The following is a 142,043-nucleotide window of genomic DNA, read 5'->3' as shown; positions in this document are numbered from 1 at the left end:
TTATCACTTGTATTTTTCCCTTTTACTAAGCAAGCAACTCATTACTCGTGCTAAAGAAATTATTATTGTGATGTTGTAAGCTCCTATCTAACTTAACTACAAAATATTTTTATCCAAACACAATCAAGTAGTCTTTCCGTTTAATAGCAGACTTTATTTCCTCTAAATCTTGCAGTAGAAAAAAATAACATCTACGTGGGGGCAGTATGCTCTGCTTGCTTGTCATCATATACCCAAGTAATTATGTTACTCAGTACATTGCTTAAGAAACGTATTGAAATGTAAAAACTTCATTGTCACTTAATTGGTGTACATTTTCTATAACTATGATAATACTTTGTGCTGAAAGATAAATTTTGTGTGTTTATACATGAGGCAGCAGGTCCATTGAATACAACTTGGGACTCCAGAACTTTGAAAGAAGACATGGAAGATATGTGGATTCATCCCAATGTTAATAAGGAATGGATGAAGTCAGGAGAGAAAAAGGGAAAAGTTTAATTTTCTCATGACACAGAGAGGAGGCCTTATCTTTCCCATGTGGAACTAAGGGTGAGATATTGTTTATACAATACATATTTAATGACTGACTATTGAATGTTAGCCTTTTTCTTTAATTTGATCTCTCTTTGGCAAGTGAAGGGTGAGTTTGCTGTACTTACACATTTCTGATTCTGAAATGATTCCCTTTGGATTTAGCTGAGTTGATTACACTATGTGAACCATAGGTTGGCATGATTTAGTTGTGTGACTGCCATGTTACTGTACAATCTACTTTCAGAGTACGTTGCATTAGTGTGAGATTGGTCTGTGAGTTTATGCATTTTATAGAGTGTTTCATCTCAGCCCAATGCTCGTTTGCAGCTGCTGTTGATTAGACCAAGTTGTGTTAAACTTCTCAGATTATAGTGATAAACTTTTTGATTGTCAGGCTCCAGGAATGGTTCAATGATGAGGGAACTCCAAATTTCGCTACTAGGAAGTCACCATCTTGGAATTGATGATGCCAAAAATATTGCAAGAGTGGTACAACACATGCTTATAGATGGTACTCTTTTGCAAATTACTGCAAGGAGATTACGTGGTTCTCCTGAAAAAGTTGAGTTTCTATTTGAAAATGGTATCTAGTTGTCACTCTGCATCTCTTTACATTCACCTTGTTATGATCTTCATTTCAGACTAATTTCTTTGTGCTAATTGCATATATATTCTTCATGAGCTTTTCTTCTCCAACTTGAGAAATGGTCCATCAGTTTCTCAGAAAGTCGAAAGTCCTCTCAAAACTATATGCTTTGATTTTTTCTGAATTTTTATTTGGGGATGTTTAAAAATGAAAGGTAAGAGAATTTGAATGGGGAAGAATACAATTTACAGGGCAAATTTATGCAATATTTTTGTGTGTAACATTTAAATGATGTTTAGGAGAATTAACTTTGTTATAGTCAGCAAATTGCTGGATTTCTCCAAATACAAAAATTTACAGTATTTGATATGTTTACTTACGATATAGTCTAGATGTGCCTCGGTGCTTCCTCCAAAGTTGCATGTTTAGACCAATTTGCTTCTGCTTTATGATTGAAGTGGACATTTCTTTGCATTTAGAAGCTACATTGCTTTAGATGCATCTCAGTATGCTGCGCATTGACTAACTTGTCGCATTCACTGTTTGGATAGGTGGGAGTATATTGGCGTCACTTGGTTCCTTTCAGCAAATGTGGTTTTCAAAATCTGAGTAAGCTTTTACATCTACTCTACCTTTCAATATTCAACTTTTCTCCTTTTTTTCTCCCCATTTTCAGTCTGTTTTATCTCTTGATTAACAGGTTTGAGGAACATGGAGCTTCTAATGTTCAAAGAAAATGCCCGTAAAGTACTTTACTGGTGCAGACAATTATCACATTAGACAGAAATTCATGGAGCTGACTTCACTTTGATTAGTTCGCTGACGGTATGGGTTGCTCGGTTTTAATATCCTGCTTTATAGGCACCCAAACAATGTACTATATATATTTACTGTACCTCTCGCGAATCGTTGCTAATGTTGTACAATTACGTTACCTGACTTTTAGTTCAACAAATTATACTTGTTAGGGAATCTTTCAAGTTTGTACTTGTTACTGACTTTTAGTTCAACAAATTATATTTGAACATTGACTTTTGCTTTTAGATTACTATATGCATTCTGTTCTTTGGGATAATTTTACAAGTCCTTTGGGTTTTTTGATTGACGGAATGTATAGCTGGGAGCACTACCCGCAGGTTGCTTCTATATCCAAAAAAAAAAAAAAACTCCTGACAGTTAAAAGCGTCAGCATAACTCCGTTAAAAAAACTCCTACTTATTACTAACTATAGCTATCCTGACACTTTCGATTATCAAGAAAAGAAATTTTCATTGGCAGATGAGATGTTATAACAGCATAGTTTTCCTGACACATTTGAATACTACATACCTATCCCTACATTGGAAGGGATGACACTCGTCCGAGGTGTGAGGAAAGGTAAAATGTCAAGTTAGATTATCTATACTGACACCTTTAAATGCCGTTAAAGGTCATTTTTGTTGTAGTGTACCTAACAGCTAAATTCTTTGTTAAAGGAATTTTGTCCTTAATTACTTCCAACAAAGAACATAAAATTATGTCTGTCTCATTTATCAACTACATCATTATGTTGTATGCAAATTTGATAATTAATTTCCAATAGCAATTAAAATAAAGAATGATCTGCTGATTCAAATTAGCAAATATATTCTCAATTTCTTTCTTTATAGAGAGAGTGTGGTACTATTTTTGCTGTTATACCATATCGTACAATATATCGATGAAAATTTACAATATTAGTTGCAATGGCAAAGTAAAGGGGAAAATCTAATTGGAACTCTAGTTTCTATCCTGTTAGGTGCATTTTTTGGTATGTACCCCTGTGTTTTTGGTTAACTAATTATCCATATAAACATCATTTTTCAACTACATTTGCATAATTCTTTATATATACTCTCTTAGTTTCATTGTTAATATCAAGTTTTCACTTTATTAATATACAAAAATAATAGTGACTATTTCAAATTCAACTTGTCTTTCCGGTCTTACTATTTAAAAGGATTAATCTTATATACACTGATGGTGTATACAAAATCACGGTGAGATACTTGACAATTATATAAAATTTCAATTTCAATTTAAAATTTAGATTAGTTGTCAAGCATACTATTTGTAAATGACTCAGTTAGTGGACTCTGTCAAGTGGCATTTGCCTAGTCTTAAAAATTAGTAGTATATTAGGTAAAAAAAACATATCCGTTGAGAAATCAGGAAATTGATGCCTTTGAAATCTGAAATTTCAGGTGTGCAAGAGATTTAACATTGTGGACATCGGGAACTTTCTGGCAATATAATGTAAAAGGCTGCTTGGAATGCAAATGTTGGTGACTTCCCCTGCTTCTAAGCTCATTTATGTCATTTCGCACGAAACTCAATTGGCTGTGTACAAATACATGTGGAAATGACAAATACGAGGAGAAAGCTGTATTTCAAAATTGCAGAACTGTTGGGTCAGGAAGATAGCATCTGTTTCTAACAACATACCATGCATCCAGTTTTTTAGCAAAAAGCAATTAAATCTAAACCAATTCTTGCTACACAAGCTGCAATCAACAAGGTAAAGCAACTAAAGGAAAAGGAAAAGGAAAAATTGAAGGCTCATGTATGGTTCATGTCGAACTACTTCTCAGTGCTTGAAAAACCCCAGGATGGTGAAAGTTAGTCCAATTGCTGCCATCATTTGGGACAAGCCTGGAATGTACTTCAGATTTTTTCTCCACCTTGGGACGTAGTACTCATCAATTTGAAGTCTAACTTTCAGCAGGTTTTCACTGCAAAACTTTTGGCAATCTTTGCCTTTGCAATAGATTGCCCTTCACAACGCCATTATCGTGCTGAAGTTTTGCATCAACAGGCTTAGAGATCAATTCACTCATAAGTGTCAAGTATAAGCTGACTTCAAATTTCTCATTTCCATCATAATAAATCAAATTTCTCAACATAGCCTCTAGATTGTCACTGACTGTCAAAACAGGAAAGAACAAAGTGGGAGCAAATGCAAATGCAAATGCAGCTATAGTGAAATTGGTAAAATCAATCTGTCTAATCCCATATTCCTTTTTCAATGCCCTTTTTCCTCAATGCTGCTGCATTTAGTATCCTAGGAACATCATCAGGTTCAAGGGGCTTGTACACTTGACCAATTTCTCTACTTGGCCCTAAGCCTAGGATTAAACTGTGTAGACTCTCCAAAAGATTTGAAGGTTCATCTGATGTTGAAGAAATGCCAAGATCCAGAGTCTGATCAATTGTGAGACCTCCTATCTTTAATAGTGCATAGAATGTCCTCTCCAATAAATCACAGGATTTCTTGACCTTCACTTCTTGTAACCTATCTCTAAAGTAAATGTGGGCCATAACCACTCTTAGTATATTGTAAGGAATTTGGGGCCTGTTTGGCACCCTAGTTTTTTACCAAGTTTTTTAGGTACTAGTTTTTTAACAACTTTTGCTACAAGAACTCCAAAAAACTTTCCAAAATTTTTTATCTACACACTTCAAAAATCTATACACAAAAAATTTTCCAAAAATCACACCAGCCACCACCTCCACTACCTCTCCCGATGCCGGTCACCTATTCCGACGCCGTTAACCTAAAAAAATTTTTTTGAGTCCTTCACCCTCATCCCCTCTTCCTTCCCCGCCACCCTCCCCCTCCTATTAGGTGCGATCTGGTCGCGCGACCAGATCGCAAAGGGGGAGGGGGAGAGGGCTGCGATCTGGTCGCGGTCTGGTCCCAGATCGCAGAGCAGAGAGGGGGAGGGTGGCGGAGGAAGGAGAGGGGAAGAGGGTAGGGGAGAGAAGGAGAGAAAAAGCAAAAAAAAAAAATAATGCACAGCTGCCGGCCTTCCTCGGGCGTCGGAGTGCGAGGGAGGGGAGAGGAGAAAAGCAGAAAAAAAAAAAAAAAGAACTGAGGTGGTACTGACGGAGATGCTGGAGGTGGGAGGCAAAGGAGAGGTAACGGGGAAGGGGGGAGGGGGAATGAAGAAGAAGAAGAAGAGGAGAGAAAAGAAAAGAAAAAGGAAAGAAAGAAAAAAAAAGAAAAGGAAAAAAAAGTTTTTCACCTTACAAAAACTTCTACAAAATTTTTCACATTCCAAAAACTTCTACAAACAAAAACTTCTACAAAATTTTTTCAAAAACTTCTACAATGTACTACAGTAAAGTTTTAGACAAACTCCCAAAAAATTCAGATTCCAAACAGGCCCCTGGTTTCCTACCAACAGAATGGATGAGATTATTCTTTCTTTGTTTTGCACTAAATGATGAAAATCGAAAAGATAGGTGTCACTATCTATGGAATATTTCACTTCTTCGTGGTCAAGAAGGAACAACACCAGCAGCATAAAAAAACAGCCATCCAATACCATCATCTCAACATATCCATTGGGTGGTTCTTCTGGCCACCCATACGCTCTAAAAGCTTCTCTTCGGATAGTTTGAATCCCCTCACGAAGAGGAATGTTTGAGTCCACGTCTCCACTCGCAGCTATAGCATGACAATAAGCCGTCACTTTTGCACTTTTAACAAGCTCATCTTGTCCAGGAAATGTATCAATGTACAATGGACCCAAAGCCACAACATTTTCAGGATAAGGACCATTTTCAGGTTTGTAGATACGAATAACTTCATCCATAATTCCTTGTGCACAAAACATTGAAAAACTTAAACATTATTTATCAAAATTTATTACTTATATATACAGTATATTAGGCAGAATTACGAACATTAAAAATGAAAGACATACAACAAACTCTTTCCAGAATTGTGCTAAAATTTTGACCAAAACTAGTTGAAAAACTCCAACACCCATGATGCCATGATTATAATGCATCTTCCTATAAGCAATAATGCTCCACAGAGATTCATAAAAGCATTGCCAAAGATTACGATAAGCCAAAGAAAAAAGTAGCAAAGAGCTAAACGATAACTTCAAGAGTTTGTTAGCCAAACAGAGAAGCATCATAGAAGAACTCTGCAGGACTAGGCCATCTTAGTGCTAAATACTAACCAGTATAATCTCATGTATAGTATAATTGACATCATAAGCTGAGGAAGAAAGATTGATTCATGCAAATTCCATTCATGTTACAACCAGAGAACATACTCTAGTTAAAATACCAACAGAAAAAATCAAATCTTTTGCAAAGGGTTTGCATAACAACACACCCACTAATTTACTTGAAACAATTTTACTTGTGAAACACACAAATGTAGATAAAAATCAGAAAGCGCATCTAAAATAACAACCACTAAAGTGTGATTTTTGAAAAGCCCTTCTAACATGCTCAAATAAAATTACGCAGGTTGCCTGGTAACAGACTTACTCATTTACTTGAAAAAAGAAAAAAAAATGATAAAGATAAAAAAGCCCATCAAAATGTTCTTAGAATAAAAAAACCAGATCTTTAAACTCAAAGAAAATGAAGAGTATTTGTACGTACCACCCACTACCACTAGCAGGCGGCAGCTAAACGAAAAGGTTGGCTTTGTGAAGTAGTGAAGGAAGATAGCAAGATCAACTCCCTTTCTTGAGCAAGTATTCCGTAGAACCAAAAGATTTTGAGTGATTTTAAGGTTTAAGTGAGGGATTTTGAGCTTTAGCTGGTTGGCGAGTGAGTGTGCGAGTGTGTGTGTGTGTGTGTGTGTGTGTGTATGTGGGAGTGGGAGAGGAAGGATGGAGTGGTGACCAAGAAAGAAATGAGGAATCCGTCGTTGGTGGTGGAGGACTGCATCGTTGTTTCAAGAAAGGTGATAATATATTTACCATTTCCATTGCTAGTTAATAAGGGTCAAATAGCTGACACAAATAAAAGTGTTTTTGTTTTTTACCTCCAAAGTTTAAAAAGAAAAGCTGATCTACTGTTTGACCAATTGTTGTTTCTTTCATATTTACTATTTAGTTCTATTTTTTTATTTTTTAAAAATTGAACTTCCTTTTGATTTTCTGGTGCGGGTTTTGTGTCAGTCTTTTTTTTTTTTTGCCTTCTATGTTTTATGTCACATGCTTGATGCAACAAACATAAGTTGAAATCTTTGTAATATGCCATAGAATGGAAATTTGGTATCCGCTGGAATAGTTAGTGAATAATACTTCCTCCGTCCCATTAAAAGTATCATTTTTTTATTTTAGAATGTTCCAAAATATTTGTTTGTCTTGTTGGAAAAGGTAAAACACCTTTTAGTATCTTTTTCCAATGTAATTCTTCTTTCTAATCATATATATGATACATTCAAATTTAAATTTTGAATTTATGGAGGTAAAACATAATATCAACTAAAAGTCAAGATACTATCAACTTCTTGCACTAAAACAAGTTTTCAATTTCCATTTCTAAATTTTGGAACCATGGTTTCTCTAATCCCTATGCAAGCTCGATTATATAACTACTCATGATTTATATATTTTATGAAGAAAAACATCATTATTGTTTAATATCTAACAAATCTAAAAATTTCGATGTTTTAGTCTCTAGAAGTAAAAACAATCCAGTTTAGACTATGACATAATTATTGAGCATAGATAATCTAAGAAGATGGGCTAAAAACTTGATCACACTTGCTGATCAAATTGAAAAAATAATCCATTTTAGTTTGTTCCAAAATTTTAGACTTGATGTAGTTCCACTATCCATTTTATTCTTGCAATTACAATCCATACGTATCATATAAACTAAAAGACTTAGGTGATATGTGGTAAGACTTACGTATCATTCTTAAGCAACTTGTACCGGCTGCCAACGAGATGTTGAGAAACTGTTGTATTATGGGCATCGCCATTAAGTCTTGGTGAGTTGTTGAACTTGCAAAAACTTGATTTGCGGGTAGTAATAGATCGGATGGTTACCATACCAAACATCATCTGGAAGTTAAAAAGGTTGCGGCATCTTTACTTGTGAAACACACAAATGTAGATAAAAATCAGAAAGCGCATCTAAAATAACAACCACTAAAGTGTTGTGGAACACAAAAATTGAAAAGCCCTTCTAACATTCTCAAATAAAATTACGCAGGTTGCCTGGTAACAGACTTACTCATTTACTTGAAAAAAGATAAAAAAAAAAAGATGATAAAGATAAAAAAGCCCATCAAAATGTTCTTAGAATAAAAAAACAAGATCTTTAAACTCAAAGAAATGAAGAGTATTTGTACCTACGACCCACTACCACTAGTAGGCGGCAGTTAAATGAAAAGGTTGGCTTTGTGAAGTAGTGAAGGAAGATAGCAAGATCAACTCCCTTTCTTGAACAAGTATTCTGTAGAACCAGAAGATTTTGAGTGATTTTAAGGTTTAAGTGCGGGATTTTGAGAGTGTGTGTGTGTGGGAGTGGGAGAGGAAGAACGGAGTGGTGACCAAAAACGAAATGAGGAGTCTGTCATTGGTGGTGGAGGACTGCATCGTTGTTTCAAGAAAGGTGATAATATATTTACCATTTCCATTGCTACTTAATAGGGGTCAAATAGCTGACACAAATAAAAGTGTTTTTGTTTTTTACCTCCAAAGTTTAAAAAGAAAAGTTGATCTACTGTTTGACCAATTGTTGTTTCTTTCATATTTACTATTTAGTTCTATTTTTTTATTTTTTAAAAATTGAACTTCCTTTTGATTTTCTGGTGCGGGTTTTGTGTCAGTCTTTTTTTTGCCTTCTATGTTTTATGTCACATGCTTGATGCAACAAACATAAGTTGAATTCTTTGTAATATGTCTTAGAATGGAAATTTGGCATCCACTGGAATAGTTAGTGTATAATACTTCCTCAGTCCCATTAAAAGTATCATTTTTTTATTTTAGAATGTTCCAAAATATTTGTTTGTCTTGTTGGAAAAGGTAAAACACCTTTTAGTATCTTTTTTCAATATAATTCTTCTTTCTAATCATATATATGATACATTCAAATTTAAATTTTGAATTTATGGAGGTAACATAATATCAACTAAAAGTCAAGATACTGTCAACTTCTTGCACTAAAACAAGTTTTCAATTTCCATTTCTAAATTTTGGAACCATGGTTTCTCTAATCCCTATGCAAGCTCGATTATATAACTACTCATGATTTATATATTTTATGAAGAAAAACATCATTATTGTTTAATATCTAACAAATCTAAAAATTTCGATGTTTTAGTCTCTAGAAGTAAAAACAATCCAGTTTCGACTATGACATAATTATTGAGCATAGATAATCTAAGAAGATGGGCTAAAAACTTGATCACACTTGCTGATCAAATTGAAAAAATAATCCATTTTAGTTTGTTCCAAAATTTTAGACTTGATGTAGTTCCACTATCCATTTTATTCTTGCAATTACAATCCATACGTATCATATAAACCAAAAGACTTAGGTGATATGTGGTAAGAGGGTTTCAGAATGGAGAATTAGAATAAATCTCATAATTGTTGTTTGGATTCCTACTATTGGAATTGAAATTTTGGAATCATATCTAAAAATTTGGAGTTCCCCAATTCCTTAGTAACCTGGAGGGTTTTGGCTAAAACCCAAGTCAGATTTTTGTTTAGAAATGGGACCCATCCCGCTACCCATTAAAAAAAATTAATATATAATTATATACATAATTATATATAATATATTTCAATTATAATATTTTATTATAATTATATATTTTATTATAATATAAGTATAACTATATAATATATTTATTATTATTATTATTATATATTACTAATAATAAATGTATTTATATTCATATTCATATTTATTATATACACATATATATTATATATTATAAATATTTAACTAAATATAATTATATTTATATAATATATATTATAATTTTTTAATATTGTATAATAATATATTTATATTATTTATAAATATATTTATAAATGTACATTATATATGCATATAATTATAATATATGTGTATATAATAATAATATATTATATAATTATTTTTATTTTTATTTTTATAAATATAAGAATATATAATAATTATTATATCTAATATATAATATATTAGTATAATTAATATTTATATATTTATATTTATAATTATATTATAATATTTGTATAATTATATTTAATTATATATAATATTTAATCTAATTAGTTACAAACTTATAATATTGATATTATTAGTTATATGTATTATATAATGTATATTTGTATATGTAATATAATTGATATTATCAATTATACTAATAAGTATACATATTTACTAATAGAAATTATTAATTAGTTATACTAAATTTACTAACACATTTATACTAATACATTTAATTAGTGAAAATTTCTTATATCCCATTTTGATTGAACCAATGAACCAAATATCAACTATAGTAATCATATACATTCCTCGTACTGAACCAAACAGATATATTGGAATGAGCGACTCCATTCCAAACCCTAGATGAATAATCCTAAATTCGAATCTGATTCCAAAGTGTGAACCAAACGCCACCTTATTATGCAATGCTTGCTTGACAACTTTGTGCATCTCAAGTTATCACAAATGGTTATCTTATTATCCAAACATTTCACAATTACAAACCACTTAACTTCACCGGTTAGCTGAAATTTTTTTATATTATCCTAATTTTTTTATGATATCTGATTTCTTTTTATATCTAAAATTTTCTTGCATTTTTTGTCATCAAAATAATTTTTGCAAAGCGCATTCTTTATTAGTTGCACAGAGGTAGAGTGTTTTTAAAACAATCAATTTTGGAGGCTGCATTGGAGAATCTAACAGTTTCTAATAATGGCATAAATACTTTGTAGTAATGATTAAGATAAGTAGAATTTGACATCAAACTCCATAGAGCATATAACTTAACCAAAATCTATAGAGTACCTAACTCATATTGACATTACTATAATAAAATTCGAATTTGAAACATCAAATAATGTCTTTAATTTATACTAGTCTGAGAAAAATGTAGACATTCTACACTCGAAATTCTTTTTTTTTTTAAAGGAGTTAAACATGCATGTGCATATGAGGTTCAATTAGGTTGAGGAGACTCCGTGTCTTGTATTTTCACTTTTGAGCTCGGCTTGATAACCGAATCGAGCTATTTGAATTCAAATCGATTTTGGTCATCGCAAGCAAGCAGAATTGATCCATTTATAGCAATAAACTCATTAAAAAATGATCAACATATTCTGTTGAGTTTAATGTCTAAAACCACTCATTTACAAATTAATGGTGGCTTATAAAATCTTTTCTACACAATAGAGAACATTATTCTTGGCTTAATGCCTTTTTGACTCCTATTTTAATTATAATTATTATGGTGCCAGTTTGGATTGAAACAAATTTTGGGGCATAGGTCCGTAAAGCTGAATATTTCACATAAAACACACTACAAATATAGTTTATGAACCTTCATTGAGAGGAGAAGGCTGCGCTTAATCTGTTAGTCTAATCGGAATTATATATATATATATATATATATTGTAAATGGGAAATCTCAAACCCGACTTTTATATAATTATTGGATGTAAGCATCCTTCAAATCTCCATTTTGTCTTTAACGGTAGTGGGGTGTAATTGGGAATGTAAAAATTATACTAATGACTTTGTAGGAGTCAAAGTTGATTTGAATTGGATTTTCTAATTATAAAATATTAAGAAATCGAAAAGTATAAATATGTAGATTTAGACATCAAATTATCCAATCTTAATAGAGGTATAACAATTAACTGCTACTGATAAGAATATATTTTACGTATTTTTTAGTGTGTTTTATTAGTTAATTTTGGTTTGATTATTTAGTTTTATAACTAAAATAACTAAGGTTTTGGTAAAAAACTACATTTTATATTAAAGTGGCTAAACATTGCATTTTATGGATTTTTATGGTAAAAACTTCATATTTTGTAGGTTTAATGATTCAATCATCAAATGAAGTGTATTGAGAAGATATTTGGAGGATTGAAAATGGATTAAAGTGGTGAAAATAAAATATGAAGTGTAAAAGGAAAAATGCAATTTGAATCAAGAAAAGTCAGCTTTGACAACTCTGACACGTTTTGGTATTTTAACTATATCTGGAGCTACACAGATTGGATTGAGGTGATCTTTATACCATTTTGAAGCTAAGAGATAGATCTAAATTTGGTATGAAGACATCAGAATCTAATTCAGCCGTTTTCATTGTCCAAAAGTTGAAATACCGAAATTCAACTCAGCTGAGAAATGCAACTTGAGAACAAAAGAATCAAACAAAAGTCAGCTTTGGCATCTGTTGGTATTTTGGCTATATCTTGGGCTACATACATTGGATTCAGATGATTTTTATATCATTTTAAAGCTAAGAGACATATCTACATTTGGTATGAAGACATCAAAGTCCAATTCGGCTGTTTTCCTGGTCAAAATGTCAAAATACAGAAGTAAAAGTCTGCTGCTGAGAGCTGAAAATGCGGAATTGACCAGTCTTTGGTATTTTGGTCATATCTCGGTCTAGAGAGCTCCAAATTGTATGATTCTTGAGGCATTGGACAGATATTTCAATGGACTACAACTTCTATGTTCTACACAAGAGCTAATTCAGCCGCTATCATAGAGGAAATAGCAGTTGAAGTAGCCAGATTCTGGTTAGAAATAGCTGCTCTCCACTGGTACAACCTGTTTTCTCCTTCAATAATTTACAGCTATGGATGAACGTATGACAACCAATTAGCAGCTGTAAAAAGGATGTTTCAAGCCTCATTTCCTGATTGTATTCACCTATATATAGCCATGGATTTGCAAGATTCAAAATAACTTGGGAGAAGACTAGAGAAACTCACCAGAAATGTAGTTTTCACTAGAGTTTCCTTGGTTCATTAGTATGGTATAGGTAGAGTAGTTTATCCATCTTGTATTTGTAGTTAAATTTGGATAAAGATTGGAGGAGTAAAGATGAAGAGGTTGATCTCATGTGACAAGGGTGATATCTCTTCTACTACTTTTTCTCTTGTATTGGATTTCATGTTTAATTATAATACAAGTTGGTTTTGTGTTTTTATTATGTTTAGTTAAAGTTTATGCCTAGAGTTATGGTTGAACTTGCTATATTTTGTTAATGATGTTTATTTGGTTATTTGGTCATATTATTTTGAGCAAGCTATTTATTACTTTTAGTTATCTAATCATGATTAACTGGCCATTAATTATGATAATCTTAAGGTGTTAAGTTTGCAATGAAAATTGGAATTTAACACTAGTTCAAAGAAGTGATAAGCCTAGGGAGTACACTCACGAAAGTAGAGGTGCACCTATGCGGCTTAAGTGACTTGTTTCATGTAATTTCATAGAAGAAATGAACTTGTAGTTAATTTCATAACCATGAGTGTAGGTATGGCTTAATTACAAGTATAGTTGATTCACTACGAAAGTAGGTTTCACATACATTAGGAAATTACGCCATAACTAATCAAGATAATAGCATTCACTTAACCGATAATCTCATTTGCAAGAGTAGTAAGGAATTCCATATCTCTAGGAGTTTTCTAGTGTTATTTTCTTAAATTTTATATTTGTGGTAGTCTAAATAATAAAGGAGTTTGAAAACATCGGTAATTGCATTCTTCCCTGTGGGATCGACCCTTAATACCCTATACTCGCTCACGATTCGTATACTTGCGATAAATCGCGTGTGGGGTATTTAGGAATTTATAAATGTAAAACTTGATTGGGATGAGCTTAATATTATATGTATACCCCGCGCACGTCAAGTTTTTGGCGCCGTTGCCAGGGAAGATTTGGCAATATCGGTGTGAAGAGCAACTTTATTAGTTTAGACATATTATTAGTTATATTGTGAATGTTATTTTCTGTTATTTTAGTATTTTATATGTGTATGTGTTTTATCACCTAGTCTTCTTACTAATTTTGCTCTTAAGTTGTTTAAAAGCAATTTTAGGTAATGAGGAGGGTAGGTCAATTTGGAGGACAATGCTTGAGAAGTGGAAGAATGACAATGGATGGTTACCAAGTGCAAAGCTCCTTTAACAGAGGTAACCAAGAATTTACTGAATGTATGTCTTTTGAAAATGGTTTAAGGTGCTTAAAGGCTAAATTTGATGTTATGATGCTACAAGTTCAAATGGACACAATTATGCATGAAATTAAACAAAGGAGGAATATTAATGCTTTTAATTTTTATCATGTGATTTGTGACTTGTGTGGAGGTTATCATGCTACTAATACATGTATGCAAGCACAAAATGTTGATTATTATGATGAATTAGAGCATTACAATCCTTGTTTTGATCAATATAGTGCTAATTGGAGCAATTCTCCTGCTTATGGTTGGAATAATCAATGTACTTATAGTAATTCTTCATATTTTTACGATTACCAACTTGAATGTGTCCAATATGAATCAAAACCATCTTGGGAGTTAGCAATAGAAAGAGTAGCTAATGATTTTAAACCATCTTGGGAGTTAGCTTTAGAAAAATTAGCTAATGTGACTTCTGACCGTTTTGATAGGATTGAGGAAAGAATAGATGAATTAACTTCTCATTTTGACAGAATAAAGGAGCAATTGAATGCATTGTGTGAGGTTATTTCTTCTAATAAATTGTAAAATGATCCTAGCATGAATGGTAGGAATGTTGTATGTGAAAATGGATTACATTTTGATGAAAATGATGAATCTCAAGTGTGTTTTAATGAGCAAATATCCATTTCACAAGATAATATCTTTGGAACTAACTTTGAGCCTCAAGAGGTGAGTTTTAATGACTCATTTTTCACCCCTCTTGAGGAGTGCATTGAAAGTATAGGTTCTAAGGGTATTGCTGCCCAAGATACTCTCATGGCATCCCCATTGGTAAGTTCTCAAGTGGTATACTTTCAAGGTAATATTTATGAAACACTTGGAATAGGTAAGTCACTTCCATCTCTTATATCATTAGAACATGTGACTTTTGCTATAAAGTCACCTTTTAATGATCCACCACGACCTAAAATGGTGGATTATTCTTTAAACAAGCCTCCTTAAAAAATGAGGTTCAATAGTCGAGCTAACGACTATAAATAAAAGCGCTTATTGGGAGGCAACCCAATGTTTTGGCTATTTATGCTATTTTGGTGTGATTTTATGTTTAAAGTATGTGTTTGAGTTATTTTGTTATTTTTCATTTGTAGGTATTGGAAATGGAAGCAAAAGTAACCAAATGAGGTACATCACCAAAACAAGGGATTGAAGTTACGGATCACCATTTTGTTTATTAAACCTTTGTTATCACTTTTGTTTCTCATTTTTCATTTTTAGGATTACATCACTAATGGTTATCCAATGGAACTCATGAAGCGTTGGAGATACACGGACAATGGATTTTGAAGCTTCATATTCAATCGCAACAATAGGGGAGAATTACTTTTCTTTATCTTGATTTTCCTTTTTACACATTGAGGACAATGTGCATGTTAAGTGTGGGGGGAAGAATTGAGATTATATACATTGAATATGATTGACTTATTAGTTGCAAATATTGGACTTGTGTTAGAATTCAAAATTTTTCTACAATCTTGTCCAAAATTGCAAACTTGCCCCAAAAAGTTTCAAAAAGTTTCAAATTTTTTCAATTTTATCCAAAGGGGTAACAAGTTCCATACCATTAGTAGTTCAAACTCCTTCTACATTTGAGATAAATATATGTGGCTTAAGCACTTCTTTTCTCATTTAACTTGGAAATGACTATTATGTGATTATAATTTTTGCATTTGTAGGAAAGTATATCTTTTAAAGTGGAGAAAATTATGCCTATATTTTTTGCATATTTGATGAAATTTCTTCGCTTTATTTAATTTTATAAGTTAAGTGATAAATATGGTCAATAATTGCAATACTCTTCGCATGATTATGCTTTCAAGGGAATGTTATTATCTTTACTAAAAATAAAAAAATAAAAAAAAGATGAAAAATGAAGAAATGAAGAAAAAGAGAAAAAAAAAAAACAAAAGAGAAAAGAAAATAAATAAAAATTTTTCTACTCCAATGATTCTCGTACCGAGTAACCGGGGGTTGGCATCTACAAATGTCGACATTCGCGTAAAAAGATACTTGAATTAAGAGTATGCAAAGCAATTTGAGTATGTGAAGTGTTGAGTAACCGGTGATTTTCATCTAAAAATGTCGATTCTCGCGTAAAAAGATACTTTCACAACTTAAGTAATATTTAGCTATATTATATAAATAAATCCCTCTTTAAGTTAAATAAGAAGATGATCATGGGTTTAGTAAGCATATTATTGACCATATGAGTTACTTACTTGTAAGATTGGGTAAGGATGAAAAATTGATTTGAATTTGTTACAATGACGGTATAATTGGCTCTCCTTTACTTGATATTATGAGTACTTGAATTTAATTGAATAATTGCATAATGGTTATTTACTTTGTTTTGAGGAAATGAAGTTGAAATGCTACATATGTTTATTTTCAAATTTTGGATCATTGTTGGTTTGTATTTCTTATTGCTTGAGGACAAGCAATGATTCAAGTGTGGGGGTATTTGATAAGAATATATTTTACGTATTTTTAAGTGTGTTTTATTAGTTAATTTTGGTTTGATTATTTAGTTTCATAACTAAAATAACTAAGATTTTGGTAAAAAAACTACATTTTATATTAAAGTGGCTAAACATTGCATTTTATGGATTTTTATGGTAAAAACTTCATATTTTGTAGGTTTAATGATTCAATCATCAAATGAAGTGTATTGAGAAGATATTTGGAGGATTGAAGATGGATTAAAGTGGTGAAAATAAAATATGAAGTGTAAAAGGAAAAATGCAATTTGAATCAAGAAAAGTCAGTTTTGACAACTCTGACACGTTTTGGTATTTTAACTATATCTGGAGCTACACAGATTGGATTGAGGTGATCTTTATACCATTTTGAAGCTAAGAGATAGATCTAAATTTGGTATGAAGACATCAGAATCTAATTCAGCCGTTTTCATTGTCCAAAAGTTGAAATACCGAAATTCAACTCAGCTGAGAAATGCAACTTGAGAACAAAAGAATCAAACAAAAGTCAGCTTTGGCATCTGTTGGTATTTTGGCTATATCTTGGGCTACATACATTGGATTCAGATGATCTTTATATCATTTTAAAGCTAAGAGACATATCTACATTTGGTATGAAGACATCAAAGTTCAATTCGGCTGTTTTCCTGGTCAAAATGTCAAAATACAGAAGTAAAAGTCTGCTGCTGAGAGCTGAAAACGCGGAATTGACCAATCTTTGGTATTTTGGTCATATCTCGGTCTAGAGAGCTCCAAATTGTATGATTCTTAAGGCATTGGACAGATATTTCAATGGAATACAACTTCTATGTTCTACACAAGAGCTAATTCAGCCGCTATCATAGAGAAAATAGCAGTTGAAGTAGCCAGATTCTGGTCAGAAATAGCTGCTCTCCACTGGTACAACCTGTTTTCTCCTTCAATAATTTACAGCTATGGATGAACGTATGACAACCAATTAGCAGCTGTAAAAAGGATGTTTCAAGCCTCATTTTCTGATTGCATTCACCTATATATAGCCATGAATTTGCAAGATTCAAAATAACTTGGGAGAAGACTAGAGAAACTCACCAGAAATGTAGTTTTCACTAGAGTTTCCTTGGTTCATTAGTATAGTATAGGTAGAGTAGTTTATCCATCTTGTATTTGTAGTTAGATTTGGATAAAGATTGAAGGAGCAAAGATGAAGAGGTTGATCTCATGTGACAAGGGTGATATCTCTTCTACTACTTTCTCTCTTGTATTGGATTTCACGTTTAATTATAATACAAGTTGGCTTTGTGTTTTTATTATGTTTAGTTAAAGTTTATGCCTAGAGTTATGGTTGAACTTGCTATATTTTGTTAATGATGTTTATTTGGTTATTTGGTCATATTATTTTGAGCAAGCTATTTATCACTTTTGGTTATCTAATCATGATTAACTGGCCATTAATTATGATAATCTTAAGGTGTTAAGTTTGCAATGAAAATTGGAATTTAACACTAGTTCAAAGAAGTGATAAGCCTAGGGAGTACACTCACGAAAGTAGAGGTGCACCTATGCGGATTAAGTGACTTGTTTCATGTAATTTCATAGAAGAAATGAACTTGTAGTTAATTTCATAACCACGAGAGTAGGTATGGTTTAATTACAAGTATAGTTGATTCACTACGAAAGTAGGTTTCACATACATTAGGAAATTACGCCATAACTAATCAAGATAATAGCATTCACTTAACCGATAATCTCATTTGCAAGAGTAGTAAGAAATTTCATATTTCTAGGAGCTTTCTAGTGTTATTTTCTTAAATTTTATATTTGTGGTAGTCTAAATAATAAAGGAGTTTGAAAACATCGGTAATTGCATTCTTCCCTATGGGATCGACCCTTAATACCCTATACTCGCTCACGATTCGTATACTTGCGATAAATCGCGTGTGGGGTATTTAGGAATTTATAAATGTAAAACTTGATTGGGATGAGCTTAACATTATATGTATACCCCGCGCACGTCAGCTACATATCGTTGTGTATTTCTTTCGAGTCATTTTTAATTCCTCTTTTTTGTTTTTATCAATTTCTAAAATTGCACCCATTGTGTGCATCCTTCTCCTACTGTTGTTTTTAGAAACCGTTGCCATAGAAGTTACCAATTGGAAGGAAAGTGACACTCGCAGTCCAAAATTAGTCTTTGGTGTTCCAACAATGCTTTTAAATATTTTATGAACTTCTCTTTAAAATTCCTTGAAGTGGTCTATCTTTTGTTGGTGGACATGACATGGGTAGCGATGTCAGCGAGATAAAAATTTGTACAGCAGTTAGGGGTGAGTTTCACTTGCCGTACAATAATGGGGATCTCACAAAATTATACTGCAGTGATGTGATTAAAAATGACAATTCAAACAGGCTATAACATTTTCAATCACTTTTTTATGTACAGTTAGTGTATAATCTTTTTTTTTACATTAATAGATTTAGATCATATCACGTAACTTAAATTCAGATTTAAAGTTCAAATTATACATATGTGAGCATATATTCAAAACTAATTGTGTCAAAAATCACTATATTATCAGTGTATAAAAACTTAATCTAATATTTTGACTTACGAAGTTAATGAAGTTGTGTAATGAGTTACGCGAACGAACTAGAGGTCAATTTGGATAGATGAGAGAGCATCACCTAAAATTATATTGGCAAGTTCAAGGACCAAATTGGAGCCTACAGAAGATGAGAAACAAAATAGAACCTTTGCCAGAAGTTCGGGGATGCTATTAGTAATTTACCCAAAAATGGTCGTCCGCTCTCATCCTTTACGTTTCCAAACAAAATAAATTCATAAATAATGAAAAAGCCTGTTTGTCGAAATCGACTAATTTATGTTCCCAATCCTAAGATAATTTGGTAAAGCTAAAAGGGTTTTAAAATAAAAGGTCACTTGGTGGGTGGGGTGGGGAGATCAACTGATTGAACTCAACCGAAGGATGAGCATCCCGTCGGCTTCTATATTAGTCAAAGACGTCGTTAATTTACTGCACGAGAAAGGAGAAAAATACACGAGGAAAGCAGCAAGCGATGAAATAAACGGGCTTGTTTCAGAACTATCTTTGCACCAGAAATTAGTGGAAGAAATTGACAAGGAACAACGAATTCATGATTGGTTGACAGAAGTAGAGAAAATCTGTTATGATATGGAAGATATAATGGTTGAAAACCAAAGCAAGAATACTGGCTTTCTTTCTCTCGAAACCATCAAAAGGTGGTTTTTCTCTGATGTAGATGATGATTTTCCGGGGCAAATTTCCATGCTCAGAAAAAGGATCAGACACCTGCTGGGAGTCGGGGAGCTTTTGTCACAGGGCAAGCAAAACAACAGGCCTCCCCTGTCTTCTGGTTTACGCCAGAAAAAGGATTTTGTTGCTGTTGGATTAGTCAATGAGTTCGACTTCCTTTTGAATCGGATTCTTGAATTGAAATCGGATTCTTTTTCCCCCAACGTAATTTCCGTGGTGGGCATTGGCTGCTTGGGAAAGACAACCCTTGTGAGAAGATTATATAACCATGGGTCATTGCATCGCCATTTTGAAGCTTTTGCCTGGGTTTCATTGGGCACTTTGGCACAGCGCGACTTTGACCAATTGTGGGGAGCTTTAGGTTCCATTCTTATGCAACTTGTACCGGCCGCCAACGAGATGTTGAGAAACTGTTCTATTATGGGCATCGCCGTCAACATTCGCAGCCTACTGGCTTCTACAAAATGATTGGTGGTTATTGATGATTTGTGGTCACTGGATTACCTAGACTAGCTAAGCAGTTTTTTAGGAATTAGGAAAACAGCTAGTAAATTAGTAGCCACCACTCAGTTTCAGGAATTAGCAACATCCAATCCATCGATTGAACTTTTCAAGTTGAGGCACCTGACTGAAGAGGAAAGTTTGGAACTCCTTGTTTGCAGAGTATGCGTGAATATCCCTGAAGGTCAGTCAGTTGTGTCCGTTATCATTATTTTCGTAAATTCTTGCTGTCATTTTTATGTTACAGAGACGTGCAATCGATTTTTTAGATGCTATGAAGTTTAAATTTTTGACATTATTTATCTGGATGTGTTTGCATTTTGATGTGCAAGAAAAATGCGATATCATACTTTTAGTTGTGGAAAAGATTCATGTCTTTAATAACACAGTCCGGATTTTTCATTTGATGTTTTCCCAAATTCAGTTAAGATTTTGTTGTTATATTTTTATGGTTGTGGATTTTGTGGCCGTTTCTCAATGCATATTGTTTTGTTTCTTTTGAATTTTTATTAGTTATTCTCATGTTCTTTCTTGTATTTCCTTTCATGGTGTTATTTATTTGCAGCAATAGCTAAATTTTTCGTTGTCTGATTTAGAGGATTATGTCTGTTTGAATTGACTTCTCCCCCTTTGCTAACAGATTCGCTGTTGCACGGGATGCTAGAATTTATTGTGAAAAGATGCAAAGGCATACCATTGGCCATTACTGTGCTTGGAAGCTTGTTGGCAACAAAGCAGACATCAGGTGAGTGGAAGGCAGCTCTTCGTGCTATGGAATTGTGCAACGTCCATCAAGAAGATAGTTTGCAACTGTTAGAACTGGAAATTTTATCTTTATGTTATGACAACATGCCACACCATTTAAAGCTTTGTTTCCTTTATTTGGGCCTCTTCCCTGAGCAACCAAGCATAGAGGCGGAAACACTATACCAACTGTGGATAGCTGAAGGCTTTGTATAACCAAACAACGAAGAATCTGTAATAACAATGATGGATGCAGCGGAGCAGTATCTGGATGAATTAGCAACCAGAGGTTTTGTTGAGGTTAATGAAACTGAGGTTCCGAATAGCAGACGGTTCAAATCTTGTCGTCTGCATGGCATGATGTTAGACTTGTGTCTTCACAAGGCCAAACAAGAAATATTTTTATAGGTCATAAGATCATGTCAGAGAAACGAAATCAACAAGTTTTCTACTCCATTCAGCAATATACGTAGACTTTCCATGAACGTTGGTGGGGGTTATCAGAGTGAAGATGTAATGGCCGTCTTGCTGAAAAATGCTGACATGCATCTTGGTTATCTTAGGTCTCTTCTTCTCTTAAAATTACTCCGACGTTTGGAGTTTGTAGAATTTTCGGAGTCAATAAACTTGAAGTTGTTCCTCTTGCTTAGAGTCTTAAGATTTGATGGTTTTGACCTACGAGAGAGCAAATTTGTTGGAGAAGTTGGGAAATTGGTATCTCAGCGATATCTAAGCTTCAGAGATTGTCGCCTAAACAACCTGCCATTAAGTCTTGGTCAGTTGTTGAACTTGCAAACACTTGATTTGCGGGTAGTAATAGATCGGATGGTTAGCATACCAAACATCATCTAGAAGTTAAAAAGGTTGCGACATCTTTATTTGCCTTCGAAATTTTATGCTCGAGATGATAATAAGTTGCGTTTGGATAGTTTGGTGAACTTGGAAACGCTTGAAAACTTTGATACCAGTGCATGCAGCATAACCGGTCTTCTCTTCTTGACGAGTCTTCGGAACCTAACAGCATCTGTTAAAGGGAATGCTAAGTCCCTGCAGGGCATCATCAAACGTATAAATATGAACCAGAATTGCTTATGCCAAACCTCTATTCGTGTAAGAAGTTTCGATGCATTTACTGCAGAAAAAAGGGATTTGTCAATGAGCCAGCTACTTGATTGTCCCTCCCTTCATACTTTGCAGATCAAGAGATGCAGATACGAATAACTTCATCCATAATTCCTATTGCACAAAACATTGAAAAACTTAAACAGCATTTATCAAAATTTATTACTTATATATACAGCATATTAGGCAAAATTATGAACATTAAAAATGAAAGACATATAACAAACTCTTTCCGGAATTGTGCTAAAATTTTGACCAAAACTAGTTGAAAAACTCCAACACCCATGATGCCATGACTATAATGCATTTTCCTATAAGCAATAATGCTCCGCAGAGATTCATAAAAGCATTGCCAAAGATTTAGGATAAGCCAAAGAAAAAAGTAGCAAAGAGCTAAACGATAACTTCAAGAGTTTGTTAGCCAAACAGAGAAGCAGCATAGAAGAACTTTGCAGGACTAGGCCATCTTAGTGCTAAATACTAACCAGTATAATCTCATGTATAGTATAATTGACATCATAAGCTGAGGAAGAAAGATTGATTCATGCAAATTCCATTCATGTTACAACCAAAGAACATACTCTAGTTAAAATACCAACAGAAAAATTCAATTCTTTTGCAAAGGGTTTGCATAACAACACACCCACTAATTTACTTGAAACAATTTTACTTGTGAAACACACAAATGTAGATAAAAATCAGAAAGCGCATCTAAAATAACAACCACTAAGGTGTTGTGGAACACAAAAATTGAAAAGCCCTTCTAACATGCTCAAATAAAATTACGCAGGTTGCCTGGTAACAGACTTACTCATTTACTTGAAAAAAGAAAAAAAAAAGATGATAAAGATAAAAAAGCCCATCAAAATGTTCTTAGAATAAAAAAACCAGATCTTTAAACTCAAAGAAATGAAGAGTATTTGTACCTACGACCCACTACCACTAGTAGGCGGCAGCTAAATGAAAAGGTTGGCTTTGTGAAGTAGTGAAGGAAGATAGCAAGATCAACTCCCTTTCTTGAACAAGTATTCTGTAGAACCAGAAGATTTTGAGTGATTTTAAGGTTTAAGTGCGGGATTTTGAGAGCGTGTGTGTGTGGGAGTGGGAGAGGAAGATCGGAGTGGTGACCAAAAAAGAAATGAGGAGTCTGTCATTGGTGGTGGAGGACTGCATCGTTGTTTCAAGAAAGGTGATAATATATTTACCATTTCCATTGCTACTTAATAGGGGTCAAATAGCTGACACAAATAAAAGTGTTTTTGTTTTTTACCTCCAAAGTTTAAAAAGAAAAGTTGATCTACTATTTGACCAATTGTTGTTTCTTTCATATTTACTATTTAGTTCTATTTTTTTATTTTTTAAAAATAGAACTTCCTTTTGATTTTCTGGTGCGGGTTTTATGTCAGTCTTTTTTTTGCCTTCTATGTTTTATGTCACATGCTTGATGCAACAAACATAAGTTGAAATCTTTGTAATATGCCTTAGAATGGAAATTTGGTATCCGCTGGAATAGTTAGTGTATAATACTTCCTCAGTCCCATTAAAAGTATCATTCTTTTATTTTAGAATGTTCCAAAATATTTGTTTGTCTTGTTGGAAAAGGTCAAACATCTTTTAGTGTCTTTTTCCAATATAATTCTTCTTTCTAATCATATATATGTTACATTCAAATTTAAATTTTGAATTTATGGAGGTAAAACATAATATTAACTAAAAGTCACGATATTGTTAACTTCTTGCACTAAAACAAGTTTTCAATTTCCATTTCAAAATTTTGGAACCGTGGTTTCTCTAATCCCTATGCAAGCTCGATTATATAACTACTCATGATTTATATATTTTATGAAGAAAAACATCATTATTGTTTAATATCTAACAAATCTAAAAATTTCGATGTTTTAGTCTCTAGAAGTAAAAACAATCCAGTTTAGACTATGACATAATTATTGAGCATAGATAATCTAAGAAGATGGGCTAAAAACTTGATCACACTTGCTGATCAAATTGAAGAAATAATCCATTTTAGTTTGTTCCAAAATTTTAGACTTGATGTAGTTCCACTATCCATTTATTCTTGCAATTACAATCCATACGTATCATATAAACTGAAAGACTTAGGTGGTATGTGGTAAGAGGGTTTCGAAGCGGAGATTTAGAATGAATCTCACAATTGTTGTTTGGATTACTACAATTGGAATTGAAATTTTGGAATCATATCAAAAAATTTGGAGTTCCCCAATTCTTTAGTAACCTGGAAGGTTTTGGACAAAACCCAAGTCAGATTTCTGGTTAGAAATGGGGCCCAACCCGCCACCCATTAAAAAAATAATATATAATTATATACATATGTACATAATTATATATAATATATTTTAATTATAATATTTTATTATAATTATATATTTTATTATAATATAAGTATAACTATATAATATATTTATTATTATTATAATATATTACTAATAATAAATGTATTTATATTTATATTTATATTTATTATATACACATATATATTATATATTATAAATATTTAAATAAATATAATTATATTTATATAATATATATTATAAATTAATTTATATTATATAATAATAAATTTATATTAGTTATAAATATATTTATAAATGTATATTATATATGCATATAATTATAATATATGTGCATATAATAATAATATATTATATAATTATTTTTGTTTTTATAAATATAATAATAAATAATAATTATTATATCTAATATATAATATATTAGTATAATTAATATTTATATATTTATATTTATATTATAATATTTGTATAATTATATTTAATTATATATAATATTTAATCTAATTAGTTACAATCTTATAATAATGATATTATTAGTTATAAGTATTATGTAATGTATATTTGTATATGCAATATAATTGATAATATCAATTATACTAATAATTTTACATGTTTACTAATAGAAATTATTAATTAGTTATACTAAATTTACTAACACATTTATACTAATACATTTTTTTTTAGTGAAATTTCTTATATCCCATTTTGAATGAGCCAATGAACCAAACATCAATTAGAGTAATGATATACATTCCTCGTACTGAACCAAACAGATGTATTGGAATGAGTGACTCCATTCCAAACCCTGGATGAATAAATTCTAAATTCGAATCTGATTCCAAAGTGTAAACCAAACGCCACCTGATTATGCGATGCTTGCTTGACAACTTTGTGCATCTCAAGTTATCACAAATGGTTATCTTATTATCCAAACATTTCACAATTACAAACCGCTTAACTTCACCAGTTAGCTGAAATTTTTTTTATATTATCCTAATTTTTTTATGATATCTGATTTCTTTTTTCTATCCAAAATTTTCTTGCATTTTGTGTCATCAAAATAATTTTTGCAAAACGTATTCTTTATTAGTTGCACAGAGGTAGAGTGTTTTTAAAACAATCAATTTTGGAGGCTGCATTGGAGACTCAAACAGTTTCTATTTTCTAATAATGGCATAAATACTTTGTAGTAATGATTAAAATAAGTAGAATTTAACATGAAACTCCATAGAGCACATAACCTAACCAAAATCTATAGAGTACCTAACTCATATTGACATTACTATCATAAAATTCGAATTCGAAACATCAAATAATGTCTTTAATTTATACTAGTCTGAGAAAAAAGTAGACATTCTGCACTCGAAATTCTTTTTTTCTAAAGGAGTTAAACATGCATTTGCATATGAGGTTCAATTAGGTTGAGGAGACTCCGAGTCTTGTATTTTCATTTTTGAGCTCGGCTTGATAACCGAATCGAGCTATTTGAATTCAAATCGATTTTGGTCATCGCAAGCAAGCTGAATTGATCCATTTATAGCAATAAGCTCATTAAAAAATTATCAATATATTCTGTTTGAGTTTAATGTCTAAAACCACTCATTTACAAATTAACGGTGGCTTATAAAATCTTTTCTACACAATAGAGAACATTATTCTTGGCTTAATGCCTTTTTGACTCCTATTTAAATTATAATTATTATGGTGTCAGTTTGGATTGAAACAAATTTTGGGGTGTAGGTCCATAAAGATGAACATTTCGCATAAAACACACTACAAATACAGTTTATGAACCTTCATTGAGAGGAGAAGGCTGCGCTTAATCTGTTAGTCTAATTGAAATTATATATATATATATATATATATATATTGTAAATGGGAAATCTCGAACCCGACTTTTATATAATTATTGGATGGAAGCATCCTTCAAATCTCCATTTTGTCTTTAACGGTAGTGGGGTGTAATTTCAAATGTAAAAATTATCCTAATGACTTCGTAGGAGTTAAAGTTGATTTGAATTGGATTTTCTAATTATAAAATATTAAGAAATCAGAAAGTATAAATATGTAGATTTAGACATCAAATTATCCAATCTTAATAAAGGTATAATAATTATCTGCTACATATCGTTGTGTATTTCTTTCAAGTCATTTTTAATTCCTCTTTTTTGTTTTTATCAATTTCTAAAATTGCACCCATTGTGTGCATCCTTCTCCTACGGTTGTTTATAGAAACCGTGGCCATAGAAGTTACCAATTGGAAGGAAAGTGAAACTCGCAGTCTAAAATAAGTCTTTGGTGCTCCAACAATGCTTTTAAATATTTTATGAACTTCTCTTTAAAATTCCTTGAAGTGGTCTATCTTTTGTTGGTGGACATGATATGGGTAGCGATGTCCGCGAGATGAAAATTTGTACAGCAGTTAGGGGTGAGTTTCACTTGCCGTACAGTAATGGGGATCTCACAAAATTATACTGCAATAATGTGATGAAAAATGACAATTCAAACAGGCTATAACATTTTCAATCACTTTTTTATGTACAGTTAGTGTATAATCTTTTTTTTGCATTAATAGATTTAGATCATATCACGTAACTTAAATTCAGATTTAAAGTTCAAATTATACATAGTGAGCATATATTCAAAACTGATTGTGTCAAAAATCACTATATTATCAGTGTATAAAAACTTAATCTAATATTTTGACTTACGAAGTTAATGAAGTTGTGTTATGAGTTACGTGAACAAACTAGAGGTCAATTTGGACAGATGAGAGAGCATCACCTAAAATTATATTGGCAAGTTCAAGGACCAAATTGGAGCCTATAGAAGATGAGAAACAAAATAGAACCTTTGCCAGAAGTTCGGGGATGCTACTAGTAATTTATCCAAAAATGGCCATCCGCTCTCATCCTTTACGCTTCCAAACAAAATAAATTCATAAGTAATGAAAAAGCCTGTTTGTCGAAATCGACTAATTTATGTTCCCAATCCTAAGATAATTTGGTAAAGCTAAAAGGGTTTTAGAATAAAAGGTCACTTGGTGGGTAGGGTGGGGAGATCAACTGATTGAACTCAACCGAAGCATGAGCATCCTGTCGGCTTCTATATTAGTCAAAGACGTCGTTAATTTACTGCACGAGAAAGGAGAAAAATACACGAGGAAAGCAGCAAGCGATGAAATAAACGGGCTTGTTTCAGAACTATCTTTGCACCAGAAATTAGTGGAAGAAATTGACAAGGAACAACGAATTCATGATTGGTTGACAGAAGTAGAGAAAACCTGTTATGATGTGGAAGATATAGTGGTTGAAAACCAAAGCAAGAATGCTGACTTTCTTTCTCTCGGAACCATCAAAAGGTGGTTTTTCTCTGACGTAGATGATGATTTTCCGTGGCAAATTTCCCTGCTCAGAAAAAGGGTCAGACACCTGCTGGGAGTCAGGGAGCTTTTGTCACAGGGCCAGCAAAACAACAGGTCTCTCCTGCCTTCTGGTTTACGCCAGAAGAAGGATTCTGTTGCTGTTGGATTAGTCAATGAGTTGGACTTCCTTTTGAATCAGATTCTTGAATCGAAATCGGATTCTTTTTCCCCCCAACGTAATTTCCGTGGTGGGCATTGGCGGCTTGGGAAAGACAACTCTTGTGAGAAGATTATATAACCATGGGTCATTGCGTCGCCATTTTGAAGCTTTTGCCTTGGTTTCATTGGGCACTTTGGCGCAGTGCGACTTTGACCAATTGTGGGGAGCTTTAGGTTCCATTCTTAAGCAACTTGTACCGGCCGCCAACGAGATGTTGAGAAACTGTTGTATTATGGGCATCACCATTAAGTCTTGGTGAGTTGTTGAACTTGCAAACACTTGATCTGCGGATAGTAATAGATCGGATGGTTACCATACCAAACATAATCTGGAAGTTAAAAAGGTTGCGGCATCTTTATTTGCCTTCAAAATTTAATGCTCGAGAGGATGATAAGTTGCGTTTGGATAGTTTGGTGAACATGGAGACGCTTGAAAACTTTGATACCAGTGCATGCAGCACAACCAATCTTCTCTTATTGGCGAGTCTTCGGAACCTAACAACATCTGTTAAAGGGAATGCTAAGTCCCTACAGAGCATCATCAAACGCATAAATATGAACCAAAATTGCTTATGCCAAACCTCTATTCGTGTAAGATGTTTCGATGCATTTACTATAGAAGAAAGGGATTTGTCAATGAGCCAGCTACTTGATTGTCCCTTCCTTCATACTTTGCAAATCAAGGGATGCAGATACGAATAACTTCATCCATAATTCCTATTGCACAAAACATTGAAAAACTTAAACAGCATTTATCAAAATTTATTACTTATATATATACAACATATTAGGCAGACTTATGAACATTAAAAATGAAAGACATACAACAAACTCTTTTCAGAATTGTGCTAAAATTTTGACCAAAACTAGTTGAAAAACTCCAACACCCATGATGCCATGACTATAATGCATCTTCCTATAAGCAATAATGCTCCACAGATATTCATAAAAGCATTGCCAAAGATTTAGGATAAGCCAAAGAAAAAAATAGCAAAGAGCTAACGATAACTTCAAGAGTTTGTGGTGGTGGAGGACTGCATCGTTGTTTCAAGAAAGGTGATAATATAATTACCATTTCCATTGCTACTTAATAGGGGTCAAATAGCTGACACAAATAAAAGTGTTTTTGTTTTTTACCTCCAAAGTTTAAAAAGAAAAGCTGATCTACTGTTTGACCAATTGTTGTTTCTTTCATATTTACTATTTAGTTCTATTTTTTTATTTTTTAAAAATTGAACTTCCTTTTGATTTTCTGGTGCGGGTTTTGTGTCAGTCCTTTTTTTTGCCTTCTATGTTTTATGTCACATGCTTGATGGAACAAACATAAGTTGAAATCTTTGTAATATGCCTTAGAATGGAAATTTGGTATCTGCTGGAATAGTTAGTGTATAATACTTCCTCAGTCCCATTAAAAGTATCATTTTTTTATTTTAGAATGTTCCAAAATATTTGTTTGTCTTGTTGGAAAAGGTAAAACACATTTTTGTATCTTTTTCCAATATAATTCTTCTTTCTAATCATATATATGTTACATTCAAATTTAAATTTTGAATTTATGGAGGTAAAACATAATATTAACTAAAAGTCACGATATTGTTAACTTCTTGCACTAAAACAAGTTTTCAATTTCCATTTCTAAATTTTGGAACCGTGGTTTCTCTAATCCCTATGCAAGCTCGATTATATAACTACTCATGATTTATATATTTTATGAAGAAAAACATCATTATTGTTTAATATCTAACAAATCTAAAAATTTCGATGTTTTAGTCTCTAGAAGTAAAAACAATCCAGTTTAGACTATGACGTAATTATTGAGCATAGATAATCTAAGAAGATGGGCTAAAAACTTGATCACACTTGCTGATCAAATTGAAGAAATAATCCATTTTAGTTTGTTCCAAAATTTTAGACTTGATGTAGTTCCACTATCCATTTATTCTTGCAATTACAATCCATACATATCATATAAACGGAAAGACTTAGGCGGTATGTGGTAAGAGGGTTTCGGAACGGAGAATTATAATGAGTCTCATAATTGTTGTTTGGATTACTACTATTGGAATTGAAATTTTGGAATCATATCTAAAAATTTGGAGTTCCCCAATTCCTTAGTAACCTAGAGGGTTTTGGATAAAACCCAAGTCAGATTTCCGTTTAGAAATGGGGCCCATCCCTCCACCCATTAAAAAAAATTAATATATAATTATATACATATATACATAATTATATATAATATATTTTAATTATAATATTTTATTATAATATAAGTATAACTATATAATATATTTATTATTATTATAATATATTACTAATAATAAATGTATTTATATTTATATTTATTATATACACATATATATTATATATTATAAATATTTAACTAAATATAATTATATTTATATAATATATATTATAAATTTATTCATATTATATAATAATATATTTATATTATTTGTAATTATATTTATAAACGTATATTATATATGCATATAATTATAATATATGTGTATATAATAATAATATATTATTTAATTATATTTAATTATATTTTTATAAATATGATAATATATAATAATTATTATATCTAATATATAATATATTAGTATAATTAATATTTATATATTTATATTTATATTTATATTATAATATTTGTGTAATTATAATTAATTGTATATAATATTTAATCTAATTAGTTACAAACTTATAATAATGATATTATTAGTTATATGTATTATATAACGTATATTTGTATATGTAATATAATTGATATTATCAATTATACTAATAATTATACATGTTTACTAAGAGAAATTATTAATTAGTTATACTAAATTTACTTACACATTTATACTAATACATTTAATTAGTGAAAATTTCTTATATCCCATTTTGAATGAGCCAATGAACCAAACATCAACTATAGTAATGATATACATTCCTGGTACTGAACCAAACAGATGTATTGGAATGAGTGACTCCATTCCAAACCCTGGATGAATAATCCTAAATTCGAATCTAATTCCAAAGTATGAACAAAACGCAACCTTATTATGCGATGCTTGCTTGACAACTTTGTGCATCTCAAGTTATCACAAATGGTTATCTTATTATCCAAACATTTCACAATTACAAACCGCTTAACTTCACCGGTTAGCTGAATTTTTTTTTTATATTATCCTAATTTTTTTTATGATATCTAATTTCTTTTTTCTATCCAAAATTTTCTTGCATTTTTCGTCATCAAAATAATTTTTGCAAAACGTATTCTTTATTAGTTGAACAGAGATAGAGTGTTTTTAAAACAATCAATTTTGGAGGCTGCATTGGAGAATCAAACAGTTTCTAATAATGGCATAAATAAATACTTTGTAGTAATGATTAAGATAAGTAGAATTTGACATTAAACTCCATAGAGCACATAACATAACCAAAATCTATAGAGTACCTAGCTCATATTGACATTACTATCATAAAATTCGAATTCGAAACATCAAATAATGGCTTTAATTTATACTAGTCTGAGAAAAAAGTAGACATTCTACACTCAAAATTCTTTTTTTCTAAAGGAGTTAAACATGCATTTGCATATGAGGTTCAATTAGGTTGAGGAGACTCCGAGTCTTGTAATTTCACTTTTGAGCTCGGCTTGATAACCGAATCGAGCTATTTGAATTCAAATCGATTTTGGTCATCGCAGGCAAGCAGAATTGATCCATTTATAGCAATAAGATCATTAAAAAATGATCAATATATTCTGTTTGAGTTTAATGTCTAAAATCACTCATTTTCAAATTAATGGTGGCTTCTGAAATCTTTTCTACACAATAGAGAACATTATTCTTGGCTTAATGGCTTTTTGACTTCTATTTAAATTATAATTATTATGGTGTCAGTTTGGATTATACACCTGTGAGCATATATTCAAAACTGATTGTGTCAAAAATCACTATATTATCAGTGTATAAAAACTTAGTCTAATATTTTGACTTACGAAGTTTATGAAGTTGTGTTATGAGTTACGTGAACGAACTAGAGGTCAATTTGGACAGATGAGAGAGCATCACCTAAAATTACATTGGCAAGTTCATGGACCAAATTGGAGCCTATAGAAGATGAGGAACAAAATAGAACCTTTGCCAAAAGTTCGGGGATGCTATTTACCCAAAAATGATCGTCCGCTCTCATCCTTTACGTTTCCAAACAAAATAAATTCATAAGTAATGAAAAAGCCTGTTTGTCGAAATCGACTAATTTATGTTCCCAATCCTAAGATAATTTGGAAAAGCTAAAAGGGTCTTAGAATAAAAGGTCACTTGGTGGCTAGGGTGGGGAGATCAACTGATTGAACTCAACTGAAGGATGAGCATCCTGTCGGCCTCTGTATTAGTCAAAGACGTCGTTAATTTACTGCACGAGAAAGGAGAAAAATACTCGGGGAAAGTAGCAAGCGATGAAATAAACGGGCTTGTTTTAGAACTATCTTTGCTCCAGAAATTAGTGGAAGAAATTGACAAAAAACAACGAATTCATGATTGGTTGACAGAAGTAGAGAAAACCTGTTATGATGTGGAAGATATAGTGGTTGAAAACCAAAGCAAGAATGCTGACTTTCTTTCTCTCGGAACCATCAAAAGGTGGTTTTTCTCTGACGTAAATGATGATTTTCCGGGGCAAATTTCCCTGCTCGGAAAAAGGATCAGACACCTACTGGGAGTCGGGGAGCTTTTGTCACAGGGCCAGCAAAACAACAGGCCTCCCCTGCCTTCTGGTTTACGCCAGAAGAAGGATTCTGTTGCTGTTGGATTAGTCAATGAGTTGGACTCCTTTTGAATCGGATTCTTGAATCGAAATCGGATTCTTTTTCCCCCAACGTAATTTCCATGGTGGGCATTGGCGGCTTGGGAAAGACAACCCTTGTGAGAAGATTATATAACCATGGGTCATTGCGTCGCCATTTTGAAGCTTTTGCCTGAGTTTCATTGGGCACTTCGGCACAGCGCGACTTTAACCAATTGTGGGGAGTTTTAGGTTCCATTCTTAAGCAACTTGTACCGGCCGCCAACAAGATGTTGAGAAACTGTTCTATTATGGGCATCGCCATCAACATTCGCAGCCTACTGGCTTCTGCAAAATGCTTGGTGGTTATTGATGATTTGTGGTCACTGGATTACCTAGACTGGCTAAGCAGTTTTTTAGGAATTAGGAAAACAGCTAGTAAATTGGTAGCCACCACTCGGTTTCAAGAATTAGCAACATCCAATCCATCGATTGTACTTTTCAAGTTGAGGCACCTGACTGAAGAGGAAAGTTTGGAGCTCCTTGTTCACAGAGTATGCGTGAATATCCCTGAAGGTCAGTCAATTGTGTCCGTTATCATTATTTTTCGTAAATTCTTGCCATCATTTTTATGTTACGAAGACGTGCAATCAATTTTTTAGATGCTATGAAGTTTAAATTTTTGACATTATTTATCTGGATGTGTTTGCATTTTGATGTGCAACAAAAATGCGCTATCATACTTTTAGTTGTGAAAAAGATTCAAGTCTTTAATAACACAGTCCGGATTTTTCATTTGATGCTTTCCCAAATTCAGTTAAGATTTTGTTGCTATATTTTTATGGTTGTGGATTTTGTGGTCGTTTCTCAATGCATATTGTTTTGTTTCTTCTGAATTTTTATTAGTTATTCTCATATTCTTTCTTGTATTTCCTTTCATGGTGTTATTAATTTGCAGCAATAGCTAAATTTTTCGTTGTCTGATTTGGAGGATTATGTCTGTTTGAATTGACTTCTCCCCCTTTGCTAACAGATCTGCAGTTGCACGGGACGCTAGAATTTATTGTGAAAAGATGCAAAGGCATACCGTTGGCCATTAATGTGCTTGGAAGCTTGTTGGCAACAAAGCAGACATCAGGTGAGTGGAAGGCAGCTCTTCGTGCTATTGAGTTGTGTAACGTCCATCAAGAAGATACTTTGCAACTGTTAGAACTGGAAATTTTATCTTTATGTTATGATGACATGCCACACCATTTAAAGCTTTGTTTCTTTTATTTGGGCCTCTTCTCTGAGCAACCAAACATAGAGGTGGAAACACCATACCAGCTGTGGATGGCTGAAGGCTTTGTACAACCGGACAATGAAGAATCTGCAATAACAATGATGGATGCAGCGGAGCAGTATCTGGATGAATTAGCAACCAGAGGTTTTGTTGAGGTTAATGAAGCTGAGGTTCCGAACATCAGACGGTTCAAATCTTGTCGTCTGCATAGCATGATGTTAGACTTGTGTCTTCACAAGGCCAAACAAGAAATATTTTCTGAGGTCATAAGATCATGTCAGAGAAACGAAATCAACAAGTCTCCCACTCCATTCGGCAACATACGTAGACTTTCCATGAACGTTGGTGGGGGTTATCAGAGTGAAGATGTAATGGCCGTCTTGCTGAAAAATGCTGACATGCATCTTGGTTATCTTAGGTCTCTTCTTCTCTTAAAATTACTCCGACGTTTGGAGTTTGTAGAATTTTCGGAGTCAATAAACTTGAAGTTGTTCCTCTTTGCTTAGAGTCTTAAGATTTGATGGTTTTGAACTACGAGAGAGCAAATTTGTTGGAGAAGTTGGGAAATTGACATCTCTGCGATACCTAAACTTCAGAGACTATCGCCTAAACAACCTGCCATTAAGTCTTGGTGAGTTGTTGAACTTGCAAACACTTGATTTGCGGGTAGTAATAGATCGGATGGTTACCATACCAAACATCATCTGGAAGTTAAAAAGGTTGCGGCATCTTTATTTGCCTTCAAAATTTAATGCTCGAGAGGATGATAAGTTGCGTTTGGATAGTTTGGTGAACTTGGAGACGCTTGAAAACTTTGATAGCAATGCATGCAGTACAACCGATCTTCTCTTCTTGACGAGTCTTCGGAACCTAACAGCATCTGTTAAAGGGAATGCTAAGTCCCTGCAGGGCATCATCAAACGCATAAATATGAACCAGAATTGCTTATGCCAAACCTCTATTCGTGTAAGATGTTTCGACGCATTTACTGCAGAAGAGAGGAATTTGTCAATGAGCCAACTACTTGAGTGTCCCTCCCTTCATACGTTGCAGATCAAGGGATACATGAGCATACTACCACATATAATCCGTTACAGTCTCACTCGCATAGTTCTAAGCCGCTCTGCACTTGTCAATGATCCTATGGCAACTCTGGGGAGGTTTCCAAATTTATGGGACCATGTTCTGGAAAACGGAGCTTTTCTGGGGAAAACGGAGCTTTTTTGCATCAGGGGCATTTGGTCAACTCAAACATCTTACACTCTCAAGTTTGTCAAAGTTGGAGTTCTTGATTGAAGAAGAAGGATCAATGCCCAATCTTTGTACCTTGTAGGTCGAAGGATGTAACAACCTTAAAGAGCTTCCAATCAGACTTCAGGAATTGCATGGTAAGAATTCTTTGCAACCATCAATGTTGAAACTTCATCCTCGTGAGGGCGCGCCAACTTTGTATTGGAGTACGTGACACCGGATTGATATTGCATACTCAGGTCCTCCTGCTATACTCCTGAAGCTACACAAGGTAGCTTGTTGCCTACAGTCAAACAATGTTATACAGATAGTACGATGGATCTTCTGTCCTACTTTCTATGCCAGTTTCTGTCCTAATTTTTATTATATTACTATTTCTCGTTCATGAACATCATATTTTAGTTCTTTTTTGTTTCCTTAAGATTCAATAACTAATAATTGAATAATACACAAAATTTAACAAACTCAAAAAATCAAAATGCATAAAAATATTTTTTTATGAATTTCTGTCGTATTTTTTAATTTTCTATTATATGTTACTTCTTTGAGATTGTTGTACTTATTTTTTACTCAATTAATAGTTATTGAATTTTACAAAAATTAAAAAGAACTAAAATATGATGTTTATGAAGGAGAAACAGCAATATAATAAAAAGTGGAACAGAAAGTGGTACAGGAAATAAGACACAAGCTCTGTTGCGAACAGATAATTAGCTAAAGTACATGCTCTTCCTCCTTTTCTACCAGATTCGAAAGTCTAGTTAATTTGTAAATGTTCGTACTTCCCTGCCTTTGGTTGTAGAAAAGCAATTGCTACAGTCTGGAGTACAAGCCAAGCCTAATTAAGTCCATTAATTTGTTGGAGTAACGAATATCCTTTTGCTTTGAATTGAAATATTAGTTGGGAGATAACTGCTCCAGTATTTGCACCAGAGTGGACGTCATGACTAATTTAAAAGGACGAGACTTCCAGATGTTTACCTTATTCAGCCTTGGACTTGAAGAAAAATAGAACCAAGAAAGTTGGATTGGTGTTTTGTTGCTTGCCAAGGCACTTATGAGAAGTTTGTTGACCTGCTGTTATAAGGATTATAGGTTGTGTAAAAATTTCCTAAAAAAGAATGTAGCCTGTGCAAAATCAAGATTTTTTTTTTTCATGAAGAGAACAAGTAACAGGAAGGAAATTTGTGTTCTATCTTTTCGTGTACAACCAAATTTGTGGATCCATATTTTTGTAACATCATTGCCATGCGACGTGGATCAATCCTCATATCTTATGCCCATTTTTGAGTGCCCAGTACTGTGTATTCTGAAGTCATGGTAGCATCATCTCATCATTTTTTGACAGAATTACCACTGATGTATTAGTTTTCAAAGTTGCGACTGCTTTGGAATACAAAATAATTCGGTGGTTCAAATTATATTGATTTGAATAATTTAGTGGCTGCTTCGAATTTTTTTTTTTTTTTGCCAATTTTTAAAGAAATAAGAGTTAAATGAAGCAATTGTACTTCAATTGCATACATAGGTTGCAGTCTTAGCTTTGGCTCTTAGACAATCACTTAATTGAAACTTATGCAAAATTTCTTCAATAGCGAGACTAATTTTACACTCATGACTCATGAGATACAGCTGATTGAGCAGCTCGAAGTTCCAGCTCGTGGACATATCACCAAATGCCATACTAGACTGCATCAATGAAAACGTAAAAGTTTCCATAAAACCAAGAAACTCTTATGATCTCCTTACCTGAGAACCTTCTTTGGTTCACAATGACAAACTAGGAACAAAGCACTGGGAAATACAAGGCAGGAAAATTTTAAGGCTGGGAAATACAAGGCAGGGAAATTTTAAGGCTGAGTGTATCAGTAATAAGGGGTGGCTGCAGATGTACGCAGGGTAGCTCTGTTTGCCGAATTCGAGTAATATATGTTGCCACTGAATTCATCCATGTTCCATAAACCATCCCAGTTAATGTCCTGATCATGATTTGTTGCTTCTGGCAGAGCTGCGGAATTGTTGAACACTGAGTAGAGGAAGACTTGATGATGATCATCAATTGTATTGGGAAAGATAGTAGTCGCTGCTGCTGATGCATCTTGTTTCATCTGAGGCAGAGTTGGCACTCTGTTCTCATTTTCATCCAGTAACGACATAAGCCTCCTCATGTCAAATACTTGAGTTTGTTGTTGCTGCTGCTGTTGCTGCTGCAGCAGCTGTTGTTGCTGAAATTGTTGCCTTCTCAGAAGGCGTGCTTTTGATTTTTCTGAGTTATCAGACGAGACTTTTGCCTTTTTCTTGAAATGAGTCCTCCAGTAGTTCTTGATTTCATTGTCTGTTCTTCCTGGCAGGCTTCTAGCAATTGTCGACCACCTATATTTGTCAAGGATAGCCCACAAAATCAGCTGCTTATCCTAGACAATCTTCTTATGAAATTTCATTTCAAAAGCTTGTTATATCCAAATCCTCACCTGTTTCCCCACCTAGCATGGAGCTCTAGAATTACTTTTTCTTCATGAGGGGTTATTTGGCCCCTCTTGAGATCTGGCCTCAAGTAATTCACCCACCTCAATCTACAGCTTTTCCCATTTCTTTTCAATCCTGAACAGAACACCAAAATCAACCATCATCTGGTCATAAGCAGTGCTCTTTCTAATCGCAACACTCCCATGTATATGCATGCAAAATAACATGCCAAGAATGAAGAATTCTAGCTTTACCCAAGTGGGATTTGACATGCATTAAAAATGCCAAAAAGACAGCAGGTTACAAGATTCTAGTTGGTGAAAAGTCGGTGAAGTACACAATACTAATAGAATTAGTAAGCAGGCAAGTTGCTTAGTATATTAGTTACCTGCAAGTCTAGCGACAGAGTTCCATCTGCCTTCACCATGCAACTTGACATATTCAATGAGTAATCTGTCTTCTTCAGCAGTCCAAGGACCCTTTCTCCACCCTTCCTCCATCACACCCCAAACCAATTGTTCTGCTGCCATCACTTCCCAAGACATGAAAAGCAAAAGCTAAAAAGGCTCTTGTTTAGTAGCTGTATTAGGTGTTCAGTTTGTCCTCAAAATTCTGCGACACAATGTGCTAGTGTTCGTTACATATATATATATATATATATATATATCTGCACTTTGAACTATGATTCATCCCATCAGTCAGTCATCATGTCCTTTTCAAATCATCACTACTATCCTTCCGTCCTCGAGTGAGTAAGCCAAAGATGATCTCTGTCATGCCAATTTTATCCGCTAAAGTTACCAAACTGCCCTCATCCACTCCTGTTTGATGAGCATTATGATGTTTCCAAGTTTAATCTTTAAACATGCTCTGGTAACGTGTCAATAGCACTGTTCCAAAGCCTAGGTCAAGCCAGGTGACCGTAAAGTCTTTATTTTCGCTCTGAAGTCACCCTTATTCCTTATTTTCTTGTGAAAGAAAGAGGGAAAAAAATAAAACGAGTGCCAATAGCACTCTGATTAATATAAATCGTTGATCAAATTTGATTAGGATAATTGGGAATTTGTTTGACAAGGGGTGGTTAAGGGGTCTAAAACTTGCCAATCTATTTGGTGACAAGATTGCATTTCAAGAAAATCAGAGGAGTATATTTGTTGATGTTAAATATTCTTAAAGGATGAACTCAAATTGGCAAAATCAATGGCCACGTGTTGCCTAGGCCTTAAAGATTTTGACACAAGGAAAGCCAGCCACAAAGCATTGTGTTTCTAATCCTAATAAAATTAAAATATACGTGGGTGGATAATTCTTTAAGCTTGAAAGTTACTGGAGTCTCAATGGATGCGAAACAAGTGTGCGATTTGCTTACTTCTTAAGGAGATAGATGCATGAAAATCACCATCATATCTCGATTTTTTTAACTTTGTTGGATGCCATTTTAGGCTTTTAGCACATGAAATAGTCGAGTAACTATTGCCCTAGGACGTCACAAAGGGAACAGGTGGTGCTTGTGTGATGATTTTGGGGGAAGTGCTTTGGTGAGTAATGAAAATTACACACAAAAAATCTCTACAACATTTTTTAAAAAAAAAATAATAAAGAGAAGAGCCTAGACGAACAATGGAGTTTATGAAGTGTGTAAAACTTCCTTTAAAAAAAATAAAGTGAGATAAAAACTAGTTATGATCAATGGCAAGAGGGAATGTCTAAATCAATGACCCTCCCTTTTAAATTCAAATCCCCCTATTTTAGAACCACAATAAGTATAATTCTTAAAGTTTGTGGTGTAAATATTCTAATGCATGAAATTTGTGAATTTAGAAGGGAATGGTTTGGATTAATCCCGTGTGTATAACACCATGAGTTGATAAATTCTCCAATGAAGTTTTTATAAAATCCTATGGGCTTTGTCTAATTCTCAACGCTAATAAAGGCCCTAATTGCAAAATCAAAAGCAGCTGATTATAGCCCCTACAAATCAATTAGAACTGCATTCTGTTTTTTTTTTTTTTTTGGTTTTATAAAATCAATTGGATCTTCACGCTGAACTGCTCATTCATAGGTCAAAAATATCATCATTGGATTCCTAACATATAGTTATAGTTTTTCTAATTACATTTTACACCTTCAAATTTATAGTAATTGACATTTTGCATCTTTAACAATTATATTAGAACTATTAGACGGCGATACAGTAACACTGTCCTTAAAATTGCCACCGGACTAGAACTTTTTAATAACAAAAGTATGTTTAATAAAGCTAACCAAAAAATTATTCAATAAAGTGATCATTTTTTCTTCACTCTACCCTTTTAATTAACTATAATTAAGTACAGAGTGTTTAGCTTTTTATGTTCATTATTCGGCGCAAGATATAATTGAATCCAATTAATGATATTTTTAATAAAGGCATCACAGCAAATCCTCTGCTGTACGGTAAGATCGAAAAGGATGACATGCAAAAACACTACTTTTCAGTAGCAAAGCGCGTTGAAGAATAAGTTAATGGTTTTCACTTCTTGTCTAAAAAGTTGGAAGTTCTATATATTAAAAGCCGAAGGAACTTTACGTTTTGTTAAGCGGTTTTATTCTCAGATCTTTTGCATAATTTATATTTTAATCCACTCTGGCTGTCATTTCTGAGGTGATTTGGATAAGAGCTTGGAGATTGCGGAGAGAGACGGGCTATCTTAAACAACTACGTAGAGCATAATCACTTTTGTTTTTCTTAAGCTTAAGGGAATGTTGGGACATGCCATCATTCTTCTAGAAGCATTTTAGCTTTTCATTTTCCTTGTTCTATGTCACCTTGGTCGTTGGATTTGCAGATCCATTCTTATTATTTATGGTGTAGATTTTAGATTTGCATGACATAAAGTTTTTGATGCTCGTGTGCTTGAACCCCTCCCCCCTACCCCCAAGAAACAAAAAAAGGCATCATGTTCCTATAATCGGATTGCATTCAGTTGGCTCAATTGATTAGGGCAAATCGCTCCCTCAGTAAAGTAAAGCGTATATGTTCAAATTCTATTATTGATACAAGGACTGCATTGGACATTAACTCATATAAGTGACTTGTGACTCCGGCTGCCACTCGAAACTTTCACAATAGTCACTAAACTTTTGCAAAAGTTCAGTTTTGGTGATTGAATTTTTTCAGTGTCAAACTGATCATCTAACTTCGGTGATTGAATTCTTTTGGTCTCAAATTAGTCATCCAACTTTTGTAAGTGCCTTATTCTCTACCCCATTTTGTGAATTTCATCTGTTACAAACGTTAACTTTGGACTTTTTATTATTTTGATTTAATTATATGCAGAGGCACAGTCATTATTGTTTTGCCTCACCAAGTACCAAATTTTTTTGCCCCCTAAAAACGGAGCATATCAATGAGAAATGGATAATTAGATAGATCAATCTGACAAAGATACCCCTGAGGTAGATACTATTTTAGATGTGGGTCATAAATTAATGGAAGTAATTATGGACAAAATTGGACGGAATTCGTAGGATGCAACAGTTACAAATTTGAGATGAAAAACATCCAACAAACTGAATAAGACTTGTTCTAAAAGTTCAAGTTTACCCTCAAGAAAAAAAAGGACCCTCGGTCATAGATAGCCAGAGCGCTTTATGACCAGCACTGAACAAGATATAGATTTGCTATATTATCTTAGTAGTTATTTAATTGCAGCAGGATCTCATCTTTTTTCATGCTTGTCTCCCCTTGATAATGAGTTTCATGTTTGTGTTAAAATAGCCGAACTACTCACCACTTGTTAACCAATATGCACCTTGATTTGGTGCAGCAAACCATATCCAAAACGGCCATAGCCTAAATGGAACCCCCAAGTAAATGGTAAACAGGAGGAGAGGGAAAAATGCATAGAATATTATATTGCCGTCCACCAGCTGCAAGGGGCCGGGAGAGTCTGCTAGAGGTAGGTTTGGCTTTCACTTTTCATGCATTAAAAAAGCATAGGTGAAAAATATTCAACAATTACACGAATGCCAGGATGCTACAAAACATAGGCCGGTGTGGAAATGATAGACATTTTTCTGAGATGTTATCGTGACTAGAAATTGTTGTTTTCTGGGGAAATGCATGGAAAAAATCCCAGATTGCATTAGCATAGTCTTGAAAAACCAGGCAAGAAAAGATATCTAGCTTATTGAATGGATGAAATCACCATATTTCATGACGTAAATCATTCCTTGGATGAAGTTAATTAGTAAGACAAAAACTGCTAAATAGAACAATTTAGATTCAACTGATCCTCAGCCGTATTCTTGATAATCCATGTGCTTCAGGAATTAGATTAGTCTAAGATGTGCAAAAACGGATTGAGAAGGCTACTTGACGCATGAAATACTCTATTGTTTTGCCATAGGTATTGTTGAAATCCCAGAAAAAAGAGGAAAAGAAAAACACAAAATTCGTGGGAAGAACAAGATTGTCTAATAGGTACAGAACATCCCAGAAATACAGTACATCGTGGAAAAGAATTTCCATTGCTGGCACTTGGCTTTCTTGATCATGAAGAGAAAGAGACACCCATATCATAAAACAATGAGAATACTGATTTTTTTTTTTTTTTTTTTGGATTTGAGCTAAATCAATCTTTAGAAGTAGAAAATTATCCTCTGCTCTAGATATATGTACAGCCCATGCTTTTTACCTTTGTACAATGGTATAAAAACTTTTCTAATCGGAATTTTGGAATTTTTGGAGTATGAATCATGAGCACGCAAGAGTAAAAGTGGAGTAAATGGTCACATAAAAACCAAGTACACAAGTATTACTACTATGATCTGATCATATCAAAACCAATTTTTGCATCGTCATTGGATAATCTAATACAAGACACCACAATTGATTGTGTACGTAATCAGAATCCCATCTTAAAGCAACGTGGAGATTAGGTTAACAAAACAATCAAAATCAACCCCATCCTGTCTCCTGGAGTCCTATTACTGCAATAGATAGTTTTTCTTGACCTCACGAGTGGCATTGAATACAAGTATGAAACAATAAATTAGACTTGCAAATTGTGGCTAAGCATGCTGCTGCCAATGGATGACTCTTTTGAAAATTTGTCTCCAAAACACTTTAGCTTTTTAGGTAGGTAAAAAAAAATGGAACCAAACCCTCTATTGGTCTCACGAGTTAATCTTTTCAGTACTTAACAATTAAACCCCAGATGATTTTGGACCGAAATTGTTCCATTGACTGAAACTCCATTTTCTTGAGCTTTTTGGTTGTAACCATCAAGGCAGGTAAAAAGTTAAGCACATAATGATGATGATTAAAAGGTAAAATTAATTAGGTATTTCGATTAATATCTAGGACTAGAACTCACAACATTATGCCCTGGTAACGTGATTAACATTTTGAGTCATCCAATTAAGAACCGAGTCAAAGTAAATTTATTCCTGCTTTGACCTTACCTTCCAATATTTGTGTGTGGAATGGCTACGGAAACACGGCCAACCGTACCTGGTGGAAAGTGGAGAATTATTGATAAAGTGATTTGCTTTACAATTTAAAAAAATAAATTAAACATGCAACACGATTTATCGTCAACAACAGCTTCAAAGGTCAAATGTCAAATGTTTTAGGTCTTCAAAAAGATTTCACTACTACTCTTTTAATGGAGATAAACCACTTGACAGTTGTTTGAGGTTGAAATGATTGTTTGAAAGTTATGATGGAATGTTCTTTGACACAATTTTTTTTTCTTTTTTTGGACAAACAAAGGCCTTCTTCACGGTAACGTTTACTCTTAGTTAAAGGCGTAATAGGAATGACCACAACATATTTGAACTATGTAGTTCAAGTTGTAATTGCTGAAATCAGAGCCCACTGAGTTAACTTACACTCATTGAATTCTTGACACAATTTTAATTTGATGAATGAAGATAGGGTTACTTGTAGGCACAAAAAACACGCAGTACAAGACATTTGACATATAAAATTATGTGAGGGAAGAAGAGTTTTATAAATTACATATCTTATAGTGAGATTGACATAAACTCTAAGCAGAATTACCTTTACAACTATTACGACTCTCTCTAATTTTTTTCTCTCACTCTTTTCAATTGAAAGCAGTATTTAAACAGCCTATATATTGTCAACATGACTTGGTAATCAAGAAATTACTAAGACAAAAAGCTGCCAAATAATTACTCTATACCTTAAACGAGTCAACTGCTAAAATTTGACTAGACTATAGAAATAGGAAATAATACCTATTAGAAAATTTAGGTTAATTATGCCAACATTACTTGTGAGCCAGAAAACAATATCACAAACCAAAAATTATTTTTAAAAAACAATATAGATAAAAATAGTTTGGATCCTTCAGTTTTTTAAAAACTAGTTTTTCAAATACTATAAAAAATTTTAAAAAGTGCTCTAAAAGATACTCTAAAAAATAGTCTAAATTTTTTTAATATTCAAAAAATATCCCAAAATATATTTTAAAAAATCTACTACTCTTAAATATTCCTAAATATTTTCTAAAAATATCCAAAAATATACTCTAAAAACTTTGCTACAGTAAAATTTTTCAAAAACACCCCCATAATTCTGCTCTTAAACTCTCTTTTATTCCCTTCTCCTTATAAGATCCAGAATCTCTCTTAAAATATACATATATACATATACATATATATATAGACACACACACTACATTTACATGCTCTTCTTTCCAAACGAAAAAAATATATACGGCCTAAAGGTGTTCTGTAAAGAACAATAACAAAAAGTTCGTGCACTAAAATAAATCTATGAGAAGAAAATCAAGAGCACAATCTTATAAGTGAAGAACCTCCTCGTACTCCTGTCTTAATCCGATTAAAGTCGAAGATTAGAAGATGTGATCCTCTATGGCATGCACTTTAATGATGTTATTGTCATGAACTTAGCAGGCCGGTCGGGTTGCCTTGCACTACTAATTAGGTACATGATTATTAATTAATTAATCATTCCTTTCTTTTTTTTCTTATTAATTTGCAGTTCGTGTGAGATTTTAATTGTGTTTAGGATTAAAGCTAAGTGCAGCGATCTTTTACTTTGACCCCTTCTAGCTTCTAGGCCCTCTAGTTTGCTCACCACAAGAGTTGACTAAGTCAACGTGGTCAACTTCCTCAACGTCCTCCCTTCCCCTCTCCATTTTCTCCTTTGGAATGTAGTTTTATAATACAACAAATACATAAATTGTTATCCAAGAATTATTACAGACAAAAAAAGAAAAGAAAATGGTCCCTAGGAAAAATGAAAAAGAAGGTTAGGCTTCATTAGTATTAGAAAAAATTTGTAAGATTAGGCTTCATTAGTATTAGAAAAAGAAGGTTAGGCTTCATTACTATTGCCCTATAAGATTTTGAATCAAGAATAAGTAGTGATAGTGGAGACTAGCTAGAGAGGTCTAAGGATATTTTGAATGGCAAAAACTTGGATACACCTAGTCTACTAAATCTAGTACACTTTTATTGTGCATTTAATACTTGAATTGGTAAAGTGGTGTGATAAATTTTGAGCCACTCAATTTACGGTTATAGTCATAGACCATGTCTACCCAATTCTTTGCCCTCGAGAATATCTTTTATCTTTCAAATTCCTGGTGATTAGAGCAAGGTCATTATGATTTAAACGATAAAAGCAAATCAAATGTATTTTCTGCCTCGAGAGAAAAGCACGTTATTCTTTCTTTAATGTCCAAATTCCTTGGGTAGGCATACATAGCCATCATCAACGCAAATCAGAATCCACCAACAAGTGCTAGTATAATTGTACTTAACACCACAAAGATCAATTACAGTAATTATTCCGATTTGCTATAACCTTTTGCTTTTTCATTACGGCAGCTTGATTTTTGCAAATTTTATAAGCTTAGAATCCATAGGCGGTGGATGCTTATGATTACGAATTTGATTAGAGAATAAAGCAGTTTTGATCTTTAATTAGATGTATTTCAGCCTGTTTTACCTAAAGTTATTAAACGTGAATACTGCTTGAGGTATGGATTCCTTTCGGAACTAATTAACTTCATTAGAAAAGGCTATGGTAATATTTAGCAATGACAATCTGGTGATATTGATCCTTATTTCTCGGTTGTAGCCTACTAATTAATTGCGAAAAAAGAAAATATCAAGATTACAAGTACTGTAACTTTGAGAGTTACGGATGAGCCTATCAACTACAAAAAAAAAGAAAATATATATAACAATTACAAATAGTTTAAATCAATCTCTCGATCTAATTCCAATGTTATTCATAAATTTTAGATATATTCACTCTTGAAAAGTGAATATTCTTGGTACGCAGTAATGTTTTAGTATAATACAGTGAAAACAATAATGAACATTTACTTTTCCGATAAAAGCAGTAGCAAGTAATTAGAGTCGAAGCTCCCAACATTTTCAGTCATGGTTTAGTGATTTGATCTTTTGTAATAAATCAACGAACAAATAAGTACGCATTTTCTTCCTCTGACTTCCAACTCGAGTTCGTCTCCTCTTCTGTTTCGGGTGTGGAGGGCCGGAGGGAAATATAATAACCTATTATAGACACCGCATAACGTCCATACCACGCCCATATGCATGTATAACCTTTCCAACACTTCTTTCAATATTATATATATATATAGACACACACATATTTGGTGTATATATATATAGACACACATATTATATATATATAGAGAGACACACACACATACTGACAAATTTTTTTACATTAACGAGTTTGAATGAATGACAGATACCCATATCAAGTGCCATACAGATACCCACATTAAAAAAATAGTGCGGTAAGAACTAACAAAGACAATAAATAAATAAATAAAGACAATGGTAAACCAAAACTAAAAGCCCCAAAATCCCTTATTTTTCTAGCCCAATTTACATTACAAAACGGTTCTTGGGATAATTCAAGATAACACTCAAAAACAGAGTTTTAAAGAGTGAGACAGAGAAAAGCTTCCCTTTTTTTTGATCAAAAGAGAATTTTCATTACCAAGAGAAAGGTTTCTTATTTTTGTTGTTCAAGTATCTTCCCTTCTCAATTTTAATCACTGCTTCTTCTCTGCAAAATCAATTCATCTGAAATTAAATTCACTCCAGCCAATTCTATTGATCAAGAAAATTACTTGGACGACTATGATAATATTATCATATTGACTTCTGTTTTATCAAAAAAAAAAAAAAAAGGGAAATTACTTGGACGACTATGATAATTATTTGGGACATATCAGTGAAATCCAGACACTATCAAGCATGAGGAGCATAATTTTCCTTTTCCTTCTAAATTAACTCACTCAGCACTCACGTACAAGGTGCGTGCGTTCAACGTGGCCCTTTCTTAATTACTTATCTATTTAGTTTTTCTGGTTGATCAATCGTATTTATTTGGTTTATCATATCAGAATAGCGAATCAGATTTGTTCAAAATTATAATCTTCGGCACCCAATTCTGAGAATCTAAACATTTAATCCAAATTAAACTCGGGAAAGGGAAGTTCTACAATCCCTTTTGAATACTATTTCGATAAGATTAAATTCACCAATACTATGTAGATATAGAATAAGAATTATCAACTTTTGAATGATTTCAAGAGTTCTAAATCATTAGATGATGTGTGAAGACGTAACTGAATTAAGAATGATCTTCTATACTGTTTCCGTATATCAATAATATCTCAGAAGAAAAAAAGAAATAGCCAACAATTCGCAAGACATAAAAGCAAATGAAAATATATTACATATGGAACTAATTGCATGCTAAAACCCTCTCCATGATATTCAAATAGTCAAATTAGCTCCCTTTCCAAGTATCAAGTTCTTCAAGACCCCAACCCATAATCAATGAAGTTTCAGTTCAGTAATGAAATACAACTAAGGTGTTTTTCTTGTTTTTTTTTTTTCCCTTGTTTCATTTTAAACCAAAAACGAATAATCTTTCCTTCTCTGAGAACAAATTAGTTCACATTTCTTTCTTTCCCCTCAAACTTATCTTTCACTAGATTCAAGTAGAAGTTGTGCATAAAGTATATGTATGCATGTGGATCAGTGTGTATTTGTGCGAATCACCTTTCCTGAAATTCAAATGCGTGCAGAATCCGTTTTCCCAATGTGTCAACAGTGGATGGAGAAAGAAAGAAATAATCTATAAATATATTTTTTTCCAAGAAGAAAAAGAGAAATATTTCTTCCAATGAATTATTTCTTGGGCAACTCCATTAGAAGCCTTCCAAGTTCCAACTACTTTGCTAATTGAATTCTTTTGAGGTAGACTTTGCGCGTCACAATCAAAATTAGGGACATCACACCTGTAAATATATCCACCTATTTTGAAGAAAATGTTTAACAACTTATGAGTTGGGAAATTGGCATTGGTACTCAGAGAAATGAAGGCTGAAAAAGGAGAAAAGGCAAAAAGAAACTAACAAAAAGAAGCCAAGGCATGTGAGTGGGAATTTTGTTACCATTCTTTGACAACTTACACTTCCGTGTAAAGTGTATAATAAATCAAAAAAGTCTAAAGGTATTGTGTACAAATGCCTAATAAACCTTCTCCGTATAAATCAAAAATTCTAAAGGTTTGTTAGCTTTTACTTAAACCGAGGGGAATAACACTTGTGTCATCCAAATAACAAATGTACGAGTGATCCAAAAGTTTCTTGCTGTCATAAAGTTGGCTTCCTCTTTAGTTGTTCTGATTTTTTTTTTCGCTAAAGTATATTGTTAAATTGAGATTATGAAACCGGAAATTCAGAGACATATTATCATCATCTTTATTAGCCATTTTTACTCTATAAAGCACAGTAACTTTTTTTTTTTTTTTTGAATTCAAGGAAAACTCCAAGATTTACGAGAAAAACAAGAAAATGAGAGAGTTTAAAAGTCGAATCAGACACCCTACTCTGTATAATTTACTTCATTAGGGAGATTATTCTATATGCATTAGGCACCTCACTCTATAATCAAACATTCTTGTTCTGTTCTTCTCAAGCGACACAATTGATTGGTCTTCTGTGGTGAACCTGTTGCGTGTAGTTTGATCCAGACCCCACCATAAAAACTCATCTTCCTAACTTTAGAACTAAATACAAATGGTAGCAAATGAGGTCCAAGGATTACTCAAAAGGATTAAGTCTGTGAATATATTTGAATGGTAAAATGCCCATATAATTTTTCAGAATTGCGTGCATAATTCGTGTTTTTTTAATGTTTCAAAATACTAAAAAAAAAAAAACATATCAAGCCTAGGAGCATGTTAGCCATTAACTGCTCTCCTTGCAATTTTAATGCCAATTTCTATCATAGTTGGTAAAAGAAAAAGTCTACAATATCAAGCCTAGGAAAAACACTAGAAACAGTCCCAATAACTAGATCCATACATATCTAGCTAATACTGTCTTAGAGTCGTAGACCACAGACCAGCAAAATCTTGGTCAATGACGAATTGCATAGAGAAAATCAGCGAAAAATGAAGAAAATGGAGCTCACATTTGCAGAAAAATGGCCACTAGACATGTTACCAATGGGATTTGCTCTAGGTGCATGTTAGCCATAGTAACTGCCGTCCTGACATATGCTAATTTCCATCATAACTAGGAAAAACGGTAGAAAACAGTCTATTTTGGTTTTTAGTTTACAATATCAAACCTAGGAAAAACACTAGCAACAGTCCCAACTAGATTCATACAAATCCAATACTGTCTCAGAATCCTAGACCAAATTAACCTTTGCTACATGAACAATAAAATCTTGATCGATACATTGCCTAGCTACATACTTATAAAATATATAAATAAATAATAAAATAAATTGCATAGCTGCTTGATTGGAATCTACTAAGCATTTGGAATCAATCCCAACAAACACGCTTGCCCTCGTGCATCAATCGTACAAGTACTTCTAGATCTTCATCCATGCCAGAGCCAATCAACATTCAAAATGTCATATAATTTTTACAGTTACGTGCACAATTCGGGTTCTTACGATTAAAAAAACAAAGAAATAAATAATTCAATCTCCCATGTTAACTATTTGGATAGGGAATCACTCAATTTGTTATTCTGAACTTTTGTCCTTTGCTTCAATTCCATTCATCGAATGTTTAGCTTGTACATGTCCGTGCTTATCTTCTGAAACCTGATGGGACAACAAGAGCATCAATTTTTTAGCCAAATTCAACAACAATCATTTTTTGAGCCAATTTACAATTTCAAGAGATTAGGATCCCTAATTTGGTTATCTTTTCAATTGTACTTGAGCCTTTCCATGCATCTTCCAGCTTGACCCTATTTAAAGAACCTTGTTGCTTTTAATTTTGCTGTTAATTAATCAGGGATTAAGATAGTAAAATAATTTCTTGCTGGTGGTTTGGTCCAGCTTTTGAGTTTACTACTAAGATGGGTGTTCTGATTATCTCATTGTCTGTTCTACTAGGAAGCCTTCCTGCCATCAGATTCCTTTTGGAACTGATTACAAAAAAAAAAACCAAAGTGCTGGTCGTGGGTCAACATGGAAAGGCTATGATAATATTTAGCAACTAGTTCTTCACCTGCTCTTTGAACAGATTTGTACGTAGTATGTTGAAAATATTTCAATAACATTGTGGATTAAAGCGTTTTGTGGTATAAATAACTAGTTTAAACGCTAATTGCAAGAAATTGTTGAATTAGAATTTATGACATGAAACACCAATCATGACCAAAATCACACCACTCAAATTAAGAGGGAAAGTTAATTGAAGACTTACCCAAAGTTTTGTTTCGAGATGAAAAGGGAAAAATTAACAGTGATCATAAAATTTTGTTTCGCTATTAAAAAAAGAGAAAAAATTAAGAGTGGTCTTACATTTTTGTTTTGAAATAAAAAAAAGACTGATCTTACAGTTTCATTTTGATATGAGAAAAAATTAGGAGTTATTTTGAATGTTAAAAAGGAAAATTCTGATGTTAAAAAGGTTAGAGTTCTTCTCCTTTTTCTTTTTGGTAGGAAATGAGAATTTTGCAATCCTAAAAAATTATTAAATTTTTTCCCCCAACTTAATTTACATTACAAAACAGTTCCTCGGAAAAACACAAAATAACACTCCAAAATCAGGCAAATCTCTAATGCATGAAGGCCAACATTTAGGTACCTGCCACGTGCCATTTATCTTTCTTTTTTTAAAAAAAATTCATTCTTGATCAATGTATTCTTCATCAAAAAAGAAATAGATTTTTTTTTACCATAACTCCTCCAAAAAAAAAAAAAAAACTACTTGTGGGATAACACTAGGCAAGAAATCATGAATCATCGAAATTTTGACATGTAGGCAATAGGATGGTTCTCATATATCGTATTTTATTTTATTTATTTGTATTTTTGTTTTTGTTTTCCTGTGGCTAAGAAGGCTAATTAAGCTCAAAGCAAGGGATAACTGAGGTGGACTTGGAAACTTGATTGAGCCATTTCCTTTAATTTCATCAAAACAGCCATTCTCATACACAACCTGCATAAGATGACATTAATCTCAGTTACTCGGAATTTAACATTTACTTCGCAGTTAAGATCATAACCTTAACACTAATTAACAATCTAATTGAACATGTTGGGCTGATTTGTATGGGATGTGACCAACATTTGATATATATATCAAGATTTAATCGCAACAAAATTATGTTGCATTGAGTATTCAAGAGAAATATATTGTGATTATGCAGTTAAAAACCAAGAATTACATTCACTGGCCAGATTAGCATTTACAATTAATGTAGTGAAGAAGAAAAATTTGATGAGAGTTTGCAACAAATAAGAGTGTCCTTGTTACAAACAGAAAGGCACATACGCACTTCGCACGTCTTCCTCCTACAAATTATTTCTTTCTTATGATTGAAGAATCTGTATTTTGCCCGTACCTGTTAGTACTCATTGTCGTGAAGTATTCTGATCAATTAGCAAAAGAAAAATAAGGAACTAATTTTACATACCATTCCACTAATTTTTTTTTTCATTTCTATTGTTATCCTGTTTCTTTATTCTTATATTCTAGGAATTGTTTCTTTACTTTATCCTTTGTGTTTTAGAGAACTTTTACGAATATTTGAAATCCCATACGATACAAAGAATAATTAAGAGAATTTTATATATGTATTTGTAATTTTCAAGGTTATAATGTTGAGATGGAGTGGATATGGAGGACTTGGAAATACGATCAAGTCGTTCCCTTTAAGATCATCAAAGCAGCCATTGTTGTACACAACCTGCATAAGAATACATCGTTCCCAGTGGATTGGAACTTAAACATTTAGTACCTAAGATCAAAAATCTAAAACTAGCTAACAATCTAGTTGCATTTGGATTGAGGAATTTGACGAGGGATTTGAAATTCTCTCAAATCTTTCTAATTGTTTAGCTTATTTATAAGTTATTTGAATTTGTAAATCGTAAATTATTGCTGTATTTAAAATATATTTTAATAAATGGTGAATTATAAGTTCAAATGCTTTTTAAATAATCCAAAAAATCAGAACGAAGTAATTAAATATGTTGGGATGAATATAGAAGGGATGAGAGCAGCATTTGACATCAAACCGTAGCAAATTTATGTTGCATTGAGTACATATCCTAGACAAAGATAAAGATAGGAATCATGAATACAAATTCTTTCGTAATATGTACAGGATCAATTGACGCTGTACCATTTGATTAAGAAATCCAAACAAAATCATTTTTCTTTTTCTTTTAAAAAAAATCCATAACATTGCTCCATCGCTCAAAGATTTTGACATTGAAAAAAAAAAAAAAAGTGAATGCAAAAGCAGACGAAATTGATGCTTCTATCTTCCATTGATATGTACAGATTTTGGAAAATAATTTAAATATCAGCATATGATATGGAATAAAATCCTAATAACATAGAGTGGTCACAGCAGCAAAGGAGCAGATCTCAATAGAAAATCACAAAAGTCCAAATCGAAAAGCTTAGAAACCAGTAGATTAGAACAACAATAATGAAAAACATGTAGGAATAGGTATGACTAAAAATAGGGAAATTTACATCATTTGAAAATCAGCAAAAATAGAAAAGAGAAATACCATTGCAAGTACGAGCTAACGGACGGTGAAGATCAAGATTGAGAGCGTGAGATGATACAGTAGAGCAGGAGCGAAGAGTCCATTTATAAAAGAAGAAGAAGTAATAGACGAACACAAAAAAGAAAGAAAAAAGAGGAGAAATATATTGTGATTACATACTTGACTTCCAATAACTGCATTCATTGCTTGATTAGCACTTACAATGTATTGAAGAAGGTAAATTAATGATACTAGTTTACAACAAAAATAAGGTCTTTCCCTACAAAGATATAATGAGGTAAGTACGCACTTCGCACGTCTGCCTCTTTACTCGAAATTACTTCTTGCTTTCTTCTTTTTTTTGATTCAAGTGTTTGTTTAGTGCCCATGCTTGCTTGTTTTCCTCGCCATGAAAATATTTTAAATTTTCAGTGTCTAAGAGAAAGAGAAGCAGGACTCAAGAATGCTATGGAATTCTTGTTTTCCTTGCTATGAAAATATTTTAATTTTCATAGTAAAAAAAAAAAAAGAATGCTATGGAATTAATTTTAATCAATTAAGGAGAATCTACAAGATTTGTCATTTCCAATTAGCAAGAATGGGTTGGACTCAGAGAAACTTTCTTGAAAACTTCTTTGCAGATGAGTGCAGTATGAGCAAAGAAGATAAACTAACCTTTCAAGGCAGGGTAAAAAGAAGTACTAACAAGTATGGTTCAAAAATACCAAAGATTCCTTCTTTCCCTAAAACAAATATCTGATAAAAATAGATTCTTTTTCACTTAGCATTAACAATGGCATCAAGAACCTTCTCTGGTTCCCACAAGCATATAACTACCTTTTTTAAAAACTTTTTGAGAGATAAGGATCCTCTATTTCATGGTTGTCCTTTCAAATTATACCTTAACTTGTTGCTTTTGGTGTTCAATAATCATGGATTCAGACGGTATTAATTTGTCTGGGAAGGTTTGGTCCATCTCTGAATTTTCTAGTGGTTGTTCCAGTAATTCTTCATCTCGTTGTCTATTCTACTAGGAAACTTTCCTGCGATAAGAGACTACTTGTTTTATAGAAGGGCGTGCATTCCGATTATTAAATCTTCTCCCTTGGGTGCTGTGGGTGTTGTGGATGTAGCCCATCCGACCCTGCAACTCCTACCACTGTTTTGTAGCACGTCATGCAATATATACAAGGCATCATCTTGCTGATGTTGATACAATTACGTTATTTTACACACCTTGCACGGGATACAGATAAACTTTGAGAAAAAAAAAAATTATGAACAAGTTATCTAAACACATACCTTTCATAATAGAAAAGTATGAAAAACATATAAAAGCCCTGGGGTGATTGGTGTAAACTAACCCAATAACTTTTGAATTAAAAGTAATATTAGATGTGTCAAAATTGGTGATTGGTATGGATTCAAGTAGGTTATGATTGGGTAATATGTTAATTCATTTATACCCGTAAATAAATAGGTAAAAATGAGTGGATCATAAATGGGTGTAATCTTAAATGGGTATGGGTATAGGTATATCCAATAATGACCCGCTTAAAATTTTACTTATTTTTTTGGCTTTTTTTCCCAAATTTTTTTGATAAGAAATACCCATATTTTATTGCTACTAGATTGATAAGAAATTCAAATTTATCCACCTAGCACATATGATAGGTTGCATTTTTGTTATTAAATTTATGATTCTTTGCCCTTGAATTGTATCAAATATTGCGTTAATTGATAGATTCTACTCATATTTAGTAATTGGTGTTAGCTGTAGGGATTCGAAGTAAAAAGGAATTAAAGATATGATTTTTCACTGGGCTTCTGTGTTGTTCAGCATGGGCACATCAAAATCTAACCCTGCACATCTGAAAAGTTCGGAATTTGGCACATGATCTCCAGTTTCAAATTGAAGTTGCAAGAGTCGGACTCTTCAAGGAATGGATAGTCTTCTACTTTTGTTGGTATACTAGTGTAAGTTATCTTTTAGAACTTTTTGAAAAAAAAAAAAAAAAAAAAAAAAAGTTGTTGGCTTATTAGGATTTGGATTTTGTTTGGAAAGAGGAGTTTTAGTAAAAGCAAGAAACGAAGAAAGAAACAAGTGTGGTCTATCTTTTCTTTCCGAGTGGAATGGGAACATCATTCTGGACTTTTTCTTTTCGACAAGAAACAAAAACAACGTTTCTTTTTCTTTTCCTCTTGGCACTCCATCTAACAATTGAAAAATGACCGTGGCAATTACTTCTACTATTTTGCGTGCAATGTCTTCAATTGAGATAAATTAAACTCTTCATTCTAGTCAACGAACAACGGAGGATTTGGTTCAACTAAAATTGTGAGATCGAATTAATTATATTTATTTTTAATTTACTGGTATTCATATGCTTCGTGATTTAATTTCTTATGGTTATTACATTATTTGAATATCTAGGACTCGATATTTGAATTAATCTAATAACTTAAAACCAATTAGAGCAATTAAATCCGTAATTGTTTAATTGCTTTAAAATAGTAGTAACTGACATGATTGGATTTGTGTCAAGGGACATATAAGCTAATTTAAAATAACTCTCGTAACGTATTATTTTGATTAGAACAAAACTTTTCTAATTCTTAAGGCAATTGGAAAATTAAACTATAAAATCATACCTAAAGTTATTTCTTGATTAGGACAATGATTAACGGTCGTACCTTAACCATCAATACAGTAAGAAGAGGTTGATTATCATCGCTTGTTTGATAGTTACAACTTATTTCTCAGTGAATAAATGAAATTATTATTGCATCAATAATCAATTAAGTGAACCATCTCCGAAGTTATTTCTTGGCTAGAATTTATTTATTATTGTTTCAATTTTAATAAATTATCAGTTAGGCCTTTTTTAATTTAAGTTATTTAATTATTCTCATTTTTTATAAAAATCCCCCTTATTCTGTACTCTAGAAGAAACGAATTTTTCTCGTCCCTGTAGATTCGACCCTGCTTATCACTATACGCAAAATTAATATTTTTCGTGAGTAGGAATTTGTTATTATATAAGCTCGACACCTATCAACATACAAAAAAAAAAAAGTTTGAGTTTAAATGTGAAATTTTAAATCTATATAAATGGGTAACGCAAGTCAATCCAGTACCCACTAATTAAATAAGTCTAATTGAGTTGTCTATTTAAACCTATTCAGAATCCATTGCATGCTCAAATCTATTCATTAATTTTGGGGGAAGGGAAGACGGAGAAGTGTTAAACACTTAAACGGATAAAATTAATTACTTCAAATCCACTATTCCAAAATTACCTTTTGTCATATCCATTCTGTGTTTATACAAAAATTCAATTCGGTTAACGCAATTCAAATATAGTTCAAAAATTCAAAGATTTGCTTGAGTTCTCAATGTATTAATACACACGGCAGCCATATAAATACGAGACAGACAAGACAGAAGGTAATTTTGGGATAGAGAATTTGAAGCACAAACTAATCGGGATAAAACCAAGATAACACTCAAAAACAGAGTTTTAAAGAGAATTTTCAAGATAACAGAGTGAGAGAGAGAAAGGCTTCTTCTTTTTTTTTTTGATAAAAAGAGAATTTTCTTTACTAAGAGAAAGGTTTCTTATTTTGTTGTTCAAGTATCTTCCCTTCTCAATTTTAATCTCTGCTTCTTCTCTGCAAATCATTTCATCTGAAATTAAATTCACTCTAGCCAATTCTATTGATCAAGAAAATTACTTGGACGACTATAATAATATTATCATATTGACTTCTGTTTTATCAACAAAAAAAAAGGAAATTACTTGGATGACTATGATAATTATTTGGGACATAGCCGTGAAATCCAGATGCTGTCAAGCATGAGGAGCATATTTTTCCTTTTCCTTCTAAATTAACTCACTCAGCACTCACGTACAAAGCACGTGCGTTCAACCTGGTCCTTCTTGAATTACTTATTTATTTGGCTTTTCTTGTTGATCAATCGTATTCATTTGGTTTATCATATCAGAATAGAGAATCACATTTGTTCGAAACTATAATTAATCTTCGGCACTCAATTCTGAGAATCTAAACATTTAATCCAAAATAAATTAAGGAATGGGAAGTTCTACAATCCCTTTTGAATACTGTGTTGATAAGATTAAATTCATCGTTAGATATAAAATAAGAATTATCAACTTTCAAATGATTTCAAGAGTTCTGAATCATTAGATGATGTGTGAAGACGTAAGTGAATTAAGATCATGAGTATGGTACCCTAAATTAATAGTTGCTGCAACTTCTTCTATACTATTTCCGTATATCAATAATATCTCAGAAGAAAAAAAAGAATATTACTGAGGAAAAAGAACCATTGGTAATCGTGATTATTGAGGAGGATAGTACTTGTTACTGTACAGATAAGTTTAGCCATTTTCATGTTAAGGGACATTTCTTGCTTTATGAATCAACTTATGAATTTTTTAATGATCAAATTATGAATCTTTTGCAGCAACGAAAAAGGGTTTCTTCGGCCGCAAATAATTTTCACCCTTTTCTTTTAAGTCTTCTTCATCAACGTCCATGGCTGACAAGACCGACTTCGACTAATCTCGCCCTAGCCAGATCTCCAAAATGGTTTCTCCTTCTCATTTGATTGATTTTTATTTATGTACATTTTATCTGAATTTTGGTTATTAATTCTACATTTTGCGTCTTTCCATCTTTCTTTTGATGGTAGATTAACATATCGATTAATTACATATTTAATATTATATTAAAAGTCAGGTAAAAATATAACAAAAAAAGAAGATAATTGATGCTAATGGAAACGAAAATTCAACTATCATACAAATTGATAAAAAAAAATATCAAGTCCAAAGCAAAATAAAAACTAAGAACTTATTTAATACCATTTGTAAGAACTCCTATTCCTATAAGACCAAGACTTTCCTTTGCTTTTCAATGGTTTGTAGGGGATAAAAAAAAACAAATTCATTGGTTTGTAGGAATAAAATAATGAATCTGTTTCCTTACGTTCTTTTTTTTCCCCTTTCGTTCCTAAAGTGTAAATTAGATGTAGAATTAGAAAACTGTTGATCATTCATTTCATTCTACCCACATCCATCATCTCTCATAATCGATCCGCTAAGAATTTGCTTCCTACAATCCCACTTATCAATTAAATCAAATATATACAATTTTTTTTAAAAAAAAAAAATTGGTGTCAGCAACATTTGTAAATTTCAAAAGCTGTCTAATAAATTTTTTTCTTCAGGTTAAATGAATTTTTTGTTCTAATTAAATTAAAGAAATTAAAACTTCACATTTAATAGACTTTAGCTAACATTCTATTGCATTTATCGTCTATTCTTGATGCCGTATATTTCCTTCCTATCTCAATAGCAGGGCAATAGCTATGAGGTTTTTGAAAACTATTTTTAAGAAAAAAAAACTATGAATAAGCTATGAAAAAAATAGAGAAAGTTTTCACATGATTTTGTTTTCCTCTGTGACAACACCTATACCAATTCTATTTTTGTTCTAGAACCCAACCAAGTCATACAAGAGGTTAAATGAGTTAGTGTGTGATCGTTAATCATTGAGATCGAATTCAGACTTTTTTAACAGCAAATGATCTAAAGTACAAGGTTCTGTCTTATTCTCTTTCTCCCTTTTCTATTTTCTTTTCTTTATTTGACGAAAATAAAGTTTTTCCTTACAACTCCATTATGGGCTCTTCGACATGAACCATAATCCATTTTTTGAGTTAAAAATTTGCTGGCCATTTTTTTAGAGCTTATGAACTCATTGTCATGATTCACTCTTGCATTTCATCATCGTTAGCATATTTAGGAGGGGCCAATATTATTTTGTGGGAAGTTATACATCGTCCAAGTCCAATGTAGCCATTCCTCTATGGAAATTCATCATCACCTTTGTGTTTTGAGTTTCATGTCCCATCTGAAATGAATTCTTATTCTCTCTTTTCACGAAGCATATGCTTCTGGAAATCTGTGTGTTTTACTACATGACCACCTTCTGATTGATTTATTATCTTAGAATTCATTCAATCTTCAGGAACGAGGAATCAGCTAAAGGATTTCCTATCTGGTCTAACATGCCAACCAACTTCCTCTTGCAGATTTTTTTCGACTCATTTGGACACTTGCGAAAAATGAACTCCCAACAGATTCTGGGTGAAAGATCTCAACTTAAGCTTATTTTCATGCCTGGCATTATTAATCTAGATGGCGAAAACTTGTCTACACTAATTATTGATTCCATATTGGAGGTGAACGATGAACATCTTATTTGTGCGGCCAAATGGTAGTCTTAGTTAAACATATTTGCTGGCCATTTTTACATGCTTACTCGATTTGGATTGTCATTTTTTAAGCTAGCTACAGAAGAAGGTTTCTTTTTTTTCTTTTCTTTTTTTGTTGTGGCGAGTGTGATGGATAGAATCCTCAATGTCTCTGCAGTTTGTCACTCCTGGCGCTCAGCCTGCTCCGACAAAATTTGATCGAGTTCTTTCCTTTGGGCACTTCCGAAATCAAAAAAAAAAGAATGAACTCCCAGAATCTTGGTGAGAGATCTCAACTTAAGCTTTTTTTCATGCCTGGCATTATTAATCTAGATGGCGAAATTTTGACTACACTTATTATTGATTCCATATTGGAGGTGAATAACGAACATCTTATTTGTGCGGCCAAATGGTAGTCTTAGATAAACATATTTGCTGGCCATTTTTACATGCTTACTCGATTTGGATTGTCACGTTTTAAGCTAGCTACAAGAGAAAGTGATAGTACCTTTTTTTTGGTTCTTTTTTGGCTATTGATAATGAGTACAGGTGCCCAAGCTTGTAACATCTAGGGCTGCCATGGCCATCTGAGACAACATCCAAAGGCCTAAGAACTGCTTTCAGAGCAATTTCCATATTTTACTTCTTCTTTCTTTTTCATCTTTCCTTTTCAAAAACTATTAGTTGCCAACCGTGCAATGTCTGATCGAATTTATTTACTGTAACAAAACATGATCATTGTTTAAAGCCATCAAATGCCCAAGGATCTTATGTTATCCCTGGCATCATAGTATCCTCTAACTAAATCTACCAGTAAAAAGGCACCATATTGTTCTTGTTAATACAATTAATTACCTTGAGAATTGAGAATTTGATGGAGAATATATAGCAAACATGCAAAATTGTTTGTGCAAAAGGAATATGCATGTGTATGTATATGTCTGTACAAAACTTGCACGGGCACTACTGGACTTCAATTCAAATCGGCAAGACAATTTAATGAATCTATAAATAGAACTTGCAAGTTTTGCACTATTAATTACATTTTTTTTTAATGAATCTATATTATACAAGTTTAGCATATTACTCATATAATTCCATTTATATTGTATAAATAGTCATTTTTTCCTAAAATATTCTATTAATTTTTATATTCTGTCCATTAAAATTCGATTTAGACCAAAGTAATATTCATGTAAACATGGGGTTGTAAAAGTTCTGCTAAATTACTTTTCTTATTTTTTAATAATTAGAGTAAATAATAAGTTCTATTAGTTTGGTTTTAATTTTTTTTTAGCCATGAAAGAATTAAATATTTAATTGCACTTATTTCCTAATATATCTCCTTCACTTATATATTGACTTGCCACTTAATTAGATTAAACCTAATTGAATTATGGGATGGGATTCGATTGAAACTAATTATTAAGTTGTTATTAATTGGTCATTTTTAATGTTTGTCTTACAATCAGTATATGAAATTTTATAAAATAGCATTTTAATTTTTTTTATAACATTTTTGTTCAAAAAAATTAAAGTTATAGAACATAGAAAAGTGCCCATGCAAATGCACACGAAAGAAACTAGTATAAAAGAGAAAATAGAGTCATAGCCAAGAGTAGCTGCAAGAAAATTTGTAAACTTTTAGTTTTTTTATTAAGCTTCAAATTTTTTACCAGTTCACTAATGTTTATGCTCGAAGGCTCCTATCAGTAATATTCTTTAGTTTACTAACTTATCACGGAAAAATTTTGGAAGAATTTACTATAATAATTATGAAGAATTTGCTCCATCTTGGGTATTTTACACCCACAAAAGCAGTAGCTTTTTAGTTATCAAGATTTGGCATCCAGAAAACGACTTAGCACATTTTTAAAATCTAATATTAAGAAAAAAAAATTAAATCTAGGAATTTGCGGTTCCTTTAACTAGTATTTGGGAGAATACTGAAAATGAGACAAGTATCTAAAAGTACAAAAAGAAAAAAAGAAAATTGACCAACATAATTAAAAATATTCAATGGCAACTAAAAAAATATAAAACTGTGCTGATCAGTTACTATCATCATGAAGAAGTGCCACGTTACAATTTATGGGCCACATATCATGCTCAATCATATGCCTCATGTTATAATTATTGCATACTTATTATCTTTAATCATCTTTGCATATTCATTATCATCAATTGCAGGACTAAACAAAATAATTTGCTTAACAACAATTCTGTTTTTCTTTTGGTTTTTTCTTCACTGAAATTCTGAATATGGTCAACACCATATTTCCTGTACAATTTTGTGACTCTTGCGAATCTTAATACTTATCAAGAATAGTCTAATAATATGCAGATACGCGGTGGTCACTATGTTTTGAAGTCTACAAAAATTTGACAAAACTAGCAATAATTGAACAAATGTGTGAAGAAAACGACGATATTAATTTGGATTAATGTTATATACAATGTTAGTATAAAGATTTGTTATACTAACAGGTGTATATATATGACACATAGATAAAAAGTAAATTTAAATATTAAATCGTGATGGTGTGGCGTTCATTTAAACTTTTTTGTATTAAAGAAAAAAAGAGTTCTGTCTAGCAGGTGTCGATTGGACACTCGTTAAAATGTACATCAGGTTTTAGATTTTTGAAAAGGTAAGATTAATTAAAGAGAGTGTGTAAATCTAAGAATATATACTAATTGTTAATGTGTATATATACATGGTAGATTAGATAAAATATAGATGCGTTAACTAAGATTTTTTTAATAATAATAGATAAAGTATAAAGCAAAACATGAAAATGAACTCACGGACCAAAATCAAAGAAACATCAATAAATAAACATAATACTATCACTCATCACACTTTCATCTACTTTTTCTATATCATTTTTTGCTCTTTTATCTTTCTTTTCGATAAATATACTTGCCAACACGTGGGATGCACGAAACAAATTACTATGGTAAACACCTTCATTTGATTCAACAATCTCGCAACAAGGCTATATACACACATTGAGGTGACTAATCCGTTTTCTAACAATTATACAGCAAGCCCAATTGCACCGACTCCAAGCCCCTTATCAATATAGCTTCAATCACAAAACCTCATCAAACATGCTTAGCAAACTTAATATAAGATCTAAACTTCAATTAAAAAGCTACAACTAGTTCCATGCCAAAAAAAAAAAAAAAAGCATATTAAACCAAAGATTAGACGCTAGACAATAAACATTACGTCCAGCAGAGCCCAAATAACAACTGCCAAATATTCAAAGTACAACTGTCTATTTTCGAGACAACTGCATTAGACCCTAGACCCTGTAACACCTGCGGTACCTTTGGGCTCAGTTCCAGGTGCACCAAGACCATAGTCAGGGTCCCTGTACCCTGGACCATATCTGCTGCTGAACATCCCAGCATGGATCAGCAGCACATAGAGCAATTGAGTCACTCCTAGCGCTATTATAAACCCCTCAAGAACCTTTAACCTCCATCCCCTCCAGCCTCCAACATTTATCTCCTTGCATGCCAATCTGCATTATTTCACAACCCCACAGTGCAAAAAAGATGAATTTATACCATGGAGTTCGTAAGATTGGAGAAAATTGAGGATGTTATATTGTATATTATACCCGAAAGCTAGAATAGTTACGGCCCATGCGACTAAGGAAGATGCTCCAGCAGCCGCTAGACTGTCGCTTCTCCAAGCCCTTAAATGGTTTCCACCTGCTAACTTCGAAGCAATCCCCAGAACAGAAGCTAGTATAGCGAATGTCAGGAAGAACGGGGTTGCTCCGTTTCCCCCAAAGCCTGAAACATACGTGACAAAGGATATCGTGGTTTTAGATGATTAACCATGCAGCCCACCTATCATTTAAAGTTTTGAAACATAATTTTGCATTTCGACCATCTGGAGATATGTATTTTGAGCTCCTAGTGGTGCATGTAACTTAAAAAACCAAAAAAAAAGGAAGCATGAAAAAGTCCCTAATGAAATACTGCTTTCTTGCAGTGCTTAAAACAAAGCTTGAGAAACAGTCCCAAACGGAATAATGCTTTCTTCAGTAATTTCGGTTATTTCAACTGTCTCCATATAGTAGGAAAACTGAAAATTGTTTTGGATCCAGAACCACAAAGTTTATTACTATTTGTGAAAAAAATGTACAAAACCAGCTAAACATGCTTTTGTGTACATGAGAGACTAAGCTAAAAGAATGAACACCTTGCTTACAATAATGTTTTTTGTTGTGTACATGCATGAATAGGAGGAGGAGGATGGGAAAGAATGGAATAGAGGGCTTACTGGGATGGTTAGTCTGCCCATTGATGTAATGATTGAGGCCCCAACTCGCAAAGCCTAAAACGACGAAATACATAATCAGGTTCAGAAACAGTAATGGAGCAGCCAAGCTTCTTCCAACCGTTCTAGCCATGTCTTCTTCTTGGTTCTTTGTTGATCTTCACTTCAGCAATGCAAAACCAACGGGCAACAGCACACTAATTTGTCAAGAACTAGGCAAAAAAAAAAAACAGATTGATGGTTCTTTGTTTGGTTATCTTGAAAGTGTAAAGCTTTGGGAAAACAAATGTGGAAAACGGTGAGGGCTATATAGAAAGGAAATGGACCAGTTTGGGATCGAGTGCGTGTCATGCTTGTTGGTTTCGAGTGTGTACAGGTGTAGAGTGCAGGGACACTTGTCAAATTCTGTGCTAGTATTGAGACCATCAAGATGCAAAGATTGCAATTTTCATCTTCTTTTTCTGATGTTGAAATCTCCAATCCTTTGAATCAACGGTGCATAAAACTAGATCATACAATAGTAATAGAAGAACTGCACTACCATGACACTTTAAAATCTCGCAATTCATATAATGGTAATGTAAACTCAAGCTAATGAATCAATTAGGAAACCTATAGAAAAAAGACTTTTTTTTATTAATTCAATTTTTCATTGAACAAATCTAAACCATATCTGGATCCATTTGGTTCTTTCCTAAGTTGAACTAGTCTAAGGTTCATTTGAGTCTAACGTCAAACAGAACCAACTAAAAACGTAGAGCCATATGGGCCATATTACCACTATGGTTAAAAAAGATTAAAGGAGCAGTTGCATGGCTAGTGATGATGTCTTGAAACTAAGTGATATACATCAACTTTGATGTCAAAAGTGAACAGAATGAGCACTTTGGCATTTGATTGAGACTTGTATTTTATCCACTAAGCATTCGTCACCTAGAGGGTCCTTTTTCCCCCTTTGCCTTCAATAATCAGGCATCTTCATCCTAAAAGAAAGGTTTTTTTCTTTTAATAAACAAAAAGAAAAATTTTTAAAAGGGAAAATCCTTCCAAATATTACTCACATTTCATAAAATAAAGTTTTTGTTCTTCACTTTTAAAATGATAACTTTACATACTGTACAAATTTAAGTTAGCAAAATTTGATCACAACCTAAATTTTAAACTACTTTTTTATATGCAATCATTTTTTTATGTACAAAAAAGATCATATTCAACTTTTTTTAATAGTAAAAATGAATATAGATTAGATTACATTTCATTTCATTTTTTTTGGAGAAAAAATGAATATGTTCGGGTCAAGTTTTGATTTTTCAAGAATAAAAATAAATATGAATCGAATCATTTATTTAACTACAATAGAGATCTAACCTTTATACCTCCAAGAAATGTCTATATGAGAGATTCAAGATGAAAAATGGTTGAAAACATAAGTTATGACTCAACAATTTTACCACTTTAATTTTATAAAAGATTGTAAAATTATATATTTTAAAAGGGGTGGATAACAAAATTTATTTGACTAAAAATAAGTGACGTTTTAAAGAATTTTTTCTTTCTAAAGCATTCCGGCGATAAGTTTGAAAACTGGGCCAATGAATGATGCAAAACCGCGGGCTAGAGGGCCGTGGATTGTTCTGGAGAGGGTGAAAGACGGAACATTGACAATTCGTCTCGACCGTCCGCTAAAGTGTTAAACAGCGTATTGGATTGGTCCACATAATGATGCCTAAGGAGACCGAACTTTATTAACTCATCATTACGCTGATAATCTTTGCAGATGTCATGTCCTAAAAGTATATAAAATATAGATTAATCTTTTCTATATTCATTTACAATAATGTACATACAGTCAGTGTTGAATAAATAATGTTTATATAAAAATTTAAATTTAAAATTCAACTATTACACACTACCATCGTATATAAAATTTACTCATAAAATATAACGAAAATAGGTAGCCGAGCGGCTAAAATACATTTTCATCAACTCAAATGTGTAATTGGTTAAAATCAATGGCATTTTCGTCAACTCAAATATTTTAACAGCAACTGGATACCTTAGGGATTAAATTAGCCGCGAAACCTACTCCCTCCTAATCATCCTATTTATTTCTGTGTAAGTCCTTTTCTTCTTCTTTTTTTTCCCTCATTCTTTCAGGGTTTTCTTGTGTGTTATTCTTTCATTTGGTTTGTTCATTATTTGTAAAGAATTATTTATTTGTACAATGAACAAATTTTTTAATAATCTTTTTATTTTCACAATTTTCATTTACTGTTACGTACATATTATATTATAGAACGTGGTATAATATTATTTTAAGAAAATACTATTCAAATAATCCTCTATCCAAACACACTCAAAATTTTTTTTGCCTTGCTTTCTTTCTTTCTTTCTTGCATCAAGATGTAAACCATTAAGTCATACACCTTATTGATTCAGAAAGCTGCCTTACATGTAAACTTGGCACCAGGATATACCCTGCACTTAAATTAAACACTAAGCAAGAAAAATTTATTATCCATGTTGGACTAATTAATGAGTTTAAGGATAAGAAAACAGCCAGTAACATCTTCTTCATTACATATTCCACTGAAGTCTTTTCTCATCATTTAAGGGATTGTAAGCAAGAATACTTCAGAAAGAGTTTCTCAACTGTATCAAGCATAGGAACTTGAAAAAATGTATTAAAAAAAAACCCAAATATTGATAAAATTGAATATTAGCAATCCCTTGTAATTAAGTTTCCTGGCAACTAGTGTTGTTGATGCATCTCTGCAGCTGCATTTGGGTTGGGTGAAACCAGGCTTTGGACAAAAATTCTAGGAACAGTATGATTACCAGACCATGGGAGAAGCCTGAAGGAGTCATCTTTTGGATCATAGAGTCTGAGTTCATCTTTAAGCTCCACCAAAAATCTATCACTGCCTGGAATGCACAGTGCTCTAAACACAAGTCTTGTCTTGTCAACCGGGACACTAAGGACCTTAGTCCAAGATTCTCCAACCCCATATTCCTTCATAACCCACAACTCTACAAAATGATCCCTATAATTCTTACAAACGAAACAAAGACTCGCTCCAAAAGTTCCCAAATCAGATCGAAAACCATTACGGCCTGATATCCCTGTCCCTCCATTTGTTTTTAGTGCTAAGTCAAGAGAACCGAACGTCTCTGTTGCTAAATCAAGAAAAACAACCTTGAAATCCCAGCCTGCATTATGCAATTCCCAGTGGAGCCTCCCATTGACGAGACAGCCGCAGCCCCCCACACTAGGGAAACCACCTTGAAACTCCCCAATGCTCTTCCAGGATTCAGTCTTTACGCTATAAACTAAAACTTCAGACCCTGAGGGACGATAATCTTCATCTAAGGAGCAGACAACTTTCACCACTTTATAATCATCACGATCCTTATCATATCCGAAACCATATACTTGGTAGTAATCTTCCTCCTTAAGTAGGTCCACTGTTGGGCTACTAAAACTGGGCAATTTCTTGGATTTTCTAGTGGATGGGTTCCACAAGAACACACCTGTTCTCATGCAATCAATGCAAAATAGCCCATCACAGCATCCCACAACGTTAAAGTACCTACTCAGTCGAAGACTAGGTGGACAATCAATTTCAACCTCAGCTGCATTTGCAGGCTGCCCTTCATGCAACAAAGAGGCAAGAGAGCAATCTTTGAGATAACAATCTGTGAGATCAATTCCCACAGTGAGCAGCTGTAGTTGTTCTCCATCCTCTGATGAGCTGAAAGCACAGAGGTGATCTTTGATGAATTGAGAGCTTGAGATTAGGGACAGCCACGATTTCGAAACGCATTTGAATTTCAAAAGGGATTTGACTGGTAGCCTTAGGAGGATCTCAGTGATTACTTCAAAGGGGAGGTCAGGCAATATTAAGGGTTGGTTTGAATCTTCGGATTGGTGGGGATTGGTGGCTCCATTTCCTTTGCTTTCCATCTGGAGGTTTGTGCTGCTGCAAAGGAAGGAAGAACTTATAAATTTACTCGTTGCATTCATCTACAGAAACTAAATTCAGCTTATATTATTGTTTGTATCATCAGTATACACCGCGTTGAAAACTATAACTGGAATTCGTCAGAGTCCTGCACTTGAGCTGGCTCTTTATGTTGAAGTATTGAACACGTCAAACTAAAGACTCAATCTTCATACAAGGGGAGACTCTTTATGTTGAACAATTCTACGACGTGTAACTTTGATTATGATAACGTCAATCTGACTTTCATAGTTAAAAAAAACCATGACATAACTAAATCTTATGAAGCGTGATGGTTAGACACAGGATCTGATAGAAACGTGGCCTTGTTTGGAAAGTAATTTTTCTCCCAAAAATTTGTATATTTTCTATAAACGCATTTTCTAATCATCTTTTTACTTCACAAATCGCTACAGTATATTTTTCTGTAAAAATTTCAAAATATAACAATTCAAACGGCCTCATTGGTACAAAATATTAATTGATATTGAGTGCGTTTGAGTTGCTGAATTATCCTAAATAATATGAATAAATCTTTTCTACACTGACGGTATATACACTATCATCGTTGTATTCATAACATATGTGTAAAAGTTGAATTTCAAATTCAAATTTTGCATAGTTGTCAATCATCCAACGCTGATAGTGTATACACTGTCAGTGTAGGAAAGATTAATCCAAATAAATATTTCACTTATATCATAAATACATTTCTCAATTCACCATTTTATATTTTCAACCACATTATTATTCCGTACGCAAAGACAAGTCATAAATATACAAAGAAACTTTTTTTTTTTTTTGCATTAAACGCTGATGAATATTATTCCATACGCATCATCCATCCATTTTCGACTGGCAAAATTAGCGAGGCTTGTGGAATTAACGAGGCCATTTCAACCTTACTGGTCATTCAAGAATTTGTTTGTAATACTAATACGAATCAAATCTGAAATCAATATATAATTAAAGTACTTAAAACGTGGCTCATCACCGCATGGGATACCATCTCATACCACAGATACTTCATCGCACCAATACAAAAGCAACTGCAACATGTGATACCATCCTAGGTGGGTACATAGAAGGTAACATTCACGGGATATTCAGAAACAGTTTGAAGAAGAAATTTTTGTCTAGTGCTCAAAATGTCCTTTCTTGAAAGTAGCAGAAACATTACTGCACATGCAGTCTCTATATACTTAGAAAGATAAAGTTATTGCAGCATGATTTCGAAGATTAAGAATGTAATCATCCAGCCTTACGTTGATCTGTTATCGAATCTATGAAATATTAGATAATTGATGGAGATGAGGGAAAATAAGAACACTGAAGAGAGGATGCTGCAGGATTGAACTGGTTTTTTCAACTTTCAACATTCAAGAACTGAGAAAACAATTCAGTGCCACTCTTTTGACTCAAAAGTCTAAAACATACATGATACGCAGTGTATAGCCGTGGAAAAGGTAGGAAAAGTCTTGATGGTATCAGCTGCAAGGAGCAATGGTGAGAGAGAAGAATCAAAAGGAAAAAGACCACATCGGAATAACTAGAAAAGTTGAGATAAACCAATACAGTAACGACGATACTACTACCAAACAAGGAGTTCATTACTCAAACACAACTTGTACAATACACTGTTGTAGGTGTTTTAAGTCTGATACATCATTAAGCAAATTAGGCAAAAGATAAGCAGGTGGGCATGCAAAAGTGACACAAACTTCATCAAAGGATCAACCTACCAAGAGCATGCTATGACAAAACATCAGCTACCCAATTACATTCTCCATGCTTAAATTTCAGGCGACAGTTCAAGCCCTGATAGTCCATGATCAGATTCTTAGTCTTGTGTCCTGCTTGTTGAGGCCTGCACATATAATTCACAATTTCCTGAGAATCAGATTGATAGTCAAGGAGGAAATATTGACATTCTTTTTCTGTGATGAATGCTATGCATACAGGAAAGAGATTCCCAAAGCTGATTCAGCGATATGCGTCAGGTCTAAGATTACTACGTATGCAAGCATTTAGTAAGAAGTTGCTGGACGTGGAAATGCAAAAGCCAAGAAAGTAATAAACTTCTAATAACTGTAGCTGAGTTAAGCATTTCCCTAGGAGCTAGAAACACCAATTCCGTTTTGCAAAGCCAAGAACTGGAAAACACCTTTTACTTTAACAGTCCTAGGTATTGGAACAAATGTAAACTAGGGGGGCAAACTGCCATTTTATATCTATGAGTAGGCCATTTCAACAGTAATTTCTTTCTCTATGATGTTTAAACGCCGATGACTCACAACAAGCACCATTAAGAGCACTCTTTTTTAAGGAGGTCATAAAATGAACTCAAAGAAAGGGAGCAGCAAAACTAAACTTTAACTCAACTCTTCTGACTAATTTGCTCACATAAACATGCCCCACTTAGCCCTTTCGATGGGACAAAGCTAATCTAAGTCCTTAAATGATTCTGCTACCAAGCATGGAGTATAATTCCATGTTACATCAACGCCTATCCAACAAGTGACCAAATAAGGGAATGAATCTGTCTAGAAAACCAATGGTTTGCTTTAGTAATTCCAACCAACCGACCAAAAAAAAGGAAAAGAAAAAAAAAAGAAGAAATTCAAAATTGAAAGACACAGAATTTATGAAACATAAGTTGAAAGCTGTAACAGACCAACAAAGCTAAAGCATCAAATTAAGGATCAGGGAAAAATAATAGTGATTCTCTATGTGATTTAGATATAGAAAATTAAAGTGCTTGCAACAATTTCTGGAAATTTATCATGCGTGCTAACAGACAACACAGTATAAAGTGTGTTTTCTCCTCTACGTTTGAAACTGATTTCTATGTGTCGCTTTAGAGCTTTGCAGGCTATATCATTTGTTTCTCACCTCAAACTTGGTTGAATGGATACTGCAACTTATTTAAGGTCTCAAACTAGCACTTACGGAATAGAGATGTAAGACTGCATTAGATCCAAGTAGAGAAAATTTGCAGATTTGAGGAATAGCTTTACATGAGCTTAACTTAAACATGAATCATAAAGAGAAACCTTGAGGTATTAACAGAAACAGTTAAAGAAAAAAAAAAGCAAGAGAAAGCAAGAAATATTGATAATGCAAACATGATTGCGGTAAACTATGAATTCTGGACAATACTACCTCCAAATCATCTGTAATGTTACAGTTAATCTATATGTGTATATCAGTTAGAAATCGAAATTTGAAAGGACAAACATCAAAATCTTTAAGTTACTCAAATGCCGCACAACTTCCAAAATAATCTGCCACTTCAGAAGCTTAATGGCGCCCTACTATCAAGAAAATCAAAATCTTCAATTTTCTGATATGCAAGACTTTCATAATTTAAGTGGTAAGCAAGAATATTCACATTCAATTCTAAACTATTTCACTTATTGGGAATTGAAAACTGCAACAAAAATAAAAATGCTAGTGAAAATACTAAGGAATTCTCAGCAGTTTCACATTACACGTACAAGTTTTCTTTTTTCAAGTACAAGCTGAATTAGAAAAAAAAACTGTAATTACTTACTTTAAGTGTCCTCAACTGTAGTCCACTCATCATAGTTGTTGCATCAACTGAACCGGGCGAAACTAGGCTTTCAACATAAATACTCGCAGACCTAGTGTAGACAGACCTCAGGAGACGCCTGGATTTGTTATTTTTGGGATTCAAGACTCTGACATCACTTTCAAGCACCACTAGAAGTTTACCATTCTCCAATTGGTACAATACTGAAAGAAAATACCTCTTGTCGTTGCTCAAGGCAGAAACCACCTTTGTCCAAGATTCTATAACTTCATATTCCTTCAAAACCCAGAGATCTACAAGACCATGCACATAATTCCTGCAAAAGAAATAAAGGCTCCCACCAACAGTTTGTATGTCTGTTACAAAACTGTCATGATTCGATTTGATCGCATCTCCAGCTAAATCAAGAGATCCATATGTCTCTGTAGCTAAATCAAGAAAAACAACATATGGACAAAATGCTCTGTTCAATACCCAATGGACCTTCCCCGCCGCAAAAGTACCACAGTACCTGCTTCCGTCCATTGGATAACCACCAGGAAAATCCCCAATTCTCCTCCAAGTATCAGTTTTTGTACCATAAACTTTAACCTCAGAAGCAAAGGGCTCCCAATCTTCAGCACAGTAGCAGGTAACTGCCACTACTTTATAATCATCGTTAGTCTCGTCGTATCCAAAACCACATGAAGCATAGAATTTATGCTCACTCGTTTTTTCAAAACTAAAATTAGGCAATGTCTTTGATTTTCTGGTAGATGGGTTCCATAAGACGAAACCTTCTCTATTAGTGCAAATGCAAATCAACCCATTACAACATCCCACTAACAAAATTGACTGATCACGGCATTCCAATTGGGGACAAACTATTTCAACTGCATCACTAGGCTGTTCATACAACAAAGAAGCAAGAGAACAGTGTTTGAACCTGCCAGAATTATAGTCTATAAATAGCAAGTATTCTCTGTCCTTTGATGTACTGAAACTGAGGTGACGCTTGATGAAATGAGGGCTTAACGTCAAGGAAAGCCACGATTTTGAAACGCACTTGAATCTCATGAGTGACTTCACAGGTAGCCTTGCGAGAATCTCAGTGATGACTTGAAAGGGAAGATCCGGCAGTATTAGCGGGTGGTCTGAAACTTGCACTGAAGAGGAAGGGATTTGTTGGCCTATGGCCATCTTTTCATTGCCTTCCATCAGAGGAAGTTTGGCTCTGTAATTGGATGTTTCAGCTTCAAAGAAGAAAAGGGCAGTGGTTGGTTTTTGAGCTCAAGCTTCAGCCTGAAAACAAACACCTTCAGCAGCAACCCAAATGACAGAAATCGGAAGAGAAGGGGCAAAGATCTAGGGTTCACTGTACAGCTTTTGCCCAAGTACAAAAAATGTATGCAAATTTCAAACAACAATCTTAAATTACATGATTTTGAAATTTTGTGCCCCAGAAATAACTGTAGCGATGGATCTTCTACTCTTCTTTAGTAAAGTGAGCTAGTTAGCACTTCTGTGTAAGTGTCAGAATTTGTGTCAAATAGTTAAAGACTTTATTTAGATTGTCATTTTTTCTCAAAAAAATTCTACATCTTTTATCAATATGTTTCTTGTTATTTTTTATCTCATATATATCAATTGTTACAGAATTCTTCACAAAAACTCCAAATAGGCTCTTAGTCAATCTTCCTAAAGTAGTTCACTCACTATACAAAGAAACAAAATGCAATCACTTGCCACATGAGACCTTTTTTAAAAGTCCATGCCTAGTTACTTCGCTGTTGCTACTGTTCTTGCCAGTACGGTACTTCAGCAGAATAGGATGAAAGTGAAACCAGCATCTCCGCATAAGTGCTTTCAATCTTGGTGAATAATAATAACATTTTCTTGATTACTTCACCCATTAGCACTTGAAAAAAAACCAAACGTTAATCAGTCTTAAAACAGAAATGATACATGTTAGATAGTTCGTTATGCACTTTCCCACGTAGAAAGTCTTTCAGAATTTCAGCAGTTTAATTCATCTTTAGAGTATAAATATACAAATTCAGCAGTGAAAATGATTGTGAAATCCTAGTCAAACAGAATAACATTTGCAGGCATTCGTTTTTTCGAGTATGGAGCTGAATTGAAGAAAAGGGTTACCGTAATCACTTACGGGCTGTATCCTTGATCATAATCCAAAGAGTTTATAGTTGTTGGCTTGTTGCCACTCCGGTGCGCCATTAGCATCCTGCGAGACCATGCTTTCAACAGAAAACACTAGCAACCCTTGTGTAAATAGACCACAAGAGACTCAAGCCAATATGTATATGCAACGGAAAAATGGTTAACTATCCATTCGAGGACATAAATGGCCTGCAGCTGTGATTCGAGCTAAAACACATAATTGGGTGGAGGAAGGGAGAACATCAATTTGGCAGTGGCAGGCATGATAAAGTAACATAACTTCTGCACAATTTAAGATAAACTAAAGCTGCAAGCAAGAGCACCATCTTGCTATGGTATGGTCATCTATCAAATTATATATATATATATAGGAGAAGAAAAGATAATAAATATAGGAGAAAAACATTACTAATAAACAACCTAAGTAAATTAGCATGTATCACATGCTAAAAATCGGGAATATAAATGAAAGAAAAATGTAAAAATTCTAAAGCTAGTGACAAATAATAATCAAGCCATTGGAGTAAAGTAATAGAAAGATACAAGGAATTGCAAATGCTTATCACAAGCAGAAAAAATGATTTATCATGTTGGAGAAAATGTAGAAAAGTCAAATGATAGGTTGATTGATTAAAATTATCAAAAAAAAAAAAAGTCATGCTTAATAGTTAATACTAATGTGTAAATAGTAAGGAAATAATAATGTATTCATCTGGAACACTAATTAAAAATAAGAAAATAAAAAAGCAATGATTCGATTATTACCAAAAAAAAAAAAAAAAAGAAAAAACCAAGACATAGACGTTAACAATGGTCACGTAGTGGCACGAAAGGACATCAGTTGTCCACTCGTTATCAAGGGAAGTAAGTGAAGAATAACTATTGATTCTTTTTAACTAAGAAAGGAAAAGAAAGAATGCCCACTTGGTATTATTAAATCCTTCTAACTCAGAAATTTACCAAATAGAGAACTGAACAATGTTGGTAAAATATTGATACAAAAGAATTAAATATAAGACCAACGTTGAAACCAGACACAATAAAAATAATTGATTCATGCACAAAATAATAATTAGTTCCAAATAAATCTTAATTCGTGTTTTGATTTTGATCACTCTAAACAATGGTGAAAATAATATCTTATGAGAGCTGTTGACATGTCAGGGAATATATTAATATTTGATTAATCTTAAAAAATGGTAAAGAAAAGAATTTAATAAGAAAAAACCATCAAAGAAAAATAATTGAAAAGATATCCAAATAAGCGCCATATGAATGTGATTGTAAAAAATGAGTAATTAATTTCAAATTGTCTAATTATAATGACATAGAATCTATTTTTGCTTTAATTTCTTAAATTGGAGAATGGACGAATTGTATTAGAATGCAATTGATTTGTAATTGACTAATCGTAATGAAAAATATATGGAGTTGCTCCAATTTTGTAAATTAGAGAGTGAACAATCTAAATTTTGGTAAGAATGGATTATAAAATAAGAGACAAATCAGTACAGTATCTCTATTTGTAAGGAAATAATACACAAATCCACTTAAAATTTGATTCTTTAACAAGTAAATAATTAAAAAAATAAATTAATGGATAGAGGAATTCATTATTTTCTCAAATAATTTCAAATTGAAAAAAAAAACTAATTTTGGAGGCAATTTTTAATTTATTGGACTTTTTCAAATCCGTGCTTGTATGGACACAACTTTGGCCTATAATAAGTTGAAAAGAAATTGGATTCCAATAGGAAAAAACATAATGTTCATGGGAGAAATTTTAGAAAAAGGAATAATTAATTGTACAACTTAAATGGGAATACATAATGATTGAAGAGTGAAAGCTGTCAATGTTTTACAAGTATTAATCAATAATTAAACCAAATAATAGGAATAGATAACGTGGTTGGAGAGAGCTACAAAGGAAAACTATGGATTGATTGACTTATAAATCAAGATTGAATGGAGTTTAACATAAATAAGAAAGTATGAAAAAATTAAAAATCTGTCCAAACTTTGGTAACAATAATAAAAAAAAAAGTGAAGCTAAACATTAGGAATAAACACGTGATTGGACAAAATTAAAAAAGGAAAGCTATGGGTTGGTGATAAAAAAGAAAAAGTAAAACAGAATTAGTAAAGAAATATCTAAAGTAAGAAATTAATAGATTGATTAAATTTTATTATAGATAAGCAAGTGAAAAATGAATGGAAATAAAAGAAAAAAAATCACCAAGAAACACAAAACATTAAATTTGTCCACTTGCTGACAAGAAAGGGTGCCTGCTTCGCATAATCTAATAGCATCCAACTCAATAACATATATTCCATAACATATTCAATCTGATAGCATCCAACACATACCACCTATATGTTGTGTCTGTGTGTGGGTATGATATAACAGTACTGAATACTGTTCCATCAATAAAATTATCCATGTACAACATATTCTTAGCCTATATACGAATGACAATGGAAACAGGTGCCCGCAAGAAAAAATGGGGCAAGGAGTAGGAATATGGGGAAATTTTCTCTCCCCCCCTTCCCCCCCTCGCTAAATAGGGTAGGAGGCGGGGGAGCATACTCCACTCCATCCCTAACCCCATCTCTCATGTAAATTAAATTAAATTAAATTAAATTACACACACATATATATATATGTACATGTGTGTGCGTGTGTATATATATATATGTATGTATGTATATAATCCAAATAACTAATAGTTATACATAACTAATAATCTAGCTGTAGTAGCAGTTGTGATTGTTGTACCACACTTGCTATTCATGGATTGCTATCACACTACTGTTTTTTATTACACATAAGCTGCTATGTTTGGATTGTAGTTTTCTAATAAAAAAATTTTTGTATTTATCATGAACATATTTTTTAATTACTTTTTTACTCGTATATATCACATCGATACGGTACATTTTATTATGAAAAAAAAAACAATCCAAAACAGGAGGATTTGCTAAAGCAACTTAGGTAGTGGCCTCTCGGCATAGTCTTCCATGGGCCTACTTGTTTCCGTGTTCAGATATCTATCCGTATTGACTCGTTTTGAGTACACCAAGAAGGAAATTCTTACTTTCGTAAGAAAATGTCAGAAAAAAAGAGTACACCAAGAAGGAACTGGAAGTTGATAGATTTCAGACTTGTTGGAGAGTACTTGGATATGCATACCTGTTCTCCGCGTTCAAAAGTGCACCTGATCTGTAGCTTGTGTTGTTATCTTCCAAAAAAAAAAAAAACGCAACTCGATGCTCGTTGCAGAATACAAGGCCATGGGCCTTCAGCTGAATATCGTGGACGATTCGTGGTGTTTTCCTTCCCCAGCAGGCGCTTGTGGGGAAAGCAGGACAGGGGTGGGGCGGAAGGGGACGGGGAAGTGGGGGTGAGACGGGGAAGAAGAGTTATTTGACAACGGAGCAAGAGACTCGTCCCAAAACTGCACTGTTGCCATCCATAAATCCATCATATGACATGATTTTAGAATAAGAATGTGCAAAAAAGGATGTTATTCTTCGAAATTATAATTTCCTTTTCCAAATATTCTTCATTCACTGTCTCATGTTGGTTAACGGGTCAGCTCTATGAGAAGGGAAGTAATGTGCATACATCCCCTGGAAAAAGAAGCAAAATCAAAGATAAATCGCATGACATGAATTTTTGTCCAGAAACAGAATTAATTTGAAAAAATTGCTACGTTTTCCGTAAACATATTTTTATCTCACATGTATCAAATCGCTACAGTAATTTTTTTTACAAAAAATCTAGAAAAATGCAATCCAAACACAACTTAATTCCGTTTCTGGACAAAAATTCATGTCTTATGATAAGCTGCTGGATCACTTTTCCAGAGATTGCACAATTTATGTTTTTGTTATTTTGTACTTGCGATTGAACGTCAAAACAAAAATACTTTTATTTTGTCTTATACACTAAAGAGTTACAACATGTACGGTTGTAAAAGCTTGCTTTTGTACTTTGCGAATTGGAGTGTCCTGACTTTAGAAGGTACAAATATCAATTAAAAAAAAAAAAGATGTAAATTCAACCACAAGTATTGATGGTTCATGCAATACATTTTCATCTAAACTTGCATTCTTACCTAGATGTTTCTGAAAAATTTTACTGCCAGAGAATGCACCGGGCATTTGTCTGATTCTGATTCGATGATAATTTAATTTCTTTCAAATTTTTATTGACTCTTTTGAATTCATTCCTTACTGTAAAGAAAGACTTATATCTTGTCAAGAAGGAGAAAAAAAATTGATGGCTCATGCAATCCAGTAAATTCGAAGATCTTTACAGCTAAGAATTGTTCGACCAGAAGGTCCCAGCTTTCCATATCAAATCGCGTTTTGACTTTTAAACTTGCCTCCCTGTTTAAATTTTAGAGCGAAAGATCAAAAATTCAAATCTAATTGGAGGATTGAAAGATTCACAGGACAACAAAATGCATCCTCGAAAGGACCACAAATTTAGTTTTTTTTTTTTTTTTTTTTTTGAGGTGTCCGGTGATAACCCGCGTAATTAACCTCCTATTTTTTCGATTTTAAGTCATTGTGCCAAGTTTGTCCTTTGACGTACATCCAAGCTGAGGACGTCATCTTTTTACTTGAAGTGACCAAAACATCCTTGAATCCGCTTAGAAAATCCAAGGAGCTTATTCCTGACTTGCCATTTAAAGCAGCAATTTATGTACTTTTATTATATCATATGACAAATTTATACTCTTACGCAAACACAGCAGTATAATACAATGACAATTTTGGACATATTTTTGGGAGTTTTGACAATTCACTGATATTATTGTGACATTAAAATTATTGTTATGATAATATTATTTGTTTGAAAAAAATTTAACCCATAAAATGAATTGTACAGGCTCTATATGTGAAAAAGTGTATTTTCTCATCAATGATCTGGTTGGAAAAATTCATAGATTATAGAGGTGTGAAGTTGAACCTTGACAATTAGAAAATGGTTAGCAAAAATTTAAGAGTTTGTCTTATTAGTGGCTAGCCTCCATGTCACTTTTTCTTTAGAAAATGGTAATTATAATTAGCGTGTCAATATAGGGAAATGAATTCATAGACTAAGGTCTTTGACCATAAAAAAGATTAAATGTGAACGACAGAAAATGAAATTCATAGGGGGTAGTGATTATTGTACTAGTACTCAATCGAAATGATTTCAATTTTAAGTAATGTTCACAATAACATACATTACCCATTATAGATTATACGACATGATTTGAGTCTTTTTTTATGCATATTTCTATTTGTGGCCATGTCCTATGGGATGAGGTGGCCGTTGTTCTTTCTTGAGCATCTTTTTAGAGAATATCCACCTTCATTCATCACTTAATGTATTATTCGACATAGGGCATCAACAAATTTAATAGAAAGTCTTCAACTTCATATCTCACCAACCTTTAATCCTTTACCATATCTAGTCCTCTCGCTTCGATGACTCATCACCAACTCGAAAAGTACTGGCTGTGTTAGGATAGGAGAATATTTGTAAATATTATTTGAAATAATACTATAGTATTTTTTATGATATAATGTATGTGAAATAAAAAAAATGGTAAGTGAAAAATATGTTTATCATGCAATCAAAATATTATTTGAGAAATAAATTTGTATCCAAACACTTCTACCTACTTATAGGTAAAAAGTGAATACAAAATAAATCCTAATAGTATGCTATCTCACTTTCTTGTTTGAACCACTTAATAGTCAAGAATATCATATGATTGTATCCATCATTTGGTCATGACCAGATTTGGAGAGAGGAATGGAGCATGAGAGAGAGTGGAGAAGGGAGTGGTAGTGGGAAAAAAGAGAAGAAAGAGTGAGAAGGTGATGGAATAGAGAGAGGAGAAGGAAGGGGAGGGAAAGGATAAGGATGAAATAGCATTGGCGATGGAACGATATTGGTGATATTTTTTAGGCTATACTTTTTGGATTAATTTCTATATATTAATAGTATATACAATACACCATCATTTAAATGTGTAATAACTAGTTGAAAATTCAAAATTGACATATATTTCATGCATTTAATGATAATAGTCCATATAATATTATTGTATATAAGATTTACTCATATTTTTTTGAGTGTATATAAGCATAGTTTGACTACCTAAGTGCATTGTCCATTACTTAATGTATTATTCCACATAGGGCTTTAACATATTCAATAGAAAGTCTTCAACTCGATGTCACCACCATCCTTTAATCCTTTACCATATTTAGTCTTTTTCCTTCGATAACTCATCACCTACCCTAAAAGCATTGATTGTGTTAGGATAGGAGATTGTTTGTAAACATTATTTGAAATAATGTGGGAGCATTTTTTTATGATATGATATATATGAAATAAAAAATGATTAAAATATAAAATGGTATGTGCAATCAAAATATTATTCGAGATATAAATTTATATCCAAACACTTCTACCTACTAAAAAGTAAAAATTGAATACAAAATAATGATAGTATACTATTTCATTTTGTCATTTAAGCCACTTAATAATCAAGAATTATCGATCGTTTGGTCATGACCAGATCTTGGGAGAAGAAGGGAGCATGGAAGAAGGTGGAGAAGAGAGTGGTAGTATGAAAAAAAAGAACAGAGGAAAGGGTGAGAAGGTTACGGAGAAGAGAGAGGAGAAAGAGAGAGTGGGGGCTCGGGGAGGGAAAGAAAAATGGAGTGATGGAGGTGATGGAATACTATTGGTGAGATATTTTTTAGAATATACTTTTCATATTAATTTTTTATGTATTGACAGTGACTATATCGTCATTTAAATGTATAATAACTAATTTAAAATTAAATTTGGCATATATTGCATGTATCTAATCATAATAATGTATATACTATCAGTATATATAAGATTTACTTATACTTTTTTGAGTGTTTTTATATTTAAGCAAGTTAATATTTTTAAAAAAATTGTCATTTTAAAACACTGTAACAACCTCGGTCTCAATTTCGTATTACATAAATTGATCTTAATAATGTATTAGTAATCTTTATATGATTGGAAAATATAAATAAAGGGTCACGTGTTACTTTAATACATAGCAAAATATTAGTAAAAACTATAACAAAATGTTAAAATGTCATATCTCGTTCTCAAAACTTTCAATCACATAGTTATTTTTTTTTTAATTTTTTTTATATCTATTTCAAAATCCAGCTCATATGTCAATATATTTTCGCAACGTATGCTTTGCATCTTTCTCAAAACAACACATCATTTCAATAAATAATAAATACTTACTTAGGTAGATTAATTCTACAAATTCACTTGTAAAACAAGTAACATATACATCACTCACATGAAAATGAAATGTACACCACCAATTATCACTTTTTTCACATCCCCTTGCATCATGGTACTTATGTGGCTACTAAATATGGTGGTACGTCACATAATCAGACAGTGTTCATAACCTATTTTCTCAATACAAGGGCATTTCTGTCAGGGTAGTGTGTTCTGCCATCTCTCCCTTTCATCACTTTCTAATTCCTAATAATCAGCTAATCTCCTAATCTATATGCTTTGTTCTGACACCCAAAACTCTTGTCTCCATCCTTTAATCCCTTCACCATTTCGCAAAAAGGCCCCCTTTCCTCACTCTTTCACTCCTCACCTCCATGAAAACAGACTCAATACGCCTCTGCAAAAACCTACCAACCGCCACCATCTCCATTTCCTCAAAATCTCTTCACCTGAATTTCATGAGCTAGCAAAGCCCATCTCACCAAACCACCTCACTACCCAAAAGCTGTAAAAAAGATCCCATCTTTTTCTTGATTCTTCCTCAAGAAAAAAGAAAGGTGAAAAAAAGAAAAGAAAAGGAAAAAAAAAATAATGGGTTCTCTTATCCCAGCTGAAGACTTGAATCTCCATCTTGGACCCTCTTCCTCAATTTCTGCTTCCGTTCGAGACCCTCTTGCACCGTCTTCCTCTGTTTCTGCTTCCATTCGAAACCCTTTAATTATCCCCAAGAAAGAACCCAAACTTGAACCTCTTGATGACCTTTTGGATGAACCCCCAGTAGCCCATTATCGAACGCCTTTGCCATTTTACTTAAACACTTCGAACAACCTTAATTCCAGCTCAACTTTCACCGTAACCCCATCTCCGACCACCCCCATTACACCCGCTACCCCTAGCCCTACTGCCAACAACCAAGAACCCGTAACTTCTTCCTCCAATGATTCGTCGAATGTTTATTCGGAATTTTATCGTCTCACGGAGCTTTTCCGCAACGCTTTTGCTGAAGGAGGAGAAAGGAATGGAGAGGGTGCTGAATTTGAGGACTCTGATATCTCGAGAGCGATTGTGCCTTTTAATTCTGAGAATGAGAACCAGCCTTTCAATTCTGAGAATGAGAACCAGCTGTTGAACGCTGTGGTATCGCGGAGGAAATATTCTCAGAGGTCGGCTGAGTTAGTCCGCGTGACGGATCTTAGTGCGGATGATGTGCAGTATTTTAGGAATTTAGTGAGAAAGACGAGAATGCTTTATGATGCGATTCGGGTTTTGGCTATCGCGGAGGATGAAAAACATAGGGGGGACTTGGTTCCTCATAGGAGGACTAGAGGGGACTTAAAAGCAGCTGCATTGTTGAGGCAACGTGGGTTGTGGTTAAATCGCGATAAAAGGATTGTGGGTGCAATCCCTGGTGTGGAGATTGGGGATTTGTTTTTTTTCAGGATGGAATTATGTGTAATTGGATTACATGGGCAGGCTCAGGCTGGCATTGATTATCTGTCAGCAAGTCAGAGCTCGAATGGAGAACCTATAGCGACAAGTGTGATTGTTTCAGGAGGCTACGAGGATGACGTAGACACTGGAGATGAGATAATTTACACTGGACACGGTGGACAGGACAAGCACAACAGGCAATGTATGAATCAGAAGCTGGAATGTGGGAATTTGGCACTGGAGAGGAGCATGTACTATGGCATTGAGGTAAGGGTAATTCGTGGTTTTAAATATGAGGGCAGTGTTAGTGGTAAAGTTTATGTTTATGATGGTTTATATAGAGTTGTTACTTGTTGGTTTGATGTGGGGAAATCCGGCTTTGGCGTTTTTAAGTATAAGCTTGTTAGAATTGAGAATCAACCGGAAATGGGTAGCTCGATTCTCAGGCTTGCGCAGACTCTTAGGACTAGGCCGTTAGAGGCAAGGCCAAAAGGGTATGTTAGTCTTGACTTGTCAATGAAGAAAGAGAATGTGCCTGTTTTTCTGTTTAATGATGTGGATAATAATAACGAGCCTGTCTTTTTTGAGTATCTTTTGTCGACTGTCTTCCCACCTCATGTATACAACCATGGCAAGAATGGGACAGGATGCGATTGCATAGGTGGTTGTTTGGATGGTTGTTTTTGTGCTGCAAAAAATGGGGGCGATTTTGCATACGAACAAAATGGGATTTTGTTGAAGGGAAAGCCGGTAATCTTTGAGTGTGGGCCACATTGTCGTTGTCCTTCAACTTGTCGGAATCGGGTGAGCCAGAGAGGTGTAAGGAATAGATTGGAAGTCTTTAGGTCCAGGGAGACTGGTTGGGGAGTTAGATCATTGGATTTGATCCAGGCTGGTGCATTTATTTGTGAATTCACAGGAGTTGTTCTTACGCGCGAACAAGCTCAGATTTTCACCATGAATGGAGACAGCTTGGTTTATCCTAGTCGCTTTCCTGATAGGTGGGCCGAGTGGGGTGATTTAACTGATATATTTCCTGATTACAAGCGTCCAGAACATCCGTCAATTCCGCCATTGGACTTTGCAATGGATGTATCAAGACTGAGGAACGTAGCCTGTTACATAAGCCACAGCTCGAATCCAAATGCTTTGGTACAGCCAGTTCTGTATGATCACAATAATGTCTCTTTCCCTCACCTCATGTTGTTTGCGATGGAGAACATTCCTCCTTTAAGGGAAATTAGCCTTGACTATGGGATCGCTGATGAGTGGACAGGAAAACTTCCCATCTGCGATAAATAATTGGACTCGGTGTCTGTTTCTTTTGGATGCAGGGCCTCCATTTGAAAACATAATGCACTAAGGTACACTCATTTTTTGCAGTAGTATTTTTTGAGTTTCTTCTGAACTCTTTCTGGGTTGTATGACTTATTGACACTTTCTAAAGTTTCCACGGCTTCTTGTACTTCTAAAGTTCTGAGAGAACTTTTATGTTTCTCTAGATACTGCTTATGACCTGTTGGTTTTGTCATTTCTTTACAAATCTAATGTGGATAATTGAATTTACGTGTGCGGGGGCCTTTTTCTCGCTATCATGCATTTCTTTGATGCATCTTCTGGTTTTTTGCTTTCCGGTTGACTGGGAAAGGAAATTTATTTGTTGTGGTTGATATTGTGGGCTTATTCTCATCTAGTTCAGCTATTTTATGGAAAGCTTGTTTTTTGTTTGAAACTATTAATAGCTAAACTCTAACAATGATAACAGCTTGAAGCCTATTTCTCAGAATCAGCTCTTTTGAAAAGCAAGTGAAAGTACCTCAAAACAACTTTTTGTTTGAAAAGAAGTTACAGTTGAGTTTATAATTTGTTTTTAATACTTTTATTTTATTTTTGCCTTTAGGGAATGATTACAATTTTTTGACCCTGGGTTAGTAAGTAGTAGTTACTTCAGAAATTTGAGTATTGTGGTTAGTCAGACTTAGATATGTCAGTTGCGCATACTTTAATACTTCAGCAATTGCTGTTGTAGGATAAGAAGGTGCCAAAGTCCTCCCAGTTCATACAGGCTCGACAATTTTGATGCAAACTCTTAAGGATATGGTTATGGAAACCAGCAACTCTGTAGTGTTGCCTCTTGTATAGTGTTGTGAACTATTGAAGTTTGTGTTCTTGCCATATTTCTGTCCTAAAATGTTGAATGAAGAGAATGACTGAGATGTTAATTCTTCTTTAAAGTGACTAAACAAAAAGAAGGTTGCTAAGACAAGGCAATCAATCATTGAAACTTGTTGATTTCCTAGGAACACAAATAAGGCTATTCAAAATTGTACTGACCAATTAGCAAGCTCTAATACAAGTAATGATTTATTTGGATTTAGACTGAACGATAGCAACATATGGAACCTTTGGGGCAAATTACAAAAGTTTGCAAGGCATGAATAACATTTGCAAAAACTTTTACTTGGATAAACACCCATGTACTTAGGTTGAAATTTTGAGCAAGACCTCTTTCTAGTATATCATCATATGATGGGAGTGAGGTGGCCTGTGTGGCCAAGGCTAACCAACCAGATAGAGACCTGCAGCAGAAATGACTCCATACTTTGGAAAATAAGCCCAAATCAACAAAGTCAGTTAGATCTCAAAACAAAAAGTCCAAAGTGAGTCAATGAGGGATTCCTGCTTTACTGTAGTGTACTTTAGATTACGTCATAATAGCCCTCCTCAGATCCCCTGTCTGACGCTTTATCACAGTTGAACCCTCTTTGGAGTGGTAATGAGATCTCCATACGCTAACCTTGGATGACCATACAAGAATGGAGAAAACCACTTCCTCATTTCAACTCTTCAGCATATGTATAGCATATATGAAACCACAACTGGGTATAAACAAAAAGACATCAGAAGTCCTCATTGACAATGTAGAATGGTAGTTGATCTTTTCTTTTTTTTTTTTTCCTTTTTTCTTTTTCTTACAAGGGTTGGGCAGTGGTATTGCATTGACCACGCAAAATATATTGGCAACTTAAATAAGTAAAAGATACATCACATGGCTAATTTTCCCAAGTTGTGGAACCTCTAAAGAATCTCTAGAGTAGAGATGGCAATTTGTCCCAAGTCCCAATGGGCTACCCCTGCCCAAAGGGACTTTGGGCACGATGGGTGTTCTAATTTTGAAATTGGGCTTAAAATGGGACTAATCGCATTTATATCCATCAATTGATGGGAATTCTTGGGAAATACTTAGGTACCCATTGGGGCCCAAAGATCTCACCAAAAATTTATCCTATCAATTGTTCTATATCTTTTAACAACTCAAGTAAACCATTTTTATTCTTCCAGCTAGGTCCTTCAGTTTTTTCCTTGTTATTATGCTTAAAACCCCCATCTAGTTTTCTCAGCTCTTTTGTCTCTTAGAAATCACTTTTTTTTTTTTTAAAGTTTTTTCCCTTTTTCATAAAAATTTTGTCGCCAGTCTCAATTTAGAGTGCTCTTTAAAAAATGTTGAAAGAAACTTCTTGTTTTGAGATGGGAACTCAATGGTTACGCAGTCAGGCCGAAGAGAGCCCAAATAGGGCTCTTTTAGGCCTGTAAATGGTTTCGAACTCCTTTTTTAGTAGAATACTAATCAAAATGAATATTGGGAGTAATATGGAAGTCATTAATCTATAATCTTATTAAAAAATTCTTTGTCCAGTCTTGGTAGTTTTATGATGGCTCATAGTTCCAAACACCATTTCGTTATACTCATAAATACAAGTCCTTTTAAGTTTTTATAGGACTTATTTTTTCCTCAACTAAAATTTAGCAGCATTGGAAATGAAAGATTAAAACAATATATATACATAGAAAATAAATACAAGAAAATTTGGGGAAAAAAGAATTTAAGAAATATAAATTCACAATAAGACTAAAAGAAATTTAATAAATAAAAAAAATTAAAGTTATATAAAAAATAAAAAAGAATTAAAGGAAAAAAGAATACAGGAATAGACCTGGGCATTGGGCGGGATCAATCTATACCCATCCCAAATTGATTCCGCCCAACTTGGTCCCAAAACATATATGGGTGAGGTTGGGTCTAGACTCATATTACTCGATTCCATTTCAAACCCACGCAAATCCTGCCCATTTTGCCACCTCTACTCTAGAGTTAGTTACCCTCAAATCATTGTTCCTTTCTTAAAACATGGTTTGATTTCCATCAGCATTGCTACTTCCTACTGGTTCCTTTCCTTTTCAATTTTTTTTTATAAAATATTTACTTAAGAAAAGAAAAGAAGATCTATTGTGGAGCTTTCAAGAATTTCATATTAGCTCTAGAGAAGCTAATACTGGAGCTAGCTTTGGTAAAGCTAATGCTGGAGATTCTTTAAAGATCCATGAAGTTGTGGACAATCTAGCATGTTGCTTGAAGCATATGCAGATCAACATATGCTGATCAAAGTCATTTAAACAAACAGAAAGTGCCTGCAAGGTCTTCTGCAGAGTTTGGTATTAAATTAAAATAAACTATATTTTGTGACTTCAAATTTGCATTTACTTGAAATATTAACTTCCTGGGGCCTATTGAAAGTGTTTATTTGATTGTAGTTGCGTTATTTGCTAAGTTCTGCTATGTTTTTATTTAATCTAGCTGAACTGCTAAGGAAGAAGTAGTTCCTGATTTGCTGATGGTGTTTAGATTAATCCGAATTTCTCCCAATGAAATTTTGTTACCTTGTCACTAAATTCGCTTGAACTTGAGGCTTGACGTTTTGTTGCAACAGTGACTTGGCAGCTGGCTTTGGATTCTCAAATAGGTCACAAGTTTGATTTTGGATAAGAATGTTTAAACTCGGGAGAACTATCACTAATGCTGCTTATTACATATCTAGTTGACCTTTGGAAGTAATGTGATCTTCTAAAACAACGTCCTCTATTGGCTAAGATTCTTGCAATTATGATAGAACACTATGTTGCTAAATATGTGATTGTCCAAATAGACAATTGAGTGGTCTTTTGGAAGTAGACTAGTGTTCTAATACTTTTTGCCTTATTTATCCATTTCACCATGGAAAAACCTGTTGAATATAAGTCGAAATAGAGCATATACACCAAAATACCTTTTTTGTGCTTAAAGTTGCAGATGTTAGCACATTAACTTTTGAAATGAGCTGAATAGAAAATTCTTGGTTGTACTTGGTTCACAGCCCCACTTGTGGACCTTGTGGCCATCCAATTGCCCAAATCATTTATATAACATGTATGACATCAGCCTGATGTCATATGATGTCACAATGGTGACTTAGGCACTTGGGTGGCCACAAGGTCTACGGGTGGATCTGTGAAGGAAGTCCAGGCAAGAATTCCTGTGATAAACTTCATTGATTTCATCCAACTATTCAGTGATTCTAAGAAGAAATTAATTTTAGCGATGCATCTTTGACAAAAGATTTTGGTCTATAAAAGTCTCCACTCCACTTACTAGTCATTTGTTTTCTTCAGATCATATAAATCCAATCAAAAAAGGCTTGTAGTTCACTCATAATACAGCTTGTTACTGTATACAGATGCAAAAAATTTAGTATCAATTCTACAAGTTCTGTGAGTTGGTCTTTCAGTGCATGAGATAATTTGAAATTGCAATTATACAGATCCAAAGTCCCTTAATCTTAACCACATGATTTACTTGTGTGATGGTTAACCAAATTAATTGAGGCGTTTCTTTTTCTTCGAGGACAGTGTTTACAATTTCTGTCATGGAAGAATCTTAAGTGTTATTAAATGTTTCCCTGTGATAAAGTCGTGGAGAATGACAATCTTTTGATGTTGGGACCAATTGCACTTTCTTCCTGGGTGTACAGAATGCTAACAAAATTAGATTTTACCCAGTTTGGGGTTGATACATGGTTCTTTTTGCAATAAAATGTTGCCTATACTTTTCTGTCATGTGTATGAAATCTCAAATGACTTAACTTTTTTGCTTTTTAGTTCATGATAACATGTAGGAACTTGTTACATGATGGCAAAAAGGTAGAAAACAGTATTCGAAGTAGTGTCTTTTTACTTGTTTTCATCAAATCAAATGCTTCTTAGGTGTAATATATAACTTATATCTGAATTTTCTACATGCTCTATGTTTGATGTGACATTTAGAGTATATTGGTTGTAACAATTTGTCAGAAGATGTGTTAATGTTCTTACCAATTTGTATGTTTACCTGTTGTCTTGTTTTTTCAGAGTCAAATCATTAATATGGTGAAGTATAATTTTTTTTTTCCTTTATTGTTGAAAGTAGAAGTTTACAATCATTGCTCTGATGTAGAAATAGCATGTATAGTGGTTTATGACCCTGATGGATAGTTTCTTGGACTAACTTTGATGATTAAAATTAGGCTTTACATCATGAACATTTATGAGATCTGATTTCTGCTTGCTCTTCATGAGCAGATGATGATTTTTTTTTTTCATTGTGACTGATCAATGTTCAATTCTGAAGTGGTCTTCCTCCAAGTTATTGTTCTTACTTTTTGGGTCTCTTTTGGTTGAGCTCTTCTGTTAGTATAGTAAATGATTTGTCCCAATGCTTATCATTAGTTGAACCTGACTTTTGTGAAGGTGTTTGAATTTGTCCTTCTCCTTCTCTCTCTCTCTCTCTCTCTCTCTCTCTTAAACTTTTGCACATTATTCTGGATGGAACTTTGTGAGAATTAGTTACCTGCTTCAGTGGATTTATTCCCTTTTATTTTGCGAAAAATCTTCTTTTGAATTTTTGGATGAAACTCTGTCAGAATTAGTTACCTGCTCTTGTAGTGCATCAATTGGTTTGAGATTGATGATTAACTAAGTTTTGATGGGCTTGCAATTTAGCTAATCTGATGTGGCAGTGTCAGACTCCCCTCTTGCAAGCTTGGTTGTGTTTAAAAATGCATTAAAGCTAATTCTATATCATGTTTATTTTTCACGTGATCCTTTTCCTGGCATATGGTCGATTTATACTTCTAGAGGTTTTGCTGAACATGTTTCTTGTAGAACAGCATAGCTTTTGAATGATGTCATATGCATTTCTCCTTTGCTGCATATCTGTCTTCCCTTAATTTTCTGAGGAATCAATCTGATGAGTTTTTTTCATTGTGCTTTTCCTGATTCTTTTTTTGTCCTTTTGTACTTATTAGTACATGGCCATTTTTCTGGGTTGGGTAATGGCTTATGGCAATGGCAAGTATGGCTGCTTTCTATTGCAAGTTGTTTATACTTTCTACTGTGCAAATAAATGTACCTGTAATTAGATTATTTTGCAATTTTGATGGTTCTCTGCTTTACTGTTGCTTTCTTTCACCTCTGTTTCTTTCTGCCATCCTCTTGAGGTTTGATGTTGATGCACTTGGCTTTTCTTGCGTATCACGCAGGTGTTAGTTTTGTCTTGAAATGATACTTTTCATTGAAGATTTTTATTTCTTAGTAATTTCACTATGAATACCAAATGGGCCCTTTAGTGGTTGTTGGATTTTATGGTTGTATATTTACGTCGTTCCACTCTACATATGAGATAAATAGTTACCGAATGTACAGTAGATAAATATGTTATTGAAAATAAGTTTGGGCATAATTTCTGTTTGCTGATGCTTTCTTTTTTGGCTTGCAGATGGAATTTTACCATGTAAAGCAACAGTACTGTAACTTGTTTTGTGTACCAGGGTTCTGACCGGCACAAGCATCTTCATTGCTGTTATCCTGAACTGTCTTGAGAATGTTGACTTCTCCTTAACTCCTGTCGCTTGCTGTTTTGAATCTGCAAATTATTGGATAGGGTATGAATACTATAAAGAAATATGATTAAACAGATCTCCTGTTGGGGTTGACTGCTGCAAGGGGTATTTTGCTGCCTTTAAAGGGGCCTTTTGCACTAGCATGTCTTGGCAAAGGGTGTATGGGATGACTAGCTGATAAATATTTTGCATGACTATATGATTTCCTAGTCTTAGTTTGTATGTATGGGATGTCTGTACAGATACTGTAATGGTTGTACCGTGGGTTGTAGTTCATTTTATGTGCTTTTTATCTTTGAAAGATCAAAAAAGAGAACAAGGGGGGCAAATTTTTGTAACATTTGTAAATGCAGAGTTCTGTTTTTAATTTTTTTATTCCTATAGATGAAAGATGTTGATGACTCTTCGGATTTCAGATTGCTAGTAAGTTCTGGCAGCATTCAATGCTGTTTCATGGTTTTTTGCTTGCAAAAGCTGCTTGGATGACAGTGAAATGAAATCTGTAGTTCTGGTTTCTCTTCATCTCTTCAGCTACTGTCCTTTTTATTGGAATGAAAACTTCCTCTTGTACCTCAATTGGCCCGCCCATGCTTTCATTCTTTTTGCTATCAATCACTAGTGAGTTTGTTTGGACAAAGATAATTTGGTTTGCAAAATTTATTCTCACAAATCCCAATTACCTTTTTATCTCACATACATCACATCACAAAAAGTGTTACAGTAAATATCTCAAATAAATCATCCAAATAAACTCTTATCCAAAGTACTATCTTTTGGTTTTTTTTGTTCTGGTCTTCTGAAAAGGTAATACGAAGTTCAAAGTGAAAAATTGCCAGAAATGTGTTGTCTTACCAAAATAAAAATAAGAGGCTGCTAGTTTTAGGATGCATTTGGTGCTATAGTTTTATAATAGAAATTTAATTACAAATCCTCAAATTTCAAAAAGGAAAAAGAAAAAAATGAGGGAACAATAGTAATAGTTTTATAAGTCGGTAACTAAAGCTAGAATTGAAAATCATTTTTACAATTACACTTGACTACTCCCTTTGTTTCAAAAAAAATGTATTTTTTTTTTTGGCGTTTTAGTATTCTAACATTTTAAGAATAGTGGAACAATTGCAATGTTAGATTCGAATTTTTTAAAAATAGTGGATTGATTGTAATATTAGTACTTTTGCTTACAAATTTACCTTCTAAAATTCAAAATTTAAATTTGGGTATTTTTTTCCCTACCACTTTATCACCCAATCGAATCCAATCCTTCCCTAGCTTTAATAAATATCCAAGACATAACATTTTAAATGAAATGGAAGAAGATTCGCTTTAAATGGATTGTGATTTTTTAGAAAAAATTTCTACAATTTTCGTGAATACTTAATGATCCTTTTATCTGTATACTTATCTTATATACATATTGCATCCTTGAAAGTACAAGTAGTGTAGCTTTTTTTTGGAAAAATTTCCCGAAAGCACAATCCAAACGGGGTATTAATTTTCAGCAAGGTTCTTATGCAATTTTCCAAAACTCCACGGTACGAGTACATTCCTTTTGTTGCAAGGTTGTGAGGAGCAGGGAAACAGAAACAAACGGTGAAGAGGCAAAAGAAACAGAGTCCTGTGGGAGTCAATTGAAGGGGTTGATGATGGAAATTAAGATGGCTAAGCTTCAAGCATGCTACAATTGTTGTCTGCTTATTCAACTTGCTCACTGCCCATTTCTTGCTTCAGGGATTCCTCTCTGCTTCTTCATTTGGCCAGTTCTCTTCTTCTCACCAACCCAATTCAGGTTCCTCTTTCTCTCCAATATTTTCATTTTATTGGTGGATCTACTGTTTCTTCCTAAATTCAACTTGTGGGCTTCCGGAATAAGTCTGATATAAGATTGCTAAATCTTGAATTTAGATTTCAGTATACTTAATTTGGGTTTATGATGCTAATCTGCGGTTTTCAAGATTGTTAAGTGATAATTTCTGGGATTATGATCAATTGATGGACTGGGTAGAGAATATCAACTTCTTTTGAGTGGTTGGTAATGGGAAAAGGGCTTTAAAAAGATGCAGATTTACAGCTTGTTTTTGTGTCCGCTACTGTTTTGATGAATTTGCTGCCAATGACTAGTGAGTATGGTGTCTTGCGTTTTCATGATTAATCGTAGCTCTTCAATTGTGAGAAAACATTTCTTTTAAGGGAATAAGATTTGAGTAGCTCTGCTTTTTGGAGCAGCTTTTGAGTCGGTGAGGGAATCTTTTGAAAGCTGGTAAAACAGTTTCTAGCCCATCACCTGTAGGAATTGGGAAGAATAAAATCCATTGAGAGGATATTGATAGAATAGGTAAGAAATTTTGGTGGAAGCAACCCTTTGCTGGATGTAGCTATGTGGCTTATATAACTTGTAGATAATTGTAATGTAGCATCCAATCATCATTTCTGAACCAAGATTGAAGCTGTTTTAGACTTTAGGATAAATGAATACATCTTATCCTCATATTTTGTTTAGTAGCATTACTTTGTCTGGAAATAGTTATTTATGTTGATGCTCTTTGAAAATTTTCGTTATTTTCTTGGTACTTATCTCATTTTATGGACTGCTATCTTGCTTATTCAGTAATACATTTCTCTATCCTAAAAATGCAGTTTTACTTAGGTACATGAAGGAATCTGAGGAGGTACGCCGTGCCATGATACCTTTGGATTTTATCAAAAGAGTGAGTACCAATTCTTTGACTTCTATTACCATATTGTATTGCCAGCTGTGACAATTTATTTAAGTACTGGTGTCCAGAAGATGTGAGAAATAAAATTATCGCTTAAACTCTTCCATCGCTTTATATGGGGGTTGTATTATTTGTCTCCATCCTTTAATCCCTTTCCCATTTCGCAAAAAGCCCCTTTCCTCACTTCACTCGCTCTTTCACTCCTCACCTCGACGGAAACAAACTCATACACCTCTGCAAAAACCTACCACCTCCCACCATCACCATTTCCTAAAAATCTCTTCACATGAATTTCATGAGCTAACAAAACCCATCTCACCAAACTACCTCACTACCCAAAAGCTGTAAAAAAAAAAAACTCATCTTTTGCTTGATTTTTCCTCTAGAAAAAAAGGTGAAAAAAGAAAAGGAAAAAAACATGGGTTCTCTTATCCCAATTGAAGACTTGGATCTCCGTCTTGGACCGTCTTCTTCAATTTCTACTTCCATCCGAGACCCTCTTGCACCATCTTCCTCAATTTCTGCTTCCATTCCAAACCCTTTAATTATCCCCAGAAAAGAACCCACACTTGAACCTCTTGATGAACTTTTGGATGAACCCCCAGTAGCCCATTATCAAATGCCTTTGCCATTTTACGTAAACCCTCCAAGCAACCTTAATTCCAGCTCAACTTTCACCATAACCCCATCTCCAACCATCCCCATTACACCCGCTACCCCTAGCGCTACTGCCAACAACCAAGAACCCGTACCTTCTTCCTTCAATGATTCGTTGAATGTTTATTCGGAATTTTATCGTCTTACAGGGCTTTTTGGCAACGCTTTTGCTGAAGGAGAAGAAAGGAATGGAGAGGTTGCTGAATTTGAGGACTCTGAAATCCCGAGAGCAATTCTGCCTTTGAATTCTGAGAATGAGAACCAGCCTTTCAATTCTGAGAATGAGAACCAGCTGTTGAACGCTGTGGTTTCGCGGAGGAAATATTCTCAGAGGTCAGCGAAGTTAGTCCGCGTGACGGATCTTAGTGTGGATGATTTGCAGTATTTTAGGAATTTAGTGAGAAGGACGAGAATGCTTTATGATGCGATTCGGGTTTTGGCTATCGCGGAGGATGAAAAACATAGGGGGGATTTGGTTCCTCATAGGAGGACTAGAGGGGACTTAAAAGCAGCTGCATTGTTGAAGCAACGTGGGTTGTGGTTAAATTGTGATAGAAGGATTGTGGGCACAATCCCTGGCGTGGAGATTGGGGATTTGTTTTTTTTCAGGATGGAATTATGTGTAATTGGATTACATGGGCGGGCTCGGGCTGGCATTGATTATCTGTCAGCAAGTCAGGGCTCAAATGGAGAGCCTATAGCGACAAGTGTGATTGTTTCAGGAGGCTACGAGGATGATGTAGACACTGGAGATGAGATAATTTACACTGGACATGGTGGACAGGACAAGCAGAACAGGCAATGTACGAATCAGAAGCTGGAATGTGGGAATTTGGCACTGGAGAGGAGCATGTACTATGGCATTGAGGTAAGGGTAATTCGTGGTTTTAAATATGAGGGCAGTGTTAGTGGTAAAGTTTATGTTTATGATGGTTTATATAGGGTTGTTACTTGTTGGTTTGATGTGGGGAAATCAGGGTTTGGGGTTTTTAAGTATAAGCTTGCTAGAATTGAGAATCAACCGGAAATGGGTAGCTCTATTCTCAGGTTTGCGCAGATTCTTAGGACTAGGCCGTTAGAGGCAAGGCCAAAAGGGTATGTTAGTCTTGACTTGTCAATGAAGAACGAGAAGGTGCCTGTTTTTCTGTTTAATGACGTGGATAATAATAATGCGCCTGTCTTTTATGAGTATCTTCTGTCAACTGTCTTCCCGCTCCATGTATACAAGCATGGCAAGAATGGGACAGGGTGCGATTGTGTGGGTGATTGTTTTGATGGTTGCTTTTGTGCTGTGAAAAATGGGGGCGATTTTGCATATGAAGAAAATGGGATTTTGTTGAAGGGAAAGCCAGTAATCTTTGAATGTGGGCCAGATTGTCGTTGTCCTGCAACATGTCGGAATCGGGTGAGCCAGAGAGGTGTTAGGAATAGATTGGAAGTTTTTAGGTCCAGGAAGACTGGCTGGGGAGTTAGATCGTTGGATTTGATCCAGGCTGGTGCATTTATTTGTGAATTCGCAGGAATTGTTCTTACGCGCGAGCAAGCTCAGATTTTCACCATGAATGGAGACAGCTTGGTTTATCCTAGTCGCTTTCCTGATAGGTGGGCCGAGTGGGGAGACTTAACTGATATATTTCCTGATTATAAGCGTCCAGAATATCCATCAATTCCTCCATTGGACTTTGCAATGGATGTATCAAGACTGAGGAACGTAGCCTGTTACATAAGCCACAACTCGAATCCAAATGCTTTGGTACAGCCTGTACTCTATGATCATGATAATGTCTCTTTCCCTCACCTCATGTTATTTGCGATGGAGAACATTCCTCCTTTAAGGGAAATTAGCCTCGATTATGGGATCGCTGATGAGTGGACAGGAAAACTTCCCATGTACGATAAGTAATTGGATTCGGTGTCTGTTTCTTTAGGATGCGGGGCCACCATTTGAAGCCATAATGCACTAAGGTACACTCATTTTTTTCAGTAGTAGTTTTTGTGTTTCTTCTGAACTCTGAAGAATTATGGGTTGTATGACTTATTTTCACTTACTAAAGTTTCTATGACTTCTTGTACTTTAATGTTCTGGGAGAACTTTAATGTATCTCTAGATACTCCTTATGACCTCTTGATTTGTCATTTCTTTACAAATCTAATGTGGATACTTCTGCATTAAATTTACATATGCAGGGGCCCTTTTCTCGCTACCATGCGTTTCTGCGATGCATCTTCTGGTTTTTGGTTTTCCGGTTGAGTGGGAAAGGGAATTTACTTGTTGTAGTTGATATTGTGGTCTTATTCTCATCTAGTTTAGCTACTTTACGGATACTTTCATCAAGCTATTTAATATGGAAAGCTTGTTTTTTGTTTGAAAATATTAAAAGCTAAACTCTGACAATGATTGCAGCTTGAAAGCTATTTCTCAGAATCAGCTTCTTACAAAAGCAAGTGAAAGCACCTCAACACAACTTTTTGTTTGTGAAGAAGTTACATTTCAGTTTATAATTTGCTTTAATTCTTTTATGTTATTTGTGGGGAATGATTACAATTTTTTGACTCTGGGTTAGTAAGTAGTAGTTACTTGAGAAATTTGAGTGTTGCGGTTGGGGTTGACTGCTATTTGTCAGTTGTGCATAATTTAATACTTCAGTAATTGCTGTTGTAGGATAAGATGGTGCTAAAGTCCCCCCAGTTCATACAGGCTCGACAATTTTGATGCAAACTCTTAAGGTTATGGTTATGGAAACCAGCAACCCTGTAGTCTTGCCTCTTGTATAGTGTTGTAAGCTATTGAAGTTTGTGTTCGCCATATTTCTGTCGTCGTAAAATGTTGAATGAAGAAATGACTGAGATGTTAATTCTTCTTTAAAGTGACTAAATAAAAAGAAGGTTGCTAAGACAAGGCAATCAAACATTGAAACTTGATTGTCTAGGAACACGAATAAGGGTATTCAAAATTGTACTGAACAATTAGCATGCTCTAGTACAAGTAATGCCGGAATGTGGATTTTTAGGGAAAGATAGCAACATATGGAACCTGTGGGGCAAATTACAAAAGTTTGCAAGGCAAGAGTAACATTTGCAAAAACTTATACTTGGATAAACATGCATGTACTTAGGTTGAAATTCTGAGCAGGATCTCTTTCTAGTATATCATCATATGATGGGAGTGAGGTGGCCTGTGTGGCAAAGGCCAACCAACCAGATAGAGACCGGCAGCAGAAATGACTCCATACTGTGGAAAATAAGCCCAAATGAACAAAGTCATTCAGATCTCAGAACAAAAAGTCCAAATTGAGTCAATGACTTCTTTACTGCAGTGTACTTTAGATTATGTCATTGTAGCCCTCCTTAGATCCCCTGTCCGATGCTTTATCACAACCCTCTTTGGAGTGGTAATGAGATCTCCATACGCTAACCTTGGATGACCATACAAGAATGGAGAAAACTCCTTGCTCATTTCAACTCTTCTGCATATGTATAGCATATATGAAAGCACAACTGGGTGTAAACAAAAAGGTATCATAAGTTCTCGTTGACAATGTGGAATGGTAGTTCTTAGTTGATCTTTTCTTTTTCTTTTTCTTCCAAAAGTTGTCCAGTTGTATTGCATTGACCACCCAAAATATATTGGCAACTTAAATAAGTAAAAGATACATCACATGGCTAATTTTCCCAAGTTGTGGAACCTCTAAAGAATCTCTATAGTTAGTTACCCTCAAATCATTGTTCCTTTCTTAAAACATGATTTGATTTCCATCAGCATTGCCACTTCCTTCTTGTTCCTTCCCTTCTCAATTTTTTATAAAATATTTACTTAAGAAAAGAAAAGAAGATCTATGGTGGAGCTTTCAAGAATCTCATATTGGCTTTGGTAAAGCTAATAACGGAGATTCTTTAAAGATCCATGAAGTTGTGGACGGTGTTGCATGTTGCTTGAAGCATATGCAGACCAACATATGCTTATCAAAGTCATTTAAACAAACAGAAAGTGCCAGCAAGATCTTCTGCAGAATTTGGTATTGAATTAAACTAAACTGTACTTTGTGACTTCAAGTTTGCTTTTACTTGAAATATTAACTTCCTCAGGCCTATCGAAAGTGTTTATTTGATTGTAGTTGCATTATTTGCTAAGTTCTGATATGTTTTTATTTAATCTAGCTGAACTGCTAGGGAAGAAGTAGTTTCCGATTTGCTGAAAGTGTTGAGGTTAACCTGAATTTCTCCCATTTAAATTTGGTTACCTTATCACTAATTTCGCAACTTGAGGCTTGACGTTTTGTTGCAACAGTGACTTGGCAGTTGGCTTTGGGTTCTCAAAAAGGTCACAAGTTTAACTCTGGATAATAAATGTTTAAAGTCGGGGTAACTATCACTAATGCTGCTTTTACATATGTAGTTGACCTTTGGAAATAATGTGATCTTCTAAAAAAAGTGCTTTGTTGGCTAAGATTCTTGCAATTATGATAGAACACTATGTTGCTAAATATGTGATTGCCCAGATAGACAATTGAATGGTCAGCCTAACTTTGATGATTCTTGCAATTATGATAGAACACTATGTTGCTAAATATGTGATTGCGCAGATAGACAATTGAATGGTCAGCCTAACTTTGATGATTTAAACTAGGCTTTGCATCATGAACATTTATGAGTCTGATTTCTGCTTGTTCTTCATGAGCAGATGATGATTTTTCTTTTTCAGTGTGACTGATCAATGTTCAATTCTGAAGTGGTCTTCCTCAATGTTATTGTTCTTACTTTTTGGGTCTCTCTTGGTTGAGCTCTTCTGTTAGTACAGTACATGGTTTGTCCTAATGCTTATCATTAGTTTAACCATGGCTTATGACAATGGAAAGTATGGGTTCTTTCTAATGCAAGTTGTTTATACTTTCTACTGTGCAAATAAATGTACCTGTAATTAGATTATTTTGCACTTTTGATGGTTCTCTACTCTACCGACTTTCTTGCACCTCTGTTTCTTTCTGCCATCCTCTCGAGGTTTGATGTTGATGCACTTGGCTTTTCTTGCGTATCACGCAGGTGTTAGTTTTGTCTTGAAATGATACTCTTCATTGAAGATTTTTATTTCTTAGTAATTTCACTATGAATACCAAATGGGCCCTTTAGTGTTTGTTGGATTTTGTGGTTGTATATTTATGCCGTTCCGCTGTACATATGAGATAAATAGTAACCGAGCGTACAGTAGATAAATATATTATTGAAAAATAAGTTTGGGCATAATTTCTGTCTGCTGATGCTTTCTTTTTTGGCTTGCAGATGGAATTTTACCATGTAAAAGCAACAGTACTGTAACTTGTTTTGTGTACCAGGGTTCTGACCGGCACAAGCATCTTCATTGCTGTTATCCTGAACTGTGTTGAGAATGTTGACTTCTCCTTAACTCCTGTCGCTTGCTGTTTTTGAATCTGCAAATTATTGCATAGGGTATCAACTCTATGAAGAAATATGATTAAACAGATCTCCTGTTGGGGTTGACTGCTGCAAGGGGTATTTTGCTGCCTTTAGAGGGGGCCTTTTGCACTAGCATATCTTGCCAAAGGGTGTGCTGGCTGATAAATATTTTGCATGACTTTTTAGATTGGATGCATGGGATGTCTTTACAGATACTGTAATGGCTGTACCGTGGGTTTTTAATTTTTTGTTTATTCCTATAAATGAAAGATGTTGATGACTCTTTGGATTTCAGATTGCTAGTAAGTTCTGGCAGCATTCAATGCTGTTTCATTGGTTATTTGCTTGCAAAAGCTGCTTGGATGACAGTGAAATGAAATCTGTAGTTCTGGTTTCTCTTCATCTCATCATCTACCCCCTGAGAAATTCTACATATGCTAGTAACTTGTCCTTTCGATTGGAATGAAAACTTCCTCTTACGTTAAATGAACACTTCCTCTTGTACCCAATTGGCTCACCCATGCTTTCATCCTTTGCGACATTCCGCTATCAACCACTATCTTTTTTTTTCTCGTTCTGGTCTTCTGAAAAGGTTTTGCTGTAATACGAGGGACTAAGTTCGAAGTGAAAAATTGCCAGAAACTATGTGTTGTCTTACCAAATTAAAAATAAGAGGCTGATAGTCTTGGGTGGAATAAGATGCATTTGGTGCTATAGTTATATAGTAGAAATTTAATTACAAAAATCCACAAATTCAAAAAGGGACAAAGGAAAAAAAAAAAAAAAAGGTGGCCGAGGGCTACTAATTTATGGTAATAGTTTATAAATCGGTGAGTAAAGTTAGAATTGAATCTCATTTGTATAATTACATTTGATTACTCCCAGCATCTCAAAAAAATTTATTTATTTTTCATATTTGAGGATTCTAATATTTTAAGAATAGTGAAGCGATTGTAATGTTAGATTCTGATCTTTTAAAAAGATTGTAAAGTTAGTACTTTTGCTTCCAAATTTGCCTTCTAAAATCCAAAATTCAAATTTGAGTCTAACATAAAATAAAGGTAAATATAGAAAAAAAACAGTAATTTTTTTTGCCACTTTACCACCCAATCGAATCCAACCTTCTCCATTATTAAAAAATATCCAAGACATAACACTTTAAATGAAATCGGAGGAAGATTCGTGTTGTTTGGATTATGAATTTTTATGGAAATTTTTTTACAATATTTATGAATATTCTTTTGATGCAATATTTAATAACCATTTTATCCTATATACTTATCTTATATACATGGCATCCTCAAAAATACCATAGTAATTTTTTTTTTCAAAAATTTCCCAAAAATACGATCGAAATGGGCTATGAATTTTCAGCAGGGTTCTTGTGCAATTTTCCAAAACTTCCAAGGTATTCCTTTTGTTAAAAGGTTGTAAGGAGTAAGGAAACAGAAACAAACGCTGAAGGGGCAAAAGAAACAGGGTCCTGTGGGAGTCAATTGAAGGGGTTGATGATGGAAAAAGCACATCAAGTCCAGCAGTGGTGGAAATTAAGATGGCTAAGCTTCAAGCATGCTACCATTGTTGTCTGCTTATTCAACGTGCTCACTGCCCTTTTCTTGCTTCAGGGATTCCTCTCTGCTTCTTCTTTTGGCAAATTCTCTTCTTCTCACCAATCCAATTCAGGTTCCTCTCTCTCCAATTTTTTTCATTTTTATTGGTGGATTCTACTGTTTCTTCCTAAATTCAACTTGTGGGCTTCTGGGATAAGTCTGATTTAATATTGCTAAATCCTGAATTAAGATTTCAGTATACGTAATTCGGATTTATGATGCTAATCTGCGGTTTTCAAGATTGTTGAGTGATGATTTACTGGGATTGTGATGGATTGATGGACTGGGCTGAGAGTATCAACTTCTTTTGAGTGGTTGGTAATGGGAAACGGGCTCAAAAAAGATACAGATTTACAGCTTGTTTTTGTGTCCGCTACTGTTTTGATTAATTTCCTGCCAATGACTAGTGAGTATGGTGTCTTGTGTTTTGATGATTAATCGTAGCTCTTCAATTGTGAGAAAACATTTTTTTCAAGGGAATAAGATTTGAGTAGTTCTGCTTTTTGGAGCAGCTTTTTAGTTGGTGAGGGAATCTTGCGAAAGCTGGTAAAACAGTTTCTAGCCCATCACCTGTAGGAATTGGGAAGAATAAAATTCATGGAGAGGATATTGATAGAATAGGTAAGAAATGTTGGTGGAAACAACCCTTTGCCGGATGTAGCTATGTGGGTTATATAACTTGTAGATAATTGTAATGTAGCATCCAATGATCATGTCTGAACCAAGATGGAAGCTGTTTTATCCTTTAGGATACCTGAATACATCTTATCCTCATATTTTGTTTAGTAGTATTACTTTGTCTGGAAATAGTTAGTTATGTTGATGCTCTTTGAAAATTTTCGTTATTTTCTTGGTACTTAACACATTTTATGGACTGCAATCTTGCTTATTCAGTAATATGTTTGTCTATCCTGTAAATGCAGTTTTACTTAGGCACATTAAGGAATCCGAGGAGATACGCCGTGCCATGATACCTGTGGATTTGATTAAAAGAGTGAGTACAAATTCTTTGACTTCTATTACCATATTGTATTGCCAGTTGTAACAATTTATTTAAGCACTGGTATCCAGAAGATGTGAGAAATAAAATGGTCGCTTGAACTCTTCCATCTCTTGATATGGGTTCGTATTATTTGTGATGGTTACATGATAGTGTATCTTCATATGGTGAAATTGAGTATTCTGGTATGCGGATGTGATATCTAAAAAGTTAATATCTATTTGTTTTAGGTGAAAGAAATTGAAAAAGAAGCACATGTAGAACCAGAGGCTGTAAAACAGAAAGATACCAAGCAGGGTGCTGCTTCGGACTTAGTATCTAGGCTGAATAATCTTCGCTCATATTCAGATGCTGGCAGCCTCAAAGGTAATTTCTAAAATTTTGCCCCATATTTTTAGCTCTGTCTCTTAACCTAAATTAGTGCTTATTAGAAGGTATAAACCGTTAGGAATCACAGCCTAAATCTACCCAATTATGGGTCAAATTTACCAATCATTACTCATACAACATTAATTGTTTATTTCAGTATAAAATAGTCATGGAGCCGGGTACAGCTTCTTATTCATTTTCAGCTAAATGTATTGGTTACAGATGAGAAATATTTGGAAACATTCTTTGTTTAATTCACAGACGTTGAAATTGCACCAATAAAAAGGTTCTCATGAAGGACTTTTTACTAAATTTGGCATGACAAGTACTTTTTATTTGTGTGAAACTTAATAATCCTAGAGTATAGTTTTATTAGTGCATGAAGTTTTTTTGTGGTTGGCTCACTACATTGTATTTAATTATAAGTTGTCAAGAACGTTTATTGACTAATATTTAAGAAATATGTTCTGGGAGCTGGTTCTCATATCGACGACTGATAGTTTTATTGCACATCGGTCTTAGTTCATCTGGCAGCTTAATTATGTGTTCCTTGTAAAGTGTAATTCTTACTAGACATGTCACTTAAAGTTGCTGCATGTTTAAATCAAAATTCAGGCAGTAGACAAAATTTTTTTTCCTTTAACCATAAAGCATTGATATTCACAATATTCTCCATCATGGTCACCATGTAGAACTTGAATTTCAAGCCTTTTTTTTTTCCTTCCTCATCCTTGAAGTTGAAGTATGTATATGCAATCTTTGATAGTGTTGCTTTACATTTCAAATACCGCTTAAACCAATGGAGAACTTCTTAGAGAGATGCTGAGCTGTAGTCAATGTCAGCTGTGCTTCGGCACAACATTATGTTATATGCAGGTTCTTGAGAGGGATTTATGAACAGGTTGATTGGTCATAATAGAGTCAGTAATTCAGAATATGTTAATCATCTACTGAGGCTGACATTGGTATTGAACTGAAAGGATTTTTTTTTTTCCTTTGTTCTTGGTTTCTACAGCTCTAGAGGAATGGCGTAAGAGGAAGATGGAACGTGCCAGACAGCGAGAACTCGGGAAGAATGGAACTGTTGTCTGACAGCTTTGAATTTTGTAAAAGTTTAAAGATCAACATTATGAGCCAATACATCATCTGCTATCGTTTTCTATGTGATACTGTGGCTTGTGCGTGTATAAGATCAACCCCCTGGATTGAGTTTAGTCATATATATATTACTTAAAAAGAGGACGATTGTCTGTGTGCTTGTTGCACAGACCGAATTCTATGAAGGTACGCACATGAAGGTTTCTGTTACAGACAGCAGTTAGAAAACTAATTTGCAGACATACGATTGACAAAGTCGAGAAAACGAAAGTAACATTCTCGAGGATAACCGATATTTGGAAAGTCCTCTCTAACCTCTACTAATTGCATGCAACAAATTTCCTCACTTCGATCTTGAGAAGCCTCGAGTGAACCCGAGAAGACCAACAAAACCTTCTATTAGAAAGCAGAAACAACTGACGAAACAATCTTAGGAAACAAATTCACATCAAGAAAACATTTGAGAGATGTTAACCAGATGAGCTGTTTTGGGTTTGGGGTTCGGTTCTGTCCAACTGACGAAGAGTTGATCACCAACTATCTCGAGCACATGGTGAAGAATCGGCCGTTGCCGTCCGAATGGGATAGGGTTATGATGGTGAGAGAGACCTATGGAGAGAACGGAACCCCTCGGATTCTGTTCCATGACGATGATCGATGGTAGACACCAGTCGGTAATATGACCTGGATAAGCAAAGAAGAGTAGACTGGCCTAATGGAAGTTAGCCATTTCACAACCTTTAATAATCTCTCCTTTTCCCATATGGCCTTTTCTTTTCTTCATCCTTTTTCTTCTTCTGTTTAGCAACTAGCAGCAACAAATTCCCACAAATTTATAATTAAAAAAAAAAGAACAATAAAAAAATCCCTAAACAACTCCTTTTATATATCCCAATCAGCCTCACAGTATAATACCCCGCCAAGTCTTTTGAAAAAACAGTTATTGACAGTTATTAAAGAGAAACAGAGCTGAACAGAAATGGCTAATCAAGATTCTGGTTTCTCCCAAGAATTCTCCCATCACCAAGAAAACACTGCAGTTGACGCCACCGCTCTCAATCTCCTAGCCAAGCTCCACCTCAACTCCACCACCACCGGCAACCCCGGCAACCACCAATCCACCGTCACCACCACTGCTGCCCCACTCTTCTCCTCCTCCTCCTCCATGGACCCCTGCAACAAATGCGGCTCAACCAAGAGACAGTCCCCTTCGTCTTGGTCTTCCCTCCAACAACCCTCTTCCAAGAGGGCCACACTTCTACCTCCATCTTCCTCCACCACCACGTTTTCTGGCGACCGCTGCATTCTTGGCTTCAGTAAACTCCCACTTCCGGCCACTTTCTCTAATGCATCATCATCATCCTTATCGTCCCCTGCTCTTCGCCGGACTATTTCCGATCTAATCAACTCTCCCGGAGCCAGCAATCTCTCTGATCAAGCTCAAATTTCTTTGGGCAGTTTGTTGAATAACCAGTTGCCGGAGAGTTCTATGGTCAATCCTGTGGCTACTTCGCCATCTGGTCCTCTTTACCGTACAATCTCTGATCCCACTTCAGCTTCTTATCAGGTGGTGACAACCACCACACCGCCTCGGCCTCCAGCAGCAAGAAAAGTCACGTGGTCACCAAGTGCTGGAGAGGCTGGCCTGAATTTGAAAGAAGAGACTCCTAATACCAAGGTATTTTCTGGGTTCTTTACCTTTGATTCTACCCAAGACTTCCGCCAATCTTCTGGGCGTATTTTACCCAACCAATTATTCTTCTTTTGTTGAATATACAGAGGCTGAAAAGAATGAAGGATAGGCTGAGAGAAATGAGACAATGGTGGAATGAAGTCATAAAGGAAGGTGAAGAGGATAGCTGCTCTGATTCTGAAGATAATGACGATCTTTCAAAGGTCCGACAATCAATCATTCACTATACCTTCTATCAAATCCTATGTTTTCATCATACTTTTTGCTAGTTTTTCTTGAATCCGTGTTGGAATCTGAATTTTTTTTTTATTTTTTGAGTTTCTTGTTGTAGTCCCTTGTTGGTAGTTTTAATTTAGTTCTAAATCAATCTTATGACATTTTCCCATTTTCTTTTTTCCCCTTATCTTTCTTGAATTTTCATTTGTTCTGATGGTGCAGTTTTTAGGTGTCTGCTTCTTTGTTGCGGTTCTTCCTCTGATAATCTTTGTTTAGTTGTAACTCTAAATTTAATTTCCAGTTGATCAATTGTGTGCCATTTCTGAACTCTGAAGTTTGCACAGGATAATTCTGAAGTGTGCCAAGTTGCCGGAAGTGAAGGAGGACCTTGCGAAGAAGCTGTTTGGGTGGAGAGAAATGGGGAGTGTCTGATTCTCCATTTCAAGTGTCCCTGCGGCAAAGGCTATCAGATTCTTCTTACTGGAAAGAGTTGCTACTACAAATTGACAGCTTTCTGAGCTCGAGATTTGTTGCTTTCTTACTTCAGATAGTCTAGCTATCAAGAATAACGTTTTCTGAGTGATTAAAGTTCCAATCTTTTCTGCACAGTTGCGTAGCAATAGTTTCTTTTTCAAGTTGGGGTTTAAGAGAAATTCATAAAGATACTCTTATCTTGTGCAGTTTCAATTTGTAAGCTCTTCAAAGTTTATTAGATAGTAGTCCATATTAGAATCCAAATTGCAGTAGTGTTCTTTTCCATGTCAGACTTGAGGAGTCTTGTTCTTATGATGGAATATCAATGTATTGATTCAACTGTCTTTAGCCTACTGATTAATAATACATCAAGTTGTTCCTTTTTTCCACAGTTTTATATGCCATCTTTGATTGACCTGTTGGATCAGGCAATCATTTTTACACTTATTCACAATGACCATAAATGTTCTATTTATGCCTTTTATTTCCAGTTAAGGATCCAACAGAGCTAGCTTTTAATTCAAGGATGTTTCTCATTTGCCTTGTGATAAAAGGAGCATTTTTCGAATTTATAGTTATTTAAAAAATAGAAATTCTTAGCAGTGGAGGATCATGAATACAAAAACAGAATACAAAAAGGCTGTCTTTTGGTTATTGACCACTATTGGAATGTTAAAGTCTAAATAGACTGATAGAGAACCGAAAATGACTACATTTTGGTTCAACAGACACAAATGGATTACATTTTTCCATAACTTTTATCATTTAAGATATAAATCAAATCATAATAAGATATCATCAAATCTATCTACAACCAGCTTAATTTTTATAAGTTGCAAATGGAAAACTTTGGGACTGCACATTATTTGCAAAAAAAAAAAATTATAATAAAAAAATCATTGAGATTTTTCAAACGCCTTTTTACATTATCTTTTTTTTTAAATTATTGTTTTATTTCATATATATCACGTCAAAAAAAATATTTCGTAGAATTTTCAGAATAATCTTCAACTCAAATACACTCATGTTTCAACTTAGTGTGTTTAAACTTAAAAATAAGGACTTTTTTCCACCTTAATCAAGGTAATTAAGGCGTTACTGCATAAAAATTGGTCGAACCATCCCACTGTCATATCTCATCCGGTCCAACCGGTGCAAACCGTCCTTACTTCAAAAACCGGGTCCCTTTTCTATTCCTTCCTCCTTCCAGTTTCTTTTACAAAAATCCCACCATAACCTCCAATCTTCGACCTCAAAACGACCCGCCAAGAGCATGAAAAACGACATGGACCCAGTGGTAGAGGAAGTGGAGAAGGTGAAGAAAGAATTTCGAGAAACAGAAGAACAGCTTTCAAAAAATATTAAATCAATTGAAAAATATGGAAAATCCAGCCAAAAATTATCATCCTCATCAGTAGAAGAAGAAGAGCACCATCAGAGTAAAAATTCATTACCAAGATTAAATGGGCTTGCTCAAGATGGTTTGAATCTTCTGCAGTCGCTCCATTTTAAGCTTGATCTCTTAGCCCCTCAACTTCCCTCTGATGATCAAGTTCAACAGGCTCAAGATTTGGCTAATTCTTGGCAGAAGCAAATCGAAAGGTACCCCGCTTTATTCATTTTTTTTCATGTTAACAAATTTTAGGGGCACCCTTTTCTGTTTAATATTAATATTTAACTGTGTTTTTTTTTTAAATTTTTTTTCTGGAGCTTCTTTAAGTGTAAAATGTAGGTGACTTACTGAATTGAAAAATGGAAACTTTATATTCTGATAAGACAAGCATTGTGCTGTTTTTTTTTAATGTGTATTACTGTATTTTAAATTATGACATGGGATTGGAAGGCTCGTAGATACATGTGAAAATTTTGATGATATATGCAACCAGTTTGTGGACATTCATAGGCATTTCTTGGGATAGTTTAACTGCTTAAGATGTTTAGATGATTGAAATGCGGAAATCTTTTTAGGTTTGCTGATAAATTTATTGAAATCAGAGATTTGTGTTAAAATTGGTTGATCTGGAAGTGTTATAAAAGGTCACATGATGAATTCTTGACCATTTATTTTCAGGAACTTAAATCAATGTCATGTCAAGAACTAGAAGTTTTCATTGTAGATTCACTCTGGGGTTTATAGTTTTGTTTCATGTCATAAATCTTTACAAAGTTTATGTCTTTCTACTTGTCGTTTCTTTTGGCTGCTGGGTATGGCACACAAAGAAAAATTTTGTTTTGAGCATATATATAGCCTGTACTCATATATGATGTTGTGAGAGAGAGAGAGAATGTGTGTGCGCGTGCCCGCGTATGTGTGAGTGAGTGAGAGAATGGCTACATGCCCACAGACTAAGATTATGTCAACTCCAGAAATTGTTGGCAGAAATCTTCTTGTGACTTTTGTTGTTATGAATGATTGATTCAAAGAGATGTGTTTATGTTAACACATGACTACATTACATATCTGTGAGGAATATCTACATGGTGATATGTTACACATTTATTTTGTTGGAAATGCAGCTTGAGATCAAGTTTGAGAAAAGCTAATCTGAGAGCTAAGGAGAATATCAGAAAAACTGCTCAACAAGAGGTAATGAGCTTTCTACATTATGTTGGTTCCACTGCTTGTTAGGTGTTTAAACTGCATATTGTTGGTTGACTGCAGAGGGAGCTTCTTTTGGGAGGTGGAGAAGAGTCTACCATTCGGAGGCGGAATCTACAGTAAGTCTAATATGCTTCTGCTTTGCTAAAACCTTACATGATTGTCTCTTGTGGTTTTAGGAATGATAGAGGAATCCTTATTGATCAAGAATGTGACTTTACACGTTCTGTATTATCATACTACTTATTAGGACAAAAGCAGGAATGACATCTGCAGCTGAAAGTATCACTGAGAGCCTTCGACGCACCCGTCAGCTGATGGTCCAGGTTAGTACCTATATGTCTCTGTTATTCCTTTTCCTGATGTGTATATGATAGTTTCTCATTCATTAGTAAATGTTACAGGAAGTTGATCGAAGTGCAAGCACACTTGTGACTTTTGGTGAGTTCTTTTTCCCTAATATAGATATTTGCTCTTGAACTAGTATCTTCTATCTCAAAATACTTATTTTTTACCTTTTTCCTAAGCAAATAATACTAGTTAGCTGTTATTTTATTCTTATGCACAAGTTTCTCAAGCATTCTTTGTGGGTCATTCTTGGATTGGATATGTAGAATGAATGTTGTCATGTTGACTAAAAGTAGGCATTTGCAGTTCCATTAATTTGGGGCCTGGAGAAATTAACTTTGTTTCGCTGGGGAAGATGATTGACATTTAATTCTTCAGCTAGTCTGCTGCGTGATTCTCATTTCAAATTCTAATACTGATGTTTCTGAATGCTTTTGTTTGGTTATTCCATATATCTGATATAACTACTTAATTAAGGTCACAATATAAATACTATATTCGTTGTTTAATAAAGTTGAGGTGATGAGATGTATTCTAATCTCAAAACTAGACGATTAATAATGCACCTCAAATACTTGCGCTGGAGATTTATTTTTAAGAATTTAGATCGTTACATTTTTGGCTGAGATATGTATCCAAAGATTTTCTACTAAGAGCATTGGAAGAAATTTTCTCTGTTCATCCTGCTGCATGGCATTTTATTGCAAGATTAGCTAGTCTTTTATTTATCATAATATTGGGAAATATGGAGCTGTCTATTCTTTCATGAATTTGTACTTGTTGAAGCTGAATAACAAAATATAATTTTTGAATACTGCAGAAGAATCAACTGGAGTATTAGGGAAGGCTGAGAGCGAGTACAGAGGTCACCGCTCACTCCTAATGCGAACTCGAAACCTTCTTTCGACAATGCAACGTCAGGATGTCATTGACAGGTAGAGGAGAAAATGTTTCTGCACTTTTGCTTCTGACCTGCATCTGCTAGTCTAATGCTTGGCTTTCCATGGCAGGATAATTATGGTTGTTGGATTTCTTCTTTTTTCCCTTGCTGTTCTTTATGTTGTTTCAAAGCGTATTGGGCTGCTTAAGTTGCAGAGGACGCTTATGGATGCTGTAAAAGGTGGTGTGGTAAACGAAGCAGGGGTTTTACCTAGAGGTGGTGGAAATGGTGTAAATATTCCCCAGATGAACGAGGATGCAGTTCCCTTGTTGGATGTGCCATTGGAACGGCATATGCGTGACGAGCTTTAAGCTTTTCATAGCTTTGTATAGGTCCTATATTTTGCCCTGCTTTCTCAATCAAATTTCTGGCCAAACTTTTTTACATCTTCTATAGGTCTTCTTTCTTGTATGGTTGAGGCTTGGCCTCATATTGAATTGCTATGCTTTGACATCAGGAGGCAATTTTTCCCCCCTTGAACTTCAGGATTGCAGAAGCCTTTTCCCACAGGTTTGCTGTATGATTCTTGTTCTGTATCTTTAGGTAATACAAAAGCTTATCATGCGTCCTTCTCTTTCTATTCCTTTATTTCTTCAGTGTCATCTTTAGCTCTACATTGGATTTGGAGGACATCTTGAAAATATGCTTAGAGAAGTTTTTTTTTTTTTGGGGGTAGAACTTAGAGAAGTTCAGTACACAAGTAACTTACTTTTCCCTAGTTACACTTTTAGCTAGATTGAGCTATTCTAAGTTGTAAAATTTGTAGACTATTCGACTACACACATGGACTTTTTCCCAAGTACACTTCTTTAGCACCTGGATAAGCATGCATGTCACTAGCCTACTACTACGTGAGCTATGTAATACAACCCTGTTGAGCTTGCCTCTGTTTTGAGTAGCATTTGCTATCAGCCTTTGCACTTTAGCACTTATTGTATATGTTCATCTACCTCTATTTCAACCAAAATACTCAAAAGCAATAATCGATTGTACAACATCAACTGGAAAATAGGTGGAGAGGAAGAGGCTCTGAATCATTTACAAACTACAATAAGTAATATATCATATCCTCAAGCCAGTAGCCAGAAGTTTTTGTGGGTTTTTGAGTTGAGAAGATATCCTCCATTGGCCTTTCTCTGCACTCCAACGCAAGTGCATTTGCTGTTCTCGATCAAATACTCCGCCGTATCAAGACCCCTTAATGATCTACTTCGCTTAGGCCTGCTCACAAATGCAGATAGGAACATGAGCACAACACTTTAAGAGGATGGCATAGTTAATCTGATTGAGGATGGAACTTCTTTTCTGGAAGAATTCATGGAAGTTGAATAAATATCATAATGATTATACGCAGGAACAAGTAAATATAAACTTTTCTCCTGGTTTCACCGATTTTTAAAATTGCTTTCTGCTTTTATTCTGCATGAGGTATTAGCTAAGGTGAGAACTGGTGAAATGAAGAATGAAACTCTCAGCGAGAGATTCAGATAATTTTACTTTGATCAATTTGATCATCAACTGAGAAATTGTTGCAAGTTTAACATCAACATCTCAGGGGAACAAATGTAAATCCTAGTGCAAAATCTCTTTTAGTATACCCTATGCGTATTATAAACATGCATGGATGATGTATATGGGGAAAATAGAAAACTCACCCTAATATTGCATTGGAGAGAGTCGTCCTTTGCCCTATAACAATGACATCAACCCCATGACTTTTGCTTTGTGCAAGAAGTACAGAAGCCTTGTCCTTTCCATCCATTTCCACCCTCTGTGCACGAACTTTTAGCCTAGGCTGTGCAATACCACAAGCTTGCTTCATTGCTTCGAGAAAATCTATGGTTCCTCCTCCACCACCACCAAAACCTTCTGAGGATGAGGATGAGGACGAGGACATGGAGGCGGCACCGGCAGAAGCAGGGAGCGACTGTGCTTTTCTGAAGATTGTACCAAATGGGATTCTCCAGGCACTATTAGGATTCTCAACATGGAGGAGAATTAACGTATCATTTTCAAGCACTACATGGGAGAGGGCATATTGAAGTGCAGCAGCTGATTCGCGACAGGGATCCGCGACCACCATCACTTTACGTGCTGGTGTGCTCCCGCATGCCATGGTCTACAGCCTAGCAACCGGTCACCACCACCATTAATGGCGCCCGCTGAAACTCCGCTGCCTTCTTTCTGCAATCAGAGGAAATACAAGGAATATAGAAATAGAGTATCACTAGAATTGCAAAGCGCAGGAGATGGTGAAATATCTGAGGCTGTCATTTTCTAGGCTTTCCTGCGTGCCAGAAAAGTAACACATGCTGTCCTCATTTTACAGATAATTGACGTCCAATTTGTGATTCACAAAGTTCATGCAACGTTGGCTCTTTGCTAAATTTGGGGTTCAGCTTTAGGAGGACCATTGAATTGCCTGTGTAGTTGTAACCTCCCAACTCATCATCGCTTTTGCACCATGACTATTTTAGTCTCTCTTCCTCAATTCTTGATGTTGCTTTGCTCAGACATTGACCAATATCTTGTCCAACATATAGCACATAACATATAATGCACTGTACAATTTTAAAGCAAATATTACATTAACTAAACTTCCAAATTACAACAAAACCTTGTGGTAGTGGTATTTGACATCAAATACTACAAGAATTATATTGACTACACGAGAAACATAAGATTTGGTACAACGGTACACGTGAATAAATAAGAATTTATGACTACACGAAAAAACTAAGAATTTTTTTTTTGTTTTTTCGCCAAAAGCGGCGTCAACGGTACACGTGAATAAATTTTTGAAAACAACATTTTATTTTCTTTCTATGCCTAAAATACGTCATATTCAACTTGTTCGAATTCAATAACTAAAATTAGAATGCACGTGCAAAATAAGCATATATCTTTTGAGTATGTCACAAATTGGTCACAGATATATTAATATTCAAGATAGGTAAACGTAATTCATTGCACTGCCGAAACTTTAAACTGTGATGGATTATGTTTCGATTCCTATTGCCATCAGATATAATTATTAGAATACACATGCAAAACAAGCATATATCTTTTGAATATGTCACAAAATGGTCACATATATGTCAATATTCAAGATATGTAAAGCATTACTCTATGTAATTAATTGCGCTGCTGAAACTTTAAACAGCAATAGATTATATGTCCATTCCAACGTTCATTTTGTTAATTCGAATTGTTAGGAGAAGGGGAGAAGTTGAGGAATCAGGAGTTAAGTGATCGAATCAAGTGAATCAATATTAAACAACCAATGATGTTAGCATATTGGTACAAATACACAATCAAAAAATCAATTAGATAATGTGCAAGCAAGGATCATGTAAAAATGTATTGAGATGACTAAAATATCTCTTCTTTTACTCACCATTTTTGTTCTCCATACCTCCTATAATTTAGAACACTTTAACTTCAATTTGACAAGTTTAACTTTAAAAGCAAATTGAGTCTAGAACTAAATTCATATGACCTGTTTGAAGAAATAAAGAAATTAAAGCCGCGGACTAAAATTAGAGCATCTATAGTTGTCGAAAACATCCCAAGGGTCAAAATCAAATACTCAAAAAAGTTTTGGGCATCAATGGCTAATTATTGTTTGTTTCATTTCCTCTTTTCTTACAGGCTGCCGTCTTTTCTGCTCACTTCGTTGTCTTCCCGATACCACGTCCTAAGACCATCTAAAAATCGATCTTTTGACCTAAATCCACTCCCAAAATCTTTCCTAAAATCCCGAAAAAAGAGAAGGGAAAAAGGTCCAAATCCCATAAAGAAACGAGTACAATCTTGCTCTGAAATATCTTTCACGTCCACGAAAAATAAAGCAACCAATAGGATCTGCATAAACTCCTGAAACTTCAGGCAATGATAAAAGAGCTTTGAGCTAAAAATCTTGCTTCTTATTCAATGGCAACCTCTCAAAAAGGCAAGTTTTTTACACTTCATTTGCTTTTATTACTTTACTTATGTTGTATTATGCGGGTTCTTGCGAAATCAAATTCAGCAGAAATTGTAACTGATACTGAAAATGAGCATGTTATTGAACATAAACCTGAGGTTAGTGATGCTTTAGATGTACTGAAACGGCAGGAAATTCAACTGGAAAAGATGGAAGAGCTAGTGAAAAGTTTCACTGAACTGTTATCTAGATTAGAATCAAAGTTATCAGATTGCTCAAAAGTTAAATATCCCATTGATAGAAAGCAAGATACTGTGCAAGAATATGGTGAGGTTGATGGAGATGGGAGTGTTGAGAAGATTCTAGATGGAAAGTTAGACAGTAGTGTTAAAAATGGAGATAGTGTAGGGGTGGTGTCGGTTACGAAGTTTAGTCCTTTTTGGTCTGAGAAATTTCAATTTGTGTCAGCTGTGAAAGTTGGATCAAATCCCACTTGTATTAATGTGTTGCCATACCGAGATTTTGAGGGGTTCAGTAAGTATGTTCTGGTTGGAGATGATTCGGGTAGAGTGTATGCTTTAGCAAGAAATGGAGATGTTTTATGTCAGTTTGACACGTTGTCCAGATCGCCTACTACTGCTATGGTATCCTACATGTCGGTTTATAAGAATGAGAGCATAGTTGTCACAGGGCACGAGGATGGTGCCATTTTGATGCATCGGGTTTGGGAAGATTCAACTGGGGATGAATGGAACTCACTTCGGATGGATGTTATTGTGAAGTTTGACGTTCCTCAAGCTGGTGATAGTGTTTCACCAGTCACTATCTTGGAAGTGCATCATGTTGGGCGGAAGAGGTATATTTTGTCTACAGATTTGAGGGGCAAGATCAGGGTGTTCAGGGATAATGGGACAGTTTACGGCTTGGCTTCACCATCAAGCAGGCCACTGGCATTCTTGAAGCAGAGACTTCTCTTTTTAACAGAAACTGGTGCTGGGTCATTAGATTTAAGGACCATGAAGATTAGAGAATCTTTCTGTGAAGGTTTGAACGTTTCTGTGGTGAGACGCTATGTTTTTGATGCCACAGAGAGGTCAAAAGCATACGGTTTTACTTCAGAAGGTGATCTGATCCATGTACTGTTGCTCGGTGACATAATGAACTTCAAATGCAGGGTTAGATCCAAGAGGAAGTTTGATATGGGAGAGCCTCTAACATTTCAAGCAATCAAAGGGTACTTGCTTATTGGTGATGCGGAGAAGATCTATGTGTATAATGTGTCTTCCCAGCATTATGTTAGGGCTGGCGGACCAAAACTTCTGTTCTCTGCAAGCTTTGATGGGATTGTAGCATCATTTCTGAACCAACAGCAAAGAAAAATAGATGACAAAAAAGGGTTTGTGAGACCAGTAGTAGCAAGTAACAATGAAAGACTAGTTGTTCTCAGTCTTGGAAGCGGCTATGTGGCGATGTATCATTCCAACCTTCCAGTTTTCAGAAGCGAGTTCAATACGATGCAATGGACGAGTCCTGTTCTGTTTTTTATTCTTTTCCTTTTTGGAGCATGGCATTTCTTTGCCCACAAGAAGGAATCTCTTACCTCTTGGGGGCCAGATGATCCTTTCAGTTCCACGTCAGTGACAACCGGAGCTCCATTGGGATCTGGCTCAGGCGATAGATCATTCACTGATTCTTCGAGGAATGCTGATATGGTTGATTCGAGGGGTAATGGTATACGAGACACATCAAGAAGATATGCCTCTCCTTCCCAATATCCTGGAGGATCAGTTAATTCTTACAGGCGTGGTGGTGGAACAGATCCGAATTCCATATCTTCTGCTGTTGAACCAAATTTTAGAACAAACCAAGAACTGAAATATAGAGGATCAAATCCAGAAAGCACAGGCTTTCCTAAAAGAAGAGAGAGCTTATTTGTAAACAGTCAAGCTGTGGATGAAAACAATTAAGCTGCAAAATCAACTGCATTCTGCACTGGCAATCGTTGTATCATTAATTTATGATGAAAAAGGAATAACTGTTGGCTGCTGTGTCCAAAAACGTTGAATCAAAGAATGAATGTAGCTTGATTTTCCGCTTGAATGACTGCATTGCATCTTGTTTCATGCATGTCACAGGGGAGCTGAATATTTTCAAGGACTGCTTTTCTTTTCTTTTTTTTTTTGCCACTTCATAATTTTGTACACTCATTCCCAACAGTCCCAAACTACTCTCTTGTTTAAGTATTACCCTATAATTAGGTAAGAATAAAAATACTAAGTTAGGCACTAAACATGTTAAATAAGTGAGAAAAAGATAAAACCATTGGGAAAATGAGTTGATCAATATTCTAGTAGATAGGAGATGTGAAATAGGCAAAGTTGGTGGAGAAAATCTTCATATGTTGGTGGACCCTTTTTTTTTTTTTTTTAATGGTAATGTGAAGAAAGTTTCTATTATTAGAAAGTCGTTCAGATATATAGTAGATGGACGTTTGATGCACTAATTCGAACATCTGCTTGTATACATTTTTCGCTATGTCAATAAAATATTAATATTTACACAAATAGATATTCTTGTGAAATATTTAAAAAAAAAAGCAGCAAATTAACATATATATTAAGTCATCAATATAAATTTAAAAACTTTCAAATGGAATAATAATATGAGAATAAGTACTTACAATATCAACAACTATCGAAAATAGAAATAAAGAAATATATATATCTTAAAAAAAAAAACTGTTCAACACAGCAGTGTTGTAGTAAATTAAATAAAACAGAAAGATCTTTTAAATTTATCAAAAACACGTCACATTTATATCTAGGAAACTTCTATTTGAATAACTAAAATGTTAAAATTTAAAAAAAAAAAAAAATTTCTCCATAAATCAAATGGCAAAAAATAACAACAAAAATATGATTTTCTATTAGAATAATTTTATTAGGTGCACCGTAATGCGATGGATTTGCCTTTTGGGAGAGGTAGCCTCGGGGGATATTCAAAGGCAACCTCAATAATATACATGCTCCACAAGAAATCAAATCCTGAGGTTTATGCAGAACTGAATCTTTGAATTTAGAGTAAATTTACAAGCTTGTGACTGCATCCATCCAAAGAACAACAGCTTTTTGTCGAAGCAGTTTACTCACAAATGTAGAGTGACAAATGCTGTATCAAATATTGAACAAGATTCAGTGATATAAAAAAGAAGTCAGTAAAACTGAAATAATCCGGCTAATGTGCCAGTCTTCCTCAGGGATGACAATTTCATCCTTCTTGTGCCGTTTAACACATTAGTTTGACTTGTAGCCAACAGCAGATACATGAAGCATTACTAAAAAGAAATCTGTTTAGAATATATCAAGCTTCCATCCTCCAATTCGCAATTAAAACACCCTTATCGAGTCACATTCGTTTCAAGGAGGACGTTTGTCTGTGGTCGTCCAATCACACGCATTGGAAACTACATAACAGGATGAGGAAGTGAAATTGGAGGGATGGATATGTTTGTAGCTGCATTGGCCGTGAGAAACCATCTGATAGAGAGCATCAAGTTTCGGTATTCAACTTTTCTAAAAGTATCTGGTTCAAAAGTTTTGGATTTGCCTTGCCCTTTGATGATTTCATTACCTGACCATTTGGAGGGTGATGTAAAAAAAAGCACTGCACAAGTACATAAAATCATTAAAATAAAAGAAACAACTACATTCTGCAGGAATACCTGGCCCGCAAAATAGCCCTGTAGCTTGGTTTTGCCACCACGGTACTGTTTCAGCTGCTCTGGATTACCAGCAAGGACTTTATCCACCATTTTTTCTATCTCACTGCGGTCTACAATCTGGCTTATGAAACAAGGTGAATAGAACATCAGCAATCTTAAAGACTAAGGCAGGCTCATCAAAGCATCTTGTATACCCAAGTACTAATAAATTCTAGGCTCTCAAACCCATCCTTCTACACCAAAATACTACATCTTCTATACCCATTTTTGCTATCTCACTGCCATCTACAATCTGGTTTAAATACAGTCGTACTCACAGCTCATATCTGCAGCATTTTCACTCCAACTAACGTGCTGATTCTAGGAAGTTTGGATCAAATATTTTTAAGCTCAACTCGATTAAACATGAAAAAGTGCACTCTACCTGGAACTTTGTGCCAGAATACTATAGCTGACCTTTTGAGGAATACAATGAAGTCACTAAAACAAGTTACGGAAAAGGCACCAAGACATGAACGAAATTTAGGGGCTCTGGGTCACTGTACTGCAATTTAAGGTTTACTCATGTAATCTCTTAAATTATTTTCTTTGTTATCTTTGTTAATTTAGGATGTCAATTTGTTTGCAGATTTGGTGGAAAGTGCTATGTCCTATTTCTGGGTATGTTGATACAGAAGAAATAAATGGTCTAGTGCTGAAAAAGTGACCAGGCTCTCAAGCAACTAAATGTTCCTAATTGTCGAAAACTCTGGTTGGTCCCCTTTAACTTAATTCCAAATGTGAATGCTTAATCAATCTTCATTTAGCCACAATCACATTTTGGTTCTCTTATATTCCTTGTCTTGTCAAACATTTTGTTTAGGTAGGGAAAATTTACCGAATTTCCCATATAAGCTTTACCTACACGTCTGTCAGAATGCCACAATTGCCTGTTTTATGTTGTGTCATAATTTGGTGGTACTTTCGCAGTCCAATTATAGTATGACACGAGATGGACCTCTGATCATGCCATGCCAACTAGTACGTCACTCTGTTTTTTGCTAGTTTGTTATTGTGCCTTGTTTGGATTGCTGAAGTTCCTTATTCAGCTTATTTATTGAAAGAGAGGGGCTATACATCCATCCATTCCAAATCCAAACCTCATAGTAATTGTTTTTCGCTTGGACATCCAAACACTTTCCACAACTCGCCTGGGAGTGGGGATTTTCCCAATCCATTCCCAAGCAGGTATGATGAATGTACTAACTTAGATGTGAAAGAGCATAAACAATAACAAAGATGTCTGTAGTTATGTCCAGAAACATGAAAAAATCACTATGTTTTATTATAATACTACCTATAGTCACACAACATGCAATAATCTCAAAAAATTAGAGAATCAAATCTCTAAGAGGCAAGTGTATGAAACGGAACAGTGCTTTGACTCCAGTGTTACAGAGCATGAAAATGGAAGCTCTTACTCTGTGCTGAGGAAGTCAACTATAGTGAAGCATAAAAAGTAATGTAAACTGACTTGCCTGAACCAAATCCTTTTCTTTTATTAATCCTTGCACTGTCCCGCCCTTGGCCATTAGTTCAAATAATATCTGCAATTTTATGATAGAAACTTAATTGAAATAGCTGAATCTGATGACAAAAATAAAAAGAAGAAGGTTGAGTCAGTATGACATGCAAATCTTCCCACCCAACATTGAGGTGTGGCTTTTCCAGCATTGCTTTAGGCTATTTCTTAATGCATGGCTGAATTAGATTGTTGGTCATATGCAGGCCTCGGTAAGTGCATCAATCATGGGTCCTAAGATAGCTACTTATAAAGGGGAAGAGCAACAGGAGAAAGGGAGAAGAAGTAGGCCGCTGAAGAACATATGAAACCACTCCAATAAGCTAAATGAAGTTTTAAAACTCTATCAGAACTTTTGCTATTTAATGGTTAGAAAAGACAAAAGGGCTGAATGTTCCAATTTAGATATCATTTAAAGAAGAAAAATTTTCTTTCTTTTTTTTTTGGGGGGGGGGTGTGTTGGGTTGGGTGGTAAGGGGGGGAGAGATTGTAAGTAGGAGGTTTTAGGTTCAAGAACTCCTACTTATAGATATATAACTAACACATCCCAACAGATAGCCACAACCAATACATAGGAAGATATGTCCAACTAATGCCAATTATGAATAATTTTACCTCTTTGCCAATCTTTCCGCTGATAGTTCCACCTTTAATTGAAGCAATAAGCTCACCCAACTCCAGAGGAGTAAGTTTGATCTCACTGATGGACAACTTTTCATTTTTCATGTATGCAGCTATGTCGCCCATTATCCAATTTGCGGCCAACTTAATATCAGCCGCACTTGCTATTGTTGCATCAAAAAATTCTGCAACCTTGAAAAAGCAATTTACAAAACAAAAAACAGGCTCAGATAATCCAAACTTGTGATATTGTTGAAGGAGGGTATACCAAGGGTAGCATTAATGATTAATCATGAACATGAATTTAGCTTCATTTTCATTCTTCCATACAAGGAACTGTGGATGAAATCTACATCTTGATTGCTCAGTACATATCAAAGTAAGCTTAGCTCTGAATTTAGATTTGAGAAGGGAACGAAGACGAAGAAGAAAAGAAGATGCCTCAACTTCCATAAAAGGATGTATAGTTAGATTTCCAGGTAGCTAAACGACCAACAAATAATATATAAAAAAATGACGAGCAGAACTTACATTAATGTCATTGGCCAGGAACAGAACATCCTGCATGCTGAGACCCATATTCTCATACCTCCGACGTTTTATTTCTGGAAGCTCAGGTAAAGAACTCCGAATACCATCAAGATATTCCTCAGTAAGGGTAACTCCGGGAAGATCAGGCTCTGGAAAGTAACGATAGTCGGAAAGTCCTTCCTTTTTTCTCATTGTAATGGTTTTCTAGAGGTAGTCAAAAAAAAAAAAGTTAGAACATATCAGTGGACAACAAGACCTCCATAGAACTAGTTTTGCAATAATTAAATACATAACCTGAGCGCCTTCTTCCCAAAGACGAGTTTCCTGGACAATTTGATCAGCCTGACCTTGACTGTGAAGTTGCACTTGTCTTGAAATCTCAAAATCGATGGCTCTACTAACTGATGAGAATGAGTTCAGATTTTTTATCTCAACCTGTTGATGTAGGTGTAGACAGGTGAGGTGCCAGAACCAATCAGTTCTTTGAACCAAAGCATAAAGCATTACACCCTATTCGCTTACTTGGAGCAGCTTCACAGTATATAGACAAGAAGTTAACAGGAATCTTATACATTGACTGGACTGAAATCTACTCGAAGCATCTTCCCTCGTGGAGAAGAATGATCAATCGTAAGACAAACATTTGGAGAACAAGCATTTAGAGATGAAACTTCTTGAGGCAATTTGCTAAGAGTTATAAAAAAGGGGCAAAACTCCATTTGACACTATCCAATACTCGTTTGATAAGATCTCCACTTTAGGTATATTGCTATACCTGAACTGCTCTGGTCTTGGAGAAAATAGTCAAAGTGAATACTAGCAAGAAAGTTCACAAGGGATGAGGTGAGAAATGGGCCTATGTCTTATCTCTTATAATTATTTAATAAAATGACAAAAGATTAGCACCTGTTTACCTTTGTACCAAATTCTTGCTGCCCAATTGGACGGATTGAGATATTGACGTCACAACGCAGTGATCCTTCTTGCATATTACCATTACTAACTCCCAAGTATCTAACTAACCTCTGCAATTCTGCAGCATATTCTGCGGCTTCAATACCAGTTCTCATATCAGGTTCTGAAACAATCTCAAGCAATGGCACCCCAGCCCTATTCAAATCCACCTGCACTAGAAAACACAAATCCTTGTTACAAGCAAGCTTTCATAAAAGAAGCACGATTCTCATTCAATGCCAGTGTTAAAATTTGTAACATGCAAACTACCACCTACACCCTAATACACTAGAAGCAAAATGACAAGCTCAGTCAAACAAATGCAAATATGCAATGCAACAAGATTAATAACAGACACAAAGCTAAAACTATCTCAGTAGTAAATGGCTCATCAAACCAATTTAATAGATGGTTTGACGGTGTTATAGTCTCCAATACCGAATCAGTCCAACAGATATGATCAAATAATTGCCTGAGAATAATTCCCAGTGCCAGTATGAAGCAACTTCCCCGCATCCTCTTCCATATGAACCCTGGTAATCCCAAACTTTCTGTGCCCACCACCAAACTCAACAGGAAGATCAACATCAACATAACCACCACTTGCAATTGGAACATCAAACTGAGATATCTGGTACCCTTTTGGCAGGTCAGGATAAAAATACTGTTTCCTATCAAATTTCGAATCCATAGACAGTTTACAGTTAAGGGCAAGGCCTAATTTCACTGCATATTCTACAACCTTGGAGTTCAAAACTGGCAATGCCCCAGGCAGCCCCATACAAACAGGGCAAATGCTAGTATTGGGTTGAGCCCCATAACTATAAGGGCAGCCACAAAATGCCTTAGTTGAAGTGTTAAGCTGCACATGAGTCTCTATCCCTATGATTGCCTCATAGTCTTTCAACAACTTATCAGGTGATTTTCTGTAGGTTTTTGGTACAACTTTTGAATCACCAGATTGCTGCTTTTCTTGTGTAGCAAATTGGGTTTGCGTGCTTCCCATAGTGCAGTAAAAAAACCCATTTTTCCTTGCAAAATATGCTGATGGATAGTGGACTAAGGGGCAGGTTTTTATCCCTCTGAAAAATGTTAAAGCCATGGTACAAACTAATTCAATCCACTCTGAAATTCAAGCAACGCCAAAATTATACCTGCATAGCAGTAAGTAGAATGCCTATGAGCAAAAAAGATTGGAACTTTGCCGAAAATATTATCAAGAAAAGGATGAAAAAGACCTAAAGTTTATAACTTGAGCTATTAAAGAGATGAAAAGGCAAAAATTTACTAGAAAGTTGTGAATATATATGTTTTCTTACTAGAATTAAATAAGCCCCATATCAGAAAGATTGAGGACTAAACAGTCTGCAGCCAGTGGTGGCACTGGACAGATAAAAGAGGGAATTCGTATCTCCTCCCATTTTCGTTCCGGGGTTAAATTTTTTTCTCTAAATTGTTTAATCTGACCGCATCATAGCACGTCCCGTGGTCGTGCCGGAGTGGTTATCGGGCATGACTAGAAATCATGTGGGCTCTGCCCGCGCAGGTTCGAATCCTGCCGACCACGTTTAAGTTTTCCCTTTTACTCTTCTCTATCTCTCAGTCTCTCTTTTACCAAAATTTTCATGTTCTTGTTCTTTTCTTTTTCCCTTTACTTTAGGTTGTAAATAAACTGTTGAAATTGAACATTATCCCATATTTTGTGCCTTGCTTCCTAAACTAAAATTATATTTCATTTTCTCCTTATATTCCATCACTTTTTAGATATTATTTACATTACATAACTTATCAATTATTCTACTTAAAAATTATACGTCAAAAAACTTATGAACTGTTACGTATCAATATCCTAATTTATGTCAAAAAACTTATGAATAGTTACATATCAACATCCCGATTTATATCCAGATCTAACAGATTTTATTTTGCATCAAAGGATCTAAACAGAAAATCATGACCGTGATTCGACTACTACGATAATCCTATAAACAGTTGACGTATAATCCTTCACTTTTTACAAGATAGGGTTACTCATTTGATTAATTGCATTGAAATTATTAGCTGGACTTTCAAATACATGAGTTGCATTAGCAGACAATCGTAGCAGAATGTCCGAATAACACGAATGATAAGCTCACTTTTGAACAAGCCCCAATGGAAAGGGGAGTGAGGAACTGCATACAAAAATGTGGTGAAGTAATGCAATCCACCTTTGCATAATTCATTCGGCATTAAAAAAGCATCCTGCATATGGACAGCAAAAAAGCATCATGCAACTCCCACAGACTCAAAATTGCTGCAGCCACCTTAAGCAATCATCTCAGATTACCAAGTTCTCTAGTTTTGGATTACAATGAATATACATTCTTCCTGTACACTGGCTTGCTCTACGATGTTAGGGAATCTAGATTCATCTTAGCACGGCAACACTTTCCAACGAATGAGGAGAAGTGCCAAAGTTTCTATGCTTTCCATCAGCAACATTAGTGAGTGGAAATCCTCGATCTGGGAGCTGATTAATGAGGAGGGTTTCAAGTTGGCAAGCAATGCTCTTTCCCGCGACTAAAAAGTACAAGAATGAAGCATCCTGCATTCCCTCCTTCAAGCGGTGAGCACGGATTCGGCCCTCAAGATCATCAGTCTGTACATAATGGTAGAGCAGAAAGAGAAGTTAGAGCTTGTCCAGAATCAAATATCAGAAAAGATTCAAGACTCGTTAACCTGAAAACAACTAAATAACCAATTGCATCACGAATAGGGCCCTGTTCATGTAAAGGAAGTGTTTTCATTTGCCACAGGATCAATCGTGACTCAACACCTTGAAGGTAATATGTGCAACTCATTAACATCCCAAAAGGATTCGCTCTTGGAAATTCAAATTCAAATTCAGCAATGAGATGCAACTCTATTGTTAGGCAACTAGTTCGATAAAATTAATTGATCTACTTTGGAAAAAGGGAGGGGGGGTGGGGGGGCTAGCATAGAATCTAATGACTTGCAAGACTTGACCGCAGGAAGAGGAGATGGATTCCAGGGGTTGCAATCAGGAAGAATTTAGATCACTACCTGTCCAACATAGAGTTTCTTGTCTGGTCTAAACATTATATAGACACTTGAGGCACCTATCGTGGATGGGGGTGGCTGCTCCTTTGCACCAATCAGAACACAGTTCAGGAAAGGAAGCTCAAATGCATTTTTCTTTTTGTATAGCTCAACCCCATTTTTTGAACAGATAGTCGATACAGCATTTTCTACATCTTTCCACAAGATTTCCATTGGATTCCACGACTCGGTTTTTGAAGGAATGTCTCTTTTTCCAACATAAAGTTGCTGATCAGCAGCTTTACCAAAGTGATTGTCCTTTGTCTCAGAAGCAACTATATTTATGCTGGGCGTATAACCTTTTACACTTGTATCCTTTGCATATGCAGAAAAGTACAACTCTTTAGCTCTTCTTATCATTGATTCAGGAATTCCCTCTCTTTGAGCTGTTTCAAATGCAAGGCTCTCTTTGCAGATTCCATCAGTCAATTTCCATGTTGGGATCGTTTGACCATCAACAGACTCTGATCCCATTGCTTTGAATGCAATATTCTTTGTGTTCAATGGTAAATCAAAGATTCCATGCAAGTGGGTGGATACAACACCCAGACAACCAATTGCATCAAGTGTTTCCACAACACTACCAGCAATACACGTTCCTTTTGCAGTTTCCGTACCTCGACATATTTCATCTATGAGGACCAGACTTTTTGAAGTAGCTCCAGAAACAATAGAACGAATTTCAGACATTTCAATCTGATACATCAATGGAAAATGAAACAATATTATTAGTAGACCAATTATCTCATTCAGTGTATGTTATAAGCAGGCATATAAAATAGCATTTAATTGGCTCCATAAAAAAGCAATTGCTTGCTGTGCCCCTGAACCCATCTAAAACATAAAAGGACTATCCACCCCTGCTGTGTCTATTTCCATAATAGTCAGCAGTCACATATCAGAGAAATATGCACATGTTTTATCAAGTAAAAGGCTATAAGCTAAACATTCTTTAATTAATCCAAAAAAAAAAAGAAAAAAAATCACCAATGATGGTATTGAAGATAGAAACTATAATGTACCTGAAACGAACTCTTTCCATCAGCAGGGCTATCATAAGATTTCATGTGAAGAGTGACGGAGTCAAAATGGGGAATAACAGCTGATTCTGCAGGTACCATGAAACCACATATTCCAAGCAATGCAGCAGCACAAATTGAGCGCAATAAACTTGATTTACCACCACCATTTGGCCCTGTCAAAAGGAACAATGATTGCATATCAACCGTATTATCAACAGCCCTTCCTCCTGCAGCATCAAACCAATATGGCGATAGACCAGTTATCTTCATCCGATGATTTCCCTCTGATGGCTCTCCATCCTGCATTGAAGTGCATAAAGTAGATTCCAGTTAGAATTACGAAAAAATGCAAATAATATGACAAGATAATTACACTCGCCAGTGTAATATTAAATCATATTATAAAATTAAATCATTTCCTCTTAAGTAAAATAAGTCCTTTAACAAGTAAATTCAGAAAGGCGAATTTTCTAGTTGAAATAAAAAATAAGTTTCCAAGGAGACAATAGGAAAATATTTTTCACAATGCTTCTAATGGCTCAAATTCTGAAACAAGAAGGGATAACCAAGTAAAACAGAAGTCGAGCAGGTGTCATTATCTCATATCTCACCAAAATAGAGTTCATAACGCTCAAATGGTAAATAGATAAGGTGTGCCTCCTTCCCTGGGAGAATGTGGGATACACATCCATACACGTATTCAACCAAATATAGAAAAGGATTCCTCAACATTCCAGATGGAGAATCTAAAATGACAAACTAGTCATAACCACCAAATCATAAACAGCATAAATTGATCTGTTCAAAAGTACCACAAATTAGAGAAAAGTTCCAGCGAGATGAATTGAAAATCAGACAATTTTGGGGGCAACACCAATTACGTTTTTGAACCCAATTTCTGAGGCTTTTCCCCAGAATCTAAGCATCTCTCAGACAGTAAAGAAAAGCAGCAAGAAGATCCTTTTGATGGATCTGTCAATTACAATAAAATGAAACCGAATGCATTGATCAACATATTTCATACTTAAATAGACATCTATGCAGGCACAAGTGAAAACTAAACTAACAAATATGATGTTTTAATCTACCTCTGTCCCCCAAGATTTTGAGAGAGTAGGAAACACCCATTTCCTTCTTCGCCCCTCACTGAGAGAAGAAAAAAAATGTATGTTAAGAACTTGAATGCAGATTTAACTAAATAGAAAAGGGAGTAAACTTGCAATCCAGTCATATCCACAATGAATGCACCAGACACATCAATTAACACAAATAGAAGTAAAAAGAAACTAAATAGGTGGTTAGCAGCATTTTACATAGGTCCACTAAGTCCATATGAATAATACATTATTGAGAAATGTACCCATATGAATAATAAATTATTGAGAAATGTACTTTGTAATTTTCGAAATCAGATTTTGGTATATGAATTATGATTAAGATTCAATGCCCAGATAAAGTTCCACGCGTCTAAAGCTGCTAAGTGACTAAGGATACAGTTACTAGGAATAACAGGACCAAAACCAAAGCCATGAAAACTGTGTAACACATGAGGGAAAATCACTTCCCTCTCCTATTTTCACATTTGTGTACATTTTCTTATGTGTAGTTGTGTACGCATGCTTCTATCCAAATAGAATGCACAACGATAGATTTACATATTTCACCTAACAGATACATGGGTCACAGGCAAAAGCAAATTGTCAAAGACTAACTAAACACAGGAACACAATTATCCCAAACAATTATGATAAAATTTGATTCTATGTCCAATGTCGAATAAATACTACTACGAGACAAAATCTCAGATGCAAAATTAATTTCTGAAAACTCAAAACCTTCTCACCGGGAGTTTGAAAAGACCAAGAGAAGTATAAGTGCTATGAGTAGTGCTTTTGCTTAACTTCCTAAAACTTCAATGTAAAGGTAACACTTGTTCATCAATAGCAAGAGAGTGGTTGTAAAATCAGACCACGAAACACAACCTGTATCACAATTTTGTTGCAAAAGCTCCATAGTTTCTCTCTTTTCCAAAGAAAATGCAAAATATTCTGTGGAATAATGCACTAGTGATTTCAAATCAGTCAACATGTCCTAGAAAACTTCATACTTCCAGTCTGCAGTCAATTCTAAAAAATTTATCATTTTGTGCATGGGCTAGATTCTATATAAAGTAACCAATGCAAGCTTAAATCTCATTGTTAAATATCATGAGTAAAGAAAGGGCTTCCATGACATGTGACAATGAAGGAAAAACATTTATGTTTCATAAATTGCCCAAGTTTTAATTTCCAACCTAACATGAGAAAATAATGCCTTTGAAATCACGAGCAACATGGAAGCAAAAACAAGGATATTGATCTTCGTTTGAAGCTCTGAAGAAAGCCCCCTCAACAAGTCTAAGACCTTTGCCTTTGCCTTTGCTCCTGCATCATGGTACCTGAAGTACAAAGCAAAAAACTTCCAGCCAGAGATGAAAGACATTAACCAAGAAAGATTAACCATCTAAACTATCGTGTGGGGAAAAAAAGAAAAAAAATCACCTGACCAATGCCTCCTCCACCTTCATAGTGGTGAACCATTCTTCTCCAACCTTTTTACCTTTCGAGTCAAGAGCAGGTTTAAGCTGTTTAATTTGTTCTTCCCCAGGGGTACCAGCCCAAACTGTTGGTACAAAACGTTTCCCCTTAAACCAGATAGATTCATGCTCTCGAGCATACAATATCTCTCCCTTTGGTCCGCCAAGTGGAGCCGTTGTAGCTTTTATTCTTGAAAGGATGGGATCAAAGGCTTCTGCAACCTGGTTGGACAACAATTTCAAATATTTGTGCATGCTTTCTGAGTCTCTGGCATGTATTAAATGAGATTGAATGTTTGTATTTGATTAAAAACTAAAATGAACGTGGTTACTTGATGGTTTGTAGGAAAATAAGTTCCCTATATCTAATGTTCTGCAAAATTTGTAGAATTTTCTGAGAAAATTTAGTTACTGATGCAACCTATTACGCCTACCACACACTTGACATCTTTTGGCATTCTCTATTCAGACAAACACATGCAAGAAGCATCTTATCCTTTTTCTTCGCCTCATTTCTTAAAAATTATCTTTTAAACAGTTTTTCCTCCACACAAATACAGGCTTCATAAATCATCTTTAGCCCTCCGCTCTCTCGAGTATTTCTTTCCTCCTAGTGTTCAGTTTGTAGGAAGACCACTGATTTTTAGTTCTTAACCCATATTAGAACCATAATATGCTACATATGGCATGCCAATGTCTCATGTCAGATAGCAACAAACTATCCCCAGTCTACAATACATGTTACTATCAAAAGAACCTCTTAAATATTCCCCCCCTCCCCCAAAAAAAAAAATCAATTGTTTAGTGAAAACCTAACACTAAATATTTTGAGCTTATACAAGAGTATCATGCCAGATAGTATATGTAAGGTACAATCACAAGAAATGTGTATCATACAACTTACAGCCAAAGATAAGGCCTCAGCAGCATTTTCCACTTCAATAAATGCTTCCTCCAAATGAATTCTCTTGACACGACCTTTCCATGAAGACTCCATATCTTCAAAAAAATCATTTGGAATATTCCGGTAAAAGCTGATCTTTTGATCAGTTTCACCATCTAAGGAGATGACTTCACAAATTCTTCTAGAAACCAATTCACATTCACTGACCTACAAGAGGGAACAAGACAACTTACACTAGGAACATGGAGAATATGAAGAATTTAGAAGATGCAAAGTAACCATAAGAAAGATCACAAATTCTAAATGAATGGCAACAAACAGTATAAACTTTTGGCAGTTCAGCCACAATACTATCTATGCAAATCTATAACCCAATGAAAGTCAACATATGGAATGATATGTCTGCATACCCGGAATGCACAATGCACGAATAAGGCTGAACTTCCCAAACCAGTATATAAGTGCTACTTACTAATGTTTCAAAATCAATTTTCAGTCCAGTTGCTACCCATGTCGGATCCATCAATAATTTCAGAACTTCTTTCAGCTCCGAATTTCTATGTATTTGAAGTATTTGATCAAGCATGCTTTTGATTTTGCAGAACTCAATATGATTAGCCTCCCTCAGTTCGAGTAATTTCACAAGCTGCAAACAAAAAAATAGAGGTTCAATTGCAAGAAACCAAAAATATTTGCAACTATACAAGGATACCAAAATTGAAAAGTGAACCTTTGACCTAACACCAAATCATGTATTAATACCTGATGACCAGTCAAATACTCAACGAAAGAAAGGCACTAACCATATGAGCTTTCTAGAAATATGTATCTCTAAAACACCATTGGAAATAGATTTGTGATATGCGCATAGAGAAGAAAAACATAATATCACGCAAAACCAACCCATTCATTTAGATAAGGAAAAGTTCCAAGAGGTCGATAGAGCATAAGAATTCAAGTTTTGAGACAGTAATTTGAGCAAATTGCTGAAATAGTTTGGGTTGAGTTCCACATTTGACCACCTGAATCAATGCCATTACCATTGAGATGAACAAGCACATTCAAGTGAATAAAGATTTTTCATAAATAATTATCATTTTCGTTTGAAATGACATTCATATGCATCTCCACCATTTTCATCTATTTTTACATTTTGAGACTTATCTCTCCATTCAGGTACCTATTATTCCCAGGTAAAAGATTTTTCAACTAAGGAGGGTTCCTGTTTCCTATACGTAACCAACCTGAAATGTTTTGCAGAAGGAATATCCATGTAAACTATTCCAGCGGCTAAGACACCAATCAGGTCATATGCCACCAATACCTTTTAAACATGAAAACATGTATTCCAATAAAATACTTCCTTCAGCTAAAAAGAAACTTAGTCAAGATGACAGCCCAATTTGGAATTTTTTTGATCACAATCAATATATAATATCATCAGTGAGGTTAATTGTCTTCAAATCCAGCAAAGAGACAAATGTCTTCATAAAATCACCCAGGTCAAGTCAAAACAACCTCCATCCTAGAAGCCAGCAGAAGCAACCAGAAACCATAAAGTCAAACAACTTCCAATGCATTCAGTTACAACAAATAACCACATAGGTAAAGGCCTAAAACCTTTGCTGAAGGAAAACAAGTGAAGTCTGGGATTGAGCATGCCACATTGCTCATGAGCTTGCATATTTCTGCAAAAGTAAAAACAGTATTAGTAGATACAAGAAAATACACATTCAACACAAGTCCATGGGCACAGGAACATACATATATCCAAATGAGTTAAATTTGGTAAACATTGATAAACTAGACAACCAAAGCCTCCAAACTTTTCAACTACAAATATAGCACACTAATCTTGTATCTCACCATGAATTTAAAAATATGCCTAATGCTAGACAGACTGACATCCAACTCAGTAGTCTAACATGGATGGACGTAGAAATCACAGTTGATATGGAAAAGAAGCAACTCAACCTCCACCAACTCCAACCCAAACACCAAGAACTTCAAGACCCGCTTAGTCTCTCCCCTTTATGAGCTTCAATCTCATCCCCAAGCTTCAGCCATCAAAACCCCAACTGCCCGAGCTACCACCTTCCAAGGCTTCCAGGCCAAGGCCCAACAAATGTAACATTCAGCACCACTACAATATGCTTTAAAAGTTGAAGAAACAAAAAGACAGAATAGAAAAGAAAAACACAAGATTACATCCAAAAGAAAAAAAAAAGGCCCAAAAAAGCATTCTGAACAATCGGACATGTAAATAGATCTAGATCTGAAAGATGGTGAAAGATGGTGAAAGATGAAACTCAAATTAAAAGAAGTGTAGGCTTCGTAGAGTTGTGTTCTTTTTGTCAATTATTTGACAAAGTGTCATAACTAAGATATGCAAACCTGAATAAAAAGTTTCGGACTGTACATCAGTTTCCTAAAAACATCACCAACTCTACCTTGGTTCACCCATAAACTCTTAAAACAAAGACTGGAAGAGGAAACGAAGTAAAAGAAAAGCAGAAAGATACTTAGAGAAGTAAGATGTTTGAGATTGAGATACTATAATTCATTGAAGTAATAGACTTTAGTGAAAAGGTACCCCCTTTAGGCAACAAAGCAAAGGACAACAAGAATATGACTTGAGATATTGCTAGCAAGACAGCTCAAGAAGTTTTATAGATGCTCCAGTAATCATCAAGAAAATCACATTGCACATAACTAGTCAACCAATATAATCCTGAAAAAGAATATGTAGAATGAAGTTGCAATTTTGCGAACCCCCCTCCCCAAAAAAAAAAAAACCCAAAAAAAGTTGAGAGAGAGAGAGCAGCATGGCAAAGAGATTTAGGATCACACTACTGTCATTAACAAATTAACTAATAGAAGGTTGACGTGCTCACCCTGAATGGTCAACGCAATCTCATAGGGAGGAGGATTCAAGAGAAGACCTTTCATGTACCTAAGTGAAGAACAAGCCACAAACTAAGCAAAATACTAGCCGATACAATGACAAACATGCAAGCTAATGAAGGAAATTAAACCATTATCCAAAAGAACAACAAAACCACAGCAAAGGAAAGGCTAAAATTTTGGACTATTAGCATTAAAAAGGGGAAGCTACAGTGACCATAAAGAGAGAAAAAAAGAACAGGAATCCAGCAGGATTGTCAATTTCTTTCAATTCTCCTCCGGTGGCAAATCTGTCATTTTCCTCAGTGGTTACGCGTTCAAAGTTTTTGGACCAATTATAATAGCGCCTACCCCAACCCATTATTTTTTTTTCTTCACAAAACCTCCATGTGCATCTCAAGAAAGGCTTCCCTTCTCAGAGTAGGACATGACTATGAGAATTAGGTTTTTTTTCTTTTTTTTAAGACTATGAGAATTAGGTTAGAAGGAAAAGGAATAATGAAACTTCAAAATCAAATTATTTATCGTCGGAGAAAAAATTACAGGAGCTTCTAAACATAGGAGGGAACAAAGTACAGAGTTGACAACATTTTCTATGTGTGAATGCAATGTTATGGATGCTGCTCTGAGATGTGTTTCATCAAAATGATTATAGAGCTGTCTATGGAAGCAAGAATCAACAACAGAAAAATCTCTGACTTACAGGAGAGGAAGACCCACACAATTTGGTGGAAGCAACACCTTTAGCAAAGAAGGAATTCCTTCAGTTTGTATTGCACCTAAAAGAACAAACAATGAAGAAAAGTTGCAGTTTAAAACTCAATTGTCTGCAAAAAAAGGACTTATACAACTTACACACCTATCTGTGTGGCTGTTCCCAGATACAATGGACGCGGCCTATTTTCTGAAGCAACAGTTACATTTCTAAATGTGACTACATCATCAAGACCATAAAGCTCCTTCACCTGAAATCATGCAATTTGAAACATTTAAATTTTAAACATGGACATACAAAAGGTAGGCTTTATTGGAACTACAGGACAATCGACTGCACCTTAACCAGGAGTTCATCAAGTGGATTACCATCAAACCACTCAAAATGCCGAGCATTGCATTCTCCCCACAAGAGGCCACCTTCACCAAACTCTCCCCAGCGACAAGTTCCTGCAAAGTAGACTCAATTCCAGTGAGATCCAACCGCAATCAAATGGTATCAACAAAAATGGCAATTTAATGATTTATCCACTGGTAGTGACCATCAGAAAAATGATAATGAGAGAAACATCAAGCATGAAAGGAGGTCTGTCCTTTCCTTATTCCTGCTTTTTCTTGTTTGCTTCATTATCAGAGACAAAATCAATATTCTTACCTTTTCTTGTTCACTAAATTATGAGAGACAAAATCACGTCAGTTATCTTGAAGACATGGTCATCTAGACGTTAACAGATTGTACAATCAGTCCCAAAGAAATGGTCCACAAGGAATCAGGAAAGGGAGGATAGCCTTGAAAACCTGATGAATTGTGTTTCAACGACGAATGCAGAAACAAATGATGGCACTGACAAGTGCGGAGCTTAGTAACTATGGCTTCTTCAGTAAGACCATCTTCTACAGAAAAAGTCTTCATAGTTTCCAACACCGAAATAATACAATAACCCTTTGCTGACCGGGAAATTCCTAGAAGATGGAACAAAATAAGAAAAATTCAACTTTATCATCAAGAACAAGCGCAACTGAAACTCGGTCTGGCTAAGAAGATTAGATATACTCATACCTACTACAGGCATTGGCTCTGGAAAATCAACATCGCGATCATCTTCAATCAGTCCAAAGACATAGGGACTGCCTGGATGCGCATGACTGAAAATGCATGAAAGCATGGTCATTTGCAAAAAAATAAAAAATAGAATGAACCAACTACATCTACTCCAACATCATGATATAGGAGAACAGTAAAAATCTACCTATAAATCTTAATTTCACTGCTGAGACTATACTAAAGGCAGAATTTTCCAGCATACAGTATCAAGCTTCAAGAAAGAGGCCAAAATTGAACTGTGATGACAACCTGATCAGGTTTTCTGTTTTCTTTCCTTCTAATTTCATTGAATCATATGTACACTTTCTACTTCTGACTAAATAAACTTCACTTGCTTTATCAGGTCACTTAGGAGAACATAAACTTAGAAAACAGATTGTAGTCTTCTCAACTACATTCTACCCAATTATCCCAACAAACTTACTAAAAGGTACAACAACTGACGTCATGATAGATAGTTGAGTGTAATTATCTATAACTCTAAACAGGTAGGCAGCAAATGAAAGCTCATCATCTTGAACGAGTTAGGGAAACAAAACAACCAATGATCAAGAAAACAATAAAAATTTCACGAATAAATGAAAATAAGCAGATAACCAAACAAATTCTCAAGAAGGGTTCAGAAATACAATATATACAACCAAAACAACCAATTTAGAGAGCAATCCAAATTTAACCAAGTCAGTAGCACATAATTACCCTGAAATGAAACGACTTTTACGTCCACGAGCATGTGTTGGGCCCTGAACTTCCTCCACTATGCACTGCAAAATACAAGTACTTCAGAAAATAGCCAGCATCATTCATCCAACACAATATCATCAGGCAAAACCCTGGGAAAATTATATATTGCTTGGAAGACTGATGGGGTGGTAGCTTAGCAAATGAGCAGCAGAATAAAGGTGAATTTGTTCAGCTTCCATAAAAGAAAATGGGAATCTACCATATTCAGGCCATTATTTGGAAGACAAAAAAGGAAAACAAAGTATTCTCACGGTAAAAGTTTAATAGAACTGAGGTAGCAGATAAAAATCTTGTTTTGTCCTCAAACAACATCTGAAGCAATAACAGTACATCACTTATATGCAATTTATGAGTAGTGTTTCAGCAGAAAAACTTTCTTATAAGATGAACATAAACTTTCTATTCTTCATAAAAATTAAGAGAGAACACAAGAAATTTCTGCGACTATTACTGCCTTCTAGAATGCTGAACAGGTAATCATCACTTTAATCTGAGAATAGATAGTTTTATAGAAAAGAATTTCAGGTTTAAGTGTTTTGGCTTCAATGCCCCACAGATCAGTTTCCAAACTATACACAGAAATAGAGAATCTGAGGTAGCATGTTTTGTATTATGGTACTCACAACAGAAAAGCCATGACGTGTCAGGTCATCCAAAGTCTGTCTCAAATTCTGCCAAAAAAGCACAGTGAAAACAACACAAAATGATCAACATCATGTATTTTGAAGGTAAAGATTTTCAGAAAGCAAAATCATGCAATACTTGAAAAAGCAAAAAAAATATAAGTTCAAAGAGATGTAAACATGAAAACAGCAATGAAGCCTTCCTCCACTATCTTAACAGCACTACTTGCTATAATTTATAGCCAGTGAGAATACTTGAGATTGACACCTGAACGAAATCATGTTTTCTTTGTGTGTCATCCAGTAAACTTGCAGATAAAGTGAAGCAAGGGCAATGAATACCTAACACCAATGCAACCCATAACCGTAAGCACTAGTACGCTGAGAACATACAAGAAGCATTTTAAAACCATGCTTGGCCGATAGTCTTCACACCTTCCATGAGTAAGAAGTCTAGACAGTAATCTCTTTCTAAGAAACAGATCTACAAAATAAACATTTATGCTAATTCTCAGTGTTCACTTAAATGAAGAAAGGAACATTTTATCGATCCCAGCATGGGAAAAAAATAAATAACTGGCCAAGGAAAATTATAAGCTTTCGACTAAATATCCTAGAGATCTCTACAACCATGAGAAAGTGAGAAATTAAAATCTTAAAAAAGCAATAAATTTACACAGGAAAGAAAATCCTTACCACAACTGGACAACCTGCTCTTGGAATACTATCTGAACGCAAACCACCAAAAGGATTCAGACCAGCATATTCCACAAGGATACAAGCATCAATTCCAATGGCTTCATAAAAATCTCCAACCTATAAAACACTATATTGGTCATTTCCTCAATTTCACTTGTTCAAATAATATACTAAACCTGAATAAGTTGTTTCAAAAAAAACAAGTATTAGAATATCAGGTGCAAGATGAATAAAATTGAAGAACACACTCTGCAAAGTAAAACTTCGCGTGGAAATTTTGACTTGAACTGCAGCATTTCCCAATTAAGGTTGCCTTCCTTCAGACTACAAAAGAACAACAGCAGAAAGTGAATACTTAAGTCAATGACCAGCTCGGTAATTTCCATACAAGCATAGAGAGCACACATAAGATAAGAGAGAAAACAACGTCCATTATCAAAACTAAGTTTCAGAAAAGAAGTTAGCTAGGAAAAACATGGCCTCTAGAGAATGGGCTTTTACATATCTCCATCAAAAAATCAAAAAAGGAATATTTGAACAGCATGAACTGAATTTCGTTTGCCCATCCATAGAAAATCATCCTCTTAACACAATGGGTGTTGGAAAAGAACAACACGTGATCCAATGCAAGGAAACAATTTTGTTATAATTTGCGTACAATAACTGATGGTCCACATTGCTGGCATAAGGCCATCTTGTCCCTGCTGTTCACCATCAGATTTAACGTAGATGCATTAAATTACAGGTTAAGACTCCTAAACCTATTGTATTGAAAGGCCTATTGTAATGACTCCCTTCGATGTAATATCGTCCACTGCAAGGAACAAAATTTTGTTACAAGAATCAGGAAACACAGATACAAAAGACAACCACGCTAAATATTACCCTTCAACTCTTAATCTTAAAGTTAGTGGCTACAAAAGACATAAAGATCCTCAATTCCTAAATTACATTTCCAATAATGCAAAAGAAAAAGGTTCAAATTTATTAACAAAGATAAATTCCTTTTAATGCAAAAGACAGGGAGGCATAACGGTCTAAGAAATAGAAAATGAAGGCCAAGAATGGAGATAGAAGACAAAAAGTCCACCAGTAACCTAAAGAGAAAAAAGGACTAACCTCCCATTTTTCAAGTTGCTATCCACACCCAGCAAATTATCATATGCAAGCCTCTTGACAAGTGAGATGGTCGAAGGCTTTGTGAACATCTGCATTTTCTGAAAGACAGCAGCAACAACAACAAACGATGATGCAAAGCTTTTTTTTTGTGACAGATATCACATAATACACACGCATGCGTTATAACTATACCAACAAAGTCATTTCTATAGCTTACCTCCCTCCACCACAGGACGTGATTCAAATCTTTTTCGTCGAGAATATTACTCAATTGCTTGACCTTTCTGCATGCTTTTGTAAAAAATTTCCGCTCCTTAAGACATCTCTGCTCTGATGTCCTGATGCTGTTGTAAATGAAGTAAATACGTAAATTTGTTCATACTCCATCAATTAGATCATAAAACTGCATCTTTAAAGTCATAAAAAATGTGAATAATAAAGCAATTAACCAGTGGACTCTTTGTTGCTTGGCAGACACATGGTACATACAGTTTCTACCAAGACGATTTAAAAAGTAGACCTCAAAAGGACTTAAAGAAGGTGCAAAGTATGGAACTTTGCAGTTTCCAAGACTTGAAAACATTACAAAATTTGAATTTCACACACTCAATCACAATTATACAAAATGTAAATCAATAATATTCTTGCCAACAGAAATTAGATTCCCAGAGATTCTCTCCCCCTCTCTGCCTCCCTCGCTCCCTGCCTCTCCCAACACACACACACAGAGTTAGAAATACACGGCCACACCAAATCACATACTAACAAACACACAGTCACACACACTCAGAAACATACAACCACAAGGGCACACACACTCAGCAACACACAGCCACACGCGCACAGACTCAATGAAAAACAGTCACACATACACACACTACTCACTGAATCACAAACACAGCATCACACACTCCCCGAAATACTCTTCCAAGAAAACGCGCACACAAGCAAAATATGTACCAAAATCAGAACCAACCCAGATAATATTTCGCAAATTCTAATCAAAACCAGAAATGCAAAAAGCAAAAACTATTCTTACACAGTAAAGATTGAAACTTTACCACATTCCCAAACCAACCGGAAACCAAAAATTCAAACTTTCTAGCAAAAGCCCATCAACAAACATATTTATATCTACTAAATAGTCTAAAAAGAGAGGAAGACAGAGATATTACAGAGAGGGAGAAGACGAAGTGAAGAAGCTGCGCCGATGGTGGTAAAGGTGGCCAAGTGAAGGAGAGAGGAGGAGAGAAACAGAGCGCCATCGAGGAAGTGAAACGACGACGTTCCTGGCCATTACCCAATAGTGCATTCTTGCTGTTGCTCAGGAGAAAAATACTTTTCTGGTTCAGTGGTTTTTGGCTTTTCCCGCCAGAGATACAATGCAGGAAAGGTACAGCAGCCGCAGCAGTAGCAGAAAAAGTATGTGCGCTAACATAAAAAAGTACTCAGGTTGTAGTAATGAGTGTGGTATGTCCCGTGGGAAGTTGGGAAGACGATGCAATGCAAGGAACAAGACATGGTCAGTATAACCATACTCTCAAATTCAAATTAGCTACTCCCTCCGTCCCATTAAAAATGTCATACTTTCCTTTTTAGTCTGTCCCAAAATTAATGTCACTTACCACAATTGGCAATAAAAACTTTCCCCCATTTCTATCTCATACCCTTAAATATACCAGATTATTTTAAGATTTTGATGGGCCCTAAAAAATTACAAGGGTTGCACTTGATATGCGTGAGTTTCACAGCAAATGGAAACAATGGTCGTGCAAGGAACATTCCAAAAAAGCGGCTGAAACATTGTTGAAACATGAGTCCCACAGGTCTGTCACCACTCCTTTCATCAACATATAAGACTAACAGCCGAAGGAGGGTTACTGTTCACAAGCTTTTTCGTCGTCCTCACGTGCTCGCCATCCTCCTTCGGCTCGGCTCTTCTCATCATCTCGTCTCATCTCACAATAGCAGCCAAAATTTCGTTATCTTCCCTTTCACCTCTTTTCATCTCATCTCATTAATGCACGCACATGCTTTTCCATTTTTGCTCCTTCGTCTGCTCTGGTTATGAATGGGTGGGCTGAGAATCTTTCTTAATTGGAATAAGGCGTATCACACAATGGATTTTATCCTTTGGATTTATGGCCTCCATCCTTTACCTGAGATTTCTTCTCTTCTACCCAACAATTGGAGGTACGATTCTTTTTCTCCTTCCTATTTCAGTTTTTGGCTCTTCCTCTTTATGATTGTGATATTTTTCTAGGGTTCCTCTCCCAGCTGTTTGCGTTCTTGTGGAGGTTGATTTTTTGTCGGAATTTTCTTCTGTGCCTTTTTCCTTTTTCTTTTCTTTTGTTATATTTTCGCTTGCATGCTGAATTTTACAGATGTTGTTCTTGTCCTTTTATGTTTTACGTTATTTTGTTGTTTTCAGGATAGCCTTGTGCATTTGTCTTCCAAATCTGCGTGGAGGTACTATCTTTCCCCCCTTTTTTTTTTGGCAATTGCCTTTTCGTTTGAGCTGTCTTTTCCTTCTCCTTTGAACCGGTCTCTTTATGCCTTTCTTTCAATATGCTCTACCTATGTCTCGCCTGAGAAAACACCTTGATGATTTTTCCCCAGATCTATTGTTTCTTTTCTTTCCTTCTTTCTTGCTCCCGGAGTTCGAGCAACTACCTAATCAGCTGCTAACTCAGATCATCAGATGGCTTTGTCACTAGCTCTTAAGCGGCTGGTCTCATCGAGCAGCCTTCTCAGCCGGTCTCTCAATCCCCTCCTCCGTCCGGCTGCTTCCGCTGCGTCATCAAGTGTTTTCGACGTCGTCGATCGCCGCTCCGATCGTCCTCTCGACCATCGCCTCGAATTATCCTGTTTTCCAGGTAATTTTTTTTTCTTTTTTGCGCCCCCACCAGATCTATAATCTGTCTCTTCTATGTATATAATTTGGGGGAATTTTCATCCTAGCCTCTGATCTTGTCCTGCTTAGCGCCAATTGATATAGCGCAGCGGAAATGAAGTATGGGTCCCTTTATATTTTTATTTAAATTGACGATTTTTCGACTGATCTTTTATTTTTAATTTTTTTTAAAATTTTTTTTTGTCTGGGTCTTTAATGCATTTCCGCTAGATGTCTGATTTGTTTGAAGCTTGTGTTTGCTTTAGTCTTGTGGTGGGTGATTTTTTTTTTCTTTTTAGTTAACTGCTTTTCTTATTTTTTCAAACTCTATTTTTTTTTTTGACCTTTTTACCTTGGCTAATAATAATTGAAGCCTTGATTATGCTCTGTTTTTCTACCATTGTTTTGGGTCAGGCAGGATGAAGTATATTTAATCCAGTAATATACAATTTTCTTGCTTAGTGGTTTGGATTCTCATGCACTTGATCTCGTGCTTTTTTTTTCCTTGCTCACTTTGACTTAGGATTTTGCATTTTGCTTGTGGTAGAAAGTGATTTCTTGTATGCGAAGTAACTTTTACAGTTTGTGCTCGCCAAATTGACAGAATTTGTGGATGTACTGAACATGCTTTTAAAAGCTTTACCAAAGTGTAATTCTTCAATAAAGTTTAGAATGTTTTAGTCTTAAGGTTCACTGAGGATTGGTGCATATTGGGATTAAGAAGACGCTAACCTTTAAAATGCTTTTTTGGATAATTTTGGGAGGTGAATATTATTTGTGGACTTTATGTCATATTCTTGGTTAAAATGTGTAACTGGAAAATCAATGTTTCTAAACTAACCCACTCGGGGAAGTGTAAGGCAAAGAAAGGAAAAAAAAACTGGATTAAATAGCAAATAGAAGTATTTATGCTGGTACAGATCTAAGCTTCATTTTCATTTTCCCATAGCTTTTTCCTTTATGATGTTGGAAGTTGTGAGAACATACTTCTTGTGTACAAGTAGTTGAAAGATTAGTACTCATTTCAAAGCTAATTGCTATTTGTGCATCCTTTGTTTGTAGGAAGTATTGGAGTATGCAGATAAAGACTGCATGAAACAAGGATTCCTTCACTTGTTCTTATAAGAGGAAATAGCAAAACTGGACAAATTTGTTACTAATCACTCCCTCAAAGTTGGTGATTCCCCAATCTAGAACAACTTTTGCTATTATTATCTTCACCAGGAAAGGCATAGAAAAGTTGCAACCCAGGCATTTTAGCTTCAAAATTTAGCTTGGAAAGGCATAGAAAAGTTTCGACCCTGCATTTTAGCTTCAAAATTTAGTTTTAGTCAGATTCTATATACTAAGAAACTATACCACCTCATGGTGATTATTGATATTTATATTGTTAGTGAAATCTGTAGTAGACCCTTCATGGTTTTTCCGCTTTCAGTAAGTTTTGAGTTACCATATAAATCAGGAGAATTTGGGATATGGTTTTCCCGCTTTCAATTCATCATCAAAACCACGTCTACAGGGAAGCAGATTATGAGAGGACCAAATTGTAGTGTCTTCAAATAATGCCCTCATGACCAGCAACGGATGCAAGCCAGCACTGCTAGGTACGACTGTGGTCAACAATCTGAGGCATTGATGTGTTCAAATCAGATTGCAGAGCAGGTTGCTCTCGATTGGTTTCAAATCTAATAAGGATCCAAATGTTCAGATGGAATAGAGTCCCTATAAGAATATTTCACAGCATGCGCAGCGACGCAGGCCCCAAAGCATCTAATGGTAGCTGAGTTGACGATCACTTTTAAAGCAACTGTATTTGATGACAGAACAAATATATCAATTATGATGATCATGGAAGAAGGAAATTCCCATACCGTCATGGCGATAAGAAAGATCTTAAAGTAACTGGAAACAAGCATGGTAAGGGCTGTATCTTTGCCCTTCAGAACTCCAACTGAAGTATTCAGAAACTTTGCAGAACCGATGAGTACCACAGACATAAACAAGAAATTTCCCAAAACAACATCAATCAAGATCTTTACAGAACCGCAATACTGCAGGCTGCAGCAAAGCTCATTAACGAAGTGCTTTCTGAGTCATTCGCATTTAACACCCAATTTCTGTAAGAATCCAGCATTAAAAAACCCAATAGTGGTTTCCACATTAAACACTCAGAATCCAGAATGTCCCTGGTGAACATATTGTAGAACAAATGTCTATATGCCTTAGGCTTGTGCAGAATCAAATCAATTAGAATAATCATGACTTCACACACAATATATTCATCAGCCACCTTTTCGCAATTCCCACATTTCATGAGGCGGATGTTTCCGGGAGAATACTGAATGTAGAGACTCTTGATGGGAAAAGAACATTCAACACATCTAAAATCGCTCTTCTCATCCATCCTTTTGGTCTGTGATGCTGTCTAAAGGTGTGTTGAGGGCTGGCATTGGTGGTTCAAAGTAAGAACTATTCCATTGCACTTTATACTTTTGGTTGTCCTGGAGTGTCTCCTTGTTCTTACGGGTGCAATAATTGAAAGAATTAGAGGAAGATTTAACCGGGTTCATGGCATCATGCCACCCGAAAGAATCTATGGCACCCACTTATTACATACAATAATATCAAGTTTTTATTTTTCAAATTATATACCCACTATATATTCTTTATGGGCATCCATTATAAATTGTCGCCGCGCGACGCGCGGCCCATGCCTCCTAGTATCATTCTAATAGTCAATAAGTTACGCTGCTCCATAGAAACCGGATAGGGGCATTGCTGGAAGTTACACCAAAATCGTTTGAAATTCAGACACTGTTGAAAATAAACACAACTCCCGAAGTGCGACAATTATTTCGGGACGGAGGGAGTATTATATAACCATACTCTCACATAATAAATGGGAAATTTGCCAAATTGATCCCTAACATTTATACAAAAAACTTTTTTAGTCCCTAACATTTAAAATCAGTCAGAATAGTCCTTAACATATAGAGGTGTCAAAATGGGTGATTTGGGCGGATTTGGGTTGGGTAAAATGGGTAATGGGTATAAGTGAGTCAACCCATTTATACCCATTTAATTAGATGGGTATAAATGGGTAAGTCAAAAAATGAATTGGGTAATCCAATTACCCATTTATAACCAATTTATTTTGATTTTTTATGAATTCATTTAAATTCATTTTTGCAAACTAAGTTATCAATTTATACCGCTCTTTATACCCATCATTAGTTTTAAATATTTACTTATAATGTTCAATGAGTCTAATTATCAATTTTTTTTTCATTTATACTCTATTTCACAAAATTATATATTATTTAATAATTGAATAATAAGAATATAAAAATTTGAACTAAGTACTATAAAAGTTAATATAAAAATTTAATCCAAAAATTTTGAACTCCTAATAATTTTTTCATAT

General features: G+C 34.6%; 16 protein-coding genes, 1 long non-coding RNA gene, 1 other non-coding gene and 1 pseudogene across 21 annotated transcripts; 11 read left to right on the top strand and 8 right to left on the bottom strand.

Annotated features, from left to right (window-relative positions):
- The first annotated feature begins 19,557 nt into the window (after nt 1–19,557).
- On the top strand, nt 19,558–21,327 carry LOC113765874 (disease resistance RPP8-like protein 3). Its single transcript, XM_027310119.1, has 2 exons — nt 19,558–20,278; nt 21,008–21,327. The coding sequence occupies exons 1-2, from the start codon at nt 19,558–19,560 to the stop codon at nt 21,325–21,327; spliced, it is 1,041 nt and encodes a 346-aa protein (XP_027165920.1).
- An 11,903-nt stretch (nt 21,328–33,230) lies between these two features.
- On the top strand, nt 33,231–35,497 carry LOC113765873 (putative disease resistance protein At1g58400). Its single transcript, XM_027310118.1, has 3 exons — nt 33,231–33,495; nt 33,953–34,619; nt 34,708–35,497. The coding sequence occupies exons 1-3, from the start codon at nt 33,231–33,233 to the stop codon at nt 35,495–35,497; spliced, it is 1,722 nt and encodes a 573-aa protein (XP_027165919.1).
- A 1,820-nt stretch (nt 35,498–37,317) lies between these two features.
- Nucleotides 37,318–38,463, bottom strand: LOC113765872 (transcription factor MYB48). The gene is made up of 3 exons (XM_027310117.1): nt 38,307–38,463; nt 37,924–38,053; nt 37,318–37,825 (listed from the first exon to the last, which is right to left on the bottom strand). Exons 1-3 carry the CDS (start codon nt 38,461–38,463, stop codon nt 37,318–37,320), a joined length of 795 nt encoding a protein of 264 aa, XP_027165918.1.
- A 23,874-nt stretch (nt 38,464–62,337) lies between these two features.
- LOC113766907 (membrane protein PM19L) lies at nt 62,338–63,815 on the bottom strand. Its single transcript, XM_027311068.1, has 3 exons — nt 63,577–63,815; nt 62,906–63,083; nt 62,338–62,806 (listed from the first exon to the last, which is right to left on the bottom strand). Exons 1-3 carry the CDS (start codon nt 63,704–63,706, stop codon nt 62,578–62,580), a joined length of 537 nt encoding a protein of 178 aa, XP_027166869.1. The 5' UTR covers nt 63,707–63,815; the 3' UTR covers nt 62,338–62,577.
- Nucleotides 63,816–66,299: 2,484 nt separating this feature from the next.
- LOC113765871 (F-box/kelch-repeat protein At3g23880-like) lies at nt 66,300–67,537 on the bottom strand. Its single transcript, XM_027310116.1, has one exon. The coding sequence runs from the start codon at nt 67,535–67,537 to the stop codon at nt 66,326–66,328; it is 1,212 nt and encodes a 403-aa protein (XP_027165917.1). The 3' UTR covers nt 66,300–66,325.
- Nucleotides 67,538–69,160: 1,623 nt separating this feature from the next.
- Nucleotides 69,161–73,344, bottom strand: LOC113765493 (F-box/kelch-repeat protein At3g23880-like). The gene is made up of 3 exons (XM_027309698.1): nt 73,274–73,344; nt 71,128–72,408; nt 69,161–69,441 (listed from the first exon to the last, which is right to left on the bottom strand). Exons 2-3 carry the CDS (start codon nt 72,322–72,324, stop codon nt 69,415–69,417), a joined length of 1,224 nt encoding a protein of 407 aa, XP_027165499.1. The 5' UTR covers nt 72,325–72,408; nt 73,274–73,344; the 3' UTR covers nt 69,161–69,414.
- Nucleotides 73,345–80,924: 7,580 nt separating this feature from the next.
- LOC113765341 (histone-lysine N-methyltransferase family member SUVH9-like) lies at nt 80,925–90,294 on the top strand. 2 transcript variants are annotated; one of them, XM_027309483.1, is made up of 2 exons: nt 80,925–83,385; nt 89,649–90,294. In XM_027309483.1, the coding sequence occupies exon 1, from the start codon at nt 81,182–81,184 to the stop codon at nt 83,321–83,323; it is 2,142 nt and encodes a 713-aa protein (XP_027165284.1). In that variant the 5' UTR covers nt 80,925–81,181; the 3' UTR covers nt 83,324–83,385; nt 89,649–90,294. The 2 variants fall into 2 exon arrangements, with proteins under 2 accessions (XP_027165284.1, XP_027165285.1); XM_027309484.1 differs by lacking the exon at nt 89,649–90,294 and adding an exon at nt 84,051–84,149.
- A 989-nt stretch (nt 90,295–91,283) lies between these two features.
- Nucleotides 91,284–93,373, top strand: LOC113765343. Its single transcript, XR_003467713.1, has 3 exons — nt 91,284–91,558; nt 92,407–92,477; nt 93,293–93,373. It is a non-coding gene; the product is annotated as an uncharacterized LOC113765343 (long non-coding RNA).
- Nucleotides 93,374–93,475: 102 nt separating this feature from the next.
- LOC113765342 (histone-lysine N-methyltransferase family member SUVH2-like) lies at nt 93,476–98,849 on the top strand. The gene is made up of 2 exons (XM_027309485.1): nt 93,476–95,108; nt 98,474–98,849. The coding sequence occupies exon 1, from the start codon at nt 93,556–93,558 to the stop codon at nt 95,044–95,046; it is 1,491 nt and encodes a 496-aa protein (XP_027165286.1). The 5' UTR covers nt 93,476–93,555; the 3' UTR covers nt 95,047–95,108; nt 98,474–98,849.
- Nucleotides 98,850–99,969: 1,120 nt separating this feature from the next.
- LOC113765320 lies at nt 99,970–102,821 on the top strand. Its single transcript, XM_027309453.1, has 4 exons — nt 99,970–100,238; nt 101,089–101,159; nt 101,396–101,531; nt 102,550–102,821. The coding sequence occupies exons 1-4, from the start codon at nt 100,064–100,066 to the stop codon at nt 102,624–102,626; spliced, it is 459 nt and encodes a 152-aa protein (XP_027165254.1). The 5' UTR covers nt 99,970–100,063; the 3' UTR covers nt 102,627–102,821.
- Nucleotides 102,822–103,772: 951 nt separating this feature from the next.
- LOC113767139 lies at nt 103,773–105,255 on the top strand. Its single transcript, XM_027311317.1, has 3 exons — nt 103,773–104,310; nt 104,412–104,528; nt 104,886–105,255. The coding sequence occupies exons 1-3, from the start codon at nt 103,798–103,800 to the stop codon at nt 105,057–105,059; spliced, it is 804 nt and encodes a 267-aa protein (XP_027167118.1). The 5' UTR covers nt 103,773–103,797; the 3' UTR covers nt 105,060–105,255.
- A 985-nt stretch (nt 105,256–106,240) lies between these two features.
- Nucleotides 106,241–109,482, top strand: LOC113767016. The gene is made up of 7 exons (XM_027311189.1): nt 106,241–106,617; nt 107,533–107,602; nt 107,678–107,733; nt 107,865–107,940; nt 108,019–108,055; nt 108,783–108,897; nt 108,973–109,482. Exons 1-7 carry the CDS (start codon nt 106,289–106,291, stop codon nt 109,211–109,213), a joined length of 924 nt encoding a protein of 307 aa, XP_027166990.1. The 5' UTR covers nt 106,241–106,288; the 3' UTR covers nt 109,214–109,482.
- A 349-nt stretch (nt 109,483–109,831) lies between these two features.
- Nucleotides 109,832–111,085, bottom strand: LOC113767017. The gene is made up of 2 exons (XM_027311190.1): nt 110,558–111,085; nt 109,832–110,123 (listed from the first exon to the last, which is right to left on the bottom strand). Exons 1-2 carry the CDS (start codon nt 111,016–111,018, stop codon nt 109,973–109,975), a joined length of 612 nt encoding a protein of 203 aa, XP_027166991.1. The 5' UTR covers nt 111,019–111,085; the 3' UTR covers nt 109,832–109,972.
- A 1,494-nt stretch (nt 111,086–112,579) lies between these two features.
- LOC113765463 (uncharacterized membrane protein At1g75140-like) lies at nt 112,580–114,927 on the top strand. Its single transcript, XM_027309653.1, has one exon. It carries the CDS (start codon nt 112,836–112,838, stop codon nt 114,792–114,794), a length of 1,959 nt encoding a protein of 652 aa, XP_027165454.1. The 5' UTR covers nt 112,580–112,835; the 3' UTR covers nt 114,795–114,927.
- Nucleotides 114,928–115,729: 802 nt separating this feature from the next.
- On the bottom strand, nt 115,730–121,589 carry LOC113764895 (glutamyl-tRNA(Gln) amidotransferase subunit B, chloroplastic/mitochondrial). 3 transcript variants are annotated; one of them, XM_027308938.1, is made up of 9 exons: nt 121,525–121,589; nt 120,688–121,369; nt 120,176–120,385; nt 119,556–119,696; nt 119,262–119,465; nt 118,725–118,922; nt 118,066–118,134; nt 116,549–116,665; nt 115,730–116,457 (listed from the first exon to the last, which is right to left on the bottom strand). In XM_027308938.1, exons 2-9 carry the CDS (start codon nt 121,315–121,317, stop codon nt 116,377–116,379), a joined length of 1,650 nt encoding a protein of 549 aa, XP_027164739.1. In that variant the 5' UTR covers nt 121,318–121,369; nt 121,525–121,589; the 3' UTR covers nt 115,730–116,376. The 3 variants fall into 3 exon arrangements, with proteins under 3 accessions (XP_027164739.1, XP_027164738.1, XP_027164740.1); XM_027308937.1 differs by having other exon boundaries at nt 121,535–121,589; XM_027308939.1 differs by lacking the exon at nt 121,525–121,589 and having other exon boundaries at nt 120,688–121,442.
- Nucleotides 121,590–121,700: 111 nt separating this feature from the next.
- Nucleotides 121,701–121,782, top strand: TRNAS-AGA. Its single transcript has one exon. It is a non-coding gene; the product is annotated as a tRNA-Ser (tRNA).
- A 701-nt stretch (nt 121,783–122,483) lies between these two features.
- On the bottom strand, nt 122,484–137,182 carry LOC113764595 (DNA mismatch repair protein MSH1, mitochondrial). Its single transcript, XM_027308538.1, has 22 exons — nt 136,902–137,182; nt 135,944–136,070; nt 135,727–135,824; nt 134,856–134,931; nt 134,605–134,724; nt 133,909–133,956; nt 133,241–133,305; nt 132,497–132,582; nt 132,235–132,399; nt 131,777–131,886; nt 131,582–131,687; nt 131,426–131,501; nt 130,713–130,771; nt 129,439–129,506; nt 128,291–128,464; nt 127,819–128,025; nt 126,880–127,136; nt 126,633–126,776; nt 125,428–125,485; nt 124,340–124,639; nt 123,282–124,013; nt 122,484–122,856 (listed from the first exon to the last, which is right to left on the bottom strand). Exons 1-22 carry the CDS (start codon nt 137,036–137,038, stop codon nt 122,626–122,628), a joined length of 3,444 nt encoding a protein of 1,147 aa, XP_027164339.1. The 5' UTR covers nt 137,039–137,182; the 3' UTR covers nt 122,484–122,625.
- Nucleotides 137,183–137,619: 437 nt separating this feature from the next.
- Nucleotides 137,620–139,704, top strand: LOC113765870. Its single transcript, XM_027310115.1, has 4 exons — nt 137,620–137,919; nt 138,158–138,195; nt 138,420–138,602; nt 139,682–139,704. The coding sequence occupies exons 1-4, from the start codon at nt 137,798–137,800 to the stop codon at nt 139,702–139,704; spliced, it is 366 nt and encodes a 121-aa protein (XP_027165916.1). The 5' UTR covers nt 137,620–137,797.
- Nucleotides 139,705–140,304: 600 nt separating this feature from the next.
- On the bottom strand, nt 140,305–141,023 carry LOC113765869 (annotated as a pseudogene).
- Between the last annotated feature and the right edge of the window lie 1,020 nt (nt 141,024–142,043).

Source organism: Coffea eugenioides, chromosome 3 (genome assembly GCF_003713205.1).
Source record: "Coffea eugenioides isolate CCC68of chromosome 3, Ceug_1.0, whole genome shotgun sequence".
NCBI lineage: Eukaryota > Viridiplantae > Streptophyta > Magnoliopsida > Gentianales > Rubiaceae > Coffea > Coffea eugenioides.
This window is presented reverse-complemented; position numbering and strand designations above follow the sequence as displayed.

Bases quoted from the DNA above. Each gene is read 5' to 3' on its own strand.
- LOC113765873 (XM_027310118.1), top strand. From the start codon at position 33,231: ATGGGCATCGCCATCAACATTCGCAGCCTACTGGCTTCTGCAAAATGC. The intron at 33,496-33,952 runs GTCAGTCAATTG...CTTTGCTAACAG, and splicing joins ATGCGTGAATATCCCTGAAG to ATCTGCAGTTGCACGGGACG. The intron at 34,620-34,707 runs GTCTCTTCTTCT...CTCTTTGCTTAG, and splicing joins ATGCATCTTGGTTATCTTAG to AGTCTTAAGATTTGATGGTT.
- LOC113765342 (XM_027309485.1), top strand. From the start codon at position 93,556: ATGCTTTATGATGCGATTCGGGTTTTGGCTATCGCGGAGGATGAAAAA.
- LOC113766907 (XM_027311068.1), bottom strand. From the start codon at position 63,706: ATGGCTAGAACGGTTGGAAGAAGCTTGGCTGCTCCATTACTGTTTCTG. The intron at 63,084-63,576 runs GTAAGCCCTCTA...CGTATGTTTCAG, and splicing joins TGGGCAGACTAACCATCCCA to GCTTTGGGGGAAACGGAGCA. The intron at 62,807-62,905 runs GTATAATATACA...GAAATAATGCAG, and splicing joins GTAACTATTCTAGCTTTCGG to ATTGGCATGCAAGGAGATAA.
- LOC113764595 (XM_027308538.1), bottom strand. From the start codon at position 137,038: ATGCACTATTGGGTAATGGCCAGGAACGTCGTCGTTTCACTTCCTCGA. The intron at 134,725-134,855 runs GTGTGTTCTTCA...AGTGTTTTATAG, and splicing joins GCGAAGTTTTACTTTGCAGA to GTTGGAGATTTTTATGAAGC. The intron at 131,502-131,581 runs GTGTGTAAGTTG...TTGTTCTTTTAG, and splicing joins GGGAACAGCCACACAGATAG to GTGCAATACAAACTGAAGGA.
- LOC113765320 (XM_027309453.1), top strand. From the start codon at position 100,064: ATGATGGAAAAAGCACATCAAGTCCAGCAGTGGTGGAAATTAAGATGG. The intron at 100,239-101,088 runs GTTCCTCTCTCT...CTGTAAATGCAG, and splicing joins TTCTCACCAATCCAATTCAG to TTTTACTTAGGCACATTAAG. The intron at 101,532-102,549 runs GTAATTTCTAAA...TGGTTTCTACAG, and splicing joins AGATGCTGGCAGCCTCAAAG to CTCTAGAGGAATGGCGTAAG.
- LOC113765870 (XM_027310115.1), top strand. From the start codon at position 137,798: ATGGGTGGGCTGAGAATCTTTCTTAATTGGAATAAGGCGTATCACACA. The intron at 137,920-138,157 runs GTACGATTCTTT...TGTTGTTTTCAG, and splicing joins CTTCTACCCAACAATTGGAG to GATAGCCTTGTGCATTTGTC. The intron at 138,603-139,681 runs GTAATTTTTTTT...CTTTGTTTGTAG, and splicing joins CGAATTATCCTGTTTTCCAG to GAAGTATTGGAGTATGCAGA.
- LOC113765872 (XM_027310117.1), bottom strand. From the start codon at position 38,463: ATGTCTTGGGAAGTGATGGCAGCAGAACAATTGGTTTGGGGTGTGATG. The intron at 38,054-38,306 runs GTAACTAATATA...TGTTCTGTTCAG, and splicing joins CTCTGTCGCTAGACTTGCAG to GATTGAAAAGAAATGGGAAA. The intron at 37,826-37,923 runs GTGAGGATTTGG...TGACAAATATAG, and splicing joins CATGCTAGGTGGGGAAACAG to GTGGTCGACAATTGCTAGAA.
- LOC113767139 (XM_027311317.1), top strand. From the start codon at position 103,798: ATGGACCCCTGCAACAAATGCGGCTCAACCAAGAGACAGTCCCCTTCG. The intron at 104,311-104,411 runs GTATTTTCTGGG...TTGAATATACAG, and splicing joins AAGAGACTCCTAATACCAAG to AGGCTGAAAAGAATGAAGGA. The intron at 104,529-104,885 runs GTCCGACAATCA...AAGTTTGCACAG, and splicing joins ATAATGACGATCTTTCAAAG to GATAATTCTGAAGTGTGCCA.
- LOC113765874 (XM_027310119.1), top strand. From the start codon at position 19,558: ATGAGCATCCCGTCGGCTTCTATATTAGTCAAAGACGTCGTTAATTTA. The intron at 20,279-21,007 runs GTTCTATTATGG...CTTTGCTAACAG, and splicing joins CAACGAGATGTTGAGAAACT to ATTCGCTGTTGCACGGGATG.
- LOC113765463 (XM_027309653.1), top strand. From the start codon at position 112,836: ATGGCAACCTCTCAAAAAGGCAAGTTTTTTACACTTCATTTGCTTTTA.
- LOC113767016 (XM_027311189.1), top strand. From the start codon at position 106,289: ATGAAAAACGACATGGACCCAGTGGTAGAGGAAGTGGAGAAGGTGAAG. The intron at 106,618-107,532 runs GTACCCCGCTTT...TTGGAAATGCAG, and splicing joins TGGCAGAAGCAAATCGAAAG to CTTGAGATCAAGTTTGAGAA. The intron at 107,941-108,018 runs GTTAGTACCTAT...TAAATGTTACAG, and splicing joins CCCGTCAGCTGATGGTCCAG to GAAGTTGATCGAAGTGCAAG.
- LOC113765341 (XM_027309483.1), top strand. From the start codon at position 81,182: ATGGGTTCTCTTATCCCAGCTGAAGACTTGAATCTCCATCTTGGACCC.
- LOC113767017 (XM_027311190.1), bottom strand. From the start codon at position 111,018: ATGGCATGCGGGAGCACACCAGCACGTAAAGTGATGGTGGTCGCGGAT. The intron at 110,124-110,557 runs GTGAGTTTTCTA...ATTTGTGAGCAG, and splicing joins CTCTCCAATGCAATATTAGG to GCCTAAGCGAAGTAGATCAT.
- LOC113765493 (XM_027309698.1), bottom strand. From the start codon at position 72,324: ATGGAAGGCAATGAAAAGATGGCCATAGGCCAACAAATCCCTTCCTCT. The intron at 69,442-71,127 runs GTAAGTAATTAC...TTATATGTGCAG, and splicing joins TACAGTTGAGGACACTTAAA to GCCTCAACAAGCAGGACACA.
- LOC113765871 (XM_027310116.1), bottom strand. From the start codon at position 67,537: ATGGAAAGCAAAGGAAATGGAGCCACCAATCCCCACCAATCCGAAGAT.
- LOC113764895 (XM_027308938.1), bottom strand. From the start codon at position 121,317: ATGGCTTTAACATTTTTCAGAGGGATAAAAACCTGCCCCTTAGTCCAC. The intron at 119,697-120,175 runs GTAAACAGGTGC...CTACATCAACAG, and splicing joins AGCAAGAATTTGGTACAAAG to GTTGAGATAAAAAATCTGAA. The intron at 118,923-119,261 runs GTAAGTTCTGCT...TGCTTTTTCAAG, and splicing joins TCCTGGCCAATGACATTAAT to GTTGCAGAATTTTTTGATGC.